The 142630-nt window shown below is 45.3% G+C and overlaps 12 protein-coding genes across 15 annotated transcripts in view; 8 read left to right on the forward strand and 4 right to left on the reverse strand.

Annotated features, from left to right (window-relative positions):
• Window positions 1-3882: 3882 nt before the first annotated feature.
• On the reverse strand, window positions 3883-8183 carry LOC142217592 (zymogen granule membrane protein 16-like). Its single transcript, XM_075285893.1, has 4 exons — window positions 8146-8183; window positions 7395-7438; window positions 7099-7231; window positions 3883-4391 (listed from the first exon to the last, which is right to left on the reverse strand). The coding sequence occupies exons 2-4, from the start codon at window positions 7435-7437 to the stop codon at window positions 4070-4072; spliced, it is 498 nt and encodes a 165-aa protein (XP_075141994.1). The 5' UTR covers window position 7438; window positions 8146-8183; the 3' UTR covers window positions 3883-4069.
• Window positions 8184-20950: 12767 nt separating this feature from the next.
• Window positions 20951-29504, forward strand: LOC142217091 (serine/threonine-protein kinase NLK2). The gene is made up of 11 exons (XM_075285281.1): window positions 20951-21338; window positions 22958-23087; window positions 23339-23394; window positions 24363-24469; window positions 24554-24639; window positions 24961-25170; window positions 25742-25843; window positions 26029-26115; window positions 26219-26417; window positions 26491-26584; window positions 27022-29504. The coding sequence occupies exons 1-11, from the start codon at window positions 21115-21117 to the stop codon at window positions 27068-27070; spliced, it is 1344 nt and encodes a 447-aa protein (XP_075141382.1). The 5' UTR covers window positions 20951-21114; the 3' UTR covers window positions 27071-29504.
• Window positions 29505-33433: 3929 nt separating this feature from the next.
• Window positions 33434-35690, forward strand: LOC142216197 (uncharacterized). Its single transcript, XM_075283843.1, has 2 exons — window positions 33434-33559; window positions 34327-35690. Exon 2 carries the CDS (start codon window positions 34358-34360, stop codon window positions 35447-35449), a length of 1092 nt encoding a protein of 363 aa, XP_075139944.1. The 5' UTR covers window positions 33434-33559; window positions 34327-34357; the 3' UTR covers window positions 35450-35690.
• Window positions 35691-45568: 9878 nt separating this feature from the next.
• Window positions 45569-49259, forward strand: LOC142217166 (gap junction beta-1 protein-like). Its single transcript, XM_075285357.1, has 2 exons — window positions 45569-45628; window positions 48540-49259. Exon 2 carries the CDS (start codon window positions 48540-48542, stop codon window positions 49257-49259), a length of 720 nt encoding a protein of 239 aa, XP_075141458.1. The 5' UTR covers window positions 45569-45628.
• Window positions 49260-51146: 1887 nt separating this feature from the next.
• On the reverse strand, window positions 51147-73173 carry LOC142216220 (uncharacterized). 2 transcript variants are annotated; one of them, XM_075283888.1, is made up of 8 exons: window positions 73116-73173; window positions 60189-60448; window positions 58316-58545; window positions 56139-56481; window positions 55849-56055; window positions 54242-54520; window positions 52910-53188; window positions 51147-52063 (listed from the first exon to the last, which is right to left on the reverse strand). In XM_075283888.1, exons 2-8 carry the CDS (start codon window positions 60397-60399, stop codon window positions 51555-51557), a joined length of 2058 nt encoding a protein of 685 aa, XP_075139989.1. In that variant the 5' UTR covers window positions 60400-60448; window positions 73116-73173; the 3' UTR covers window positions 51147-51554. The 2 variants fall into 2 exon arrangements, with proteins under 2 accessions (XP_075139989.1, XP_075139988.1); XM_075283887.1 differs by lacking the exon at window positions 73116-73173 and adding an exon at window positions 63045-63279.
• A 4067-nt stretch (window positions 73174-77240) lies between these two features.
• TNFRSF12A (TNF receptor superfamily member 12A) lies at window positions 77241-83206 on the forward strand. The gene is made up of 5 exons (XM_075285897.1): window positions 77241-77770; window positions 80564-80665; window positions 81418-81555; window positions 82409-82463; window positions 82760-83206. The coding sequence occupies exons 1-4, from the start codon at window positions 77695-77697 to the stop codon at window positions 82459-82461; spliced, it is 369 nt and encodes a 122-aa protein (XP_075141998.1). The 5' UTR covers window positions 77241-77694; the 3' UTR covers window positions 82462-82463; window positions 82760-83206.
• A 7907-nt stretch (window positions 83207-91113) lies between these two features.
• Window positions 91114-95315, reverse strand: B2M (beta-2-microglobulin). Its single transcript, XM_075283969.1, has 4 exons — window positions 95209-95315; window positions 92836-93111; window positions 92546-92568; window positions 91114-91979 (listed from the first exon to the last, which is right to left on the reverse strand). The coding sequence occupies exons 1-3, from the start codon at window positions 95285-95287 to the stop codon at window positions 92558-92560; spliced, it is 366 nt and encodes a 121-aa protein (XP_075140070.1). The 5' UTR covers window positions 95288-95315; the 3' UTR covers window positions 91114-91979; window positions 92546-92557.
• A 3670-nt stretch (window positions 95316-98985) lies between these two features.
• Window positions 98986-104627, reverse strand: TRIM72 (tripartite motif containing 72). Of its 2 annotated transcripts, none has more exons than XM_075283875.1 (8): window positions 104510-104627; window positions 103808-103837; window positions 102154-102550; window positions 101183-101278; window positions 100747-100977; window positions 100245-100267; window positions 100022-100140; window positions 98986-99816 (listed from the first exon to the last, which is right to left on the reverse strand). In XM_075283875.1, the coding sequence occupies exons 3-8, from the start codon at window positions 102547-102549 to the stop codon at window positions 99251-99253; spliced, it is 1431 nt and encodes a 476-aa protein (XP_075139976.1). In that variant the 5' UTR covers window position 102550; window positions 103808-103837; window positions 104510-104627; the 3' UTR covers window positions 98986-99250. The 2 variants fall into 2 exon arrangements, with proteins under 2 accessions (XP_075139976.1, XP_075139975.1); XM_075283874.1 differs by having other exon boundaries at window positions 104456-104590.
• A 5067-nt stretch (window positions 104628-109694) lies between these two features.
• Window positions 109695-112608, forward strand: LOC142217594 (apoptosis-associated speck-like protein containing a CARD). Its single transcript, XM_075285896.1, has 3 exons — window positions 109695-109858; window positions 111960-112019; window positions 112217-112608. Exons 1-3 carry the CDS (start codon window positions 109708-109710, stop codon window positions 112477-112479), a joined length of 474 nt encoding a protein of 157 aa, XP_075141997.1. The 5' UTR covers window positions 109695-109707; the 3' UTR covers window positions 112480-112608.
• A 2899-nt stretch (window positions 112609-115507) lies between these two features.
• LOC142217587 (apoptosis-associated speck-like protein containing a CARD) lies at window positions 115508-118433 on the forward strand. The gene is made up of 3 exons (XM_075285887.1): window positions 115508-116005; window positions 116509-116580; window positions 118060-118433. The coding sequence occupies exons 1-3, from the start codon at window positions 115729-115731 to the stop codon at window positions 118320-118322; spliced, it is 612 nt and encodes a 203-aa protein (XP_075141988.1). The 5' UTR covers window positions 115508-115728; the 3' UTR covers window positions 118323-118433.
• A 13915-nt stretch (window positions 118434-132348) lies between these two features.
• On the forward strand, window positions 132349-133062 carry UBE2T (ubiquitin conjugating enzyme E2 T). The gene has a single exon (XM_075285631.1). The coding sequence runs from the start codon at window positions 132405-132407 to the stop codon at window positions 132942-132944; it is 540 nt and encodes a 179-aa protein (XP_075141732.1). The 5' UTR covers window positions 132349-132404; the 3' UTR covers window positions 132945-133062.
• Window positions 133063-138880: 5818 nt separating this feature from the next.
• PFAS (phosphoribosylformylglycinamidine synthase) overlaps window positions 138881-142630 on the forward strand; it is a 9754-nt gene continuing 6004 nt past the window's right edge. Inside the window, exons 1-15 of one of the 2 annotated variants that reach the window (XM_075285836.1) lie at window positions 138881-139018; window positions 139418-139553; window positions 139636-139741; window positions 139828-140008; window positions 140357-140462; window positions 140538-140678; window positions 140769-140893; window positions 140976-141104; window positions 141179-141310; window positions 141494-141622; window positions 141727-141800; window positions 141877-142033; window positions 142128-142189; window positions 142284-142445; window positions 142621-142630. The exon at window positions 142621-142630 is cut by the window's right edge and continues 101 nt beyond it. In XM_075285836.1, coding sequence (XP_075141937.1) covers window positions 138901-139018; window positions 139418-139553; window positions 139636-139741; window positions 139828-140008; window positions 140357-140462; window positions 140538-140678; window positions 140769-140893; window positions 140976-141104; window positions 141179-141310; window positions 141494-141622; window positions 141727-141800; window positions 141877-142033; window positions 142128-142189; window positions 142284-142445; window positions 142621-142630 — 1768 coding nt within the window. In that variant the 5' untranslated portion in view covers window positions 138881-138900. Of the gene's footprint in view, window positions 139019-139417; window positions 139554-139635; window positions 139742-139821; window positions 140009-140356; window positions 140463-140537; window positions 140679-140768; window positions 140894-140975; window positions 141105-141178; window positions 141311-141493; window positions 141623-141726; window positions 141801-141876; window positions 142034-142127; window positions 142190-142283; window positions 142446-142620 lie in introns of both variants that reach the window. The other variant, XM_075285835.1, reaches the window with a different exon arrangement.

Here is a 142630-nt window from a genome sequence, read left to right on the forward strand (position 1 = left end):
CTCCACGCGCCTTCACAAAGGTGATTGTAGTCTTGACAGCAGCCATGCATCTTCAGGGTGTGACGATAATACCATACCTGGATGACTGGTTGCTGATAGCTGCCTCAAAGGAGTTGTGTCTTACCCATCCTCAGATGACCTTGAAGACGTTGGAAGAACACGGTTTTCTCGTAAACAGGGAGAAATCCCATCTCATACCAGTACAGGAGATAAAGTTTTTGGGATTTGAGTCTATGACAATCAGACTGTCTGCAAAAAGAAGTCAAAATTTAAAAGAAAAAGTGTCACGGATAATTACAGTCACAAGATATCGGTCAGGGGTGCCATGAGGATCCTGGGCCTTTTGACTTCAGCGATAGATGCGGTGCCATGGGCAACAGCCCATGTCCAATGTCTGCAAGCCAGTGTGTTACGAGTTTGGAACAAACATCCAGCACAGCTGGACAGGAGTTGTCACTAGTTTGCAAACTAGATCCAAAGTTGTGGTTGAAACCCGGCAGGCTCTCAGTAGGGAGGATAATAGCCCTACCTCCTCAAAAGATTCTCACTACGGATGGTTCCTCTTGGGGTTGGGGTGCCCATGTCTTCCAACTTTAGGGCTGGCCTTACATCATTTTCTGCCATTATCGAGGAATCATAGTGTTCTATTCCAGACAGACAATTAAGTGTCAGTGTATTATATAAACAAGGGGGCACCAGGAGTCCGTCCCTGTCAGTGGAATGCAAAATAATAATGGGTCTGGCTGAACGCAATCTAAAGGGTCTAACAGCAGTCCATATTCAGGGGAAACAGAACCAAAAAGCAGACTGTCTGAGCAGGCACCTTATACTCCCAGGGGAATGGTGTCTGTACCAGTAGGTTTTTCAGGAGATTACACAGAAAATGGGTTGCCCACAAGTGGATGTGTTAGCATCATGGAACAACGCAAAAACCAGGAACTTCTGCTCCCTCTCTCAGTGACCATAGATGGCCCTTCTATAACGTAGTCTAACAGTCTAGTGTGCGTGTTCCCTCCAACACCTCTCATTCCAAAAGTTCTAAGGAAGGTCCTAGAAGAGAAGGCGGAAGCAATAGCAGTAATACCTTATTGGCCTCGTCGGGCATGGTTTTCTCTCGCATTATATCTTTCGACAAGTCCTCCACTCTGGGAGGACTTGCTTCTGCAGAACGGTCTGTTTCATCCACAGATAAACAAACTACAGCTGACAGCGTGGAGACTGACAGGAAAGCCTTGAGAAGTTCAGGCTAGAGATGAGCGAACACTGTTCAGAACAGCCGTTCCGAATAGCACGCTCCCATAAAAATGAATGGAAGCGGCCGGCACGCTGACATCCATGAATGGCTACGTCCATTCATTTCTATGGGAGCGTGCTATTCGGAACGGCTGTTCCGAATAGTGTTCGCTCATCTCTAGTTCAGGCCTCTCAGTAGTATCAGTAGTAGTATCAACTCTTATGTCCGCAAGGAGGCCATCTACTATTAGTGTGTATGATAGAATATGGAACATATATAAAGCCTGGTGCACCACTAATGAAGTAAGGTCGAACATTACCCCCTCTATTTTACAATTCCTACAAGAAGGTTTTGATAGAGGTCTAAAGTGTACTATGACTGGGTTTGAAAAATGCCTGCAGGTTTCCGTTTCCATTCAAATGAATGGGAGCCTTTTTTGCACGTGGATTCCGCGTCAAAATCCGCCTGCAAAAAACTCTGTGTGAACACACCCTTAGGGTGAGTTCACACGGAGGTTTTTGCAGGCCGAAAAAAATCTGTCTCAGGAATTAGGAAACTTTTTTAATGCGGTTTTTGACGCAGTTTTCATCACTTATCTTTGCTTCAGCAAACCTATGCGCCTGGAAACTTCTCTCTAAAAAACACTAGTGGTTTTTGATGCAATTTTAGCAAAAACCACGTCAAAACCGTGCCAAAAAAAGCATCACTTTTCTTGCCTTCAATGGATTTTTTGAAGTGGAAACCGCCTGTAGATAGGTCATGTTGATTTTTTTTCCATAAGCTAAAAAAACAAAGGCTGGAGGAAAAAAAAAACGCTAGTGACTCCCATTGAGATGAATGGGAGGCGGTTTTTCAGGTGGATTTTGAGGCAGTTTCCGCATCAAAAACCACCTACAAAAACCTCTGTGTGAACTGACCCTGTACACCGGAAAACAGGTGTACCCATAACAGTAAGCGCGCGCCCCTAGGTCTCACAATACCACACGTCTCCCAACACCGCCATCTTGTTGTTCAGTCTGCTCGGCCCTCCTTGGCCGCCTTAGTCTTGGTCTTTATTATCTCCGGTTCACTTCTCCTCACAAGTTTTACCTCAGAATTTATCATTTTCTCTCACACTTTTCCTCACAAGTTTTACCTAAAATTTATTTTCTGTCACCTATCTCCTCCCAAGTGGCCAGAATTTGTTATATTCTCTCAAACTTCTCACAAGTTTTACCTCAGAATTTATCATTTTCTCTCACACTTTTCCTCACAGGTATTACCTAAAATTTATCACCTCTCACACTTCTTCTCCCACATTTTACCTCAGAATTTGTTATATTCTCTCACACTTCTCTTCACAAGTTTTACCTCATTACGTAATTTTCTCACACACTTGTCCTCATACGTTTTACCTCAGAATTTATTTCCTCTTAGATTTCTCCTGACACGTTTCACCTTACCTTCTACGTGGACCTTTTCTGTGTGAGTATAAAGTGTGTCTAGGATGTCGTGTATTTGTTGTGTGTCTGATATGTGTATGTAATGTGTGTATAATGTATGTGTGTAGGATATGTAGTGCATAGGGCAGATATGATTCCACCGTGACTTGTGATATTATACGGGAATTACTGAGGAAGTTTCAGATTTCTACTACTATACAGACCCCTTGTGATACTGTCTGCTGAGCTGTGTATCTAGTCCTATCGTGTACGATACTGTCTGCTGAGCTGTGTATCTAATCCTATCATGTACGATACTGTCTGCTGAGCTGTGTATCTAATCCTATTATGTACGATACTGTCTGCTGAGCTGCTGTATCTAATCCTATCATATGTTATACTGTCTGCTGAGCTGCTGTATCTAATCCTATCATGTATGATACTGTCTGTTGAGCTGTGTATCTAATCCGATCATGTGTGATACTGTCTGCTGAGCTGTGTATCTAATCCTATCATATGTTATACTGTCTGCTGAGCTGTGTATCTAATCCGATCATGTGTGATACTGTCTGCTGAGCTGCTGTATCTAATCCTATCATGTATGATACTGTCTGATGAGCTGTGTATCTAATCCTATCATGTGTGATACTGTCTGATGAGCTGTGTATCTAATCCTATCATGTACAATACTGTCTGCTGAGCTGTGTATCTAATCCCATCCTGTGTGATACTATCTGCTGAGCTGTGTATCTAATCCTATCCTGTGTGATACTATCTGCTGAGCTGTGTATCTAATCCTATCATGTACAATACTGTCTGCTGAGATGTGTATCTAATCCTATCATGTGCGATACTGTCTGCTGAGCTGTGTATCTAATCCTATCATGTGCGATACTGTCTGCTGAGATGTGTATCTAATCCTATCATGTGTGATACTGTCTGCTGAGATGTGTATCTAATCCTATCATGTGCGATACTGTCTGCTGAGCTGTGTATCTAATCCTATCATGTGCGATACTGTCTGCTGAGATGTGTATCTAATCCGATCATGTGTGATGCTGTCTGCTGAGCTGTGTATCTAATCCTATCATGTACGATACTGTCTGCTGAGCTGTGTATCTAATCCTATCATGTGTGATACTGTCTGCTGAGCTGTGTATCTAATCCTATCATGTGCGATACTGTCTGCTAAATCGGGTTTCTCAGTGAAGGAGTGAACAGACACAGTTTTTATTTTCAGCTTTTATTAGGGCGCAGTATACATTGATAGTCAGGTAGTGCAGGGTTCATGGTGCCGCCTCTGCCCGGGTGTCCAGTGAGGGGCATATAATCTTGTTTACAGTAAGCAAAGGAAATCCAATTTACAGAAAAGAGTTGAGCACCTTGTTGCTGGACAGGTGAAGGCTGTGATCCATTATTGTTTGCAGTGTTCACAGTTGCTGCTGGCATAGTCCCAGTGAAAGCCAATGGCATCGATCACAGAGCCGGAGCTGCCACTGATGTATCTAAGGACGGTGTTAGGGTGCAGAGGGACACCATTAAAACTGGTCCCATAGTCTTTTCCAATGTTGAACATACGTCCTTTATTTGTGACAATCATCATCTTCCTGAGGTAAAAGGAATATTTCCCAGTTACCTGGATGATATGCTCCCCAGGATGCAGGAAGATCTCCTCCATGTCACCCGTGGAGCCTCCCTTATAGTCTGACCAGGTGGTCCCATACCGGACCTGTAGTCTGTTGAGAAATTGGTGTAGGATTATAGTAGTTGTATTCTTGTACATAGGAAGGAGCATTATAGTAGTTGTATTCTTGTACATAGGAGCAGTATTATAGTAGTTATATTCTTGTACATAGGGGGCAGTATTATAGTAGTTGTATTCTTGTACATAGGAGCAGTATTATAGTAGTTATATTCTTGTACATAGGAGCAGTATTATAGTAGTTATATTCTTGTACATAGGAGCAGTATTATAGTAGTTATATTCTTGTACATAGGAGCAGTATTATAGTAGTTATATTCTTGTACATAGGAGCAGTATTATAGTAGTTATACTCTTGTACATAGGAGCAGTATTATAGTAGTTATATTCTTGTACATAGGAGGTAGTATTATAGTAGTTATATTCTTGTACATAGGGGCAGTGTTATAGTAGTTATATTCTTGAACATAGGAGTAGTATTATAGTAGTTATATTCTTGTACATAGGAGCAGTATTATAGTAGTTATATTCTTGTACATAGGAGGTAGTATTATAGTAGTTATATTCTTGTACATAGGGGCAGTGTTATAGTAGTTATATTCTTGTACATTGGAGCAGTATTATAGTGGTTCTATTCTTGTACATAGAAGTAGTATTATAGTAGTTATATTCTTGTACATAGGAGGTAGTATTATAGTAGTTATATTCTTGTACATAGGAGCAGTATTATAGTAGTTATATTCTTGTACATAGGAGGTAGTATTATAGTAGTTATATTCTTGTACATAGGGGCAGTGTTATAGTAGTTATATTCTTGAACATAGGAGTAATATTATAGTAGTTATATTCTTGTACATAGGAGCAGTATTATAGTAGTTATATTCTTGTACATAGGAGGTAGTATTATAGTAGTTATATTCTTGTACATAGGGGCAGTGTTATAGTAGTTATATTCTTGTACATTGGAGCAGTATTATAGTGGTTCTATTCTTGTACATAGAAGTAGTATTATAGTAGTTATATTCTTGTACATAGGAGGTAGTATTATAGTAGTTATATTCTTGTACATAGGAGCAGTATTATAGTAGTTATATTCTTGTACATAGGGGGCGGTATTATAGTAGTTCTATTCTTGTACATAGGAGTAGTATTATAGCAGTTATATTCTTGTACATAGGAGGTAGTATTATAGTAGTTATATTCTTGTACTTAGAGGGCAGTATTATAGTAGTTATATTCTAGTGTATAGGAGCAGTATTATAGTAGTTATATTCTTGTACATAGGAGTAATATTATAGTAGTTATAATCTTGTACATAGGAGCAGTATTATACTGTAGTAGTTATATTCTTGTACATAGAGGGCAGTATTATAGTAGTTATATTCTTGTATATAGGAGGCAGTAGTATAGTAGTTATATTCTTGAACAAGGAGCAGTATTATAGTAGTTATATTCTTGTACATATGAGCAGTATTATAGTAGCTATATTCTTGTACATAGGAGCAGTATTATAGTAGTTATATTCTTGCACATAGGAGCAGTATTATAGTAGTTATATTCTTGTACATAGGAGCAGTATTATAGTAGTTATATTCTTGTACTTAGGAGCAGGATTATAGTAGTTATATTCTTGTACATAAGGGAAAGTATTATAGTAATTATATTTGTGTACATAGGAGTAGTATTATAGTAGTTATAATCTTGTACATAGGAGCAGTATTATAGTAGTTATATCTTGTACATAGGGGGCAGTATTATAGTAGTTATATTCTTGTACATAGGAGCAGTATTATAGTAGTTATATTCTTGTACATAGGAGCAGTATTATAGTAGTTATATTCTTGTACATAGGAGCAGTATTATAGTAGTTATATTCTTGTACATAGGAGCAGTATTATAGTAGTTATATTCTTGTACATAGGGGGCAGTATTATAGTAGTTATATTCTTGTACATAGGAGGTATTATTATAGTAGTTATATTCTTGTACATAGGAGCAGTATTATAGTAGTTATATTCTTGTACATAGGAGGTAGTATTATAGTAGTCATATTCTTGTGCATACGAGCAGTATTATAGTAGTTATATTCTTGTACATACGAGCAGTATTATAGTAGTTATAGTCTTGTACATAGGAGCGGTATTATAGTAGTTATATTCTTGTACATAGGAGCAGTATTATAGTAGTTATATTCTTGTACATAGGAGCAGTATTACAGTAGTTATATTCTTGTACATAGGAGCAGTATTATAGTAGTTATATTCTTGTACATAGGAGCAGTATTATATTAGTTATATTCTTGTACATAGGAGCAGTATTCTAGTAGTTATATTCTTGTACATAAGGGAAAGTATTATAGTAATTATATTTGTGTACATAAGAGCAGTATTATAGTAAATACAGTATATTAATATATAAATATTATAGTAAATATAAAAAACAAAAAACTTGAAAGTCTTCAGCAGTTGATACCTTTTTTAAGGGCTAACTCATAATGATGACAGATTATAACATTTCGAAGCTCTCGGCTTCTTCTTCAGATATAACTAAGAAGTTATATCTGAAGAAGAAGCCGAGAGCTTCGAAACATTATAATCTGTCATCATTATGAGTTAGCCATTAAAAAAGGTATCAATTACTGAAGACTTTCAAGTTTTTTGTTTTTTATATTTCCTACCCACTGGCTAACACGGTACAAAAACATTTTCCATATTATAGTAGTAATATAGTTTGTTTCTCACCCAACGATGTAGTTGCGGTTTGCACGAATTCTCAGGGCTGTGATTGGTCCGTCCAACTGATTTCCGGAGTGTGAGAAGCGTTTTCCGCCACCACCACCATATTCTCCAGAGTAAGATGAACTGCGCTGCTGAGCTGGAAGGAGAAGGACAAGATTACTTATCACATTGAAGTCATGAAAGAGGGTTAGTGTGGAATCTATGAGTATAGTATGTCATAAAGGGGTCTGTCCATTATTCCTCCTCTATGTCCACCTCTGTGCTTGCCTAATGCAGAGGATTAGATGGCGGTATCTTACCTGCAGCAATACAGCAGACACTGAGCAAAATCCAGAGCAACATTCTGCAAAGAGATTGAGACAAGTGTATATTATCTGCAGAACATCACACCTCATAAGAAGAGAATATAACCTGTCTCAAGCACTCCAGTGAATTACAAAAGTGGAGACACCGAGCGCCAATATAGTGTAGTATTTGAGACAATAGGATGAAGTAAGTATTGCTGTGAGTGGCCTCTTGCCTCCAAGTGTTGTGATAAGTCAGAACACCACAACAGCATATAATGATCCCAAGAATGGTGTCAGCAGCTTCCCCCTTAACGCTAACCGTGGGTTGCGTGATCATCAATGCAAAGAGCCTTCAGGGCACTGGACCAATCAGGTAGGGAGGACTACGGGTAAAAGTGTGCACAAATCCAACTGGAGTCTTTCTCAGGAATTCTTCAATATTTTTAGTGTAACCAGCACTACGCGTTTCGAGCTGGGCCCTTTCTCAAGTGCAATTTAAAACTGGCTGGTAGCAACTCATCGGATAGGCTACCAACCAGTTTTAAATTTACCCATAGTCCTCCCTACCTGGTTAGTCCAGTACCCTAAAGGCTCTTTGCATCAAGTACTTAAATATCACAGAGAATGACCCCAATGTCTTGATAATGATCATCAGTCCACCAGTCCGTATTATATACATGGTATAGTCTGGCTGCTCCTTGGCGGCTTGGTATGTCCCAATATCAGACATTATAGCATAAGTGCACCCCTCATCACCTCTCACCTGTCCGAGTAGCGGGTCTCTGGGATGAGTTCAGGGATCTGGGTGCTATTTATGGGGCAGAGGTTGAGTTTACGAACAGCAATCCACCCCCTTAGTAAATATCAGGGATGGGGGCTGGACAGCTGGGGGGCAGGAGGGTGGGGCAAATAACCCGTATCTCACAGGTTCATGGGCAATTCTCTTCATCATCACAGCCAAACCGCTTATCAGTGTTTGCGCTCTCTAAATATAGAACATGCTACCCAATTCTTAGAGAGAAGGTCCTGCAGTTGTTTCCACTAATAAGATCTTACTGCAAAGGCGAACAAGGGAGAACATCTCACAAGTGTCGGGGAAGGTGGGCTCATTACTGCCAACACCATGGTATATAATAGTGCGAAATATACTGTACACCTCATAATTATGCAATGACCATATGGTGGCGCTATCCTTACCTGTCACTACAATAAAGAATAATCATTGAATAAAATGTTATAGTAATATGCTTGTGTCTTTGTAATGCTCCGTCGCTCCCGTAGGTTTGTATACAGTGTCCATACTGACTAGGAAACCTGATTCCTGAGCAATCTCCTCTATTATACTCCAGAGCTGCACTCTCCTCCTGGAGGAGTCACTGGGTATATACAGTATTACATTTCTTATCCTGTACTGTTTCTGAGTTATATCCTGTATTACATCCTGTATTATACTCCAGAGCAGCATTCATTGTTCTGCAGTCTGATATTTCCGAGCATTCCCTGCTTTTTCATCCTCTTCGCACCATCCTCTGTACAGTCATATGATATAGGATAAAGGTAAGTACCAGTGGTGTAACTAAAGTCTTGTGGGCCCCAGTGCTTTCCTCTGTCCGGGACCCCTACAGTGAATTCTTGATAGTGATGGTTAGCTAAGGAGCTAGGAAGTTTATTGCAGGCAGATTTTGACGCAGAATCCGCCCGCAAAAATGGCTCCCATTGACTTCAATAGGAGCCGCTTGCTTTTTTTTCCGCTAGCTAGTAGCAGAAAAAAGAAGCGACATGACCTTTCTTGCCATGTATTCCACAACTGAGTCAGCCGTGTTGTCCGTGGCTCGAGACACGCTCCTGTTTAGACCCATTCATCTGGGCCTAAACCGGAACGGGATGCCGTGATGGAATGCTGATGCTGCATCAGCATCCTGTCGCGGCCAGCCGTGCGGAAAGTTCACAAGGCGGAAAAGGTATATATCTATACCTGGATATGGAGCTTATATGTACGTGACGATATAAGGAGCAGTGGTGTAACTGCCATGGTAGCAGCTGCCACAGGGCCTGGGACATTAGGGGCCCGGCGACAGCTGTTAATGCTACGTTTTTGTTTTTTTTAATAGGCTGTTACCGGCTGGAGTTACTCCGGCCGGTACGGGCCCTATATACTTACCGATCCTGGCAGGGGTGGGATCGGTAAGTGACGGCGTGGGCCCCACAAGCACTATTATACTCGGGGGTCTTTTCGGACCCCCGACTATAACAATTGGTGGCCCGGGAGAGGTAAGATAACATAAAAAACTGTGTTACTTACCTCTCCAGGCTCGGGGCAGGCTTCGGACTACTTGTGTGACGTCATATGACCCGCGACGCAGGGCCCCATTCACATGACGTCCCGGAAGATGTCCGACAGCGACGGAAAATGCAGGGGAGTCCAGAGATAGGTAAGTAACAGTAGTTTATTATGTTTGTATCCCTCTGTAGCTCTGATTATTATACTCTGGGGTCTGAAAAGACCCCAGAGTATAATAATTGTTCATGTGTGTCCACAATGGGACCTAATACTGTGTACTGGGGCCAGTATGGGGACATAATACTGTGTGCAGGGGCCACTATGAGGACATAATACTGTGTGCAGGGGCCACTATGAGGATCTGGGTGCTATTGTACTGTGTACTGTGCTGTGTACTGGGGCCAGTATGGGGACATAATACTGTGCACTGGGGCCAGTATGGGGACATAATACTGTGCACTGGGGCCAGTATGGGGACATAATACTGTGTACTGGGGCCAGTATGGGGACATAATGATAATGATTATTATTCTTCTGCTCCTTAGCTGCTATGGACTCCTAGTACCATATATACTCGAGTATAAGCCGACCCAAATATAAGCCGAGGCCCCTAATTTTACCACAAAAAACTGGGAAAACTTATTGACTCGAGTATAAGCCTAGGGGTCAGTTGGTCGAGGTCTTCAGTGTCAGGGGGGCCATGTCAAAAGTTCGCCACGGGGCCCCGCCATTCCTAGTTATGCCACTGATAAGGAGTACGTATGTACATATCGGTATATGGGGCATGTATGTATATGATGATATTTGAGTATGTATGCATATGTGGGTATATGAAATGTGTGTATATGTGGCAGTATATGGCACGCTGACCCCTCACACACATCCATACACCAGGATACTATGAGTCAGTGCTGTCATATAACGATAAGAACACAACAGATTAGACATAGGCCAGCTGTGTGTGCGGCAGGGTGGGGGGGGGTCATGTCATGTCATCAGATCCCGCCTGTTACACACTGGACATGGGTCATTATCCATCGATCTTCACACCTGATGGTCACCGCCAAACTTTAACAGCCCAATAATAAATACAGAGAGGATGACACACGCCAGGACTGCAGCTCTGCAGCTGCTGTGTGACTACAACTCCCAGCATTCCCTGACAGTAGCAGATAAAATACCGTGTACAGTTTATACGCCACATTTTCAGCACTCTTGCTCCATATTTGTACTGCCTATCTGGCAGGATACTACATACAGTATCAGGGTCTGCAAACTGCTTCTCGGGCTGTTGCAAAACTACAACTCCCAGCATGTCCTGAAAGGTGCCAGACAGAAAGCCCATGCAACAGAATTCAGATTAGCCACACAATAAATGTCAGCAGTCAGTGAGGTAACGATGGCACTGAGATGGAAGACGATGAATGGCGGCATGAGGATCGCAAATGATGATGTCATACATATTTAATCCCGACCGCCAGATATAGCAACGTGGATGAAAAATGAATAGAATTGAGCGCAACATGGGAAGAGGCACTAAAATATGTATAATGTGCAGAAATGTACTCTAACAGCGCCCCCTACTGCTGATACACCCAACACTAAGCATAGACCGCTCTATAGAGCATTACTCTGACACTCTATCTCCTCATAGACATTGATATATTCTGCAGATTATTACACCTCTAACCGCTCTCGACATCCACTACTTGTAACCTCTTCCATTGGTTGCTATGGAATACGGTGCACAATTTTACCACGTAGTCCCCTAGACGCTTTATCAATATATATTTTATTACTTTCTCTTTATCTCATTTTCAACCCTTTAAATCCCAGATGTACAATAGAAACTCACCTGTATCCATGACAACCAAGAATACGGAAAAGAAGACAGAGCATGCTGAACGGCAATTCTGCAACTACAGAGGATAAATGCTAAGAAGAAACTACAATATCTACAAGACTATAACTACTATAATAGTGCCCCTATGTATAAGAATATAACTACTATAATACTGCTCCTATGTACAGGAATATAACTACTATAATACTGCTCCTATGTACAAGAATATAACTACTATAATACTGCTCCTATGTACAAGACTATAACTACTATAATACCGCTCCTATGTACAAGACTATAACTACTATAATACTACTCCTATGTACAAGAATATAACTACTATAATACCGCTCCTATGTACAAGAATATAACTACTATAATACTGCCCCTATGTACAAGAATATAACTACTATAATACTGCTCCTATGTACAGGAATATAACTACTATAATACTGCTCCTATGTACAAGAATATAACTACTATAATACCGCTCCTATGTACAAGAATATAACTACTATAATACTGCCCCTATGTACAAGAATATAACTACTATAATACTGCTCCTATGTACAGGAATATAACTACTATAATACTGCTCCTATGTACAAGAATATAACTACTATAATACTGCCCCTATGTACAAGACTATAACTACTATAATACTATTCCTATGTACAAGAATATAACTACTATAATACTACTTCTATGTACAAGAATATAACTACTATAATACTGCTCCTATGTACAAGAATAGAACTACTATAATACTGCCTCCTATGTACAAGAATATAACTACTATAATACTGCCCCTATGTACAAGAATATAACTACTATAATACCGCTCCTATGTACAAGAATATAACTACTATAATACTGCCCCTATGTACAAGAATATAACTACTATAATACTACTTCTATGTACAAGAATATAACTACTATAATACTGCTCCTATGTACAAGACTATAACTACTATAATACTGCTCCTATGTACAAGAATATAACTACTATAATACTGCTCCTATGTACAAGAATATAACTACTATAATCCTGCTCCTATGTACAAGAATATAACTACTATAATACTGCTCCTATGTACAAGAATATAACTACTATAATACTACTACTATGTACAAGAATATAACTACTATAATACTACCTACCATCTACAAGAATATAACTACTATAATACTGACCCTATGTACAAGAATATAACTACTATAATACTGCCCCCTATGTACAAGAATATAACTACTATAATACTACTCCTATGTACAAGACTATAACTACTATAATACTACCTCCTATGTACAAGAATATAACTACTATAATACTGCTCCTATGTACAAGACTATAACTACTATAATACTGCCCCTATGTACAAGAATATAACTACTATAATACTGCTCCTATGTACAAGAATATAACTACTATAATACTGGCCCTATGTACAAGACTATAACTACTATAATACTACCTCCTATGTACAAGAATATAACTACTATAATACTGCCCCTATGTACAAGAATATAACTACTATAATACTGCTCCTATGTACAAGAATATAACTACTATAATACTGGCCCTATGTACAAGACTATAACTACTATAATACTACCTCCTATGTACAAGAATATAACTACTATAATACTGCTCCTATGTACAAGAATATAACTACTATAATACTGTCCCTATGTACAAGAATATAACTACTATAATACTGCTCCTATGTACAAGACTATAACTACTATAATACTGCTCCTATGTACAAGACTATAACTACTATAATACTGCTCCTATGTACAAGAATATAACTACTATAATACTGGCCCTATGTACAAGACTATAACTACTATAATACTGCTCCCTATGTACAAGAATATAACTACTATAATACTGCTCCTATGTACAAGACTATAACTACTATAATATTGCTCCTATGTACAAGAATATAACTACTATAATACTGCTCCTATGTACAAGAATATAACTACTATAATACTACTCCTATGTACAAGAATATAACTACTATAATACTGACTCTATGTACAAGAATATAACTACTATAAGGCTCCGTTCTCACAAAGTAACGTGCTGCTCATTTAGACACGTATACACGTGTCAGAGCGCAGCGCTTCAAAAAAGATCCCATTGATTTCAATGGGTGCTGGCTTATGCGCGCTACACATTGAAATCAATGGGATCTGTTTTGAAGTGCCGCGCTCTGAGACGTGTATACGTGTCTAAATAAGCAGCGCGTTACTCCGTGAGAACGGAGCCTTATAGTAGTGTAGACAAGCAGATGGTCAAGTTCTAGATGGCAGGTACATTCCACTGAGTTGGCTGGTATCCACGTGGTGATTGGCTGGAGTATGGCTCCAGGATTTAGGAGTGGTTGCGAACCCATCCTATGCTCCAGTCCTGATTTGTTGGCTGACCAAAGTGGTCAGCTATTAAAGACCTGAGGTTGGCCATGGGAAGGGGGTGTGGTTGTATCTTGTAGGTGAACTTGGTTAGACACACTGCCTTATGTGTCTGGAGGAACAGCTCAAACAAATCCCCTGGTGTGTGGGTGAGAAAAACCTTCGGAAATTTACTTTCTTGTACCTGAAGTAAGGACTGCTTATATTATTTGAATTTATCCTTTGTGCTGCAGCAAGCTATTTTGAGTTATCTGTTTTGCTGAAGAAAGCCAATTTGTTTTATTTACTGCTGGACTGTCTAAACTGTTACCAATAAACCTACACGTGTGAGCTGAACACCTTTGCCTCCGTCTGATTGTCCCCGCAACTTACCTTCTCTGAAGGTCCCGCATTTACAGTAGTTATATTCTTGTACATAGGGGCAGTATTATAGTAGTTATATTTTCTATACTGCTCCTATGTACAAGAATAGAACTACTATAATACTGCTCCTATGTACAAGAATATAACTACTATAATACTACCTCCTATGTACAAGAATATAACTACTATAATACTGCCTCCTATGTACATGAATATAACTACTATAATACTGCCTTCTAGATGCCTTCTAGACATTTATTAGCGGTTTTCCTCATGGCTGGAGATAACCCATGGGGGGGCTACACTGGATGGGGAAGCTCTCCAACCAAGGCCCAAGCTTCTAGGCCTACACTGGGAGAAAACTCAAGCTCCTTCAAGTGTGGATGTAAATCTTAAAGGGATCCTATCTTTTAAACACATTTTTTTTTCTCCCTAACATGTTGGAACAGCCTTAAGAAAGGCTATTCGTCTCCTACCTTTCCTTGTCTTCTCCCTGTTTCTCCCTGCAATCCCGGTTTTTCTTGGTATGTAAATAAGTTCTCTCGCAGCACTGGGGGTGGGCCCCAGCGCTCAAACAGCACTCCAGAACCACCTCCATCCTTCTTCTGGAAGGAGGTGAAGACCTCCTTCCAGAAGAAGATGGAGGTCGGCGCTGGAGAGTTCTCTGGCAGCATTGAGGACGTCCCCAGTGCTGCGAGAGAACTCATTTACATACTGAGAAAAAACGGGATTGCAGGCGAACGGTGGCGTGGAGAAGAAAAGGAAAGGTAGGAGACGAATAGCCTTTCTTAAAGCTATTCCGACATGTTAGGGAGAAAAAAAATGTGTTTCAAAGATAGGATCCCTTTTAAAGCAGTGGCGTAACTATTGGAGAAACAGCGGAGGCAGCTGCCACAGGGCCCAGGACACTATGGGGCCCAGCGATAGCCGCTACCGCTGCGTTTTTGTTTGTTTTTTTTTAATAGGCTGTTACCAGCTGGAGTTTCCCTCAAACATCATTATTATACTCAGGGTCTTTTCAGACCCCCGAGTATAATGATCAGACGCCCGGGAGAGGTAAGCGAACATAACAAACAGTGTTACTTACCTCTCCACGCTCCGCGAAGGCTTCGGGGCCTACTTGTGTGCCGTCGCGACGCAGGCCCCCCCGGTCACATGATGTCACTGAAGATAGCCGGCAGCGGAGGGATAGGTAAGTAACAGTGTTTATGTTTGTATCCTCCTCGGTCTCTGATTATTATACTCTGGGGTCTGAAAAGACCCCAGAGTATAATAATTGTTAATGGGTGTCCACAATGGAGCATAATACTGGGTCATGGGGCATAATACTGGGTCATGGGGCCACTATGGGGCATAATAATAATAAGTTCAAGCTGCCCTGCAGTCCGAGGGTACAACAGTCAGGGGCGGATCCAGGGCTGGGCAAGCCGGGCAACCGCCCGGGGCCCCACGCTTAGAGGGGCCCCGCGGCCCCACGCTTAGAGGGGCCCCGCGGCCCGGCCCTAACAAAATGGTCCCGGTCAGCCTCGGCATATTCGGGCAAGTGCCGGGGCCCACAGAGCCTCTGGGGGCCCCCCGGCACTTGCCTGTCACGATTTCAGCTCATCGGCGTCCGTCCGCCGATGAGCTGAATACATACGCGATGCAGGTGCTGTGAGCTCAGCTCCTGCTTTAAAGCTCCGGCCTGGCTTGCGTGTGTAGGCGCGATGACATCATCCCATCACGCTTACACACGCAAGCTGGGCTGCAGCTAAGCAGGAGCTGAGATCACAGCTCCTGCAGCGCGTATGTGACTGGAGTGAGAGAGGAGCGTCGGGGGAACGATGGAAGGTGAGTGTAAGTGTTTGTTTTGTATTAAATATTAAGGTGGAACATAATGAAGGGGGCTCATGAAACTGGGGGGCAAATGAAGGGGAGGGGGGGAACGGCATGACACTGGGGAAGATGAAGGGGGTGGGGAGAGAAAGGCATGAAACTGGGGACAAAGATGGAGGGGGCCCAAAGAAACTGGGGGGCAAATGAAGGGGAGGGGGGAACGGCATGACACTGGGGCAGATGGAGGGGGGGGGGAGAACGGCATGACACTGGGGCAGATGGAGGGGGGGGGGGAGAACGGCATGACACTGGGGCAGATGGAGGGGGGGGAGAACGGCATGACACTGGGGCAGATGGAGGGGGGGGAGAACGGCATGACACTGGGGCAGATGGAGGGGGGGGAGAACGGCATGACACTGGGGCAGATGGAGGGGGGGGAGAACGGCATGACACTGGGGCAGATGGAGGGGGGAGAATGGCATGATATGGGGCAGACGAAGGAGGGGGGGATGGCATGACACTGGGGCAGACGAAGGAGGGGGGGATGGCATGACACTGGGGCAGACGAAGGAGGGGAGAATGGCATGACACTGGGGCAGATGAAGGGGGGGAGAACGGCATGACATTGGGGCAGAGACGGGGGGGGGGGGGACCTGAAACTGTGGGCAGATAAAGGGGGAGAATGGCATGAAACTGGGGACAGAGATAGAGGGGGGGGGGACATGAAACTAGGGGTAGATGAAGGGTGTATATGAAAATGGGGAGAGATGGAGGGGGGACATATAATTTACGGGTGACTGTAGGAGGATTATACTGTGTGGAATCACATGAAAAATGAATGAGAATGGGTGGAGTCAACATAAAAGTGGGCTGCGCGTAGGGCCCCGCCAAAGTCAATTGCCCAGGGCCCCGCAAACCCTGGATCCGCCACTGACAACAGTGTCACCCTGTACTATCCGTCAGCGTCTGACTGAAAAGGGACTGTATGGTAGGAGACCCAGGAAGACCCCACTTCTTACCCAGAGACATAAAAAAGCCAGGCTGGAGTTTGCCAGAATTTACCTGAGAAAGGCAAAAACGTTTTGGAGGAATGTTCTCTGGTCAGATGAGACAAAAGTAGGAAAAGGCATCAACATAGAGTTTACAGGAAAAAAAGAGGCCTTCAAAGAAAAGAACACGGTCCCTACAGTCAAACATGGCGGAGGTTCCCTGATGGTTTGGGGTTGCTTTGCTGCCTCTGGCACTGGACTGCTTGACCATGTGCATGGCATCATGAAGTCTGAAGACTACCAACACATTGTGCAGCATAATGTAGGGCCCAGTGTGAGAAAGCTGGGTCTCCCTCAGAGGTCATGGCTCTTCCAGCAGGACAATGACCCAAAACACACTTCAGGTCAGCACTAGAAAATGGTTTGAGAGAAAGCACTGGAGACTTGTAAAGTGGCAGCAATGAGTCCAGCCCTGAATCCCATAGAACACATGTGGGGGAGGAGAGATCTCTTGGTGGCAGTTTGGAGAAGGCCCCCTTCACATCTCAGGGGGGACCTGGAGCAGTTTGCCAAAGAAGAATGGTCTAAAATTCCAGCAGAGCCTTGTAAGAAACTCATTGCTGGTTACCGGAAGCGGTTGTGCGCAGTTATTGTGTCTAAAGGTTGTGCTACCAAGTATTGGGCTGAGGGGGCCAATACTTCTGTCCGGCCCAATTTTTGAGTTTTGTGTAAAATGATCAATGATTTGACTTTTTTTCATTCTCTTTTGTGTTTTTTCATTGCAAGCAAAATAAATGAAGATATTAATACCAAAGAGTTTGTTCTTGTAATCATTTTCTGGAAGAAACTGAGTATTATCTGACAGAATTGCAGGGGTACCAATACTTTTGGCCGACACTGTAGTTTAGAACTAGCTGACGTGGTAAAACAGATGGACTGTGTTTTGGAGAGGATGGGGCCCCTGGCTGAGTCCTATGGAAACCAGGAACGTTTCACACAATGCCAGCAGAACATTGGGTCTGAGTCCAGGTCCACTGAAGTTGTACCAAGGTCAGATAACAACCCAGATGTTTTCCCCGGCAGGTGTCCAGACCAATCCTACAATCTGCAAACTTCTCATTCCATAAGGGAGAAGTGTACAAACATGTAAAACAGACGCAGGAACCTGCAACTGTCCCTGTGCAACGGCATGAAGCCCTGGTATCAGCAGAAGCACCATAAGTCCAAGCATAGTGTGCAGTAGAAGGACAGTGGACATGTATCCATGTGTCAGGGTGATGTGGTGACGCAGTAGAGCTCTGTCCCGCTATGGGATATTATACTGTGTGGAGGGGCCACTATGGGACATTATAGTGTGTGTAAATTGTGGGTTATACTGTGTGGGGGCAAGGAAAGGGGTGCCCAAGTTAAAAGTTTGCTATGGGGCCCAGTCTTTGCTAGCTACGCCCCTGGATATGGCTTGATGGAAAAAACTGCCCCATATTCAGGTTATCTGGCCTTGTACTTCTGCTTGGGCACTGCTAAGCGTCCTGACATGAGAATTATGTTCACTACTTTTTTACAGCCAACATGAGATTGACTGACTGAAATCTGCGATCAGTCAGTATCAGGAATACATCCTAGGTGAGATCTTAGGCTGAGTTCACACAGGGTTTTTTGGGCCGGATCTTGATGCGGAATCCGCGCTAAAAACACCTCCCATTGACTTCAATGGGAGCCGTTCACTTCTTTTTTCCGCTACCAGTTTTGTGTCTCTCGCGGAACAAAAGAAGCGACCTGCCCTTTGTTGCCGCAGATTCCGCGGCGCAGCACCTCACTCCCGACTAGTCCCATTCATTTGGGCCTAATCCAGAGCGGAATGCCGCGACTGGATGCCAGTGCTCTGGCATTCAGTTGCGGCTACCTGTTTTTTGGATCGGATTCTGAGGTGGCCTCCACGTCAACATCTGGTCCAAAAACCCCCATAACCTGATGAGTGTCCTCCCTAATTCTGCTGTCTAATGGTAAAGAGCCTGGCGACATCGAGAACTGGAGTCTTGACCAAGCTAAAGGCTTTGACTACATAGACCATAAGTATCTATGGGAGAATGAAAAATCTGGCAGGAAATATCCTGTATGCTGAAAATGCCAAGAATACAGTCTCTAAAATATTCAGAAAACTATACAATATAAATATAACTGTTATAATACCAGTGGCATGACTAGGAATGGTGGGTTCCCAAGGCTAACATTTGACATGGGGACCCCCAGACCCCAGAGTATAATGATCGGAGATCCAGGGGAGGATACAAACATAAAAAACACTGTTAATTACCTCTCCCTGGCTCCGGCGCACTCCCCACAGATCTCTTCAATGTTGGACTAGACATCACCTGACCCAAGTCGACGTCGCGACACATAATGAAGCTGGCCTGGCCCAAGTGACATCTGAGACATCACCAAACAGGCCCAGAGCCCAAGAGAGGTAAGGAACAGTGTTTTTTACTTTGACTCACCTCCCCTGGGCCTCTGATCATTATACTCTGGGGTCTGAACCCCCTCCCCCCTTGTATAATGATAGCAGTGTCTGTGGGGTTTGCGGGCCCACTTACCGATCCCGGCTCATTATTCCAGCCACATCCACAGAAGGTGAAGCGTAGGTGGCCGTGATCAGGAGCCAGGATAGGTAAGTAAATGGGGCCTATTATCTGCTTGGGTTACTCCAACAGGTAACGGCCTATGAAAAAAAAAACAAAAAAAAAACCATCAGCAGCCCCTCGAGCCCCCTAATGTCCTGGGCCCTGTAGCAGCGGCTACCACTGCTACCCCGGTAGCTACACCCCTGTAATACTGCTCCTATGTACAAGAATGTAACTACTATAATACTAGCGTATATAGAGGGGGTGTGCAGTATATAGAGGGGATCTGTAATATATATGGGGAAATGTATAGGGGTGTACAGTATATAGAGGGGATCTGTAATATATATGGGGAAATGTATAGGGGTGTGCAGTATATAGAGGGGATCTGTAATATATATGGAGAAATGTATAGGGGTGTGCAGTATATAGAGGGGATCTGTAATATATATGGAGAAATGTATAGGGGTTTGCAGTATATAGAGGGGATCTGTAATATATATGGGGAAATGTACAGGGAGTGTGCAGTATATAGAGGGGATCTGTAATATATATGGAGAAATGTATAGGGGTTTGCAGTATATAGAGGGGATCTGTAATATATATGGGGAAATGTACAGGGAGTGTGCAGTATATAGAGGGGATCTGTAATATATATGGGGAAATGTATAGGGGTGTGCAGTATATAGAGGGGATCTGTAATATATATGGGGAAATGTATAGGGGTGTGCAGTATATAGAGGGGATCTGTAATATATATGGGGAAATGTATAGGGGTGTGCAGTATATAGAGGTATATAGGGAGATTATGTGAGGATAGATATGTCATGTATCAGTCTGGAGCAGAGTATACGATACACTGTATACACTTGGGGTCACTGCAGTATATAGGGAGAGTATGTGAGGAGATATAAGTATATGCTATGTATCTGGAGAATAGTATATAGATAGATTGTATACACTGGAGGGGAGGTATATATAGAGAGAATGTGAGGATATCTATGTATATGCTATTCATCAGTCTGGAGCAGAGTATATAGATACATTGTATACACTGGGGGGGGGGCAGTGTAGTATATAAGGACAGCATGTTAGGCTATATATGTATATACCATGTACCAGTCTGGAGCAGAGTATATAGAGACACTGTATACATAGGGGGGACAGACTAGCTCACGTTCCCCCTCCTCTCCGGCAGGGAGGGGGGTACGTTCCCTTTAAGCCGCGGTGCACGCCGGGAGGCCGCATTGTTCCAGCTGATGCAGCACGGGGTCTCCGGAGCAGCAGGAGCAGGGACCCCCCTCCCCGATCTTGTGTCCGGGGGGGAGATGCTGCACTAGAGGCCGCCGCTGCCGCTCGGTGTCCGCCGGGGGACGCTGCACTAGAGGCGGCCGCCGCAGTCATGTCGTTCCCGGGGCCCGGGCGCTCGGTGCCGGGTCAGCTGTGCTCCGGGGTGTTCGGGGGGATCATCCCGCCTCCCCTCGGCCACAAGTTCTACTGTCACAACGGGGCCGCCAGCGGAGGAGGAGCCGTGACAGCCGGGCCCCAACACCCGGGGGCCCCACACTGCACCGGGGAGCCCGAGCCAGACAGGCCCATAGGATACGGAGCATTCGGGGTAGTCTGGTGAGTGGGAGAGGAGAACAGGACGTACTGAGTCTGGGGGTGCAGAGCCTGGAGGTGAGGGGTGCAGTGTATGGGGGTGCAGAGCCTGGAGGTGAGGGGTGCAGTGTATGGGGGCGCAGAGCCTGGAGGTGAGGGGTGCAGTGTATGGGGGCGCAGAGCCTGGAGGTGAGGGGTGCAGTGTATGGGGGTGCAGAGCCTGGAGGTGAGGGGTGCAGTGTATGGGGGTGCAGAGCCTGGAGGTGAGGGGTGCAGTGTATGGAGGCGCAGAGCCTGGAGGTGAGGGGTGCAGTGTATGGGGGTGCAGAGCCTGGAGGTGAGGGGTGCAGTGTATGGGGGTGCAGAGCCTGGAGGTGACGGGTGCAGTGTATGGGGGTGCAGAGCCTGGAGGTGAGGGGTGCAGTGTATGGAGGTGCAGAGCCTGGAGGTGAGGGGTGCAGTGTATGGAGGCGCAGAGCCTGGAGGTGAGGGGTGCAGTGTATGGGGGTGCAGAGCCTGGAGGTGAGGGGTGCAGTGTATGGGGGCGCAGAGCCTGGAGGTGAGGGGTGCAGTGTATGGGGGCGCAGAGCCTGGAGGTGAGGGGTGCAGTGTATGGGGGCGCAGAGCCTGGAGGTGAGGGGTGCAGTGTATGGGGGCGCAGAGCCTGGAGGTGAGGGGTGCAGTGTATGGAGGTGCAGAGCCTGGAGGTGAGGGGTGCAGTGTATGGAGGTGCAGAGCCTGGAGGTGAGGGGTGCAGTGTATGGGGGCGCAGAGCCTGGAGGTGAGGGGTGCAGTGTATGGAGGTGCAGAGCCTGGAGGTGAGGGGTGCAGTGTATGGAGGTGCAGAGCCTGGAGGTGAGGGGTGCAGTGTATGGAGGTGCAGAGCCTGGAGGTGAGGGGTGCAGTGTATGGGGGTGCAGAGCCTGGAGGTGAGGGGTGCAGTGTATGGGGGTGCAGAGCCTGGAGGTGAGGGGTGCAGTGTGTGGGGGTGCAGAGCCTGGAGGTGAGGGGTGCAGTGTATGGGGGTGCAGAGCCTGGAGGTGAGGGGTGCAGTGCATGGAGGCGCAGAGCCCGTCAGTGAGGGGTGCAGTGTATGGGGGTGCAGAGCACTGTCTATTGGGGTACAGGCCCTGGAGGTGAGGGATATAGAGCGTAATGTAGGGAGTGCGGAGCCTGATCACAGGGCACTGTCTGGAGGAGTGAGAATGCTGATCATTAGGGGTGCTGAGTATCATGTATTTGTGGTGCAGTGTCCCATATATTTGGGTGTGGGGCTCTTGCTGGGTGTCTGCTCATGTCCGCTGCTGTTGTTGCCCCAGTCCTGGGTATTTTCTTGGTTATAATCTCGGCCACTTCCAAGGACGATCTCCCTGGTCTTCTCTCTGCAGATATTGGGCTGTGTCCTTGCCCTTCGCTCCCTGGTCCAGTCTCGCCGCCTCTTATCTATAGTCACACAGTCATGTCCCCGGTTTGAGGTCGCAGTCTTGTGGGTTCCTGGCATGGGCGTCTAACCCAGCTGGTACAGGGGAGCTACAGGATGGGGTGTACGGGTATATAGTAGGAGTGGCTGGTGCCAGTCTACTAGTGTCAGGCTGGCACCTCTTTGTAGGACACCTGCTTTATGCCTCCTTCATATTTTGCAGGTCAGTGACTGACCCCCGAGATGGCAAACGAGTCGCCCTAAAGAAGATGCCAAATGTCTTCCAGAACCTGGTGTCGTGTAAGCGGGTCTTCAGGGAGCTGAAAATGCTCTGTTTCTTCAAGCATGACAATGTAAGAAGCTGGTGAGGCCGAGGGGTTCTGCATTCTGGGTTGGCTTTGCTTTGCACCCTCCTTCGGCCCTGCTCTGCCTCTGTTCACACTGACAATGTGCAAACCGATACCAGACGGACATTACGAGGATTTTGCATCCTGAATGGCAGTGTCGCCATCTATGTTCTGGATTCTGGTGGTGGGCACAGGCATGTGACATCATCAGGTGGGCATTAGTCATGTGTCTGACTGGTCCTGGTTCTGTCTTTCAGGTTCTATCCGCCCTCGATATCCTGCAACCCCCACAGATCGACTGCTTTGAGGAGATGTATCCTGGAAGGTATCGGGTAGGGGGTGGTGGGTGCTGCTGCCCATAAGTCACATTGTGCCCTATGGACTAAGGACTCAGACTGGTGGGTGGGTGATTCGATTCTGCAAACATATCGGCCTCTCCCAGAGGGAGATGATGCTGCTGCCATGTTTATAGATACAACTGTGACAGACCCTCAGCTGTGAGAAGGTTTAGGTCCGGACAGGTTCCCATGATACCACTTTGGTTATAAGATAGCGCCCTCTAGTGCAGGAGGAGAAGTTAAAGAGGTTGGTCAGCCTAATTTTTTTTTTTTATAATTATTATTAACTTAATTAGGCCTGAGGAGGTGAAATTTTTTTTCAAAAACCCCTACTCTCCTCTCCCGGTGCTCCGGTGTCTCCCAGTGCGGTCTAGTCCTGCTGCGCTGTCTTCTTTTGCTGTGACATCCCGTGTCCCTACCGCTGACACCTCTGCAGTCACATGATCGCTGAGGCCAATCAGCACCTTGAGGAAAGGACCCAGGAACGTCACAGGTAGTCACGAGCGGCAGGGCGTTCCCCTGGAAGAAAACAAAACTGCAGGAGCGGACCGTACAGGGAGACAGCGGAGGACCGGGAACAGTAAAGGGTTGGGTTTTTTGTTTGTTTTTTTTTAACCTTCCTGGCCTAATTTATATAATATATATATATATATATATATATATATATATATATATATATATATATATATTCTGGACAACCCCTTTAACTACTTCCTTCCTGTTGCACTTGTTTAGGTGATGGAGGGGGAGGGGCTTCTGAGTAAGCAAATGACAGCTATGTGACCACATCAGAATTAACATGGCTGACAGCAGAAGATACTGCAACAAATCTGGAATTGCAGCTAGTAAAATGTTTCTGCCCCCTCTTGCCCTGGTCAGGGGTAGCATCGTTGGAGGTTCTGTCGTTTCTATATGCTACGACCTTGACTGCGACCTCCGTCAGATACGTGATCACAGAACTCATGCAGACCGACCTCCACAAGGTCATTGTGTCCCCTCAGCCGCTCAGCGCAGACCACATCAAGGTCTTCCTGTACCAGATATTACGAGGTGAGATGAGGGGCCGGGGGTCAGGGGTCCGGCTCCTTTTATCCCCTGTGTCCTGGCTGCTTCTAACTCTTCTGTTCCTTGCAGGGCTGAAGTATCTCCACTCGGCTGGGATCCTGCACCGAGACATCAAGCCTGGAAACCTACTTGTGAACAGCAACTGCGTGCTGAAGGTCGCCCGTCACGTCCCTCCTCTCGCCCCACTGCTCCGGCTTCTGCTTTTCCTCCTTTATATCTCCATTTCCTACCACTTTCTCGCTGTCTGTGATCCCCTTGTCTTGTACTGATTGTATTAGGTTTTATACTTCAGTCACATCCAGAGCTGCATTCAGTTTTCCCCCTGTGCTGAGCAGGCCTGGGGCAAATGCTACATATCCCATAATACAGCAAGACACCAAACTAGGACACTGATGCAGCTCTGGATGCGACTGCAGTAGACCCACACTACTACAGTGACTCTTCAGAGATAACCAGATGTCTCTTCCCCTGCTCAGATCTGTGACTTTGGTTTGGCGCGGGTAGAGGAGCCGGACGAGTCCCAGCACATGACCCAGGAGGTGGTGACCCAGTATTATCGGGCTCCGGAAATCCTCATGGGAAGTCGCCACTATCAGAACGCCATTGACATCTGGTCTGTCGGCTGCATCTTCGCGGAGCTGCTTGGGAGGCGAATTCTGTTCCAGGCACAGAGTCCTATCCAGCAGGTATGGACGGCCACCCCCTCCCTGCGGGCACGCGCCTATGTGTGGAGGAACTGGTCTTAGCCTAGTGATTCAGCCACATATATGAATGTATATTGATCTTATTCTAGTTACAACCAAAGCTGCATTCACACTTCTGCACTGTGTTGTATTAAGAATGGCTGTGAGGTTGGGGGGCAGTAACTTCTGTTTCTCTGCTGCCCCCTGCTGTTTCAGTGTTAGGTGTGTTGCATTGTGGTCTCTGTAATGTTTACACCAAGATCTATATCTTTTGTAGAATCTTATAAGGCGGGGCCCAGTTGTCTTGGGGTTCCTTGTTGTGTTCCTTAAAGGCAGTCTGTCATCAGTACTCAGTATATCGCCCCAGTCCAGCAGATAAATATACTGGCTGCTGGTGATACTAACCTATCTATCTGCAGGGTTGGAGTGATATACTGGGTTCTATGACACTAACCTATCTATCTGTAGGGTTGGGGTTCTATACTGGGTTCTGGTTACACTAACCTATCTATCTGCAGGGTTGCAGTGACAATCCCTTAAGGAGTCCAAGTAATCCTATTTTTGTCTCTTGCAGCTGGACCTGATCACAGACCTCCTGGGGACCCCTCCTCTTACTGCCATGCGCTCCGCCTGTGAGGGAGCGAGAGCCCACATACTGCGCGGCCCGCACAAGCCGGTAATAACCAGCTGTAGCATTAGATTTTCCTTAAAGGGCCGGTGTTCAGTATCCTGTAGATAACTTATAATAATGGTGAACACTTTTGCCCCATTGTGAGATTTCTGCTTGCTGTCAGTGAATGGAAACCTTCTTACATTTGGAGGTGGTAGACCCGTTCTGAACCTCGTGTTCTCTCTCGGCAGCCGTCGCTCTCTGTCTTGTACATGCTGTCAGGTGAAGCCACCCACGAGGCCGTTCACCTCCTGTGCCGGATGCTGCTGTTTGATCCGGTGAGTTTTGGGCTTGCTGGTTCTTTGTTATTCCTAAGCTGGGGTGGGGCACAGCTGAGATTTGTGGGTGGCTCTAGATTTATTATGGCTCCTCCACCTGCAGATGAAGAGGATCTCTGCTAAGGACGCCTTGGCCCACCCCTACCTGGAGGAGGGGCGCCTCCGCTACCACACGTGTATGTGTCACTGCTGCTATTCTGTGTCCTCGGGACGTGTCTACACTGCAGATTTTGAACCCACAGCCAGCGACCGTTTTGATGACTCTTATGAGAAAAGCCTCACGTCTGTCTGGCAGGTTAAAGGTCGGTGTTGAGGATTGAGTATGTCAGGGATGGGTTCTTTCTCATAGTGACTTATGCTTATGTCTCGGTGCAGAGCTGGTCCATCGCTTCATCACAGACCAACAACAGGGCAAGCGGCCTCCTCTGTGTATAAACCCGCACTCCGCTGCATTCAAGACCTTCATCAGGTAGGCGACCTTCATGAGGGACCATGGTCAACCCTGGAATTCACACAATGTAGTAAGGGGTGAAACCTCTGCTTCCCCTGCCTTATACTCCCTCCTGCCCTTGTTGCCTCTCCCTCCTCTGTTTGCATGTCTTCTCCTGTCCCTCTGCCGCTCCCCTCCTGCCCTGTCTGTCCCTCTGCCGCTCCCCTCCTGCCCTGTCTGTCCCTCTGTCGCTCCCCTCCTGCCCTGTCTGTCCCTCTGCCGCTCCCCTCCTGCCCTGTCTGTCCCTCTGCCGCTCCCCTCCTGCCCTGTCTGTCCCTCTGCCGCTCCCCTCCTGCCCTGTCTGTCCCTCTGCCGCTCCCCTCCTGCCCTGTCTGTCCCTCTGCCGCTCCCCTCCTGCCCTGTCTGTCCCTCTTCTTGCCTCCTCTGTACTTCATAACCCTCTCTCCTGTCCTTAGATCCACCGCCTGGCATTCCTCAAAGGTCTCCAAGAAGGAGGAGAGATGAGCCGCTCATCACTGGAAATTCGGAAATCGCCATCTGAGAATCTTCTCCTCGGACGTCACTGTTCACAGCATGAAGTATCCGCCTGTCCTCCACTGCTGTACTTCGGACCCTCCTCCTACTACTTCTCCGATCTCCCGCTCGCTCCCTGATCTTTTATGTCCTGCTTCATTATACCCCTGAGGACTTGCCCCCTCCCCCTGTGCCCAGAATCCGGTGTGGGTGGCAGTGATTGGCTGAGGGACCTCTATACGGATAAAGGATGCTGTAAATATTTTCTATACAGAGAATCCTCTGCCTTGTCCGCCTCCCCCCTCCCCGTCACTGCCTTTGGGGATACCCCTGGACTGGGGGGCGCCTGCAACGTGCAACACTGGTTTTAGCAGCTGAAGCGTCGCTCACTGGCTCCACCCACATGCGGTAAAATGGCGCAGAAGAAGTGTTTTATTTATTCTACTGATTTAAAGGAGAGGAAAGCAGTAAAACTAAGTGCCCCCTCCTTTACTATAGGTGGCCATATAGTGGGCACGACCAATGGCAGAGGCGTCACCAGACCATTCCTCAAATTGGTGACGCGTCTGATATCGCTTACCATACGGCTGCCGGGGGAGCAGTGCAGCTCAGGAGCATGGCATGCTGGGAGATATTGGTGACAATCCGGTTATTGTATGAGTGAAGTGTGCTGCCCCCTCCCCTCTGGAGTCTGGAGGAGTCTGGGGTCACTTATATGGCAGGAGATAGAGCGCCATCTTGTGGTCAGAGCTTGTGCTGCCAGTTAATGCATTTCATTGTGGTGTTGCTGTAGCTTTCAGATCCTGACAACCCCGTTTTGTATTCTATTAGTTGCAGCCTGTGAGTTGTCACATTCTGCCTGTGGGGGAATTGTAAGTTGTCAAAATCCAGGTAGTCAGATTGGTCCATTAGAGCGGAGATTGCTGCTGATTGCACAGACCACAGCTGGCCCTCTGCTGACATCTAGTGGCTGTTTAGTGGTATTGCAGTGGCCGAGTATAATGCACTACAGGGGGCCCAGTGCGTCTCCTCGGGAGGGCGCTGCTCATGTATTTGACTGTTTTTCTCTCCCTTTCTCACAGATTTCTTGATTTTTAACTTATAACTTGTGTACAGATGTGAATCACGTTGTGTGTTAGGGCGAATGATGACGTCACTGTACCTATGGTTTGACACCCATTCAATAATCTACCTCTTCCAGTAAGTGTTTCTTTGTATTATGGTTTTTTTTTGTTTGTTTGTTTTTTTTCTGTTTTTTTTTTTTTTTTTTTCTTTTAATTTCCTAAATGTGAAAAAAACCCAGAATCCCTGAAAACTTGAATTTAGCGTCTTCAGGTTTTATTTATGATTGTTGGCCCAAGCCGGCGTCTTAAATAAACTCTGTCCTGCCTTTTACACCGCCGTGTTTTGTGATTTTTGCCTTCCTAATGTCGGAGAAGTGTCCGTCCCTGTTACTGTCCACAAGCTCTTCAGCATGGACCCTGTGCCAGATCTGCAGCGACCCCTTCCCCCCCCCCCCCCCAACCTCCTTTATGACCAGGCATCAGAGCCCGCTGCCCTCTACACCTATACCGCGGACCTTGTCACGTCTCCATTCATACACGCAAGGTCGGGACAGAATAGTAAATGCTGCTCTGGGGGTGACTGAAGTATGAAGATGTAATAGAATAGTAAATGCAGCTCAGGAGGTGACCAGAGTATTAGGACGTACCAACTGAAAGCAACTCTGGGTGACTGGAATATTTGGGTGTAGCATTATAATGGTCAGTGCAGCTTGGGCCGTTACTGGAGTATATGGATGCAGCTTCGTGAGTATTTGGAGTATTGTATAGCAGCAGAGTAATGAATGCAGCTCTGGGAAGGACAGGAGTGTTAGAATAGTGAATGAAGCTCCAGGGGGTGACTGGTCTATTAAGGAGTAGCGTTGAAGCTCTGGTTATGACTGGAGTATAAAATGCAATATACTGCAGGATGACTGGTATAGCTCGGCAGGTGATTGTTGCTGTTGGTCTGTGTACACACATGGCTGCAGGGTGTCAGGCTTTCGATGTGCTCATGTCGAGTCTTACAGGGCGCAGTGTTTGTCGCACTTCCTCTCACGTGGTGTGGGGGGAGAGGACTGAACACAGAAATACGTTATAGTCTTGTGGTTTCTTACACTGCTGCAATTTCCTCCTTTCCTAACCCCCAAAACACGACTGTGCGAGGCTGAATCCAAGAGCGGAGGAGGTGAAAACTCAACATAAGGTAAGAGCCTGAGGGAGAGAATGGCAGAATGCTGGCCTATAGACACTGCTACACAACACACACCGGATGAGCACTGCTACATCACAACCAACACACACCGGATGAGCACTGCTACATCACAACCAACACACACCGGATGAGCACTGCTACATCACGGCCAAAACACTGTATGATCACTGCTACATCACAGAAAACACACACTATATGAGCACTGCTACATCACGGCCAACACACACTGGGTATTGCTACATCACAATCAACACACTATGAGCACTGCTACACTGTGACTGGTATATAAACACTGCTCAGATCCAGCACATATGCTATATGTAACATGTATATACACATGGACCACTTACAGGATGCACACTAATACACCATGACCGTATATACAATCAGCTCATATACAGAACATATGTTACTAAACTGTCGCTTATAGCTGATATACAGGATATATACTACTACACTGTCACACGTATATACACACTGCTCATCTATAGGAGATACACTAGTATATTGTGATATGTATATACACAGGGCAGGATATACACTACTACACTGTCACAGGTGTTATATATATATATTATAATGTATAATCTCTATAACCCTAGGTGTCAGTAGATTGTAGGATGTTTATCCCTTCCATGATTGTAGTATTTTGTGTCCCAGGTTATGGCGGCCTCTCCGGCGCCCCCTCATGACCTGCCCACCAGCAGCCCCCTCCTTCCTTTATCCTGCAGTCAGTGTCTGGTGGCCATCCTGGTGCTCGGCTGTCTCACAGCTCTCTTTATGGTTGTCTGCCTCTCGCTGTCCTTTAAGCTGTCTCTGAGGTCCAGGCAGTCTCGCCGGGGTAGAGACATCATTGCCACCTCTGTGCCCCTGGAGTTATGGGCTGCTCCCCCGACGTCACAGAGCCAGACCAACCTACTATGGCTGACAGAACCAACACGATCACCACTCAACACCGACTGGGAAGAAGCCATGTTTCGGCAACCGCGGGTGACCCTGCAGGACATCGATGAATTCTGGTGGAGAAACTGCAGAGACATGTGACCACCTGCAACCACACGTATCGGTGATCTGAACTCTGTCAATGGTGGATGTGCAGGGATATACTGAGATTTTATAGAGAGATGACTCCTGTACATAGTCATAGAGCAAAGCTTATACAAATGTAGAACTTTACCTTAAACTGGAATTCTATTTTGGAGTTCCTTAAAGGGGTCTATCACATGACTACGCGGTCTTTATACCCCTTTAAGTGTAGCACGTCATCATAACTGTTACATGACTATGATTTACACTGGACTCCCCTCAGTCATGTTGTCTAAATGTCGCAGTCACATGACTAAGCGGGCCTGACCTCGCTGCTCTTAGTCTATTCTGTCTTTGTGAAGGAAATTTTCTATGTTGTATATTTTTTTTTTTTCCCCCTTTAATAAAGATGAAAGTGACAGAGGAAGATTCTGCCGCAGTGTTATTATTCCAGGTTGACATGACCCGTCTCGCTTCCTCTAATCTGAGATTATTATAGGGTTCCTGGCTACCAGACCCGGAGATTATAGGATATTACCCGGTCCCGTCACCTTATCCTCTGCAGTTTACCGACAACCGAAACCACGGCCTATTACATCGGGCACAGTGACCCAACAGCAATGACTATACCGCCAAGGATACCTTAGTGACCCCATAAGAGCAACTACTGTTTCTCCAAAAATAAGGCCTACTCTGAAAATAAGCCCTAGCTTGATTTTGCAGGGTTTTTCGAGTAGGATTGAAATATAAGCCCGGGTTACAGTCCGCGACTCCAGCCCTAGGTTCTGTCACAAAGAATAGGCATAGCTTAGCCCCCAACCAACCTGGACAAGTGCCTCACTACCTCCCGCCACAGTGGGGCAAAAATCCAATCACCCACTCCTGAGTTCTGTTTGCTGAGTCCCACCTTCCGGCCACTACTGTGCTGTGGGTTTGGCTACCTACAAGACCACCCCCTGCCTTCTTCCACAGACACAACCACTCCACTACAACAACTCTCCCTTAGTGTAAAGGAGAAGGCACGGGGCCACACAAATTGTTTAGAGAGAGTGTCAGTAAGTATAAGACCCCCTGACCCTGCACCACCAGTTAGGGTTCCTAACCATAACCATTTTACAAAATGATGGTTCACTCCGGTGCCTGAAAAGTAAGACCTACCCCAAAAGTAAGCCCTAAACCCCTTTTTTTCCGAGAAAAAAAAATAAGACCCGGTCCTATTTTTGGAGAAACACAATATGTCCCTAGTGATGGCTTGATGAACGCATAAGAGGAACTATTCCCCTGTAGATGCTTTAGTGATCCCATAAGTCCACCTATGTCCCTATAGATTACTTGATGACCCATAAGACTAAGTATGCCCCTAAAAATGTCCCCTTCTTTTTCCCGACCTTAATTACTACTATGGGATTACTAAGGCCCCTTGGTGATCCCATAGTAGTAATTAAGACTGTCAAAAATGAGATGGGGGGGACATGAATCTGGTTATAGAGATGGGGGGACATGAATCTGGGGGCAGAGTTGGGGGGACATGAATCTGGGGCAGAGATGGAGGGACATGAATCTGGGGGCAGAGATGGGGGAGACATGAATCTGGGGGCAGAGATGGAGGGGACATGAATCTGAGGGCAGAGATGGAGAGGACATGAATCTGGGGGCAGAGATGGGGGGCATGAAACTGGGGGCAGAGATGGGGGGACATGAATCTGGGGCAGAGATGGAGGGGACATGAATCTGAGGGCAGAGATGGAGGGGACATGAATCTGAGGGCAGAGATGGAGGGAACATGAATCTGAGGGCAGAGATGGAGAGGACATGAATCTGGGGGCAGAGATGGGGGGCATGAAACTGGGGGCAGAGATGGGGGGGACATGAAACTGGGGGCAGATTAAGGGTGTATATGAAACTGGGGGAGAGATAAAGGGGGGACAAATAATTTACGGTTGACTGTAGGAGGATTATATTGTGTGAGAGCACGTGAAAAATGAATGAGAATAGGCGGAGTCAACATAAAAGTGGGCAGAGCCAAATTTGCCGCGGCGCGCACCACACGTTTTGTCCCTCTTTCTACTTTTCAAAAGTTGGGAGGTATGCTATATTCTTGGTTGTTCTTGGTAGAGAGGACAACTATGGGCTTTGCCAATCTCTGGCTGGCATGGAGCAATGAGGGCAGAGTCACTGGTCCACTTTTGTTCATTACAGGCTCAGTCCTGGGTCTGTCAGTGGTTTCCACCATTACTGCCCAGTTCTGGTCCAGATAAGGTCTGATGATCCAGACGGGAAGTTTGTTCTCATCTACTTCCTCTTTATATGTGGTTTTTGAGAAGTTGGTGCTGCGTCTTCTGCATCCAGGCTAGAGATCAGAGACTGAGAAGCAGGAGGGTTCGGGCAGTCCACCATGTCAAAAGCCGCAAATGTAAATGAGGAAGGAAAATGAAATAAGACCAAGGGATGTGTCAATAAAAATGACAGAAACACTTCTAGAAGTGTCCCATAATGATGCCTGTCTGGGAGGGACCTACTGTCTACCCTGAACTTCGTGGCTAATGAATAGAATTCCAGAGCAACAGTATAGACTGAAACACAGGGAGTACAGTGTGAAAGAGGAATTAGAAGAATGGACATTATCTCTATCCGAGAACCAACCATTCTCCCTGCTCCAGGAGTCCAGGCATGCTATACTCGATTCTGCTCCCTCTCCCCATATTTTGCCAGACTACCCCATTACTTACAGTATCTGCCAAAGGCAAATACAAATTGCCCCATATAGTTGCCCTCTTCGGGTACATTAGTCAGGATCTCACTATGATTTACTCCTAGGGATAACAGGTGGCTGGCAGGGTGTAAGTTGGCCCAATTTTGGACCCACCCTTTCCTTCTGCCAGGCTTGGCCTCCACAATCCACCCATCATCACAAAATGTTTTTTTTATATATCTTTTTCATATTATATACAGGAAATAAGAGTGATGCAGAGTAACGGTAGATGATATGAGTCACTGCGGTGAGGGGGGAGGTGTCTGTCCTGATTTACTTTCGACCCTCCCCTCAAAGGAAGTATAGAGAGAGAGAAGCCGCATGACACCAGCATATGCCACTTCTGGAGGAAATGTGGAGGTGCACACATTGACCCGCGCTCTTCAGGCTGGGATTTCGTAGGGTGAAGGCACAAGCTTTAGACCATTTTCGGAGACAAATTACAGGTAAGGATCCGGCAACCCAACATCTACTATTTTTTTGGTTTCTCGGGTCCCAATAGGAGCAAAAAGTCCCCATCACTTGTACAAGATTACAACTCCGTAGACTAGAATCATTTTCAGAAACCTTTACCTAAAAAGGCCTGAAGTCATCTAAAAATCTGCTCATGTCTTCTGCTGTGAAGACAATTGTGGTCCAGACAGAAGAAGTCTTGTGTGATAACGGCCACATAAAATCCATCATTAGATCTTCTAGAGTCTTCTGGGAACCTAAAGACCATAGGGGTTATTGGAAAAATTTACCATATGGAAGGGAGGACATGATTCAAGATGAACTTTTTAACGTCTAGTGATCATGGACATGGCAGATCTTAGTTGAGCATCTCGTCAAAGTCCTTAGCATCTTCCTCTTGTTTCTTATCTCCTCCACCATCGTGTTTATAAATTATTTCTCGTTTACAGTTCCAACCACAGGAAATTACTAAATCTTGTGGTACAGGAGAGGCCAGCACCCTTCCGGTACCTCAGGTTCTTCTGAGGAAAGGGAGGAAGGTACCAGCAACAGAGTCAAAATACAAAAAAGTAAAACCTACTCTCATCACTGGTGGACACATTGGTGGTCCTCACCAGCGTTGACCGATAGTGTTAGGTAGGGTCTCACATCCTTCACTCCACTATAAAAGTTTCACCCTCTTCTCTGACATTGTTGGGGTAGATTTTGAGATCTTTCTTATATTCTTTATGGTAATGTTTTTATTATTGTGTTTTTTAAGGGTTTCTTGAAAAAATATTGGAAAGACCATCATGGTGGGTCTACTCGGGAAGATAGCACTGCTCTTTGTGTTATTTACCTGTTTTTCATCCTTGGTCGCTGTTACCACCAATGGCCCAGAATTTGGAACTAGCAGTGTTGAAAATTTACCCACTTTGAGCATCAATAATTCACTGCTGAATGACTTTGCACCCATCAATCAGATCAATACTTTGACCGAACCCTCGGCCGAGGAACAAAAAGTGGATCTGGCAAATACCACTGATTCAAAAGTAACCGCTGAGCAAGACGCAAGTAGTAGTCTGACAACTCAAGAAGAAAAGGTGACCATCACAGCACCTACGACCTCTCTGGTACCTACCAAAGATGCTAAAGAGACTCCTGTGAAGGAAATAATAAGTGATGTGGCATCTCCAGTAACAACATCCACACCTGTTATGGTCACGTCAACCATCAGCAAAGACCCTTCACCTTCCAACTTCTCACTTAGACCGGTGACTGACCACATCCCAACTGCAAAAGATCCTCTAGATACAAGTCATGAAAATAATAAGACCAAGGACCCTGAGACTTCTTCTTCCCACCCATCCAATGAAACCAATGAAATTCCAACAGAAAAGGCCACACAGGCCCCTAAAACTCCCCCAGTCACCTCTCAGAAACCGAGCGACAAAGATAAACAGAAGCTTTTCATCCTGATTCTGGTTTTCATCGTGATCCTAGTCCTGATCCTGGTGGCCGTAGTGGTCATAATGGTGAGGAACAAGAGACGGAGAGGCTCTCAGAGCTTTCATAGCCAGAAGAGAAGCTCAAAAAAGCAAGATGTGTGGGCAGGGCAAGTCCCAGAGCTGGGTGATGGGAGGATCACACAAAATCCAATTGGGATGGAAAATGGGACGGCAGGGAACAAAGCGGAACCGGGAAAAGAACAGGAGATGGTCACCTTCATTAGTGGGGACAAGAAGAACGAGTCTGTGGTTGAGATAAATGAGTTGGGCAAAGGAGACACCTTGGAGGAGAAGCAGCCTTTGTTGGAGGACAGTTCACAAGTGAGTGGAGAAGCAGAGAAGCCTCCAGTAGAAGAGCAAATGCCAACTCTGACCGTGGAACAAATAGAGGTGTGAACAGAGGCTAAAAATACCGACCTGGAGATAAAGTGGAAATTCTATGTATAAGTAGTCATCATTGTGTCCATAGTCCTACAGTAATGTACAGCACTATTGTATACAGCCAGCAGCAGATAACATTGTATAGGCTTTATTACTAAAGGGTTAATCTAGTGAGCCCCTCAAAGATTGGAGCACTGCACCCACCAATTGGGTCAATACTTTGTCTGTCTATCTATCTATCTATCTATCTATCTATCTATCTATCTATCTATCTATCTATCTATCTATCTCCTATCTATCTATCCATCCATCTATCTCCTATCTATCTCCTATCTATCTATCCATCCATCTATCTCCTATCTATCTATCTATCTATCTATCTATCTATCTATCTATCCATCCATCTATCTCCTATCTATCTATCTATCTATCTATCTATCCATCTATCTCCTATCTATCTATCTATCTATCTATCTATCTATCCATCCATCTCCTATCTATCTATCTATCTATCTATCTATCTCCTATCTATCTATCTATCTATCTATCTATCTATCTATCTATCTATCTAATGTATATAATTTGCTCCAGTCCAGTTTCTGTCACTTTTCATGGACACTTCTCCTTCTCCGCAGACATTTTTAGAATATTTTTGCCTTTTTCATATGTTTCACTTTACATAAATGATAGTTAGTAGAATATTGTTGAATCTTTCTTGTATTAATAGAGGCGGCAGCCATGTTGTGGCCCCTGCACTCCCTGAGCGGGTCACCTCATGTCCAGGTAGTTGCCCCATGTGGTCTGGCACACATGATGGCCGCCGGCTCTGTGGTGCGGTTTTTCCGTCCGTTATTTCTGTAATTAGTCATTGAATATATTTTCACATTAAATATTTTTGTAATCTACTGATCATGGACTTCCTTCTTTATAGCCGGCCCGTCCTTACATCCTTTGGGGTTTGCTTCATGCTGGGTGGGGTAGCAAAATGACAGCCAAATAAACCACGACAAGATATACAACGCAATGTATAATACACACACCCAGCCTTCCTGTAATGTGAGGTGTAAGCTATTGCTCTATGTGACCAGCCAGTTGCTGCCTCAAACTGAATGGTGACATTGTCCGGTAACATAATCTTCATCCTATCCCCAATTTTTTCAACCTGCTGCAAATGGAGACAATGGCAGTTGCAGGTGTTGGGTGCATGTGGCCCCTTCTGTGGCTGTTTCATGCAATGTGTGGACCGCTGGGACTTGCAGTTCCACAACAGTTACGTGCAACCTATTATATGTCACAGCAGAGGAAGGGTTAACTAAAAGCAAATGAACAATATTAGTATGTATGACTACAATACGGTAACGTGTGCAGTACCTGCTGCAGCCAGCAGTGGGATGTGTTCCTATAGTCTCAGTGTAATAGGGGCACAGCACCCCCATCCCCTCCCCTCCCCCTGGGTGATCTCTAATGGTTTGCATATTTCTTAGCACACTCAAGACACTTCTGAAATGTTGTGTGTGTACAGCGCATAGCACCAATAAATACTAGAATGTATGGCGGTGATATAATAGTACCTAGAAACACGGAGCTCGCCCAGACAAAGGATTGTGTGACAACCGAGATCCGGCCTGACTGGTTATGCTCTCTGTTACAATGTATCACACACACATACATAGTATATCACATCACACACAGTAGATCACATTACACACCTAAGCAGGGCCAGGACAAGGCATTGTGTGTCCTATAAGGAATATTCTACCCTTGGACCAGACACCAGACTAGACACAGACCCCAAAATTAACACAGACTCCGAAACAGGCCCATAAACAAATTCACATCTGGACCAGACCCTCTAAGGCCCGGTTCGCATCTGCGTTCGGTATCCCGTTCCGGGAGTCCACTTGGGGACCCCCCGAACGGGATACCGAACGCATTAAAAAGCAGTTAGCTAAGAAACCACACAGACCCCATAGATTATAATGGGGGTCCATGTGTTTTCCATGCAGTGTCCGCACCAATCCTTTGTACTTCTACAAACAGTACTTTGCTCTACACATGACTCGTGCGGACACTGCGCCGAAAACACACGGACCCCATTACAGTCTATGGGGTCCGTGAGCTTTCATTGCTCACCGTCACCGCTTTTTAATGCGTTCAGTATTCGGTATGCATTGATGGTGGTCTCACATTCCCAGCTGTAGTGGGTGGTGAGATACAGAACCTGAAAGTCACAAGTTCTAAACATTGTTACCCTTCTGATCATCAGTGTATAAATATTTGTACCTAAATAAATGGACCTCCAAAATGACTAGAGACATCGCCCACTATATAAATACAACCGCAGATACATACACAGGACAGACCTGCACAAATATAATCATGTGATAACAGTTCCTTCTCCAGAAACAGGACCTGCACAATATTGGGATTGCACATTGCAGCTTTCTTGCAAATGTTGTGCCATTATACTTGGCCAGAAAACAATGAGAATGTGATATGAACTAGATTCCCCCCCAAATCATAGCCATGTGGTGTCCTAAGTGACTGTCTACCCCTCATCCTGGCTGTACCAAAAATATGTCACATACAAATACAGCATATCACATCACACACTGTATCACGCCCTAGGAGGCTGCTGTCTGTACACAACACCTCTACAAGAAATTACAAGACACTTGTGCTTTCTCATCAGACATCACGAAAGAAGCAACTTCTGCATCCGGAGACCACAAACCTCTCCGCTGATTTCACAAATTTAATTACGAAGACAGACACTATATGTAGCAAAGAGGAACAACAGCGGGTGAGAATACACTACAGTGATATAGTCACAAGCACCACTTCATCCCAGCAACTCATCGCCTGTAACCATTATAATACATCTGACTGTTTAGAACATCATATCCTCCAGTCACATCCAGAGCTGCAGTCCTCTAATATTGCTGAATTTTAAACTGCCAATTCTTCTCTTCATGTCTATGTCAAAAATATATTGTGTACTAATGTACCAACAACATAGCGCCAAATCATTAAAATAACTCTTTTTACAAAAATATAACTAATATAATACTGCAACTATGTACAAGAATATAACTACTATAATACTGCTCCTATGTACAAGAATATAACTACCATAATACTGCTCCTATGTACAAGAATATAACTACTATAATACTGCTCCTATGTACAAGAATATAACTACTATAATACTGCTCCTATGTACAAGAATATAACTACTATAATACTGCTCCTATGTACAAGAATATAACTACTATAATACTACCTCCTATGTACAAGAATATAACTACTATAATACTACCTCCTATGTACAAGAATATAACTACTATAATACTACCCCTATGTACAAGAATATAACTACTATAATACTACTCCTATGTACAAGAATATAACTACTATAATACTACTCCTATGTACAAGAATATAACTACTATAATACTGCTCCTATGTACAAGAATATAACTACTATAATACTACTCCTATGTACAAGAATATAACTACTATAATGCTGCTCCTATGTACAAGAATATAACTACTATAATACTACTCCTATGTACAAGAATATAACTACTATGTACAAGAATATAACTACTATAATACTACTCCTATGTACAAGAATATAACTACTATAATGCTGCTCCTATGTACAAGAATATAACTACTATCATACTACTCCTACAGTCCTATGAAAAAGTTTGGGCACCCCTATTAATCTTAATCATTTTTAGTTCTAAATATTTTGGTATTTGCAGCAGCCATTTCAGTTTGATATATCTAATAACTGATGGACACAGTAATATTTCAGGATTGAAATGAGGTTTATTGTACTAACAGAAAATGTGCAATATGCATTAAACCAAAATTTGACCAGTGCAAAAGTATGGGCACCTCAACAGAAAAGTGACATTAATACTTAGTAGATCCTCCTTTTGCAAAGATAACAGCCTCTAGTCGCTTCCTGTAGCTTTTAATCAGTTCCTGGATCCTGGATGAAGGTATTCTGGACCATTCCTCTACAAAACAATTCAAGTTCAGTTAAGTTTGATGGTCGCCGAGCATGGACAGCCCGCTTCATATCATCCCACAGATGTTCAATGATATTCAGGTCTGGGGACTGGGATGGCCATTCCAGAACATTGTAATTGTTCCTCTGCATGAATGCCTGAGTCGATTGGAGCGATGTTTTGGATCATTGTCTTGCTGAAATATTCATCCCTGGCGTAACTTCAACTTCGTCACTGATTCTTGAACATTATTCTCAAGAATCTGCTGATACTGAGTGGAATCCATGCGACCCTCAACTTTAACAAGATTCCTGGTGCCGGCATTGGCCACACAGCCCCAAAGCATGATGGAACCTCCACCAAATTTTACAGTGGGTAGCATGTGTTTTTCTTGGAATGCTGTTTTTTTTGGACTCCATGCATAACGCCTTTTTGTATGACCAAACAACTCAATCTTTGTTTCATCAGTCCACAGGACCTTCTTCCAAAATGAAGCTGGCTTGTCCAAATGTGCTTTTGCATACCTCATACAACTCTGTTTGTGGCGTGCTTGCAGAAACGGCTTCTTTCTCATCACTCTCCCATACAGCTTCTCCTTATGCAAAGTGCGCTGTATTGTTGACCGATGCACAGTGACACCATCTGCAGCAAGATGATGCTGCAGCTCTTTGGAGGTGGTCTGTGGATTGTCCTTGACTGTTCTCACCATTCTTCTTCTCTGCCTTTCTGATATTTTTCTTGGCCTGCCACTTCTGGGCTTAACAAGAACTGTCCCTGTGGTCTTCCATTTCCTTACTATGTTCCTCACAGTGGAAACTGACAGGTTAAATCTCTGAGACAACTTTTTGTATCTTTTCCCTGAACAACTATGTTGAACAATCTTTGTTTTCAGATCATTTGAGAGCAGGCTGTCCATGTTCGGCGACCATCAAACTTAACTGAACTTGAATTGTTTTGTAAAGAGGAATGGTCCAAAATACCTTCATCCAGGATCCAGGAACTGATTAAAAGCTGCAGGAAGCGACTAGAGGCTGTTATCTTTGCAAAAGGAGGATCTACTAAATATTAATGTCACTTTTCTGTTGAGGTGCCCATACTTTTGCACCGGTCAAATTTTGGTTTAATGCATATTGCACATTTTCTGTTAGTACAATAAACCTCATTTCAATCCTGAAATATTACTGTGTCCATCAGTTATTAGATATATCAAAATGAAATGGCTGCTGCAAACACCAAAATATTTAGAACTAAAAATGATTAAGATTAATAGGGGTGCCCAAACTTTTTCATAGGACTGTATGTACAAGAATATAACTACTATAATACTACCCCTATGTACACGAATATAACTACTATAATACTGCCTCCTATGTACAAGAATATAACTACTATAATACTACTCCTATGTACAAGAATATAACTACTATAATACAGCTCCTATGTACAAGAATATACAGTCCTATGAAAAAGTTTGGGCACCCCTATTAATCTTAATCATTTTTAGTTCTAAATATTTTGGTGTTTGCAGCAGCCATTTCAGTTTGATATATCTAATAACTGATGGACACAGTAATATTTCAGGATTGAAATGAGGTTTATTGTACTAACAGAAAATGTGCAATATGCATTAAACCAAAATTTGACCGGTGCAAAAGTATGGGCACCTCAATAGAAAAGTGACATTAATATTTAGTAGATCCTCCTTTTGCAAAGATAACAGCCTCTAGTCGCTTCCTGTAGCTTTTAATCAGTTCCTGGATCCTGGATAAAGGTATTTTGGACAAACAATTCAAGTTCAGTTAAGTTAGATGGTCGCCGAGCATGGACAGCCCGCTTCAAATCATCCCACAGATGTTCAATGATATTCCGGTCTGGGGACTGGGATGGCCATTCCAGAACATTGTAATTGTTCCTCTGCATGAATGCCTGAGGATTTGGAGCGGTGTTTTGGATCATTGTCTTGCTGAAATATCCATCCCCGGCATAACTTCAACTTCGTCACTGATTCTTGAACATTATTCTCAAGAATCTGTTGATACTGAGTGGAATCCATGCGACCCTCAACTTTAACAAGATTCCCGATGCCGGCATTGGCCACACAGCCCCAAAGCATGATGGAACCTCCACCAAATTTTACAGTGGGTAGCATGTGTTTTTCTTGGAATGCTGTTTCTTTTTGGACGCCATGCATAACGCCTTTTTTTATAACCAAACAACTCAATTTTTGTTTCCAAAATGAAGCTGCCTTGTCCAAATGTGCTTTTTCATACCTCAGGCAACTCTATTTGTGGCGTACGTGCAGAAACGGCTTCTTTCTTATCACTCTCCCATACAGCTTCTATTTGTGCAAAGTGCGCTGTATAGTTGACCGATGCACAGTGACACCATCTGCAGCAAGATGATGCTGCAGCTCTTTGGAGGTGGTCTGTGGATTGTCCTTGACTGTTCTCACCATTCTTCTTCTCTGCCTTTCTGATATTTTTCTTGGCCTGCCACTTCTGAGCTTAACAAGAACTGTCCCTGTGGTCTTCCATTTCCTTACTATGTTCCTCACAGTGGAAACTGACAGGTTAAATCTCTGAGACAACTTTTTGTATCCTTCCCCTGAACAACTATGTTGAACAATCTTTGTTTTCAGATCATTTGAGAGTTGTTTTGAGTAGCCCATGATGCCACTCTTCAGAGGAGATTCAAATAGGAGATCAACTTTCAATTGGCCACCTTAAATACCTTTTCTTATGATTGGATACACCTGGCTATGAAGTTCAAAGCTCACTGAGGTTACAAAACCAATTTTGTGCTTCAGTAAGTCAGTAAAAAGTAGTTAGGAGTATTCAAATCAATAAAATGATAAGGGTGCCCATACTTTTGCACCTGTCAAATTTTGGTTTAATGCATATTGCACATTTTCTGTTAGTACAATAAACCTCATTTCAATCCTGAAATATTACTGTGTCCATCAGTTATTAGATATATCAAACTGAAATGGCTGTTGCAAACACCAAAATATTTAGAACAAAAAATGATTAAGATTAATAGGGGTGCCCAAACTTTTTCATAGGACTGTAAATACTATAATACTACTCCTATGTACAAGAATATAGCTACTATAATACTACTCCTATGTACAAGAATATAACTACTATAATACAGCTCCTATGTACAAGAATATAAATACTATAATACTGCTCCTATGTACAAGAATATAGCTACTATAATACTACTCCTATGTACAAGAATATAACTACTATAATACTGCCTCCTATGTACAAGAATATAACTACTATAATACTGCCCCTATGTACAAGAATATAACTACTATAATACTACTCCTATGTACATCGCTGAGTTTGCGCAGAATCTGCTGCACACTCAGCTCTGCTGCATCTCAGATGTATCAGAGCTGAGTGTACGCTGCACTACTATAATACTGCACCGGAGATGAAGCAGAGCTGGCTGTGCGCTCAGCTCGACTACACCGGAGATGCTTACACCGGAGATGCATCGGAGCTAAGTAGACGGCCAGCTCTGCTACACCGGAGATGAAGCAGAGCTGAGTGTGCGCTGAACCCTGCTGTACACTCAGCTCTGCTGCATTTCAGATGTATCAGAGCTGAGTGTACGCTGCACCCTGCTGCACACTCAGCTCTGCTACATCTGAGATGCAGCAGGGTTCAGCGCACACTCAGCTCTGCTGCATCTCTGCGCATCTCAGCGCATGGCCAGCTCTGCTACACATCTGTAGTGTTCATCATATGACCATGGAATGTACATCACATGACCATGAACTGACTTGTATTCACTGGGACCTAGAAGAATGTATGACAGCAAGTAGAGACCTACAAAACCATGAGGAATTGATACAGAAACTATATTGAATCATTGTAGAACTTTTCATTATACAAATAATAACAGTTGTCTCTCAGTATTGGTCTGAAATTGGCCAACTTTAATTTCGGGAGGGATCTATATACGACTTGTGATTGGAGAGCTGCAGGTTACTGGTGATTGGGGTGTGACCTATGTATATGGCGGTATATGTTATATACATTTTGGCTGATGCTCATCACGCCTCTTCTCAGACTCTTAGATCCTGATGTCTCTATTAAGACCCGGCTGACAAATAGTCCTGTAGTATCAGATGTAACTGTAACCAGTAGTTGGGGCCCAGACAGTGCAGGAGACTAAGGGGGTAAATGACTGGGCTCAGAGATTTACCCATTAACCTATTGACCGCCATAGAACCCCGGGGATGTTCCCATTAACCCCTGCACTGCCAGTGACCCAGTGACTATCATTCTGAACTGATTTTATAGTGTGTGTGTGTGGAGGGGGGGGGGAGTATAATATTTCTTATCTGCCTCGAGCATCATGAGATCTTGGCAAACAAATAAAAAATGCCGCCTGACCAGTTACTGTATGATGCCTCACCAGCTCTTGTATGTGCTGTTTGTTCTAGATGACACTGATTTGATGCACAGCTGTCAACAGTGAAAGGGTTAACGAATCCTCCGACATGAGAGATCTAATCAGCCTGAGATCACATTCTAGTAATGATGTAGAAACCACCGCGGGTAGGAGAGCCGCACCTGAGCCGCACTCGCCAAGCCCACTATAGGTCACTGGACTTAAATACAGGCTGAGGACTGGTTCACATCAGCGTTCGGGTTTCCGTTCAGGGTGTCTGCTTGGGGACCCCCCCCAAACGGAAACCTATACGCACAAAAAAGTGGTTACCTAAGGAAACCTGCGGACCCTGTAGACTATAATGGAGTCCGTGTGGTTTCCGCATGAAGCATGCAGAGAGAAAAGTCCTACAAGTGGCAGAACTGTGCCCTGCAATAGAGAGGGGGCTAGAAATAGAGAATCTCCTCATAAAATCGGGAGCCGGTGCTGCATCCAATATACATGGGAAGAAGCCAATTAGTGATACCAGGCATACAGAGTGGGTACGAGGAATCGAGTCCTGAGGCACAGCGCCATTTAAAGGGCCGGGGTCCAGTCTGCCTTATATCATGTATAGTGACACTAGTTTGAGTTCATATCTCCGCTGCTGTCAGTGACAGGGACCCCAAGAATACACCTCACATCAAAAATGTTTTCCATCAGCCGTCATAAGAATCCTATTTTTTTCCTGTGGCCAAACAGGAGACAAGAAGCGTAGGCGGAGAACAAGAGGAAGGCGGTGCTGGAGAGTTTCCTTGCAGCACAGGGGCCACCTCCAGTGCTGCGAGAAAACTCATTAACATAATGAAGAAACCAGGAATATCTACCGAATGGCGGCACGGAGAAGACTTCTAAAGGTAGGGGAAGAATAGCCTTTCTTAAGGCTATTCCGACGTGGGTTTAGCTAAAAATGGAATTCTAATGATAGAATCCCTTTAAGCTGACGGTATCCTCGCTGCCATGTTGGTTGGGGCATTATTGGCCAACATCATCAATGCCGGGTCTCCACTCTCCAGTGACCGCTCCTCTCATGTCTATGGTACATGGTCCACTTAGTCTTCTCGACAATATCAGTCACAAAAGCCCTGTGTATAAAGAGCGCCCCTTAGGGGTCTACATGCCACAACTCGTCAGTTGTGTCTGTGAGGAATGAGTATCTACACGTCACTAATCCAACCCATGCACGTACATGAGCCAGCAGACACAGGTGACGTGCAGTTATAGATTGGCGGCTGTCAGGTACACGGATGCAGGTGGGTGTGGGAGCGCAGGGGGTTAATACATCATAGGAACTGGAAATACTGCATTTTCGGGATTTATGATATTTGAGTAGGGCTGGCCCCGTGACAATCCACCCCCCAACCCAGGATCAAATATCAGCTGTCGGAGTGGGAAAAACCCACAGAGCTGACGCTTCATCCACCCAAGAAATTAACACACTATCACAGAGACTGACCCCCAACGCTGACACCCCGTACACAGCCTGATAACCCCAAACCGAGGAATTGACACTCCGTCCACAGCTTGACAACCTCGGACCAAGGAGCTGACACTCCATACACAGCCTGACAATACTGGACCGAGGAGCTGAAATTTTAATCTGACCCAGGACCTGTAAAATCTGTAATCCTAACCTGCAGAGCTGACAATCTGATTTCCACCAAGAGGAGAACAATAAGTCTCAGCCAACCTCCTGCCAAGGCAGCAAAACTTACCAGAAACAAAGGTAAATTATTATATGTATCATTGAGAAATATGATGGGGGTTGTAGCGCTGCTCTGAGACTGTATCACACATGATAGGATTAGATACACAGCTCAGCAGACAGTATCACACATGAGAGGATTAGATACACAGCTCAGCAGACAGTATCACACATGATAGGATTAGATACACCGCTCAGCAGACAGTATCACACATGATAGGATTAGATACACAGCTCAGCAGACAGTATCACACAGGATAGGATTAGATACACAGCTCAGCAGACAGTATCACACATGAGAGGATTAGATACACAGCTCAGCAGACAGTATCACATATGAGAGGATTAGATACACAGCTCAGCAGACAGTATCACACAGGATAGGATTAGATACACAGCTCAGCAGACAGTATCACACATGAGAGGATTAGATACACAGCTCAGCAGACAGTATCACACATGATAGGATTAGATACACCGCTCAGCAGACAGTATCACACATGATGGGATTAGATACACATCTTAGCAGACAGTATCACACATGACAGGATTAGATACACATCTTAGCAGGCAGTATCACACATGAGGGGATTAGATACACAGCTCAGCAGACAGTATCACACATGATAGGATTAGATACACAGCTCAGCAGACAGTATCACACATGGTAGGATTAGATACACGGCTCAGCAGACAGTATCACACAGGATAGGATTAGATACACGGCTCAGCAGACAGTATCACACATGATAGGATTAGATACACAGCTCAGCAGACAGTATCACACAGGATAGGATTAGATACACAGCTCAGCAGACAGTATCACACAGGATAGGATTAGATACACAGCTCAGCAGACAGTATCACACATGATAGGATTAGATACACAGCTCAGCAGACAGTATCACACATGATAGGATTAGATACACAGCACAGCAGACAGTATCACACATGATAGGATTAGATACACCACTCAGCAGACAGTATCACACATGATAGGATTAGATACACAGCACAGCAGACAGTATCACACATGATAGGATTAGATACACCACTCAGCAGACAGTATCACACATGATAGGATTAGATACACAGCTCAGCAGACAGTATCACACATGATAGGATTAGATACACAGCACAGCAGACAGTATCACACATGATAGGATTAGATACACGGCTCAGCAGACAGTATTGTACATGATAGGATTAGATACACAGCCCAGTAGACAGTATCACACAGGAGGGGATTAGATACACAGCTCAGCAGACAGTATCACACATGATAGGATTAGATACACCACTCAGCAGACAGTATCACACATGATGGGATTAGATACACATCTTAGCAGACAGTATCACACATGACAGGATTAGATACACATCTTAGCAGGCAGTATCACACATGAGGGGATTAGATACACAGCTCAGCAGACAGTATCACACATGATAGGATTAGATACACAGCTCAGCAGACAGTATCACACATGATAGGATTAGATACACGGCTCAGCAGACAGTATCACACATGATAGGATTAGATACACGGCTCAGCAGACAGTATCACACAGGATAGGATTAGATACACGGCTCAGCAGACAGTATCACACATGATAGGATTAGATACACAGCTCAGCAGACAGTATCACACAGGATAGGATTAGATACACAGCTCAGCAGACAGTATCACACAGGATAGGATTAGATACACAGCACAGCATCACACATGATAGGATTAGATACACGGCTCAGCAGACAGTATTGTACATGATAGGATTAGATACACAGCTCAGCAGACAGTATCACACAGGAGGGGATTAGATACACAGCTCAGCAGACAGTATCACACATGGTAGGATTAGATACACAGCTCTGCAGACAGTATCACACATGAGAGGATTAGATACACAGCTCAGCAGACAGTATCGCACAGGATAGGATTAGATACACAGCTCAGCAGACAGTATCACACAGGAGGGGATTAGATACACAGCTCAGCAGACAGTATCACACATGGTAGGATTAGATACACAGCTCTGCAGACAGTATCACACAGGATAGGATTAGATACACAGCTCAGCAGACAGTATCACACATGATAGGATTAGATACACCGCTCAGCAGACAGTATCACACATGATAGGATTAGATACACAGCTCAGCAGACAGTATCACACATGATAGGATTAGATACACCGCTCAGCAGACAGTATCACACATGATAGGATTAGATACACAGCTCAGCAGACAGTATCACACATGAGAGGATTAGATACACAGCTCAGCAGACAGTATCACACAGGATAGGATTAGATACACAGCTCAGCAGACAGTATCACACATGATAGAATTAGATACACCGCTCAGCAGACAGTATCACACATGATCGGATTAGATACACAGCTCAGCAGACAGTATCACACATGGTAAGATTAGATACACAGCTCAGCAGACAGTATCACACATGATAGGATTAGATACACCGCTCAGCAGACAGTATCACACATGATAGGATTAGATACACAGCTCAGCAGACAGTATCACACAGGAGGGGATTAGATACACAGCTCAGCAGACAGTATCACACATGGTAGGATTAGATACACAGCTCTGCAGACAGTATCACACAGGATAGGATTAGATACACAGCTCAGCAGACAGCATCACACATGAGAGGATTAGATACACGGCTCAGCAGTCAGTATCACAGGCTTAGATATAGCTGATCTCTATGGGGCAGAGTTATTAAAACTGACTAAAAGCAAATCTCTCTGTTACCTATAGCAACCAATCACATTGCAGCTTTCATTTTGTATTCTGTGCCTGGTGAATGAGAGCTGCGCTGTGATTGGTTGCTTTGGGTAACTATGAGAGTTTTGTGTTTAGTGTGTTTGTATAACTCTTCCCCGTGTCTCTGCCATTCTCCGCTGTGTAGATGGCGATGGTCACCGGCCTCATCCCCATCCTCCGCACCGCTGTGGAAGCTACCACGGATTACACAGGGAGGACCATGTGGTTCGGCTTTGCGGTGGTCCGCCTCCTCGCCCTCTATGTATCTGAGATTCCTTGGGGTAAATTGGATCTGGACTTTGATTGTCGTGGCAACGAGACCTCGGAGTTCTGCCGTAAAGCGTGTTTCAGTGAACATTTCAACATTCCAGTCGTCTCCTTGTGGAATAGCGCCTACGTCTTCTTCGTGGCATCCGTTCTCCTCATGGAGCTCTTCACCTCTCAGCTCCGCCATAACCTAACCAAGACAGCCATGAAGAAGAAGATGGCGCAGAACGAGGGGCCTCTGGTGGGGACCTGGTCTTCGGATTTTGCCCACAAGGACATCATCCTGGACTTCCACCACCAGAGGTCGCTGCTGCTCCTCTACCTGATGTGCGTCCTCCTGCGCCTGCTGGGAGAGCTCGCCTTCCTGTACATCCTGATTGGGTGGCATCTGCCTCTGGTGTCCGGAGACCCCATTGAATGCTCCACCCTGTTGTGCCCCGGACCCTTCATGTGTCTGGTGCGGTTCCCAGCAGAGAAGCGCATGTCCCTCTATCTCCTTGGCTCACTCTCCATCCTCCTGGTTCTGTCCTGCGTTGTTTTTGGACTCTATAGTATCTGCCATTACTTGACCAAGTGTCAAACTCGTCGTGAGCCGTGATGGAAGATTCTTAACAGCCAGGACCAAAGCGTGCGCAGCTCTGGATGTGACTACACGATGTAACGGCAGAATTGTGACTGCAGCTACGGCGGTGACTGGAGTATAATACATGTAACAGTACAACTATGACTATTACTGGAGTACAGCACGTTACTGCAGCTCTGGAGGTGACTACATGATGCCACGGCAGAATTGTGACTACAGTTTTGGCTGTGACTGGAGTATAATACATGATAGTATTATTATAAGTACTGGACATAATACCAAGACTTACATTCTACCTCCTAGAATTTCAAAAGACTGAACTTACGTCACAGTGAATACCTTTTGATGCTTTATAAGTGAAAAGAGCCGGGTGTATTTTTGGTTTCTCAGATTCCTAGTATTTATTCTTTTATCTATTAGATGCAACAAGAGTTTTGGTTAAAAAAAAAAAAAAAAGAGTAAAAATAAATACAGACGACTGTGCTACTGTAATGAGCATCTCTTACCACTAGGTGACTCCATCACACCACTTAATGAGGTCCTTTCAACACCCCCTCCCCCTCCCCTTCACCATCACTATCTCTTTACATCCTTAAAGGGGCTCTGTCGCTGGATTTTCACTATTTTAGATAAACATATGTCTGAATAGGCTTTAAAAGGCTATTCAAGTCCTGCTAATCGTTTGTAAAAGACATCCCCCCCCCGTTTTAATGAATTACCTTTTAAACCTATATGTAAATGAGCCCTCCGTGCACCGTGGGCGTTTCTGTTCACCCCTCACGTCATACTCTGTTCACGCCCTCCTCTGTGGTTCTTGTATGTAAGTCCCTCCTCCTGCTTTTGATTCACAGCCTCACAACTGTCTTTTCCCTGCTAGTGGCACAGGACCTGTGATGACGTCACTACAAGGTCCTTCTAAGTAGTGATCTATGTAGAGCAGGGGCTGCAGCTCCCTTTTTCTATCATAGCATTGATCTACTGTACACATGGAGATCTATGATAGACACAGGGAGCTGCAGCCCCTGATCTGTACAATCTGTATAATGATGTAGTGACGCCATCACAGGGACAAGCCAATCACAGAGCAGTAGTGACACCATCACAGGTCCTGTGCCACTAGCAGGGAAGAGACAGAGGCTGTGAATCGAAAGCGGGAGGAGGGACTTACATAGAAGAACCACAGAGGAGGGTGTGAACAGAGTATGACGTGAGGGTTGCACGGGAACGCCCACAGTGCACGGACGGCTCATTTACATATATGTTTAAAAGGTAATACATTAAAACAAACGATTTAACAAACGATTAGCAGGACTCGAATAGCTTTTTTAAAGGCTATTCAGGCATATGTTTATCTAAAATAGCGAATATCCAGTGATAGAGCCCCTTTAAATAGCTGCTGCTCCACTGATTCCGGTGCATTTGGTATTTTTTCTGTAGCCCCCTCCATTCCTGAGCAATCATTTCTATTAGTTTCCGCACATTATACTCTCTGCTGTCAGGTGGGCGGTCTCTGTCTCTCTGCCCCCGCCCAGGACAGCCCTGACATTAGAGTACATAATGTGCTGAAACTGTCAGGATTGCTCAGGAATGGTGGGGGCTGCAGAAAAAAATTACAACTTCACTGGAATCAGTAGAGCGGGGCTTATTGAAGGACGCAAACAGGTGGAGGTGGTGAGAGGTCCCCTTTAAAGTGCTCATTAATTTTTTACATGCAATTTGTGCTGTCACTTAGTGTTCCTAAACTGCAAGTGCATCTGTTTTTGTCCAAGGAAGATCAGATTTTTCACAGATTCTGCAAGATCAGTGTTCTGATCTTGTAACGATCCTGTGGATAGGTCATCAGTATCAATTATCTTCAGATTGACAATCCCTTTAATAACCCCCCCCCCTCCAAATCTTTCTAAAAATGGCCACCTCATGGCTATTTTTGACAGTGGTGTGAATATAACCTAAAAGATCCAACAAAACAAAATAAAACAAACACACCAACAAAATAAAGCATTAGTGACATCCAACTATTAGGGATGGTCTACAATACACATGTATACACATACACCCTTCCATAGTCAGCCCTAAGACTCATGCACACGCCTGGGGGAGTCACTCCGCCACCTTACATCTTCATCATCTTCCTGTCCTGGTTTTGGGCTCCTCTCTTTCTTATGGTCGGGATTCTAGAATTGACACATTCTATGGATATCTTCTTGTATGTGTTGGGTTTTCGGTCCTGCTTCCCCTCTATTGTCCCCTCCTCGTTGTGATGATCTCGCTGGAGCTTCTCTATGGTGAGTTGTAGCTCTATTCTTGTCGTTATTTTTTTTCATTTAGTTTCCTTCTCAGCTCTTCAATGAGCTGTTCCATCATCCCGCGTCCTACTAGTACCTGGTCCTGGGTGTCTTCCTCACCACTCTCCTCACTGAGAAACCTGGGCCTATTATGTCTAAGTCCCTGGTTTTCGCTATGTGGCGTGGGTGGCCGTCTCAGATCTCTGAATTCTTCTATTTCTTGCATATAGTTATTACTATGGGATGAAGCACCAGCTAATTCATCTTGGCGGGAGATGTCCATACGCATAGACCTGCGGTGAGACCATATGGTCGGCTCTGGATACACTGTTCCTGTTCTCAGTCCCTCTGAATGATCAGAGCTTTTCCACGTTAGTATGTGAGCGGCAGACGAGTCATATTCGTTACTGAATTGCGTAAGTGAACGCCTTGAAGATGTAGGTTCAATGTCTTCATTACTGTCCATGTAAATATTTTCCCTCGGATACATTGTAGATGTGTTTGAGGATTCTTCAAAATGAGGCTCTGGATCATCTACATTTGGGGGATACAAAGAAAGCATCGGGTTATCTACCATTCATTGGATCTGTAAATTAAAGAGGTTGTGCAAAACCAAAAATATGAATGTTCTATGGTAGTGGTGGACTGGACCCACAACGATCTAAAATTTCTGACTTGTTTTAAGGACAAGTAATTTATTTTCGGTCTTGTATAACCTGTAAAGTCCATCAATGTGACAACATGGCAATGGGAACCAACCGAGCCCCAAACATCTGTCCTGCAATACTTGTACAGTTTTTTGGATACACTTTCTTTGTTTTTTGGATCTCTTGCTTTCCAATGAGTCCTGGTCATGGTCATGTGATGGACACAGAGCTGCACGGCTCATAACACAACTCTGACAACTGAACTGTGCCGAACTGAGCGTCTGTCTGTTCATCATGTGATGTTATTATCATAGTAAGTAGAGATTTTGACAACCCTACAAATAGCACATTACACCTCCATACTAGACTTGGAAAACCATGTCTAGAGAAAGGATGCCTAATTAGCCTAATTAGCATATGAATAAACGGACTTATTCAAAATCTACTGAGGTGATTTACATATAAAAGGTAGGTGTGGAATCGCCTTTCTAAAGGCTGTGCAAGTATATGAATAGTTAAAAATGACTTTTGCCAGTGATAGAGCCCCTTTAAGCCCACTGACCTCGTAATGACATAGAATAATCTGATGGTTATGTAACTTCTCAGGCCCAGGGACAGGAGAGTAGAATACTAAATGAGACACTGAAGTGGTGGGCACCATGGTAGGAACCAGTTTGGCCCACTAATACCCTACACAGGACCCGTTATTTTTCTCTTGGCTCATTCTACATACCAGGTTCCAGGAATTCTTCGCTTTGTTGTCGCTGAATAGACCTGGGATGAGACCATAGGGTCCTCTCTGGATACATTGTTCCTGTTTTTAGTCCCTCCGAATAATCAGAACTCCTCCAATTTGATGTGCGAGCAGCAGACGAGTCATACTCGTTACTGAATTTCCTAGATGAACGCCTTGAAGATGTAGGTCTAATGTCTTCATCACTGTCCATGTAAATATTTTCACATGGATACATTGTAGATGTGTTTGATGGTTCTTCAAGATCATCCACTGGGTCTTGGGGGGGGGGGGGGGAAGAAAGAAAGCAGCGGGTTATCTACTATTCACTGGATCTATAAATTTGAGAGGATGCCCAAGACCAAAATGAATGGTAGTGGTGGAAGAGGTGCTGGACCCTCACCAATCTCAAATTTATGATCTATTCTAAAGAAGACAAGTAATTTATTCTGGGTCTTGTATAACCTAGTATTGATGATGTAATAAATTTACATCATTAGAAAATTGTGGAAAGATAATGGATACAGATGGCTAAATGTCATGAGATTTGTTTCGCAAATATTTGCAAGGTTCATGCACCTGTTTCGTTTCAATCCATAACTGCTCTGCAGTCGCTCCAGCCCCCAGATTATAATAATTGGAGGAACAGGGGAAGGGCTGAAAAGTGATAAGCACTAATACTCACCTCTCCTGGGATCCCTCATGACAACCAGCACTCCCTAGGGGTCCTCTTTAGATGTCTTCTCACCTCTTCTGGCCTCCTGGGTGATGTCACAGACACCCCACGTGACCACTGAGGCCTAGTCACAGGTCTCAACAGTCCCCCCGGGCCTGTGACGTCACTCAGGAAACTGGAACATGACTGAAGAGGGCCATGAGTGAGCCCAGGGGTGAGGTAAGGTGAGTATCAGTTTTTATGCTTCCGCACCTCTCCTGGGCCACCACTTATTATTCTATTGGATCTGAAAACACCCAAGGGTATAATAGTGATAGGCATGAGGCAAACCCCAAATGTTTCAGATTCAATCAGACCCAAAATTTTTGTAAAATTTGTATAAATCCTATTTGTTACAAACTGGGTTGCTCATCTCTAGTAATGGTGGATACATCTGTATGAGTATATACCTGATGGGCCTCTAAGGGAGGCTGCTGCACTTCTTTTTAAGCACACTGACCTCGAAATGACGTGGAATAATCAGGGACAGGAGAGTAGAATACTAAATGAGACCTGTGCATTTACACTGAAGTGGTGGGCACCATGGTAGGAACCAGTTTTGCCCTTTAATACCCTTCACAGGACCCGTTATTTTTCTATTGGCTCATTCTACATACCAGATTCCAGGAATTCTTCGCTTTGTTGTCGCTGAATAGACCTGTGATGAGACCATAGGGTTGGCTCTAGATACACTGTTTCTGGTTTTAGTCCCTCCGAATAATCAGAACTCTTCCAAGTTGATATGCGAGCAGCAGACGAGTCATATTCTTTACTGAATTTTGTAGATGAACGCCGTGAAGATGTAGGTCTAATGTTTTCATTGCTGTCCATGTAAATATTTTCATGTGGATACACTGTAGATGCATTTGATGGTTCTTCAAAATCATCCTCTGGATCTTGAGGGGGGGGGGGGGATACAAAGAAAGCAGCGGGTTATCTACTATTCACTAGATCTGTAATTTTAAGAAGTTGTCCAAGGCCAAAAGTGAATGACCTTTGGTAGTGGTGGAAGAGGTGCTGGACCCTCCCCGATCTCAAATTTAAGATCTATTCTAAAGACAAGTAATTTATTCTGAGTCTTGTATAACCCGGTAAAGCCCATCACTGTGACAACATGGCAATGGGAACCAACCGAGCCCCAGACATCTGTCCTGCAATACTTGTACAGTCTTTTGTATACACTTTCTTTGATTTTTGGATCTCTTGCTTTCTAATGAGTCCTGGTCATGTGATGGACACAGAGCTGCACGGCTCATAACACAACTCTGACAACTGAACTGTGACGAATTGTGCACCTGTCTGTCCATTATGTGACGTTATTATCATAGTAAGTTGAGATTTTGACAACCCTACAAATGGCGCATCACACCGCCATGCTAGACTTGGAAAACCATGTGTAGAAAAAAGATGAACGTGCCATCACCAGAAATATCTGGGCTCCATGCGACTAAATGGTTCGAACCCATGAATACTCTATTACAGATGTGTCTTTTCCTCTTGGCTTGACACATCCCCAGATATGTGACATAAGATGAGCAACTCTGAAAAAGAAACATGCTTTTGTGATATTTTGTCAGGAGATGTTTATGCTATAGGATTCTGTATGCCGCCACCCAGTGGTTGTGATGTGCACTGCGGCCTGTGACATGTATTGATGATGTAATAAACTCATATCATTAGAAAATTGTGGAAAGGTAATGGTTACAGATGGCTAAATGTCATGAGATTTGTTTCGCAAGGTTCATGCACCTGTTTCATTTCAATCCATAACTGCTCTGCAGTCGCTCCAGGCCCCAGATTATAATAATTGGAGGATCAGAGAATGGGCAGAAAAGTGATAAACAGTGATACTCACCTGTCCCCACTTCTCCTGGGATCCCTCATGATATCCAGAACTCCCTAGATGTCTTCTCACCTCTTATGGCCTCCTGGGTGATGTCACAGACACCCCACATGAAAACTGAGGCCTAGCCACAGATTTCAATAGTCCCCCTGGACCTGTGACGTCACTCAGGAGACTGGAAGATGACTGAAGAGGACCACGAGTGAGCCCAGGGGTGAAGTAAGGTGAGTATCAGTTTTTATGGCTTCCGCACCTCTCCTAGGCCTCCGCTTATTATTCTCTGAGATCTGGAGCAGTGGTGGGCACCATGGTAGGAACCAGTTTTGCCCATTAATACCCTACACAGGACCCGTTATTTTTCTATTGGCTCATGCTACATACCAGGTTCCAGGAATTCTTCGCTTTGTGGTCCCTGCATTATGGCTTTCTTCAGATTTTCCAAGGTCTCCATGTTATTCTTTTTCTCATTGATCAGATAGAGGTCTCCGGCTAGTTTACCAATGCTCGGCTGGGTTGCCAGTATCTGCTTCTTCTCAGTTGAGTTGGTTTTTGGCAGATCATCGACCACCACAATGACGTTTTCCTTACCTATACAGAATATACAGAATTTATACAAAGACCTTGCCGTAATGACGGGAATTAGCACAAGTCACATGACATTTTTTACTCACCAAGATGCTGGTAGAGTTCCTTGAGTTCCTCATCGTATAAGGAAGAGCTGGAGTCGCTGATGTTGAGCGCTCCTTGTTTTAGTGTGTGGTACAGGATGGCAAATGTGCAGTTTGGGAGCTCGGTGTAAAACCTTATGGAATTGTTAGAGATGCAGACGCGACGGATGTTGTCTGGTCCCACCATACACGTGGTCTTCAGCCAGTTCACCAACCATTCATAGTTACTTGGCGCAGACCTCGAGAAGACGCTGATTTTTAGATTTCTTTCAACGGGTTGTTTGATGTCTTCTTTCCTAGGAAAGTTTTCTCTGGATTCAGAAAACATGCCACCACTTTCTTGAAACTGAAACAAGATTTAATGAACAGTCCATCAAGTCTAACCATGTATAACTATGGTCATATTTCTAATTGTTACATTTTTATTTTTTATTCCCTGCCTTCCAAAAGCCATAACTTTTTAATTTGTTCATCTTTCACGGAACTATAGGAGGCCATATATGTGTAGGACAGATTGTACTTTACAATTGTACCATTTCATGCTCCCTAAAGGGATTCTATCTTTTTTTAATTAAGTACATCTCGGAATAGTCTTAAGAAAGACTATTCTTCTCATCTTTATTATTCCGATCCGCACTGCCGTTCCTGAGAATTTTCTTCTTTCTTCCATATATAAATGAGTTTATATAGGGGACGTCCCCTATACTGTCCAAAAACTCACTAGCAACGCTTCTGTCTTCTTCTCCGGACCGCTTCCTCTCCCGCGTCATCGTCGCATCTTCATCCAAAAGCACCAACTGCACGTGTCCATCGGCCATTTTCCTGTGGCCTCTCCCGTTCAGCCACAGGAAAATAGAGGACGGACATGTGCCGTCAGCACTTTTGGATGAAGACGCGACCATGACGTGGGAGAAGAGGCGGCCCGGACAGGCATCACTGGAGAGTTTTTTGGGCAGCACAGGGGACGCCCCCAGTGCTGTCTGAAAACTCATTTACATATGGAAGAAAGAAGAAAATTCTCAGAAACGGAGGCGCAGATCAGAAGAATAAAGGTAAGAAAAGTATAGCCTTTCTTAAGACTATTCCGAGGTGTATTTAGTTAAAAGGTAAAAAGGTCTAAGCCTCTCACCTCTACCAGGTTATAGTCCTCTCTACATCGAGCTGACAAGATGCAAGTACATCGAAATGGCCGTCCTCGTTTGAGAGACTATACCTGGTAATAATCCCGGCGTCATTGCAAAATAAAGGCCTCTTGGAAGGTCAAGCATGATGCGAAAAGGGAGCAGCCTTTATTGGGTTATATCACTGAAATTCTGTCTTCCTAATTACATCAGGGAAGACAGGCTTGCACATTCCAGTGAGCGCCCTCTATTGGTTTGCAACACTGAGGCAGCAGCTGACTTCCTAATTACATCATGGAAGACAGATTTGCATATTCTTCCCATGGTTATACCAAATTTATATAGTTGTTGTTATAGTTTTAATACAAAATTTTAAATATAAAAAATTATTTGGGTCGCCATATTCTTATTTTTCTATTTCTGAGTACACAATTTTTGTTGGGCAAGTTGCAGTTTTTATTTCTACATTTTTGCAGATTGTCCGACATTCTGATTGGTTTTTATTACATTTTTTCACAGGCAAAATGGCAAAAAATGGTTGTTCCGCCATTTGGATTTTCATCCCGTATACTGTATTGGATATACCTCTTGATATGTTTATAGTTCAAGCATTTTCAGACCAGGGATATCTGATATGTCTATGTATATGTTTTTGCTTAGGTCATTTTATATGAGCTCTATAGTTAAAGTTCTTCAGTTTTTTAAAAAAAAAATTTAAAAATTAACTTTTTAATTTTTTTTTCTTAGAACTGATGTGGTGATCGTTCTAGAATAGCCAAATGTGCAAATTGATATCAAATGTCTATGGGCCTATATAATATACACTGAACGGACCCCTGCATATTCATGGTTGTCACTCCAGTACATGAACCGTGACCCTGAAGTGTCGCCTAAAATCCAATGACACGTTTTCTGTGAATTGGTTTCAGTGTGACTTAGGGTCTTTGAGATGGGGCCTACAATATAATTTATAATATACAGAGGAACCCCCAAAAATTGTCTGAACTCAACAATGAAAGGCGCAAAGGAGGGAAGAAATCCATGTTTGATAGGACTTACACCAGACACTGGGGAGTTAACGTGGAACTCCTCGGTTGCAGTATATTTCCCAAAGGCCTTAAGGAATTCTGCCGTCTTCCTATTGGCTTCTGCAATTTTGTCTCTTTTAGGGAAGAGAAGGAGCTGAGAGGACAGGCGCCTCAGGCTAGGTTGTCTGCTCAGGATCCTCTGCTTCTCAAACTCAGACCAATCCTCCAGATCATCCAACACCACCAGGACCTTATTTTTACCTGTAGACACAAAGTAGACAAGATGGCCATCACACACATGCACGCACACCTTACATGCCATATCTGGACATGATAAGATCTGGGCCATCTCATACTTGTGATTTCACATGTTTCTAAAATATCCGAATGTAGTTCACTATTTCAGCAAGCATTCACATACTTAAAGGGAATCAATCATTGGGAAAATCAGCACAGCCGCGTCATTAGGACTTAAACACCTCTGCCTGGTTACAGAAGCGCCCCCTTCTTCTAAAATCATCCCTCCTTCTCCACTTCTTAGCGGCATCAATAGCAACTTGTGATATCTGCGCGATCCAAATCTCGCGCATGCGCAGTACTCTCAGCCAGAACCCAAAAGGGCTGAGCATACAACGCATGCGAGAGATTTGTATCATGGACATGTCACAAGTTACTATTGACGCAGCTAAAAAGCAGAGTAGAGATGACTTTAGAAGAAGGGGTGTTGCTGTATCTAGGCGAAGGCGTTCAAATTCTGATGATGCGGCTGTTCTCGGAGCACAGGGATAACACTTTATAAAAAACACTGGGAGGTGTGCCTGGAATAGCCTTTATAAAGGCTATTTTAATATATGCTTACTTAAAAAGTGATTTTCCCAATGACAGACTCCCTTTAAGTAAAACCAAGGATGGACTGGAGACACCAAAACTGGGTAGAATCGACCAAGACTGGGCAGTAGAGATCAAGGCTGGATTAAAAGACTAAGACTGGGAAGAGGAGAGCAAGACTTGGCAAAGAAGACTAAGAATAGACAGAAGAGATTACGGGACTGGGCAGAAGAAACTATGACTAGACAGAGAAGACCAAGACTAGACAGGCAGGGGAGACCAAGACTGGACAGGAGAGACCAAGCCTGCATAGAAGAGGCAAAGACTAGATGAAGGAGGCCAAGACAAACTGAGACAGACCTGAAACCAAAAATGAAGAAGTGAGACCAATACTGGAAAGGGGAAGCATAGAACCAAAACTTGGCAGGAGAGACCAAGACTGGACCAGGGAGTCCAAGACTAGATAGGACAGACAATGAATGAACAGTAGAGACCAAGTTTGGATAAAAGAAAGCAAGGTTGGATAGGGGAAGCCAAGACTACGTAGGGGAGACCAAAACGGGGCTGAGGAGATCAAATATGGACAGGTGCAACCAAAAGGGGACAGAGGAGACCAACACTAGACCAAGCACAGAGGACAGAGGAGCCCAAAGATTGCCACTGTTTCTAGGTTCGGGTATGTAACATCTTCAGGAATGGAAAAGTAACATCAGTGAGTATAGATAGCATCCTTTCTTGTGAACGTCTTCTTCTGCTTCCACGGTCACTGACCACTATTCCTTGTTCGTGGCGGGAAACAAAAACTTCAATGTATAAATATTCTTCAGTAATTTACTAAAAGGCAGCAGAGAAGCGATGACCAGGTGTAGATGGCGCCATAATGTATGTGAATTTCTAGAATGGATTTTAAAAAGTGATAAGAGAAACACAAAAAAGTTTTTTTGTGCCATAATTTGCATCATATGTACACCAGAAAACAAACATAAAAGTGTTAGTAATAACCCCCATAACGTTCCAGTCCTGGTCACAGATCTGTATGAGGCCACATACAGTAAGAATGGAGATGTCACCATTACCTAGAGTATGGGAGATAGATCGAAGTTCCTCCTCATATAATGCTCCATCTACATCAGTGATATTGACCTGTCCCTCACGTCTGCTGTGATACAAGATCACGACCGAGCATTTCTTCACTTTCTTCTTCCATTTTACCATGTTGTCATCGGTGATCTGTAGATATTTCACTTTGGTCACATAATTTCGAAATGTCCCTCCGATAAATAACATTAGCCATTGCAAGTTACTCTCAGAAGATCTGGAACTGATCCCCACAACACTGCAATAGAAACATAGAAGATTAATGGAAGAACATGACCCTGTGGCCTATGACTTTATGTTCATCTGTCAAAGGGATCAAGCTGTAGCTAAGTCCCATTCTAAAGTCTGGAACGGAGCTGCAATACCAAGCGCAGCCACTGTACAATGGATGACACTGTGGTTGGTATACAGAGATGAGCGAACACCGTTTGATTGAATAGATATTTGATCAAATATAAGGCCATTCGAGGTATTCGATTACAATTGAACACCACGAGGCAAACGCAGTAAAAATTCGTATCCCCTCCCACCTTCCCTGGCGCGTTTTTTGCACCAATAACTGCGCTGGGGAGGTGGGACAGGAACTACGACAACAGAGGGATCGGAAAAAAAATCGGAAAAAGGAATTGGGTGACCTCCAATTTAGACGAATGGTCGATTTAACATTCGATTAATTTGAGACTGTGAACTATGTGACTGTGAGACAGGGATAGATGTACAGGCAGGGTTAGCTAGGGATTACCTTTATTTAGGTGGGAATGTTACTCACCCAGCTCTTTGGGGCTCTATCTAGTCAGGATCCCTGTCAGCTTGCAATATGCGCGAGCTGACTTTTTCCCATAAGAATGCATAGACCAGCGTTGATTGACCAGTGTACAGCATTCGGCCAATCAACGCTGGTTCTGCTGGAGGAGGCGGAGTCTAAGATCCATCCACAGCAGTTTCCATTGTGGTCCGATCTCAGATGTAGCAGTGCTGGCACAGCTCTGCTACACAGAGAAGCGGCAGAGTTCAGCACACACAGAGATGCAGCAAAGCTGAGTGTGCAGTATGGTTCAGCGCACACTCAGCACTGCTACATCAGATGCAGCAGAGCTGAGTGTGCGTTGAACCCTGCTGCACACTCAGCTCTGCTCCATCTGATGTAGCAGTGCTGAGTGTGCGTTGAACCATGTTGCACACTCAACTCTGCTGCATAGTAGCTAGTGAGAAGTTATAAGGTTTTCCTGGATTCACAATATTGATAGCCTGTCTTTAGAATAGACCATCAATATTAGATTGGTACCCCTGCCATTCAGCTTAGTGAGGGGCTGCGGTGATGGGGAGGGGAGCGATCCCTTGGTTAGAACCCAAGTTAATAATCATGGACTTTGTTCTTAAACATTCAAGTTCAGCCCATAATGCAGTAAATATTGCAGATAAACACAAGGAAGATGAGGAAAAAACAAATGTAAGTGACTGATATCAGCAAAAGTTTTCCCTTTCCTGGGTGTGTAAACAAGGACTGAGAGAGCACAGGTCACGCAGGTATACATGATACAGGCACCGCCTAATCTTCAAAGGAAGAAAAACTCGGGGGGGAATTATTAAGACCCGCACCCTACAAGTCTGACATAAAAAAATCTGCAAAATAGGGATGCAAATGTTTACATTTTTACAGCACTCAGTAGTGGGTGGAAAAGTAGGGGGGGGGGTATGTCTCACTAGCTGTCTGTACATCAGATTGATCAAAATTTGAGGAGGAGAAGAAAGTGAAGTGACATGTCAGTACAGAAGTGTTAGATTTAAAGATGTGCCAAATATGTCAAACATTACGTCCTCACCCATTTGAACTCCTGTGCTACCCTCTGGCTGCATTGTACAGCATAGGAGGCGCTGTTAGAAATAACCTTTGATTGACAACTTATCTGCCAATCAAGCCTGGGGCGGGTTCTGGACTTCCTTAAACTGGACATCAGCCCACATGTGATTGCTGGCTATTGTGACACTGATCTGGCTAAGTATTTCCCTTGCTCTGGCTTTTTTGACTACTCTTTTGGATTGCGATTTGGCATATATGTGATAACATATCTATAGGTATCCTATGTGCAGTATATAATTCATATCTATAGACATATAGTAGATCTGCTGCATATATTATAGATGTATCCTCTGTGAATGTGATTACATATCTGAAAGTATTTGCAGTATATATTATTGATTTAGATGTTTCTGCTATATATATGATTAGATACCTGTAGGTAGGTATCCTCTGAATAGAGATAAATCTATCCTCTATAAATAGTATATATGTAGATGTACCTGCTGTACATGTGATTAGATATCTGTATATTATATATCTAGAGGTATATGTGATTAGATATCTGTAGGTTTCTGTATATAATATATATATATATATATATATATATATATATATCCAGTGTAAATGGTATGTCTAGATGAATGTGCAGTGTATGTGATTAGATATCTGTAGGCATCTGCTGTATATATCATATATTCAGATGTATATGTTGTATATAATATATACATATGCACAGTATCATACATCCAGATACATCCCATGTGTATGTGATTAGGTATCCATTTATATACAATATATATATATATATATATATATATATATATATATATATATATATAGACGTATCCTCTGCATATATGATAGATCTAGATGTATCTGCTGTAACTATAATATATCTAGATGTACCTGCTGTATATGTGACTGTTATTAAAAGTTATGAAAACTTTACATTAAAAGTGAAATAAGAAGATGAGAAAAAGCGAAGAAAACCAGAATAGGATTATAGAATATGGGATAAATGTCTTGGACTCACCCGGATCTGCCTCTCAAGCTCATGTCGTGTTTCTGAGAGAGGACTATCTCTTGTCTCCCTCTCGTTCTTTCTTGGGGTCACTGTCTCTTTGCCTACGTCTGTCTCTCTCTCTTCTGCTCCTCATTTGTCCCTGAATTGTTGTCTCACCGCTCTCATCACAGTCTCTCTCCTTCTCTGTTGGTCACAGTCTCTCTCCCTCTCTGTTGGTCACAGTCTCTCTCTGTTGGTCACAGTCTCTCTCCCTCTCTGTTGGTCACAGTCTCTCTTTCCTCCTGTCACTCTGTCTGAATGATTTCTGTTCTGAGTTCACATTTATCTCTTCGCCACACCCCGTAGGGCAGAGATACCTGAAAGTCCACGACTGCTACCAGCCAGGATCAAAGAGGAGTCAATGTACGCGGCATGGAGCCATCAGATCTCGCAGCGTCACTGTCAGATCTGGAGACATCTGAATCTAGACTCATGACAACAGGACCCAGTCTTGTGATATCAGACTTAGATCTCGGGTTGTCAGGATTCCATCTTGTGACACCAGAATCTTGCCTTGTGATGTTGAGATCAGTTCCCTATGGGAGAACAATTTGATGAATAATGTACTATTATAAGAGATGATGGAAGTGGTTTCCACCAGTGGCCATGTACAGTTGTGCCCGTTTTACCTTGGTTTGGGAGACCTCTTGTAATACCAGACAGTCGATAATTCGGTTGTGGATTTCCATATCCTGTTTCAGTATGGGAAATGTCTGGGGGTTACGTTCATAAACCCTATAGGTGCGGATAAAAGTCGCACACTGTTAGGGCTGGTGACCATGGAGTCCACACTAGTGTTTGGCTCTCTGTCATTCAGATCCGCATGGGGACACGAATGAGAGCCAGCACATACGGCTACCCGCGAACGCCATAGGCTATAATGGGGATCCACAGGGTGTCCAACAGGGTTTTTTTTTTATATTGCGACTGTTGGAGAGAGAGATTCCTCTGTCCAGGTCTTTTCTCTATTTTCGCCCCACTGGCTGTGGGTATGACTGCATGGATGTAGGACCCCCCTTTGGTTATGGCCCGTCCTGATTGCAAAAATAAAGACCATAACAACAATAACCTTTGTTGGGCAAAAGGTCGGCCACAGCTTTTATTCTTATTTATCTTATATAACATGTTCGGGATCAGGGGCACCAACCTCCGGAGGGCCAGTCTGACTCCATGATAACCCTTATCTTCTCTGATATCTTCTCTGCCCGCCAGCTGTGACTTGAGAACAAATATATATATATATATATATATATATATATATATATATATATATAGTAGTTTTACCTCCGTCTCTCTTGGTATAGCCCCAATAACCTATAGTTTCCAGTTATACATAAGTATCATCAAGAATTCCCCCAATTATCATTAAACTCCCAGAAACTTCCTTATAGCCTCCATACATGAGATCCCATGGAGTAAAGTACAAGCCGTCCCTGGACTGTGACCAGTAATAAACCAGAAACAAGAACTGCAGACTTTATACATAACTTGTTCAGTCTCTGAATAAATAATAATAAATCTGACCCGGAAATACAAATTCCCTGTCGTCCCACCAGCGGCACAATATGGGGTATTTTCTGCCCCTGTGTGCTGGTAGGACAGGGGGAATTTTTAATTAGCCAAATTATTTACACATGACTGACCCCTATAAGAGGGCACAGAGACCCTCCCCCCCGCATGTTTTTTTCTGTCCTGTGTGACCGGAAAGGTGGTGAGGAGGCCTGTGGCCTCCTGTAGGGGTAGGAGGAAGGTGTCTGTTAACCCCTTCTTCTTTCCTTTTCCCTTTTCTTTCCTCCTGAGAGAAAGATTTCGGTTTTGTCTTACCTGCTCTGCAGGGTATTCTGATGGCTCAGCTGTGCACAGCTCATTCACTGCCCAGTAAGGTAACCTGAGTCCCAGCTTTACTCTGTATTTAGTGCAAACTAAAAGCACCGATATTTTTTGCTACGGGCTCTCTGTCAACTTCCTTCCATTGTGTTGTCAGCGCCGGTGCGCACTTATCTGTGCCGCAGTGTAGCGTGAAATCTATTGTGGCCTGTGGTCACAGGCATGGAAATTGTGTGGGAGTTTTCAGCTTTCCCTTCATGCTTAGTGCATAGTCTGAGCACTTATGTCGATTGCTATGGCTTGTGCACACCTGTCTGGCTGGGCTTCGCATCCTGTGAGAAGGCAGTGAGTTTTTTCCAGCAACTCCCACAGCTCTGGTGAGGTAAGCTGAAGGTGCACCAAGACTACTTAGTGAGTGAGCAAGTCCCTTTTAAAAAAAAAAAAAAGGTTAGTTTTTTTTGTGTTTCAGTCTGTAAGGAAACAGACTTTTATGTTGAGTGCACTGGGTCTAGAGTTCTATACTGTTTGTACTATATCCGAAGGCTGGATCTGCCATCTGCGGCATCTGCCTGTGGGCTACCTGCCATTTGCCTACTAATACCTACTGTGTCGGCTTGACTACCTGGATCATCTCACTGTTGCCTTCTTGGGCAACCATCTGCAGCATCTGCCAGACTCGGCTACTAGCCTCCTAGAGGTGGCTACCTGCCTTGAGTGCCTGCTACCTCTGATCCTGGGGGAGCATCATGAGCAGAAGCATATTGCTGGGGCAGATTATAGACCCTCCTCAAGGAGGTGGTTTGGTTAGTACGGATCCAGAATAAAAGTGAAAGTATCTCCTCACTTCTGCTAGACATCCGTACTTCCGTGTGTCAGCTCACAAAGAAGCCATGCCCTGAAAGGCTTTCCCTGTCGCTCCCCTCTATGGAGAGGTTCCAGGTGGGTGATGACTCAGAAGCATCTGATAATGAATCTATTTATTCCAGCAGACCTATCTTCTATTATGACCAGACTACAAGGCTGCTGAAATCCATCCGGTCTACAGTTGACCAGGATGTTGTCGGGGAAGCCTCCACGTCCACCTCTGGGGAGCACATCACCTTCCATGCGGACGCATCTCTGGCCAGCATCATGCATCAGCAATGGAAACAACCTGAGAAAAGAATTCCTCTATGACAGTCTTTAGGTCCCTGTTCCCCATGGACCCATCACAATGGGACAAGTGGGAGCCTCCCCCGAAGGTTGACCTCGTGGTGGCTAAACTGTCACGTCAGTCTGTAGTCCCCTTAGAAGATGGCTCGAATCTTCAGGACCTCCTGGATCGCAAAGCGGACTCCAGCCTAAAGAAGGTGTATTCCGCCAGTTCAGCTCAGGCCTCAGTGGCCATAGCTTCAACTGCTGTGTCTGATTATCTGCAGACCCGTCTTTCTCAACCTGAACGGGACATCGACTCAGGAGTACCTCGGGGTAACCTCCACAGAGCAGTGGACTACATCTCGGAGTCTTCCAGACAACAGCTAAAGTTCGCCTCCAAATCCATGGCTATGTCTACGGCCGCCATGAGGCCTCTATGGCTATAACCCTTGAGAGCTGATCTCGCCTCAAAATTTGCGCTCTGCTCCCTTCCCTTTGAGCCTGGGAAGGTACTCAGGCCAAGAGCTGGATGACCTCATGGAAGGTCTAGCTGAGGGCAAAGGGAAATCCCTTCCGCAAGCCTCCAGAGGAAGGAGACCTCCCCCTCCAAGAGGTCAAGGGTCAACATCTGGCCTTAGACGCCAGCAACAACGGCGGTCTAGATACCATCATAGAGGCGCGGGTCGTGGTAATCCAGGGATGACCCCAAAAAGAATCCTGAATTTTGATGGGGCGCCTCTCTCTGTGGCTATAATTCATGTTGGAGGACGTCTTTTCCATTTTTCAGCGACATGGAGAACCCACATAGAAGATTCCTGGGTTCTACAGGTGATACAACGTGGTTACTCCATAGAGTTTGATCATCTACCTCCCAACCGGTTTGTCATCACCCAGCTTCTTCCTTTTGTTCAGCCAGAATCGCCATTTATATGGCCGACCACAGAGAGCATTATCAATTCACTGCACTGCCGTTCGGCATTTCCTCAGCCCCATTCGTATTCATCAAGGTGGTCGCTCCGGTCGCCGCCGCCCTCAGACTACAAGGTCTATTCATCGTTCCCTACTTGAACGACTGGCTCATAAAAGCTCAGTCTGCTGCAACCCTTCAACATCTCCAGATAGCTATCAACTTCCTACAGAAGTTAGGTTGGATAGTCAATTGGGAGAAATCAGAGATCGTGCCAACTACCCGGAAGAAGTTCCTGGGTTTCATTGTGGATTCAGAGTCAATGCAGATCTTCCTTTCCAGCCGAAAGAGGTTGAGAATAGAGGCTGCCACTCACTTCCTATTTCGGACCCAGCGAGTTACCATCCGCACTGCCGTGAGAGTCCTCGGCCTGATGTCATCTTCGGCCAGGGCAGTCCCTTGGGCTTTATGGCATTTGCGTCCCCTTCAAACAGAAGTGTTGAGAACCTGGAATGGCTCTCCACTGGGATTTCACAAGAAGATCTGCCTTTCTCCCAGTACCCGTCTTTTCCTCAGATGGTGGATACACCTAAAAGACAGAAGGTCCTCGGTCCCGACAGTGTGGACCCTGTTGACAACAGATGCATCCCATCTGGGATGGGGAGCCCATCTGGAAGACAGGACTTTGCAAGGTCGTTGAAGGAGACCGGAATTGGGAACATCCAATTTCAAAGAGCTCAGAGCAGTGTACCTGGTGCTTCTTCACTTTGCTCAGGATCTCAGAGGCAAAGCAGTGAAGGTTCATTCAGACAACATGACCGCTGTAAGCTATCTGAACAAACAAGACTGCACCAGATCTCCAGCCCTGTTCAGAGAGGCGAATCTAATATTCTCCTGGGCAGAAAAGATTCTGACCCAGTTAGCCGCTGTTCACATCAAGGGCTCCCTGAACATAGTAGCAGATCAGTTGAGTCGGGGTATCACCGTACCAGGAGAATGGTCTCTCGGCCCAGATGTATTTCAACAGAAGTCCAAAGATGGGGTCTCCCAGAGGTCGATCTTATGGCAACCCAACTCAATGCCAAGGTGGAAACCTTCTGCCCTCTGTACCAGGAGGACAATCCCTTGGCAGTGGATGCCCTGTCCATCCCATGGAGGTTCAGGCTGATATACATCTTCCCTCCAATTCCCATCATACCCAAAGTATTGATGAAAATAAGACAGGACCAAGTCTTGAGAATTGCCATAATCCCGTTCTGGCCGAAAAGGACTTGGTTTGCCTAGCTCATGAGGATGAGTCAAGGCGTTTACTGGAGGCTTCCCCCCTACCAGACCTGGTAACCCAAGAAGAGCTGACCTGCCAGGATCTGAGGAGACTCAACCTGAGAGCCTGGAGGTTGACCAGTCCCTATTAAGGAATAGTGGACTTTCAAGAGCTGTCCTGAAGACGCTTACATATGCCCGGGCGGAATCAACTAATAAAAATTACCATAGAATCAGTAATGTATTTAATTCCTGGTGCCGGGAACGTGAGGTGGACTCCTCGTATCCCTCAGTGGAGGCGATCCTGGACTTCCTTCAGGATGGGCTAGATAAGGGGCTCTCTGTCGCTACCCCGAAGGTACATGTAGCCACTTTGTCCGCCTATCTGGGGAGGCGTTTATCTCAATACTCTCTAATAAGCACCTTTTTAAATGGTGCTGGGAGGTTGAGACTAGTAGTCACTGCTCCTGTCCACAAATGGGACCTCAGTAGGGTCCTGTCAGCACTATGTGAAGAGCCTTTTGAGCCTCTAGAAGAGGCAGAACTGAAGTTCCTCACCTTTAAAACAGCTTTCCTCCTGACCATAACATCAGCCAAGAGGTTAGGTGAGTTACAGGCATTCTCCTCTGAAGAACCTTACACCATTTTCTCCGAGGATAGAGTCCAGCTCAGGTACCTCCCTGGATTTAGGCCTAAGGTACCTTCCATTTCCAACTTGGAACAGTTGGTTACATTACCGGTTTTCCACCCGTCTCCTTCCTTGGTGGAAGAAATCAGATTCCATACCTTGGATCTGTCCAGAGCGCACTCGCTCCTTCAGAAGAGCGGAAAACCTCCTTGTCAATTTCGTAGGAGGGCAGAAGGGCCTTAAGCCCTCTAAACCCACCATATCCAGGTGGGTGAAGGAGGCTATTAAAGCTTCTTTTCATCCCAAGGTCTGCCTCCACCTGCCTTCCTGAAGGCGCATTCTATGAGGTCAGTGGCGACCTCATGGGCTGAGAAGCGGGCTTTGCCCCTAGAGCAGATCTGCGCTGCAGCTGCGTGGTCCTCAGACTCCACTTTCATTAAACACTACAGATTATGTAGCCGTTCTGCAGAAGCCTCTGCCTTCGGGCGTGCGGTACTAAGCTCGGTTGAGCAACAAAACCCGCCCTAGGGGATTACTTGATATCATCCCGTATTGTGCCACTGGTGGGACGACAGGGAATGGATGATTATGTAGATAATCTGTTTTCCCTTAGTCCCAACAGCGGCACAAGGCTTCCCTCCCTATGTTTGCAATAAGGATTGGAAAAAATAAAAAAAACTTTAACAAAAATGTACATGTATATACATATGTATAAAATTGTCTGTATATTATACTCTTGTATCACGCGGGGGGAGGATCTCTGTGCCCTCTTATAGGGGCCAGCCATGTGTAAATAATTTGGCTAATTAAAAATTCCGCCTGTCCTACCAGCACACAGGGGCAGAAAATACCCCGTATTGTGCCGCTGTTGGGACTAAGGGAAAACAGATTATCTACATAATCGTCCATAAGTCGCCCACAATGGTCGATGAATGAGATGACGTAGATGACGCTGCTCCGATAAACGTCTGTCAGTCCAATGTTTTACATTTTTTTAAACAAAAAAACCCCAAAACAAGTGTGCTTTAGTAATGATCATTTCTTACCACTAGGTGTCTCCATCATACCACTTCTAACCACTTAGGGCTCATTCACACTATGTAAACGCCAGCTTATTCTGAACGTAAAACACGTTCAGAATAAGCGGCGTATAAAGCAGCTCCATTCATTTCTATGGGAGCCGGCATACGAGCGCTCCCCATAGAAATGAATGGGCTGCTTCTTTCACTGCGAGCAGTCCCATTGAAGTGAATGGGAAGTGCCGGCGTATACGGCAAGCTCTGCTCATGCCGGAACGTACACGCCGGCACTTCCCATTCACTTCAATGGGACTGCTCGCAGTGAAAGAAGCAGCCCATTCACTTCTATGGGGAGCGCTCATATGCCGGCTCCCATAGAAATGAATGGGAAGTGTTCGGCAGCCCTGCTGTAACGCCGGCGTGTACGGCTGTGATACACGCTGGCGTTACGTAGTGTGAATGCCCCCTTATAGAGAAATACTATATACTTACCTGTCCTTATGGTCCGGGATCTAGTGAATAGTCTCCGATCTTTCTTTATCTTCTGTCTGTGCCCGTGTGCTTTAGAGAACCAATGGCTGATACTATGTCTGGACACAATCTCATTGTTCAGCCTCTGAAGGGCTAAAGGTCAGGTATACCAAGGACCTGAACGGTGACCCTGATGACGTAAAGGCGAATATAATGATTGCTATTTAAAGGCTCTCTATGCTGCAAAGGAGACAACTGGAACACCCCTTTAAGTGTAATTCACTGGTCCTCTGCTTCCACCTGGTGTCTCTAACCTGAAAGTACAACTATGTTTGTATTAGGCCGGGCCCTGTTTGGTTTGTACCGCTGCGTTTTACAGTGCCATTGCAGACATGCACTCCCATTGCAGACCATTGCCGTTTTGGAAATCACAGCATGTCAATTATACCTAATCAGAAAGTCCACAGAGGAAAACTACACAGGGCTTTAGGCTTATGGGGGTTTCTGAGACTTTGATGAGCCCTGCTTAGGACAGGTCATCAGTATCAGACTGAAGGAGTTCTGACACCCACCAACCCCATGACCGGCTGTCTGAAGGCACTACAACATGTGGCGAGCGCGCCGCTGTACATTGTATAATGTCTATGCTTGGTGTCCCAGCTCAAGCCCACCCACTTGTATGGGGTAACCTCCTCTTAGCCACTTTATCCCACTCGTCACACACCAAATATTTTTACATAACCAAACTAGCCACCACCGTTACTGACAGTACATGTTACTTCTACATTTCCTTACCTCCTAGGTTGATTCTGGATCTATCGGAATCCTACCATTGGGATCAATACCCTCCCGATATCCTCCTGTGCCTGTACTTCTGGATAGTATTCAAATACCATAACAGTGTATCTTCACTATTACTACATGATGATCAATCTACTACCTATTTACCTTAACCCGTCATGGATCAGATGTGTAATTGTCCACCTAAAAAGGAAAATGCGCGCAGTATGGTGCTTCACCAGGTTCATGTTTCATATTGAGAGGTATGATAATGTACAGCACCATGGGATTAATATAATAATGTACAGCACTGTGGAATTAATATAATAATATACAGCACTGTGGAATTAATATAATAATGTACAACACCATGGGATTATTATAATAATATACAGCACCGTGGAGTTAATATAATAATGTACAGCACCATGGAATTAATATAATAATGTACAGCACCATGGAATTAATATAATAATGTGCAGCACAATGGAATTAATATAATAATGTACAGCACCATGGGATTAATATAATAATGTACAGCACCATGGGATTAATATAATAATATACAGCACCGTGGAGTTAATATAATAATTTACAGCATCATGGAATCCTATTAATATTATAAATGTGAAAGTTTGTGAGTTTATGTGTTTGGATGTTTGTTCCTCAATCACGCAAAACCCGCTCCACCGATTTGGCTGAAATTTTCAACAAACATAGTCACTACACTGGATTGCGCAATAGGCTACTTTTCGTCACAATTGCGCACATACGTTTGTGCCAGGACCCCCACAAAACCCAAACTCACACCACCATCTCTGCAATCTCACACACTTTAGACCATAGCAAGCCACAAAATTCATATTGCCCTCTACAGCCTCGCCCCTAACCCCACACAATCACATATACATATACTTTACCACTTTGCCCCTCACCTTAACGATACTCCAGGAGGCTCTCTTTAACGCTCCGGAGCAGCCATGTTTGCCAACCCCCACCGCTCTGACAATCCGCGACACCGCCCACCCATGTCAATACCCCTAGGCGGTCTAATAAATGCAAAAAAAAAAGTTTAAAAAAAGTAAAAAAAATATAAAAAAAATAAAAAGGATTAAAAATTCAAATCACCCCCCTTTCCCTAGAACACATATAAAAGTAGTTCAAAACTGTGACACACATACATGTTAGGTATCCCCGCGTCCGAAATCGCCCGCTCTACAAAGCTATACAAATATTTTGCCTGTTCGGTAAACGCCGTAGCGGGGAAAATGGTCAAAAGTGCCAAACCGCCATTTTTTCACTGTTTTGATTCTGATAAAAATTTGAATAAAAAGTGATCAAAGCAATAACATTTCCCGAAAATGGTACAACTACAAAGTACACCCGGTCCCGCAAAAAAAGATGCCCTCTACATCCCCGTACACTGACGTATAAAAAAGTTACGGCTGTCGGAATATGGCGACTTTTCAAAAAATAATTTTTTAACACAGTTTTGGATTTTTTTTAAGGGGTCAAAATGTAAATAAAACCATATAAATTTGGTGTCCCCGGAATCGTAACGAAACACAGAATACAGGGGACATGTCATTTTGGTTGCACAGTGAACGCCGTAAAACTAAAGCCCGTAAGAAAGTCGCAGAAATGCATTTTTTCTTCAAATCCACCCCATTCTGAATTTTTTCCCTGCTTCCCAGTACATTATATAGAATAAATAATGGTGGCATCCTGAAGAAAAATTTGTCCCAGGAAAAATTAAAACCTCATATGACTCTGGGAGCGGAGAAATAAAAAAGTTATGGGGTTTAGAAGGAGGGGAGTCAAAAACGAAAATCAAAAAATGCCATCGGCGGGAAAGGGTTAACTTCAAATACCTCTGTCCCAAAGACACTATGTAAAGTTTATACCAACACCGTATAGCAGCTCAAATACAAATTAACTTCAACACAAAAGTCTCACGTAGTCTCTGAATTACAGCAAAAACAAGATACAAACTTACATTTCACATCCCATACCTTATACACAGTACGAAAACCTTACCCGCGCCTGTATATACCCACTGCTACAAACACCGCAGACGAAGTCGCGGGTACCAGCTAGTAAATAAATACTAATAATAGTCAGACTGTAGAAGAAAAATAAAGACCCTGGCAGTGACCCATGTGCTCCACCAGATGGTGCCGCAACACATGGGAAGTGGTAAGAGACATGTTGGCAGTCTCTGGGCTGTGACTACTGGTAACGAGTAAACATGAGGCGTCATGTGACCGGCGTTTCTATGTGGGGTCCTCCCTGTTCTCGTTACCATAATAAAACGTTTCCATCCACTAATAATGATCAGATGGACCTGGAAGGGGGAGTCGGAATCTGGAAATCATTAGATACATTGAATACATGGTGACCGACAATGATTGTAGGGGAGACGAGGACGGCCAAGGATATGAGGGATATAACTACCAGACTCCCCACTAAGACCAGGCACTGCGTATGGGAACATTCCTGCACTAGTTATGTGATCACGTTGGTGCTGCTTATGGGGGCACGCTGACACTGCTTATAGAGGCCTTCCAAGCTTATTATAGGGGCCCCCTGGCACTGTTTATAGGGGTCTTCCAAGCTTATTATGGGGGCCCCCTGGCACTGTTTATGAGGGCACTCAGGTACTCTGTACAGGAGCAATCCAGGACTATATATGGGGGAATTCTAACACCACATTTCACCCGCCCTAAGTCACTCTTGCTGCTGGCAGTCAGGGCTTACATTATGCTTGTCCTGGCCCCTGCTGTACGGCCCCCCATAGTCCCTGCAGGGGTCTGGTGTGAGGAGAGGACAGGTTGAGCCTCTGCCAGCACCGCAGCCGCACACATGACTGGGTGAAGTGGGTGACTCTAAAGGTTGGGTGACCACGTTACTATTTTGGAACTGAGAACCTGTGACTGCTGCACATCTTGGCCTTATACACTGCTGACACAGGAGACCTCCCGCCCTCCCCAGGTGTATCTCAGCTGAGGATCTTCACCCAGCCCTCAGGTCATAGAACTTTTTGTATCACACCAGCACGGCCCAGTCTATGGGGGAATTTTGAGGCCCCGGGGTAAATTCTTTATATTCTGGGAGTGCCCATCATAGTATGAGGGTGGCCACAGTGAGGTGCGGGGACGAGACATGACACCGACATCCGGCAGATCTTCTCACACTTCTAAACCCCCCACCACCACCACCACCACAATCCGCCCTTCAGTATATTTCTTCTGTCTTTATCTAGAGATGTATACAAGGCCCACTGAGTCCTGGACCAGCAATATACAGAGGGAGGGCAGGAGAGAGCACAAGAGATGCCAAAAGACAGTATAAAGGAGGCCAGGAGAGAGTACAAGAGACGGCAAAAGATACTAGGAAGGAGGCCAGGAGAGAGTACAAGAGAGGCCTTCCTCACATTCTCTCCTGCTCTTCCTCACACTCTCTTTTCCTTCCTCACATTCTCTCCTGCTCTTCCTCACATTCTCTCCTGCTCTTCCTCACACTCTCTTTCCCTTCCTCACATTCTCTCCTGCTCTTCCTCACACTCTCTTTTCCTTCCTCACATTCTCTCCTGCTCTTCCTCACACTCTCTCCTGCTCTTCCTCACACTCTCTCCTTGCTCTTCCTCACACTCTCTCCTGCTCTTCCTCACACTCTCTCCTGCTCTTCCTCACACTCTCTCCTGCTCTTCCTCACACTCTCTCCTGCTCTTCCTCACACTCTCTCCTGCTCTTCCTCACACTCTCTCCTGCTCTTCCTCACATTCTCTCCTGCTCTTCCTCACACTCTCTCCTGCTCTTCCTCACACTCTCTCCTGCTCTTCCTCACACTCTCTCCTGCTCTTCCTCACACTCTCTTTCCCTTCCTCACATTCTCTCCTGCTCTTCCTCACACTCTCTTTCCCTTCCTCACACTCTCTCCTTGCTCTTCCTCACACTCTCTCCTGCTCTTCCTCACACTCTCTCCTGCTCTTCCTCACACTCTCTCCTGCTCTTCCTCACACTCTCTTTCCCTTCCTCACATTCTCTCCTGCTCTTCCTCACACTCTCTTTCCCTTCCTCACATTCTCTCCTGCTCTTCCTCACACTCTCTCCTGCTCTTCCTCACACTCTCTCCTGCTCTTCCTCACACTCTCGCCTGCTCTTCCTCACACTCTCTCCTGCTCTTCCTCACACTCTCTCCTGCTCTTCCTCACACTCTCTCCTGCTCTTCCTCACACTCTCTCCTGCTCTTCCTCACACTCTCTTTCCCTTCCTCACACTCTCTTTCCCTTCCTCATTCTCTCCTGCTCTTCCTCACACTCTCTCCTGCTCTTCCTCACACTCTCTCTTGCTCTTCCTCACACTCTCGCCTGCTCTTCCTCACACTCTCGCCTGCTCTTCCTCACACTCTCGCCTGCTCTTCCTCACATTCTCTCCTGCTCTTCCTCACACTCTCTCCTGCTCTTCCTCACACTCTCTCCTGCTCTTCCTCACACTCTCTCCTGCTCTTCCTCACACTCTCTCCTGCTCTTCCTCACACTCTCTCCTGCTCTTCCTCACACTCTCTCCTGCTCTTCCTCACACTCTCTCCTGCTCTTCCTCACACTCTCGCCTGCTCTTCCTCACACTCTCTCCTGCTCTTCCTCACACTCTCTCCTGCTCTTCCTCACACTCTCTCCTGCTCTTCCTCAACTCTCGCCTGCTCTTCCTCACACTGCTCTCCACTCTGCTCTTCCTCACCACACTCTCCTGCTCCTTCCTCACACTCTCTCCTGCTCTTCCTCACACTCTCTCCTGCTCATCCTCACACACTCTCCCTGCTCTTCCTCACACCTCTCTCCTGCTCTATCCTCACACTCTCTCCTGCTCGCCTCTCACACTCTCTGCTCTAACACTCTCTCCTGCTCTTCCTCACACTCTCTCCTGCTCTTCCTCACACTCTCTCCTGCTCTTCCTCACACTATCTCCTGCTCTTCCTCACATTCTCTCCTGCTCTTTCTCACAGTCTCTCCTGCTCTTCCTCACAGTCTCTCCTGCTCTTCCTCACACTCTCTCCTGCTCTTCCTCACACTCTCTCCTGCTCTTCCTCACACTCTCTCCTGCTCTTCCTCACACTCTCTCCTGCTCTTCCTCACACTCTCTCCTGCTCTTCCTCACACTCTCTCCTGCTCTTCCTCACACTCTCTCCTGCTCTTCCTCACACTCTCTCCTTGCTCTTCCTCACACTCTCTCCTGCTCTTCCTCACACTCTCTCCTGCTCTTCCTCACACTCTCTCCTGCTCTTCCTCACACTCTCTCCTGCTCTTCCTCACACTCTCTCCTGCTCTTCCTCACACTCTCTCCTGCTCTTCCTCACACTCTCCTGCTCTTCCTCACACTCTCTCCTGCTCTTCCTCACACTCTCTCCTGCTCTTCCTCACACTCTCTCCTGCTCTTCCTCACACTCTCTCCTGCTCTTCCTCACACTCTCTCCTGCTCTTCCTCACACTCTCTCCTGCTCTTCCTCACACTCTCTCCTGCTCTTCCTCACATTCTCTCCTGCTCTTCCTCACATTCTCTCCTGCTCTTCCTCACACTCTCCCCTGCTCTTCCTCACAGTCTCTCCTGCTCTTCCTCACACTCTCTCCTGCTCTTCCTCACATTCTCTCCTGCTCTTCCTCACATTCTCTCCTGCTCTTCCTCACACTCTCCCCTGCTCTTCCTCACAGTCTCTCCTGCTCTTCCTTGCATTCTCCCTCATACTCTCTTTCCCTTCCTTGTACTCTCTCCTGCGTTTTCTTACAGCTTTCCTCACACTCTTCCTCACATTCTCTCCTGCTGTTTGTCACAGTCTTCCTTCTTTCCATCCCTACTATTCCTCACACTCTTTACATTCAGCTGCTGTTGGTGGATCTGCTATAATTATAATGTCCGCCTTCCCTCCCTCAGGTCTCTCCTTTCATCTCTCTCTTCTCTTCACCTCTCACTTTTTCTCTTGTAACTTTCCTCATTCCTCCATCCTCTGCTCCCCTCTCCCTCTCTTCCCTCCTCCTTTCTCCTCCGCCTTTCTCTTCTCGTCACAATTCTGGGGGCGGATGAAGGAAATGGGACGAGGTAAAGCTTATGGATTCAGGATATGAGACTGAGTCATTCATTCCTGTACAGGGAGAGCGAGGAAGGACAAGGAAAGAGTGAGCGAGAGAGCGGAGACTGAAGAAAGAGACCAAGGAGAAGAAGAGACAGAGGGATAGAAAGTGCGAAAGAAGGAGAGACAGAGGGATAAAGAGACAGAGGGATAAAGAGAGAGAGGGATAAAGAGAGAGAGGGTTAAAGAGACTGAGGGTTAAAAGGATAGAGGGAGGTCTCTGAGTGACTCACTCATTCCTCCAGACAGCTAGAGACAGGCAGACAGTTCAGAGCTCTGTGCCAGGACTTAAGAAAGTGACTCATTCATTCCTTAGGAGAAAGCGAGGGAATGAGGAGAGGGAGAGACCGCTGGCACTAGTAAGTAGTCGGTGACCCACCTGAACACGTGGCAAGTGAGCAGCGGAGCAAGGACCACCGGGGGCAGAGGGGCAACAAGCTAAGGAGCCGCAAAAAAGACCAAGCAGAGATGATGAGAGTGCTAATCCTACTACAGTCCCTGCTGGTCCTGCTTCTGGTGAATAGCAGCATGGGAGAGTCCACAGGTAAGAACAAAGGGGGTCTGATATGGGGAGGTGGGGGGCAGTGCGGATGATAGTCATCTCTATATGGCACCAGCATATTCTGTAGTGATGTACAATCAAGGGTAACTGTAAACAAACTACAACTAGTAATGGTGAGAGTGATGATTCAGAACTGACAATCTAACACGTGAGGGGAAAGTGGAGCGATACACGGGATGTTATGTGTACGCAAAAGTCAGAATCTGTACCAGGAAATAACGAAATATCAAACTGGGGAAAGTGCAGAATGGCGAAATACACATGACGTCAGCCTGAGGGCAGTGTGGAGACTAACACAACACCACGGTATATGGGGGAGGGCGATATACGGTATTATGTAATAAATGACAAGGAAGGGGGCATGTGCAGTCCTATGTAACACCACAGATAACACAGTGATAACTCTCTGAGTACAGACAATGTAGTAGATGTCACCTGCAGTCCTATGTAACACCACAGATAACACAGTGATAACTCTCTATATACAGATAATGTAGTTGATGTCACCTGCAGTCCTATGTAACACCACAGATAACACAGTGATAACTCTCTGAGTACAGATAATGTAGTAGATGTCACCTGCAGTCCTATGTAACACCACAGATAACACAGTGATAACCCTCTGAGTACAGATAATGTAGTAGATGTCACCTGCAGTCCTATGTAACACCACAGATAACACAGTGATATCTCTCTGAGTACAGACAATGTAGTAGATGTCACCTGCAGTCCTATGTAACACCACAGATAACACAGTGATAACTCTCTGAGTACAGATAATATAGTAGATGTCACCTGCAGTCCTATGTAACACCACAGATAACACAGTGATAACTCTCTGAGTACAGATAATGTAGTAGATGTCACCTGCAGTCCTATGTAACACCACAGATAACACAGTGATAACTCTCTGAGTACAGATAATGTAGTAGATGTCACCTGCAGTCCTATGTAACACCACAGATAACACAGTGATAACTCTCTGAGTACAGATAATGTAGTAGATGTCACCTGCAGTCCTATGTAACACCACAGATAACATATTCATATTTCGCACTCAGCTCTGCTACATCTATAGGTTTTCTGTGTAGCCGGTCACTATGCCGCTTCTCTAGGACATAGGTATGTGAGATGTTCTGCAGTGGAAAGTACAGGGGAGAGATAATCTGCAGTTTTTTTTATGAATGAACAAGTTGACATGCTGGTGGGAGGCCCCGCCCCTGCTCTCTCCTGATTGGCTGGAATAGTATGATGTGCTACAGATTGGAATGTTACTTTTAATAGCTTCTTAAAGGCACAGGCCCCTCCTCCTTGTACTTTCCTCACCAGACTTGTCTACTTTGCCTTGTATTCAGACTTGGTTTAGTTTTGCGCACTCCTCTCTGCTGTGCGGTGACTACTCCATACACAGCACAATAGGGTTACATTGGGTGAGAGCCCCTGTACATGACTATGTTTGGGCCCCTTGGTTTCCAGTAGTTTATCATACAGCGCCCCCTTCTGTCTATCTCTAGCTCAATCTAATAGACCGTGGTGGGCATTAGGGACCCCTCACCCCGGGCCCCTGTGTAGCCGCACATATGGTATGTCTGCCCCAATACAGTGACTGAAGACTACGGCATGATGTGACTACAGAATTGTGGCTACAGCTCTGGAGGTGAATGGAGTATAAAACAATGTTAAAGCAGAATTGTGGCTGCAGCTCTGGGGGTGAATAGAGTATGAGATGTAATGTAACAGTAGAATTCTGGATGTAGCTTTGGAGGTGACCGGTGTATGAAACAATGTAAGAGCAGAATTATGTCTGCAGCTCTGGAGGTGAACATAGTATAAGATGTATTGTAACAGCTGCGTTGTGGCTGCAGCTTCGGTTGTGATTGGAGTGTAAAATATAATGTAACAGTAGTAATGTGTCTACAGCTCTGGAGGTGACTAGAGTATAAGATGTAATGTTACATCAAAATTGTGGCTGCAGATCTGGAGGTGATTGGAGTATAAAAGACATGCTGTAGCTCAGGATCAATAACTAGCATATGTGTGTAATATGGCCATGTACTGCATGTGGTGTGTGCTGTGTACATAAGTGCAGCATGAGATGTGTGTAGTGCCCCCGGTGGTGCGGGGTCCTGCCATCCTCCTGCACTTGTCCCAGTTTAGCTGGTGACCTAAGCAACTCAGTATGAACCTGGATGAGTCACTGGGGAGAGGGGCCGGGCCTCTGCTGCTGCACACCCCCTCCCCAGGCCTCCGCTTCTGCACACCCCCCACCCCCAGGCCTCCATTGCTGCAGCACACCCCCATGAGTCACCTGGCATGAGCCCTCTGCCTGGTATGTGAGTATGTGGAAACCAGGGCCACACAGGCAGCTCTGTCTAATGGGGGCAACTTGCCAAAATCAGTCAGTAGCCATGAGCCTGGTGTGATCACATGACATAAGTGGCAGGCGCTGCTGACCCAGCACACACTGACCCTCTATATATAATCACCAGGAGATTACATTACAGCATCTGTCCAGTGTCCCCGATGTCCTGTGACATCATCAGCTCACACCGGCCTGTGACATCACCAGGAAAACAACACGTGTCATCACTGTATATGTATACACAGAGAGAGCAGAGCAACTCCATATATACACACAGAAGGCGATTGCAGAGTATTGTCATATATATACCCACAAAGGGTGGCTGCAGAGTGTCGCATGTTGACTCTCAATACCTGTAATGATGTCACATGCCCGCAGTGATGTCATCAGTTATAATGATGTTCTCTCTCCAGGAAAGAAGTGTGCTGATGGATGGCAGTGGAGCAACGACCTCGCCAAATGTAAAGACTGCAAAATGTGTGACACATCCAGCAAGGACGACTTCTGCCAGATATGTAAGAGACAGCCTGAGTGATAACACTATGTGACAGCTCTAATTGTGCGAGGGTGCCGACTGTAAAAACAAGAGATAACAGTCATACAGTGAGAGTGCCGACCATAATACTGAAAGATAACAGTCATGTAGTGAGAGTGCTGACTACAATACTGAGAGATAACAGTCATGTAGTGAGAGTGCCGACTGTAATACTGAGAGATAACAGTCATATAGTGAGAGTGCCGACTGTAATACTGAGAGATAACAGTCATATAGTGAGAGTGCCGACTGTAATACTGAGAGATAACAGTCATATATTGACAGTGCTGACTGTAATCTTGAGTGATAATAGTTATATAGTGAGAGTGCCGACTGTATTACTGAGTGATAATAGTCATACAGTGAGAGTGCCGACTGTAATACTGAGAGATAACAGTCATATAGTGAGAGTGCCGACTGTAATACTGAGAGATAACAGTCATATATTGACAGTGCTGACTGTAATCTTGAGTGATAATAGTTATATAGTGAGAGTGCCGACTGTAATACTGAGTGATAACAGTCATACAGTGAGAGTGCCGACTGTAATACTGAGTGATAACAGTCATACAGTGAGAGTGCCGACTGTAATACTGAGTGATAACAGTCATATAGTGAGAGTGCCGACTGTAATACTGAGAGATAACAGTCATATAGTGAGAGTGCCAACTGTAATGCTGAGTGATAATAGTCATACAGTGAGATTGCTGTTACATACATGCTTATTTACAGGTGACAGCTCAGACAAACAAGGAGACTTCCCTTGGTTGATAGTCATCATTGTTACTGTAGTCTCCGTCCTTTTCCTCACCCTGGTCATTGGCCTTAGCATTTGCCTGGTGCAACGTCGATCTAAGAAGAAATTTACCAGTGAGTATCAGAATTCAGATACACAGCTCAGCAGACAGTATCACACATGATAGGATTAGATACACAGCTCAGCAGACAGTATCACACATGATAGGATTAGATACACAGCTCAGCAGACAGTATCACATAGGATAGGATTAGATACACAGCTCAGCAGACAGTATCACATAGGATAGGATTAGATACACAGCTCAGCAGACAGTATCACACATGATAGGATTAGATACACAGCTCAGCAGACAGTATCACACATGATAGGATTAGATACACAGCTCAGCAGACAGTATCACACATGATAGGATTAGATACACAGCTCAGCAGACAGTATCACACATGATAGGATTAGATACACAGCTCAGCAGACAGTATCACACATGATAGGATTAGATACACAGCTCAGCAGACAGTATCACACATGATAGGATTAGATACACAGCTCAGCAGACAGTATCACACATGATAGGATTAGATACACAGCTCAGCAGACAGTATCACATAGGATAGGATTAGATACAGAGCTCAGCAGACAGTATCACACATTATAGGATTAGATACACAGCTCAGCAGACAGTATCACACATGACAGGATTAGATACACAGCTCAGTATACAGTATCACACATTATAGGATTAGATACACAGCTCAGCAGACAGTATCACACATGATAGGATTAGATACACAGCTCAGCAGACAGTATCACACATGGTAGGATTAGATACACAGCTCAGCAGACAGTATCACACATTATAGGATTAGATACACAGCTCAGCAGACAGTATCACACAGGATAGGATTAGATACAACTTGGATAACACTTCATGTATTTTTACCTATTCCTCTGTTCTCCTTGCAGCTCCTATAGAAGAAACCGGAGCCCACTCTGCAGAAGCACTTCTCATACACTGAAGGTGAGATGCTCTGCTGATCTACTCAGAATCTGTAATGTTCTGCAGGTCTAGCTATGTGCAATAGATGTGTCAATGTTCTGCAGAACTGTGATATGACCTGATGTATTACATTACAAAATACTGTGCAGACCTCTACCAATAGTCATAGAGATGCTCTGCAGACTTGCACTAGAAACCAGTGAGAAGTTCTGCAGATTTCTACCAGTAACCAGGGAGATGCTCTGCAGATTTATACCAGTAATCATTGAGATGCTCTGCAGACATTGTGGCATGACTCTATCCTCTTGTTTCTGCAGATCCCCACAGCCGGACGCTCCTTCTCCTCCTCCAGAAAGGAAGCTGCTACTGGACACTGTGTATATATACATATATATGTATAGCGGGTGTACATACTGTATCTATATGTATGTATATATATTATATCCTGCGCTGGACGCAGAGCGTGATGTTCGTTTTTTTAACCCTCTCTTGCTGGAGGGATTTGGATTCATTGCTGAGCAGTGTTCAACACATCCCCCTGGCAGTCAAGGGGTTAACCCTGCTTCCTGCACCCCACGTCCCTTCTGATACAAACACGTTCTGCAGCAACGCCACCAGATCACAACCCGCCGCCACCCGTGACACATTCCACCCGGAGCAGAGATTGCAAGCTCTGCCCATCAGGAGTCGCCGCCGTCTAGGAGACACAAGTGCCTTGTCAGGACCGCAGGGGAATCAAATAAAATGTGATTTTTGGTTTTGCAGCCTCTGAGTACTCTGTGTGTTTTGTATATCATAGATAATAGCCCCCTCCCTTGCAACAAAAAGACCCCATGACCCTCCTTTTCCCACAGTTTATAGTTTTTATCCAATAGCAATCTTCATTATGGCCACTAGATGTCAGCACAAAAGACATACCTGACAGGTAAACTGCTGCACCTCACTTTACCACTGCTGTAAATAGATATTGTCATTTGCAGGCTGAGGACCAAACCTTAAACCCTATGGCAGGCAGAGAGCAATACATAAGTCGGGGTCAAAACCAGGGAATCAGCAGATAAACAGGGAAAGTATTGGGACTGGGTGCAGAGAACATAGAGCCAGAAAACTAAGGTAATCACTGGCAGTCAGGAAAGCGTCAGGTTAATGCCCCGGCCTGGTTGGCTCAGCATCCAAACCTCTGACTGACTGACCAGACCAACTTTAAGGCCTAGCAACCATGTAGCAGCAGCCCTGCCCCTTACAGAACTTCCCCCAGTAGTGCTGCACAGAAGAGAATGATGCCTGCTAGCGGAGAGGTAGGAGGGCAGATATGCAGATTCCTGACATACCTATTAAAATGGACGGGTCCTCATAAGCCAGAGGGGGTGAGCAGCAACAAGAGTGCCAGGCCCAGGCAATACACAAGCTGCCTACTGAGTTCAGTGGACGCTATGTAATACCTCCTTTCTCCTGTAGGGGTTTCTGCCCACAGTATACAGTATTCACACGGAGTAAACGCGCGCTCATTTTGGCAAAGTACACGTGTAAAAACAAGACGCTCATTGACCTCAATGACATTTTACATGTGTATTTTGACGTGTTTTTTTTACGTGTGTAAAAAAAAATGTCATTGACACGTGTAAAAAATACACGTGTAAAAATAAGACTCCCATTGACTTACATGTGTAAAAAAAAGCATGTCAAAATACATGTCAAAATATACGTCAAAATGTGGCCGCAAAATTACGCGCGCAAAATTACGTGCGTTATACGCCCGTAACGACCCATTGAAATGAATGGGATCTGTTTTGAGCGCTCACATTCTGACACGTGTATACGTGACAGAATGCGCGCCCGTTAACTCCGTGTAAACTGGCCCAGAGTCTTATTTTTACATGTGTATTTTGCCAAAATGAGCGCGCGTTTACTCCGTGTGAATGGACCCTAAGGATTCAGCAGCAGGACGCCTTGCAATGTGCACTGATAGGGGGCATCTGGAGGAGTAAAATAAACTGTGAGGGTAGATGGAGGGGCACATTATACTCTGGGTGCAGATGGAGGGGACATTATACTGTGGGGGCAGATGGAGGGGAACATTATACTGTAGGAGCAATTGGATTGGGACATTATGACGTGAGGGCAACTGGAGGGTTCATTAATGTGGGTGACTGTCCTTTAAAAATTGTAAAGTATGTCCTAACTTGCCTGGTTTGACGTGGACATCAGAGGTGGTGCCTAATACCAGCAGTCACAGGAGGTAACTGCAACTGCATGACCTGCCTTCTAGAGGGCGCTGCTCAGTATCTTACACTGATGAAACCTTATAGTTGTGACCAGGGGTGAACCTTCCCCTTTCGCCGCCCGAGCTAACTGCAGAAAGCCGCCCCCCTCCCCCCCCGCCGGGAGGAGGGGGTGGATCGGGGGCGTGGCCAAGTGAAGGGGCAGGGCTTAGCGCCGTTCGCCGGCAGAGAGCAGGCCCGGAGACTGCCTGCGCTCTGCCTGAGCGTGAGGGGAGGCTGCTGGAGCAGCGCTGTTCCAGTGGCCTCCCCAAACCACCGCTCCGTGCTAAGCCAGTCCAGGACAGCTTGTCCTGGACTGGCTTAGGTTAGCAAAAATGCCGCCCTCCCTGAGGCCCTGGCATAGTGCTGCCTGAAGCGCTCGCTTCAGGTCGCCTCATGGGAGGTGCGGCACTACTTGTGACTACAGGATGGTATCTATAGAGGGATCATTATTCCACTCACCCATAAATCCGCCATAGTGCTGCACCTCCCTACATCTCCTACCTCATCACTGTTCACCACCCTAACCGTCCTCTCCATTCTGCCAATGACCTTAGACTTGTATCCTCAGTTATCCCACTCTTGTCTCCAAGACTTTTCTTGAGCTGCACCAATGCTCTAGAATGCTTTACCCTGGACAATCTAATTCCAATGCCCTAATATCACATCTGTTTCAGCGGCTTATCCCATGGCCTGATCTCCTGGTACTACACCTTACACTAACATTTCTTATCCTATTCTATCCTTCCTCCTCTATTCCTCAGACCCCGACTCCTCCATCTAGAAGTTTCCCTGCACAGATATCGGCTGATGACGGCTCACACAGCTTCAGTCATACGACCTTATTTATTAAAAGATGGCTGACCCATTGTACCAAACAAGCCCTCTGACCTCTTGTGCCCCCCTACCTCCTCATAGAATGTAAGCTCTTGTGTCCAGGGCCCTCAGTCTTATTGATACGTTAATTCTTTGTCGTATTGTAACGTCTCATATCGTCTGTTCATGTGTTCTCTGATTTGTACAGTGCTGCAGAATATGTTGGTGCTATATAAATACGGTTACAACTACACCCCCATTCATTAACGGTGGATTTCCCATCATCCTCTGGTCCTCGGTTGCATCATGGCGTCCTACAATGTTGTCTTAAAGGGATCTCAGTCATTGGGCAGATTCACTTCTGTACAATTTTCTATCAAATCTTGACTAGTGGGCGTAATGAGATCCACTAATCCCCATCCGATCAGCCAATCAGTAGACAGAAAAAGTAAGCTCCGCCCCCGAGTTCTCAGACTCAAAGCACTTCCTGTTAGCGCGGTACCAAAGTCATGTGACCCCTCCTGGCTCTGCTAATTGGCTCAGAGGGTTCCCAGAAGGGAGGGGCTCACGTAGGATGAATATGACCAGCAGGGGGCTCACTTCTGTTCCCCATCAGCTATTCCTGTCACCAGGGCTGCCCTTGTACTTGGAGTCTCTCAGCGCTCTGTAAGCTTTGGCTCTCCAGCTGTTGTGACATTACAACTCCTAGGATACCCGGCCCACCATATGTTGGAGCTGTGGTTTGTACTGGTGTAACTGGAAAGTTGTGATGTCACAGCTGGAGGCGCTTGGGTTTCCTGGCTCCGGTCGCCCCAGCACATGTGTCTGCAGAGATTCCCTTGGCAGCTGGAGCTGTCTGACTGCCTGTGACTGACACTGACAGCAACAGCAGATCAACAGCGACACCTAGTGGCTGCTGTACAGTATGTCAGGTACACTATGCACTTAGTATAAAGGGGCACAGTTTGTAGGCAGTATAAGGGGGCACAGTTTGTAGGCAGTATAAGGGGGCTGTCACGTTCATGTCTGAGTCCAGACCCAGATTCCGGACTGCAAAATGCACCGCTAAGGGAACAGTGGAAGGAGACTATCCCTGACGCTACGGTGGCTAGCTAGGCCCTGCCTGCGGGTGGTGGTTGTTCCCAAGCTAGCCTTGGCCCCGACAACGCCTGGCTCTCTAACACGAAGGCCTAGCAGACAGATAGGGCAAGAGCTACAAGAGCGCTAGGGACTGGGGATACTAAGGTGGTCACCCCTACAGAAACCAAGGTGCAGCTGCAGGATGGGATGTGCTGGACAACAGACACACAGCACAACACAACACGGAACAAGAGAATGAAGAGAGGGACAGTGGAGAGGTGAGGAAAGAGTTAACACAGGACTGGGGCAAAACAAACTGGAACCCAAACCTCACAAATAACCAGATAGTGCCAGGCAAACAGAGCTGAAAGACAGGGTAGAGTAGAAGTGTGGAGGGACAAACCAGACTCGCACACAAGGCAACACTCACACCACTTCCAAGTCAGTTGAAGTTCTAGCAAAAACACTCCTCCTCCCAGAGCCACAAATTCTAGGTGGTTACAACGAAAACCACCAACTAGTAGAGCCAGCCCTCCTCCTAATACAGGCCCCAGAACCGTCTGATAGGTTGATGGTAATGACCAACACCTGAGGCTCAATCCAAAGAACCTCAAGTATGTACTGAAGGCCACAACGCTATGTACCAACAGATGGCTCAATGGCAAGGAAGCCGCCAGCATCGCAGAAGCCTGGATCAATCCCCAACAGAAACATACACAAATATATACAAATAATCAGGTCATGACAGGGGCACAGTTTGCAGGAACTATGACTGGCACTGTAAGAAGTTGGATACAATCAGAATCACTGGGTCTTACAGCATTAAGTAGACATTAAGCTCACTGATGGGCACTCAGGGGTCTGGTGTCATCCCAATTTTTGTGCCCCATAATAATGCATTTTGGTCACGTGGTTAGTAGCTTGAAGCAGATCTGGCAGTTTATAATCCTGTCCTATGTAAGGGCTCGTTCACATCTGCGGCCCGGTCTCCGTACTTAGGTTTCCGTTTCCTGCCTAAAACAGAGGCAGGAGACGGAAACCTGCAGGAGACTTTCTCACCCATTCATTTGAATGGGTGAGAAAGCTGTCCGGCCGTGCACGGCGGTGAGCGTTTTGCGCTCTCCGCCGCGAAACCGGGTTTTATAATCCGGACACAGAGTCGGACATGCAGTACTCTGTGTCCGGATAAAAAAATCCGGTTTCGCGGCGGAGAGCCTAAAACGCTCACCGCCGCGCACGGCCGGACCCGGTCTATGGTTTCCGTCTTCTGGCATGCAGAAGACGGAAACCATAGAACAGAGACCCCAAACGCAGGTGTGAACCCAGCGTAAGTCTTATTGTACCTATTAGGTCCTGCCAGAGACTTAACACACTATACTACTGTTGTGTTTGTCAGTGACTCAATCCATGGACAGAAAAATCAAAAGAAAAATGTTCCAAAAAGTTGAACAAAAAAAATAAAAAAAATAAAATAATTTAAATATTTCTATATAAAAAATAACTAAAAACCTGCCCACTATTGGTGTCACCGTGTCCGCAATGACCAAAACTATAAAGATATTACATTATTTACCTCACATGGTGGACACCATAAGAAATAATTAAAAAACAACACAACTATTTTTATTTTTAAATACCCCGCCTCCCAAAAAACATAATTCACAGTGATAAAAAAGTTGCAAGCATCCTAAGATGGTGTCAATAAAATCTACGGCTCACCCCACAAAAAACAATCCCTTCCAAGAGAAGAATATAAAAATGTTATGGCTCTAACAAATTGGGGACTCAACAATAAATGCACTAACACGCGTCATGTCATAGCGTCACCACCAGGTGGTGGTATAATTATTTGGTTATTTGAAGTTTTCACCTCGGCCACTAGATGTCAGCCCAATTGTTCTGTGTACCAGTATATATGTGTACACTAGCCTCTGCCCGCGACTTCGTCCGCGTGTTGTTGGCATTGATGGTCTGCCTATATTTAGCAAATTGCTGTCGTCGATGGCTTGCCTACTGCATTTCGGCAGCTCTTAAGCTGTCCTGCTGCTGAACTTGTTTCTCACACCGTGCCTGTGATTGTTCCGGCATCTTAGCAGCTCGCTAGGACGCCATATAATGAGCGTGTTGTTGGTGTTGATGAACCACCTGCTTCGGTGTTTCAACAGCTGTCAAGCTGGCCTGCCGCTGAACGCATTCCTCATGCTGTGCCCGTGATTGTTTGGGTATCTCAGCAGCTCGCTGGGACGTCATATAATGAGCGTGTTGTTGGTGTTGATGATCCGCCTGCTCCGGCATTTTGGCAGCTGTCAAGTTGGCCTGCCTCTGAACTCGTTCCTCGCGCTGTGGCCGTGATTGTTCAGGCATCTCAGCAGCTCGCTGGGACACCATATAAAGAGTGTATTGTTGGCGTCGTTGATCCCCGTCAGCTCCGCTTGAGGAGAATTCTGTTGACTTCTGGCTACATTCATAGCTCTTGTTGTTTGCGACAAATTAGATTTTCTTTTTCCAGGCATGGTTAAAATTGGCAAACTGCCAATTTGGATGAAAGGTGTTTCCCCATGTCAGGTTGTCAGCACTGCCTGGAGAAGATCAGATAATATGCAAATGTGTGTACGCAATCCACTGAAGCTTAAGTGTGTTCACACAGGGAGATAACAACCCTGGCTGAGATAAGGTGCTGCCTAGAGCTGCTTAATATAGTATGTGAACATAAATTCATAACAGTCGTGAAGTCATGTCATTTACCGAGATATAAAGTAGCAGTTTTTGTGTGATTGAGGAACAAACATCCAAACTTTCACATTTATTATATTAGTAGGATTATAACATCCAGAAACTGGGACATTTCTTATCACTGCAGATGTTACATACGGGGGAGGGGGGGAGGGGAGTCGTCATATTGTGGATTCTGCGGCTAAAGTCCATAGTAATGTGTAGCACAAGACATGTAGGGCTCTGTTCACACCTGCGTTGTGGTTTCTGTTTATAACATACAGTGCTAATGGGGTCAGGAATCTGCAAAGAAAGTTTCTGACGGACTGGCACTGATGTGAACAGGCACAAAATGATCAAATATACAGCAAGACATATACATAGTAATATAGTGATATTATCCAGCTAGATGGCGCTAGAGCGCAGACACATTCCTGGCTATCTCTCCTGACCAGGCGGCCACTAAGTCTGTACCAGTTGATAGGCTGCTCAGCTTACAGACTCAGAGATGGGGCATCAGTGGACTGAGAGAAGCCGGGGGGCGCTGTGCTAGACCTCGCTGTTAGGAGGTGTTGGGGTAGGAGTTGCGTGAGGACACAGATATGGTGAACAGCAGGACAGACAGACCACCAGGACAGAGGAGTGTCTAATCTGCAGACTAGTACAAGCAGCTCCTGCAGTTTCCTTGTCCACCATCCAGACAAAGGAGGCGCCATCATTACACCCGTCTCTTCATTACACCAACTGTATATTCATTACCCCCCAGTCACTTCATTACACCCCCATTTCTTCATTACACCCCGTCTGTTCATTACACCCACTGTCTACTCATTATACCTCCCAGTCTAATTACATACCAGTCTCTTCATTGCACCCCCACAGTCTCTTCCTTACGCCCCAGTCTCTTCATTACACCCCCATCTCATTACATACCAGTCTCTTCATTACTAGAGCCCCAATATAACCTTCTCCTTCCATAGACTATCATTACATCACACTATGGGAGACTCACCAGGACAGGAACCAATTCTGGAGCCAGAGGGTTGTCAATGACTGTATATACACCGCACACACCCAAACCACCACCCAAGATCTTCATCCTGCTGTGGTTATGAGATCTCCTGTAAAACAGCGCAGGTACAGGTGTGTCCGAGTACCTACCTGATATATGTATTAACTGTGAGAGCAGCTCTGATTGTAACTGGAGCATAATATATGACTGCAGCTCTGAATGTCACTAGAGTTGACTTCATTTTGCTGTTGCAGTGACTAGAGTAAATGAATGAAGTTCTGAATGTTCCTGCAGCTCTGGTGGTGACTGGAATATAGGAATACGGCTCTGAATGTTCATGACGCTCAGGCAGTGGCTGGAATATATGAAAACAGATCTTCTTGCAGCTCTAGTGGTGACTGGAGTATATAAATGTGGCTCTGAATGTTCCTGCGGCTCCAGCAATAAATGGAATATATGAAGACAGCTCTGAACGTTTCTGCAGCTCTGGTGGTGACTGGAGTATAATATATAACTGCAGCCCTGAATGTCACTGAAACCGACATTCTTACAGCTCTGGTGGTGACTGGAGCATAATGCCATATAATAGTTTACTCAGTGAAGCTGTGGTATAATTACAAGCTGGCAGCTGCCCAGATGAACTGGTTTTGCAGGGAATATTAAGACATTTCCCCAGTGCAGATGACACAACTTTTCAGAGACGACGGGGCGGGCATTGGGCAGGTTTCGTCGTCTTTTGTGTTACCCGTTTTCAAGGTTATAAAAAAGAAAAAATTACCACCGATACGAGTTTAGGAAACAAAGATTTTATTGTCAGTAAAATACAAAGTGTCTGTATGTACCGGGATAGAACTGGCCCTATATAGACACGGGATCACACAATGCATTTCTCGACATTCTCATTCAGATGCCATCACTACCTATATACAAAGCCAAGCAGTCTAAGTGTCGCGAATGCTCTCACCCCTCCTGCACCTCGCTGTGACACCTCAGGGCAAAGTCCTGTTCATTCTTCGCCTTCTGCTCCGGTACATACAGAAAATCTGATCGCGACCATAAAGATTGTAAATGATTCAGCAAACATATAAAAAGAACGTGATACATGGAGGGGGGAACAAACCTAACATTATAAGTACAGATGTAGCAGAGCTGGGTTTGTCACTGTGCACAAGCAGAAAATAGCTAGTGACTACCTGCAGTCTTATGTAAGGCCGAGGCTTAAAAAAAAGAAGCCAGATCTACAGCTCTACATCTGCAGCCAACATGAGACCTTAACCTCAAGAAGGATAATAACACTATCAGGTACGCAGGGTGACAAACTCAGCTCTTCTACACGATACTACACTGTATTCAGTAGGAACCCATTCACACTGCGATGTACAGGAGAGGTCAGCAGAGGTCACACACCAATCACCAAGTGGTTATTAAAAGCACATAGAAGTGGTCACATGACCGTGGCCTATAAATTACATAAACAGGTATAAACAGGCTGCGCCTTCAAATTTTTAATAAAATCAGAAAGTTCAGAAACTGCAAGCGAGTATTAACCCATGGATAGCTGAATCCTGCAGGGGGTCCAGGGGGGGAGAATGGAAGCAGCTGGTTGTAGTGGGAAGGAGGATAACGTGGAGGGAGACAAGGACTCTGGATACTCAGCTGTAAAGTAAAAGAAGAGAGAAGACAATGTAATCACTGAGCACACTACAGGGGGCGCCACTGTAATAACAGGGACGTGTCTGATGATGTCATCAATTATTGTAAGAAATATTATAACGTATATCTTACAGGGGGCGCCACTGTAGTAAGGGAGACATATCGATGATGTCTTCGTCTACTGCAAGAAATATCATAATGTATATATCTTACAGGGGGCGCCACTGTAATAAGAGAGACGTATCTGATGACATCATCGAGTATTTTATTGTATATTATACACAGGGGCGCCACTGTAATAAGGGAGACATGTCTGATGAAGTCATCGACTAGTGTAAGAAATATAATGTATATCTTACAGGGGGCGCCATTGTAAGAAGGGAGATGTGAATGTATATCTTACACAATGCTGGAGGAGTCATAGGAAAAGGGGGATGCTGTTAAGGATTCTGGGAAAGTTGTGTGACAACCACTGACGGCCATATTGGTTATTACCCAACATTCCTAGAAACAGAAACATCTCAATATAACAAGCAGGTGACTCAGGGACTGAGAAAATTTTTACTCACCTTGAAAGCAAATCAATAATTTTCTGTAAAAAAACAAAACAAAACCATTAGTAGTCCGTAGTATCAGAGCAGGCTCCTAGCGCTATTTCTATCCCGACATTTATCCCCCCCAGTTTTTTGCAATTGGCACGAGCACATCCCACCAGATATAATGAGGGTTATACCCAGGCCCAATAACCCCTGTGACACCTCCCACCCTGTACAATGGAGGTCAGTGTTATCTGAGGTTCTAGTGTCCGAGCTCCTACACTTGGTCTGAGTGGTCGTTGCGTGCTGTGGCAGTGACGTACCGAGTCGGAAGGTCTGCGGTTTGCTTTCATCGTGCTTCACCTCGCACTCATAGGTCTCTCCCTCTTGAGGGGTGAAGTCGGTATGTATGGTCTTACTGTACATCCAGTCTCGCCCAAAGGACAGGTCCGACTCCTTGCAGTCCTTTATTTCCTGCCCATTCTTTTTCAGTGTCATGGTGAGACGGGGAGGGTGGAAGCCATTGCAGTGACAGATCAGGTTGTTCCTCTGACCAAACGTCACCGGGGTCTGGGTGTAGATGTTCACCGTGGGTGGCTCTGGAAAAAAAAGAAAGCAAAGTGGTGAAACAAAGGGTGACATTAGCAGAGGCCTCTCCTGAAATACTCTGTGATGCTGCAAATAATTATAAAATTCTAATAGATTGTAAGCTCTTTTGAGCAGGGCCCTCAGTCCCATTGTGTGAAATGACGTTCTTTGTTATGTATGTCTGTCTGTATCTGAACCCTATAAATTGTACAGTGCTGCGGAATATGTTGGCGCTATATAAATAAAATGTATTATTATTATTATTTATAAATAATATAAATAAAATCATATATATATGGGTGGGTCAGTGTCCGTGTATTTCACAGAGAGCACACTGACCCATTCTTTTCTACGGGCCCATACACACGACAGTGATTTTCGCGGTCCCGTGTGCGGGCCGACAGTCCGGGCTGCATCAGACAGGACAGGTCCTATTTTACGGCCCATGCTTCGTGGCTCCTATTTAAAGAAAGGAGCCGCGGAAGCTCGGCCAGCGCACGGACGACACACGGTGACATCCCCGCGTCCAGCCCATGCTTTTAAATCACGGCAGGCCGGTGTCAGCATAGTCGTCTGCAATCGGCCGTGCTGCACAGGGAATACAAAAACAAAATCCGTAAAAAATTGGTGGAATTGTGTTTTCACTTCTGATCATTTCATCCAGCCTCCCAGTGCACGGTAAGGAATATTAAACAGGGTCGCACAAAACAAGTCCTCAACCAGTGGGAAAAAATCACCAGGAGTAAGAAACAAACAAAACAATCACTTCAGGAAAGGGTTAAAGGGGACTTCTGTTTTTTGAGCTAATTTTGACCTCGATGACTAATCCTCAAGTGACTCCGGAACATTCTGCCGATAAGTTCGGGGTCCAGACTTTTAGTCTCCCCTTAAGACGGGTCATCAGTATCGAAACATTCCAAGGGACCAGAAAACCCCTTTAAGACTAGAGAGAAGTGGACCATAAGATGGCTGCACATCATCTACTGCTCTCTGTTATCATTGTCATTTGGGGCCGGGGAGCGGCTGACTGTGCTGTTCTTCCTGGGGGGCTGGTGACGCGGGAAGTCATAGAGCCCCCCCCCCATCACTGCTATATATCGAAATACGAAGAACAAAGGGATGAAAGTGAAAGTAAGAGGAGCCGTCTATTCCAGGAAGCCTTGGAGGGGGCTATAATGGCGTCTGTAGAATATACCGTATCTGCCCTTCTGTCTCCACATATCATAGACGTATCACAAGGGGCAACTGTGCAGAGGGTGCGGGGTCGCTTGTACATGAAAAATGGCGACATAAAAGTGATCCGGGGGAGACGATGCAAAAAAAGTTGTGAGAAACAAAGTTATCAGCGGTAATATAATATACACATATAAGGTAACATCTTATATCATCCCAGCATTATTATATACCTATATAAATATATATCAGTCTAGCTCTATATACAGTATAATAGATCAGTCTAGCCAAATATATATTATGTCTTATATCAGTCCAGCAATATATATATGTGCGTAGATATATATGTATCTAACAGCCCTATATACAATATAATATATCAGTCTAGCCAAATATGTGTGTGTGTATATATATATATATATATATATATATATATATATAGTCTTATATCAGTTTGGCTGTATATACAGTATAATATATCAGTCTATGAGTATATGCATAATATATATATCCTGTATCAGCCCTGCAGTGTGTGTGTGTATATATATATATATATATATATATATATATATATATACAGTCTTATATCAGTTTGGCTGTATATACAGTATAATATATCAGTCTATGAGTATATACATTATATATACATCTTATATCAGTCCCACTATATATACATAACACCTTATATCAGTCCTGCCGTGTATATATACAGTATAATATATCAGTTTATGAGTACAAGTGTATTATATACAACTTATATCAGTCCAGCTGTCAGTTTGGCTGTATATACAGTATAATATATCAGCCTAATAGTATATGCATAATATATACATCCTATATCAGTCCCACTATATATACATAACACCTTATATCAGTCCAGCTCTATATACACCTTATATCTGTATATATAATAACTTTTTCTACATATTACTCACTGGCCTCAGCAGCCTCCAGGGTTAGGGCCACACTCAGCAGCACGAGGGCCCCCACTGTCACACTCATCGCGCTCCTCATCCTGCCGCTCTCTCTTCCCTTCTGCCCGAGCTCTCCAGCGCTTCTGACTATACAGTCTCTCCCGTCAGCCAATCACATAATTAGAACCGGTGCGTGTCATCTGTCGCCAGGAGAAGTTCGGGCTAGCGGCTTGTAGGGCTGAGTACTGCGCATGTGCGAGTCATTTCCCGTAAATGGGATGACTGTCCCTCAGCGGTGTTTACACTGAGCGATTAGTGGCTGCGGCTAGCGCACAAATCGCGTTGTGACAGTGGAGAGGTACAAAAAAGGATAAAATTCATATGTTTATAAAACAAAAGTAAATCTTGTAAATGATATTAAATTATATATTACTTTACTGTTTTTTTTTGTTTTATCGTTTTTTTTTTGCCCACAACATTACACGTATACACGCTGTGGCGCCATTTTAGAATGCGTTCCAGCAGCGTGTCGTATCTTTGGTGGTTTTATTGTATTTTTGTGAATTATCTTCAAAATTTAAAAAAAAAAAAAAAAAGATAATTAAAAACCTACAATAATATTAAGAAAAAAATGTAGTCACGGTGTTATCGGCCAAACGACGAAACGCGGCCGTGTGTGTCGCTGTAATACCAGCTCATGTGACCAAAGGCAGAGCTGCAAGCGCTGGGCCCCTGGGTGGAGAAGGGCCCCCTGCTGTCAGGTACCATTTATAGCACTGTGGCCCCTCAGACTTTGTGGCCCGTGTGCGGCCACAGCCGTATACACAGTTTGTACAGTGAAGGGTTAATCCTTGGTACATGGTGTCGCCTTTGTGTTTTTTTGGTCGGCGCCTTCTTTCACTTTCACATCTGAGTCATTGTAATAATGGCTACCGTGGAAATCCCCTCCATGTGATATAATAATCCGATATATATATCTGGTGCGCCCGGACTGAGGCCACCAGGATTACGTATCTCCAGGACCCTCCTTGCTGGTAGTTTCCACTACTACCATCTGCATAATGAGGACCAGGACCGGCTCCAGGTTTTGCTGGGTCCTTGGACAGCAGAGTGAGTGGGGCCCCTCTCACCCAAGCTAAGGGGCACAATCCATTAACCCCTTCCCACCGCAGCCGTTTTTCGTTTTGTTATTTATGTTTTTGATGCCCTTACGAAAGCGAACGTCACCAATACTCCCCCCGACCCCATCATACACTTCCTTTGTTTCTGCCTGCGCCGCAGAGCCAGTAATTCTCGCTCTATTGTACAAATGCCGGCAGAAGTGAAGTTTTTTTTAAAGGGATCCAGTTTGTTCATTCTTCAGACTGTTTCACCTCGTGATTCGGTCTGAAGACGCTCCCTCCTCCCAACTAGGCCTATTCGTTGGGACTAATCCGGAGCGGAGTGCGTGACTGGATACCGGTGCAGTGCACCGGCATTCAGTCGTGGCTACCCGTTTTTTGGTCTGGAACCTGAGGCGGCAATGCAGAGGATACCAGGAGCTTCCAGAGACACCCAAAAATCACTCAAAACACTGCTAAAGTTATATAGGTGCATTTATTAACCTTTGAATAGCACTAAAATATCTTTTTTTTAAAATAAATGAATAAAAAACATTTTTTGCCCGGAAAATCCCTTTAAGGCTGGGTTCACACCTGCACCTGGATTCCATCCATGAATCCGCTTCAAAAATGCGGAGAGAAAAGTTCTGCAAACCCAGCAAACCCCATTACAGCCTATGGGGTCCGTGAGTAACTGCTTTTTAAGTTTTTCGTGGACTCGGAGAATGGAAACCCGAATGCAGGTGTGAACGTGGCGTCACAAAGCTGTAGCAGGGCTTATATTGTGCGGGACAAATTGTGCTTTGTAATGTTACCATTTAATATTCTGTACGGTGTACTGGGAAGCCGGGAAAACTTCAGAATGGGCGGATTTGGAAGAGGAGCATTTGTGTTTTATTTTATTTTATTACATATATATATAAATTTATTAAACTTTTGTCTTTTTATTGTCTTTTTAGACTCCCCCTAGAGGACTGTTTCACCACTACAATATGGGTAACAGAAGGTTATTGCGGACAGGCCTGCTATTCAGTAGCCGCTGCCAGTAATCGGATGCTTGACCGAAACCTTAGGAGGGTTAATGCTGCGATCGTAGAGGATTCATTAACTCCTTCAGGACAGAAATAATTTTCATTTTTGCATTTCCAATTTTCCCTCCCCACATTCCACGAGCCAGACATTTTTCAATTGGAATTGGAAAAACAAAAGTATTTGTGTTAATTTCTTAGAGGGCGTTCATACTACCATCTATGTCCGACAGGTAGTGTCCGCTCCTAGTGTCCGTTCAAAATCTGGCACGGACATTAGGAGCGGACACTAGCTGTGTCCGTGACACCTGTCATTTATTTAAATGGCGATCGGGTGCGTTCTTTTGCACTCCGTGCCCGTCCTTCACTGTCTGCATGTAAAGATGTCCGACTTTTCAAGCGGACAGAAAAAACCTACATGTCGGGTTTTTCTGTCCGCTTGAAAACTACACCAAGTCAATAGTCAATAGAGATGAGCGAACACTGTTCGGAACAGCCGTTCCGAACAGCACGCTGCCATAGAAATTAATGGAAGCGGCCGGCACGCAGGGGGTTAAGTGGCCGGCCGCCGGCAAAGTCTGCGTGCCAGGTGCTTCCATTCATTTCTATGGGAGCGTGCTGTTCGGATCAGCTGTTCCGAACAGTGTTCACTCATCTCTAATAGTCAATTCTTAAAGTTGATTTATTGGAAGGAGGATTTGTTGAAAAGGAGCAAGCGTAAGGATCTGAACAACTGGGTGTAGCATCTCCATATGGCAGGTCTTAATGGGTGTTCTTTTATGCCATGTGATGCAAGGAAGGACAATCGGCAACAGGGTCATGGGCAACCAAGGCTTATTGATGTATGTGTGGTAAAGGCTAGTCCGTCTGGTCTGATCCTGCAGAAGAGCAACCATTCCTGTTGGCCATGGCAGAAAGGTGTGTATACACAGGACATCACAGCTTGTGTATATGGAGGGTAGTCACAGGCCGGTCAGAGCGTCCATGCTGACCCTTGTCCACTGCTGACTATATAGATAATTGTCAGTATACACAGGACATCACAGTTTGAGTATATGGAGTATAGTCACCAACCAGTCAGATTGTCCATGCTGACCCCTGTCCACTGCTATGCAACAAGGCGTCCATACACACAGGACATCACAGTTTGTGTATATGAGTAGCTGACCTCCGTCCACCACAAAGCTCTTACAATGAATGGGCACATGAACATGAGAACTGGACCATGGAATAATGGAAGAAGGTATCTGGTCAGCTGGATCACGGGTAACATCATATGGATAGCTGGGTGTGTGAGCATCACTTACCTGGGGAGCACACACCAGGGGGCACTATAGGAAGAAGGCTCTGGGCGATGTTCTGCTGGGTCTTGGCATAGCTAAATACTGTACAGATCAAGTTCTCTTGCTTCATAGTTGCAGTGCCCCCTAATGCCAGGTGGTTTTAATGCCATGACTGAACAGTGTATGTAGCCCCATCTTAGTGGTGCCTCTAGTGGAAAGTGATAAATATTGCAGCCATTAAAAAGGTATCAACTACTGAAGACTATCAAGTTTTTTGTATTTATATATAGCTTAACTAAAATCAGTGATCAGCAACTCTCCCACTGTTGTGCAACCACAAGTCCCAGCATCCTGTATAAACTAATCATATACCAATCACTCAGCAACTGTGGTGGGAAATATTTTATTTGTGCAAAAATCATCACACCCCAATATATAGTGGTTCAGACTCTCTGGATACTGCAGTGGTGAGGCCTCATGGCAGGCTGTAGTGTGGGGGGATCATGATCAGGTCAATCTCTGTGGGATCAGTGGTGATTGTGATGTCCATCCCTTATAGTCCTGACTATGGAGACTATATGCGTCCATTTTTAGCTATGTCTTTCTCATACGTCTTGATGGGCAGTGGCCAATCTCCATGGCTTGGTGGCAATCACTGGCTACCTGTTGGCACGTAGAGCTTCAGGGGTTGGCTGTTCTTTCCTTTATCGTGCCAGCAGACATCAAAGAAAGGAAAGAGGCGGCCGGAGAAGCGCTCGTGGAAGGTATACAGTAGCTTAACATTGTCCTCATCTCCAGAATCAAAGAAGGACACCACCCCATCGGAGAAGCTCAGGTATATGCCGATCTTCTCAGGACGCCCGTCCACGCGGAGGATACGCGGCTCCTTTGCCTCTGCATGGGCCTCATACACCTTTCCTTCCTTGCAGCCCAAGATCCAAAAGCCATTGGAGGGAGAGGCGTGAAGCTTCCCTTTACGGTTGGCGGTTTCAGAGATGACACCTAAGGCCCACCTTGGTTTGTCCTCGACCATCACCTCCCAGTAGTGTTCTCCGGCTGTGAAGCTTTCTTTGGTGACTAGACAGTTGCCTTTGTCAAAGCGGCCGGGATCATCAGACACTGGCTGCTTGTGGTCAGAACATTCCACCGATTTACCATTGTCAGACACCACCAGGTTCTGTTGGGCTGTGTCAGGGTCAAATGTCAAGTTTTCCAGAGCTTGAAAAATAAGAAATAGTATTCAAACATTTTGACCATAACTGAGGTGGCGAGTAGTCATGAAGCTATAAATGGGTTTGTGCTTCCACCTGCTGGTCATGGCTGGTAATACATTCAGTATATATCTCAGGAAATTGTTTCATAGATTACACCCTGTACTTTGCAGGTAGTGGCCATTGTACCCTAACCCAAGTTTCCTCCTCACCTGGCATCAAGGCCCGGAACATCTTCCTCCATACTTGGAATTTGAACTCATCGGAGATAATGGGCAGCTGGATGTCCAGGCGTCCAGGAAGAGGAGACTCCGACAAGGTGGTGCCAAGCCTGTACACAAGAGATGGTTGGAATATATAAATCAAGAGTATGGGGAAGAGACCGGCAGCTGCTATGGGATGGAAGAGACAAAGACATGGAAGAAAGCCCCTTACCTGCTGGTCACTACGCAGAATTTCTGGAAGGAGGAGAAACAAGATTAGATTAGAGGAACAGACTATAAAGTCACAGAATGTATTATACGATGCTCATCCCAGTGATATTTCTACACATGGCCGCCTCATCTCCTACAAGTTCTCTCATCACAAATCATGAGGGACAGTCACCCAAATTCAGAAGCCCTGCCACTAATTGTGATACTAACCCTATCCCTACACTCTCCCCTACCACCACCACTGTTACTAACCTGTACAACCATCACTAACCCTAATAATAATCTCTTCTCCTACCAACCCTAACTCTATTTCCACCACTAACCCCTTACCTAAATCACTAACCCTAACCTGTAACCCTGAAATTTACTCTGTATCTTTAAGCCTAATAGTAACACTACAGATGAGGGACAGATGAGTCTGAACAGGATAGAGGAGTATAACCCTAATACTGACATTGCACCCCACCTCCGCCCCTAGTATAACCCCCACCCATCACTTTTACCCTTAGAAATTCAGTCTGTTCCTGTCCGTCTAAGTCTTTCAGGACTCCGTCCATCTGGCCAAGCTGCTCCACGTAATGGGCCAGACTTTTCCTTTCGCCCAGAAGGGCAGAGGTGGCGTTTATCTCGGCTTTGTCTGCTTCTCGGAATAGTGAGGTCTCCATGATGTTCAGATAGGAGCGCATAGTGTTGAGCTGATCCTTCACACTAGACTTAAAGCGGGACACTGTATCCTGCAATACAGAATATAGGTCAGACACAGGGGGAAAAAGTGGGACAGATGCCGAAGGGAGAAGGGGCTGATGTACAAAGATAATAGATGTGAGGAGCGGATAATGGCCAAGCAAAAGGTGAAGCTAAATCCTGAGGGCAGGATCAGAGGAGCGAACGCCAGGCTAAAGTCAATGGTGACAGGGAACGGTCATCACCAGCGCTGACCTTCACTTCTGCCACCTGTCTGTCCAGTAGAGCCACTGTCTTCTCCTTCCGTAGTCGGGCTTCCTGCAGGAGGACTTGCTGTTGTGGAAGTTGTCTCTAAGAAAGAATATAAGATATCAATGTCTCCACTTACCCTCATACATTATAATTATCATCGATGTCATCTGTGAGGTATGAAGTCATGAGCTTAAAGGGATCCTATCATTCAGATGGCATTTTTTGTGCCCAACACGTCGGAATAGCCTTAAGAAAGGCTATTCTTCTCCTACCTTTCGTTGTCTTCTCCGTGCCGCCGTTCCGTAGAAATACCGGTTTTCGCCAGTAGGCAAATGAGTTCTCTCGCAGCACTGGGGGCGGGCCATAGCGCTTAAACAGCACTGGGGGCGTCCCCAATGCTGCCAGAGAACTCTCCAGCGCCGCCTCCATCTTCTTCAGGAACGTCGTCTTCCCGTGTCTTCTTCCAGCGGAGACTGTGAAACTTGTAGGCCTCGGACCTCGGGCAGAGCCGACTGCGCATGCCCACAAGAAAATGGCCGCTTACTTACTGTGTAAGTGGCCATTATTCTTGTGGCCGCAGGCATGCGCAGTAGGCTCTGCCCGAGGCCTACAAGTTTCACCGCCTCCGCCGGAAGAAGACACAGGAAGACGACGTTTCTAAAGAAGATGGAGGTGGCGCTGGACAGTTCTCTGGCAGCATTGGAGACGCCCCCAGTGCTGTGAGACAACTCATTTGCATACCAGTGAAAATCGGTATTTCTATGCAATGGCGGTACGGAGAAGACAACGAAAGGTAGGAGAAGAATAGCCTTTCTTAAGGCTATTCCGACGTGTTAGGCACAAAAAATGCCATCTGAGTGATAGGATTCCTTTAAATCTTTTCTTCTACAAGCAGACATTCACCTCCCAGCGCCATGACATGGAGCCGTTCTGTGTTATTATATTTGAGGATTGCTACCTGCCCATGTTCTCACCTTCATCTTGGTATAAGCCTCGGCGGCGGTGATGATATTATGTCCCTTGTGTTTCCCCAGGGAGGCGCACACCCCACAGATCAGCTCCTTGTCCTGCTCACAGAACACACTCAGTGGGTCCAGATGTTCCAGACAATGGCCCTGGGGGACCTGCTTGAAGCTTTGCACCAGATGTTCCAGCTGACGATTGATGTGAAGGCTCTCAGGTCGGGATGGGGCCTGACAAGTAGGGCAGAGAGTGGAGCCATTTTGGTCCTGGCCCTTGGGGGCCCCAATCAGGCAGCTCTGGCAGAAAGTGTGTCCGCATTCCGGTGTGACGGGCGATCGGAAGAGCTCGAGACAAAGCTGACAGGTGAGGTCATTCTGCATGCCTTGCACCAGCTGGGGGTTCGCCATTCTAAGAGACAGAGGGGTAAAGAGACTAAAATGAGTGAGGGGTATTAAGACATGGCAGAGCCGCCAGAACATCGCAGGCTGGTAATGATAGGAATTCAAGGAGGGACTGCTGTATCTTTAAATAGAATATTGGGAAAGGCCACAACAGGCCAGAGAGGTAATGTTACACAAGAGGAGAACTCCGCTCCAGTCTACACTGCAGACACTCACAAATCCTCCATATTAAATTATATTACATGCATGAAGTTAATAACGCAGGCTGCATCCAAAGGATTCTCCAAATCTCTGATCTTGACTTAATGTGGAAGGCCCTCTCCAGAAGAGGAAGTGAATCTGTAAACCACAAGCGGAAGAGCACTTTGCCTCCTTTTAAGAATAAATTCTAGAGAACAGTTTCACACCTCCCTTTGACAACACTACTTGGCCAAGCCTGATTATGACTGGAGGTCTCCCGATTCTCCCCCAGCAGCAGACGTCTGGGGAGAGAAGGGCCTAGTAACTGGATGTCTACATTCCTGGTCCTTTGTAGCAAAGCCACCACCAATGGTGTCTGCCAGGGGGCTACTCCTTTCTCCCTGTTCAAAACACATGCACACGCGATCGAGTTGAGCATGCAAGTCTATGCGGAGATTGAGAAGAATAGCTGTCGATCTTAAGTGTATCTCCAGCTATCAATCTATTGCTCTCAGTTATCAGCCATTGCAGATGTTGCCTGCTACCTTACTTGAATGTGTGCTGAGCTGCAGTAACTAAGAATGGCCACTACAAGATGTAAGGTGCTGTTTGCTTCCGGCTCTGTACACTGTGTTAGTTCCGGGGGCCGCAATTCTGAATATTGGCTGATCAGTGGAGGTGATGGGTGTCGGCTCTCACAGATTTAGTGGGGATGACCTAACCTAAGGATAGGTCATCAATGTCTACATCACCTGGATCCCCACTAGGCGAAAGCATCACATTGCAAAAATGCTGATTTTTTTTTTGTTGCTGCAGATTTTGATACAGTCTTTGAAGCCAAAACAAGGAGTGGACTGAACACAAGGAAAGGTATAAGAGCTTCTCCTACATTTCCCCCTCCTTTTCTAGCCGTTCTGGGCTTTGGCTGAAAAAAGCAGCAAAATCTGCAACAAAAAAAAGCTGCATTTCTGCTTCGTGGGCCTCAGCCTTAAAGTTTTTCTAGAGCTGAGAGAGAGAGAGAAAGACAAGGCAAAACTGCAAATGATTGTGAAGGTCACACAGAGGTTAGTGAAGAACTACCTACCTGCAGATAGACCAAGATGTCACAGGAGACCTGCAGTGATAGGAATAATACAGAGAAGATACATGGAATCAATGTGGATATAGAAAAGAACAACAGACAAAACATTAGGAGGAGAGCCAGACGCTGACTGTGGACAAGGACAATATCCGGAAGAAGACCTGGGGGACAATGGCCAGGAGAACCCCAGACGGGCAGAAGAACAGTGACCGGGAGAAGACCAGGGATAAGGAGAACAGTGACCAGGAGAAGAACAGTCATGGGGAGAAGAACAGCGGCCAGGAGAAGACCAGCCATGGGGAGAAGAACAGTGACCAGGAGAAGACCAGCCATGGGGAGAAGAACAGTGACCAGGAGAAGGCAAGACATGGGGAGAAGAACAGTGACCAGGAGAAGGCAAGACATAGAGAGAACACAAGAGAGTTGCCATATCCAAGAGGCAGGAATCATACACGGAACAAACACTGACCTACAGAGGAAAGCTGAACACTCACCTAAGGAGATAAAGTGTCCAGAAAAGAGACAGACACTGCTCAGGACAGAGAACAACAACCAGAAATGGTGGACACTGACCACAAAAGACAGACTATTCAGAGAAGAGACAGACAATGAATAGAAGGGAAGACACTACCCAGTAGGGTGAACACTGACCAGAAGAGAAAGCTGCTGACGAAGAAACACCGGTCAGGAGGAAAGGACACTGACCAGAAAGCTGAAGACGTTGACCAGGAGAGGCAGATATGGACCAGGACAGGTGGCCACTGATCTAGAGGTTTCAGTACCGAGCTGTAGGAGGTGCCCAGCCAGTCCTGTCCAGTAGATCTGTCCGCACCCCTCCACCCACTGCCGGTTATTTCTGACACTGATATCTGTCCTGGAACAGCTGAGAGTTATGGGAAGCCAGGAATCATAGAGGCGGCAGCTGTCATATTATATAGTATCAGGACTGGGATATGTGTGTATAATGTGTATATGACTGTGCGTACAAATAACAGCCGGTATCACAGGAGACGAGGCTCTAGTGTAATAATTACTATATAGAACTGCAGGGTCAGAGAAGATCCCCAGGTTATACCAGCATGGTCCATATCACTAATTACAAGAAGATGTATAACATATACCAGCTGTATATATAGAATTATATACAGGAGATACCAGTGGCGCAACTAGGAATGGCGGGGCCCCGTGGCGAACTTTTGACATGGGCCCCCCTCCCGACCAATGCCGAAGACCTCGACCGACCCCCTCCTCCGCATTCCTGCACACTCTATTATGTCCCTTAGTGGCCCCTGCATACACTATTATGTCCTTTAGTGGCCCTTGCACACAGTATTATGCCCCATAGTGACCCTTGCAAACAGTATTATGCCCCATAGTGTCCCCTGCACACAGTATTATGTCCCATAGTGTCCCCTGCACTCAGTATTATCCCCCACTGTGGACACCCATAAATAATTATTATACTCTGGGGTCTTTTCAGACCCCAGAGTATAATAATCAGAGACCCAGAGGAATAAAAACATAAAAAAGTACTGTTGCTTCCCTGTCCCCGGCTCCTAGGCTGTCGGCATCTGCTGTTGGCCTTCTTCAATGACGTCGGACGTCACATGACCCGGGACGCAGGCCGGGGTCATGGGACGACAGAGACGTCAGACAACTAGGACTGAGCTGAGGCCTGCGCGGAGAGGTAAGTAACAGTGTTTTTTATGTTTGTTACCTCCAATCATTATACTCGGGGATCTGCAAAGACCCCCGAGTATAATGATAGTCTTTGTGGGGCCCGCGGTGTCACTTACTGATCCCGGCCCAGCCAGGATCGGTAAGTAAATAGGGCCCGTTACCGGCTGGAGTAATTCCAGCAGTAACGGCCTAGTAAAAAAAAAACAAAAAAAAAAACGCAGTGGCGGTAGTGGTTGTCACCAGGCTCCCTAATGTCCCAGGCCCTGTGGCAGCTGCCTCCGCGGTAGTTATGCCCCTGGGAGATACCCAGGTTATACCAGAATGGTCCATATCACTATATGCAACAAGTTCCAGCAGAACATACTTTCATAATAAAAAGAGATGAAAGCTTTAATAAATTCCATCAGCGCCATCTATAGGAATGTTTATTGTATGACATCTTACATTGTTTTTTCTTACTTGTTAATAATGAGTGAATAAATATTACTATTATAGCTATAAATTGATATTAGTAACTTAAGGAGCGGCCATATACATTATCTGTACACACCTCCTCTAGTAGCATATATACATTCTCTGTGATCTGTGACTACGCTATTGGGACAATGGCTGTCTGATCCCTACCGGTATTCCTATGCCCACTGTATACTTATAGTCATCCATATTGCTCCATAACTTATAACATAACTGTAAATAATCTCCATCAGACTGAGTATAAACAGTTCTTGTCATTACAAAAAGATATAAATAAAATTAGAAGACGCAGACTGGGACAGCACCTGGAATCTGGGACTGTCCCGCTGAATACAGGTATGTTAGGAGGTATTCTGTATGGACCATTAGACTTGTGATCCCGGAGCGAGTATAAAATCCATTGACAAGTTTTCATGGAGCAAATTCAATGTGATCCCGCTGATGGGAGGACTCAGCGAGTGACATGGCACAAGACCTAGTCATCGGTACTAGAATAGCCAGCGCCATCTTGTGGGGTCTTCTGATGCAGCCGGCAACACTTGGTCATGTGAAAAGACTCTAAGTAAAGGTGTCATTCTTGCTTATGCTCTGACTAGGTCTAGCATTGGATTGGGGTGATTGGGGTTCACCAGTACAATCTGGGGGCGCACTATACAGCTAAATTCAGATATGAATCCCTTTCACACATTCCTAAAACTGCACTGAACACCTTTTTTTCAGTATTACCTGCTGCCTGGCCCTCACCCTGGACCATTTCTGTTCTGTGGACACATCTGTAGTTAGTGCGGAGAATGTACTGTATCATTCAGCACTCTTGCAGGGGTTGGTGGTCTCGGTGGTCACTTGCTCCCATGTGGGCCAGTCTGAGGTCTGCCACAAGTTATGCTTTAGTAAATATTTCTTAGTAGTCTATTTGTTTTGTTGTTTTGTAGTTTGTGAGCCCCACAATGTACATTTTTCCCTATCAGTACATCTTTGCATCAGTATGGGAGGAAATCCATGCAAACACAAGGAGAACATACAAACTCCTTGCAGATGTTGTTCCTGGCAGGATTCAAACCCAGAACTCCAGCGCTGCAAGGCTAACCACTGAGCCACCGTGTTGCTCTGTCTATTTCTTTTTTTTTGTGATTTTTGTTTCAGTGTTGAACAGGGACCGCTGAGGCGCAATTGGAAGAGTCACACAGTGTTATGACACTTGTTTCTATGCATCATGACACCATGTCCCTGACTTCATTCAGGAGGCCTGAAGAGGATGAGGACCATTGCCGGAGCCCGGGGGAGGTGAGTACTCAGTTTTTAGGTTTGTTCACTTCACCTAGACTTCTTGCTTGTTATACTATGGGGGTCTGAAGAGATCACAGAGTATAATAATAGCAGTCCGAACCAGTGGCATAACATTACTAACAAGCAGTGCACTATCCCCCCAAGTCTCTCCAGTGTACCCCACATTACTAACAAGCACCGCACTATCCCCCCAAGTCTCTCCAGTGTACCCCCACATTACTAACAAGCAGTGCACTATCCCCCCAAGTCTCTCCAGTGTACCCCCACATTACTAACAAGCACCGCACTATCCCCCATGTCCCTCCAGTGTACTCCACATTACTAACACGCACCCCACTATCCCCCATGTCCCTCCAGTGTACCCCCACATTACTAACAAGCACCCCACTATCCCCCATGTCCCTCCAGTGTACCCCACATTACTAACAAGCACCCCACTATCCCCCATGTCCCTCCAGTGTACCCCACATTACTAACAAGCAGCGCACTATCCCCCCAAGTCTCTCCAGTGTACCCCACATTACTAACACGCACCGCATTATCCCCCATGTCCCTCCAGTGTACCCCACATTACTAACAAGCACTGCACTATCCCCCATGTCCCTCCAGTGTACCCCCACATTAGTAACAAGCACCCCACTATCCCCCATGTCCCTCCAGTGTACCCCACATTACTAACACGCACCGCACTATCCCCATGTCCCTCCAGTGTACCCCACATTACTAACAAGCACCGCACTATCCCCATGTCCCTCCAGTGTACCCCACATTACTAACAAGCACCGCACTGTCCCCCATGTCCGTCCAGTGTACCCCCACACTGTTACTATCCCCCATGAACCTTAAAGGGGTTGCCCAGTCACAACAAGCATTATTTTATACTTTGGCTTTCTGCAGTGGTCTGAAATCACTGAAATAGATGGAGAGCAGCCATTCCATTCAGACTGGTGTGCAAAACACCCAAACTCTTATCACCCCTGTGCATGATGCCCACGGGGAGGGGTTACCTTGTGGTGACCAGATAGCTCCTATAAGTCTACCCCCGTAATGCTAGCATATCACTAATATCCATATATTTCCTGTGCACCCCCTCACAAGCATTCTACATCTCTCTAGTGCACCCCCATAGTGTTAATAAGCACTCCACAGCTCAGAGCCCCCCAAACAAGTTTCCCACAGCTCCCCATGTGTGTATTAAGGCTGAAGCCCAACGTGGCAGAAACACTACAGCAAAAACTGCGGCGTTTTACAGTCCCTGCAAAGTGGATAGGAGTCTAGCAAATCCCATCCACACATAGCAGAGAAATACCTGGGGAGTTTTTGGAAATTGCAGCATGTCAGTTATACCTATGGAAACACCAGCGGTCACCCTATAGGTATAACTGAAGTAGAAAGTCCACAGATCAAAATTCTACTCACTTTCTGTGAAAGGTGTTGTGGGAAAATCACAATGTGTTTCCACAAAGGTTTTTCTTGCAGGGCTTTTTGGCTGTGGCCCCCTATGTGGGGCTTTATCCTAAAGCACATTGTCAATCACCTACTGTATGCACCGCCAATGGAGGAGTTTCTTTGCACCTCTTATGAAAACCTAACACAGATATGAAAGATTCCTCCATTCTTCATAAGCCTGCCATAAACCTCCAACCCCCCCCACCCGGATCTACCTTCTACCATGGAGCACACACAAGCCCCCCAGAGCTTACCATATTACAAAGGTATCAAGCTTGCTATCCCTACAGCTCGGCCCCACAGGGCCATAGTTTGCTAAATCCACCAAGCATCAACCATAGCTTGCCATCCCCTAAAGTAACACAGCTCTACAATACCTCCTCCCCCGGCAATTCACCATGCCCCCCACACACAGTTCACCATGTCCCCCCACCCCCCACAGTTCACCATGCACCCCACATCTCTCCCCCACAGTGAATTGTGTACCCCACATCTCCCCCCACAGTACACCATGCACCCCGTATCTCTCTCTCCACAGGACACAGTGCAACCTGCAACTCTCCCTCCACAGTACACCCCACATCTCCCCCAACAGTCTACCACACACCCCACATCTCTCTCTCCCCACAGTCCACGTAGCCAACCTGCATCCCTCCCCTCACCAGTACACTGTGCACTCCGCATCTCCCCCCACTACACCCCGAATCGTTCTCCCCACACTACACCCTGCACCCCATATCTCTTCCCCCTACACCCCACATCTCTGCCCCCTACACTACATCCTGCACCTCACATCTTTCCATGTTACTCCACTACACAGGATACAGTGGAAGGACCTTCTTACTAGTAAAGACACGCCTACCCTGTCATGTGACCTTATGACCTCAGAAGGTCCTTACTGAGTCTATACTCAGTAAGGACCTAGATCCAGCTCCGCCCACACCAGAGTCTGAACACATGGTCACGACGTCACCGGAAGTCCTTTAGCCCACTACGATTTAGCATCTACCAAAATGAAACTGGTGGACGCAGACACTGAGGATGTGGCGGATCTGATCAGCAGATACTACATGGACTGCTATGGGGCTCAGGTGACCCTGGCAGTTTTAGAAACCATAGACGAGAGACAAGAGGCCGAGAAGCTCAGGAATGACCTAAAGACAGGTAAGAACCAGAAAATCCTGCAAGAATATGTCCAGCTGTAGTGATCTTACTATGCCAGGAAGTGCAGAAATAATATAACAGGGATTCCCTGGAAAGGCCGTGTTCACATCTGCGCCCCGATCTCTGCTTTCAGGTTTCCGTCTTCTGCCGACAGAAGACAGAAACCCGGCAGACAATGTCCGGCTGTGAGAGCCTGTGAGCGTTTTGTGGTCTCCGCGGCGAAACCGTTTTTTTATTTTTTTTTAACCGGACACAAAGTCCTGCATGTCCGACTTTCCGTCTCCTGTCCAGTTTCTCGGGCAGGAAATGGAAATTACAAAACAGAGACCCCGGGCACTGGAATGAACCCGCCAAAAGCAGTATATTGTGAAGTAGAACTCTAAAATGTACAGATAATGTATTAGATGTCAACTGCAGTCCTATGTAACACCACAGATAACACGGTGATAAGTCTCTATATACAGATAATGTAGTAGATGTCACCTGCAGTCCTATGTAACACCACAGATAACACAGTGATACCTCTCTGAGTACAGGTAATGTAGTAGATGTCACCTGCAGTCCTATGTAACACCACAGATAACACAGTGATACCTCTCTGAGTACAGGTAATGTAGTAGATGTCACCTGCAGTCCTATGTAACACCACAGATAACACAGTGATAACTCTCTGAGTACAGATAATGTAGTAGATGTCACCTGCAGTCCTATGTAACACCACAGATAACAGTGATAAGTCTCGGAGTACAGATAATGTAGTAGATGTCACCTGCAGTCCTATGTAACACCACAGATAACACAGTGATAACTCTGTATATACAGATAATGTAGTAGATGTCACCTGCAGTCCTATGTAACACTACAGATAACACAGTGATAAGTCTCGGAGTACAGATACTGTAGTAGATGTCACCTGCAGTCCTATGTAACACCGCAGATAACACAGTGATAACTCTCCGAGTACAGGTAATGTAGTAGATGTCACCTGCAGTCCTATGTAACAGCACAGATAACACAGTGATAACCCTCTGAGTAAACATAATGTAGTAGATGTCACCTGCAGTCCTATGTAACACCACAGATAACACAGTGATAACTCTACGAGTACAGATAATGTAGTAGATGTCACCTGCAGTCCTATGTAACACCACAGATAACACAGTGATAACTCTCTGAGTACAGATAATGTAGTAGATTTCACCTGCAGTCCTATGTAACACCACAGATAACACAGTGATAACTCTCTGTATACAGGTAATGTAGTAGATGTCACCTGCAGTCCTATGTAACACTACAGATAACACAGTGATAACTCTCTATATACAGATAATGTAGTAGATGTCACCTGCAGTCCTATGTAACACCACAGATAACACAGTGATAAGTCTCTGAGTACAGATAATGTAGTAGATGTCACCTGCAGTCCTATGTAACACTACAGATAACACAGTGATAACTCTCTGAGTACAGGTAATGTAGTAGATGTCACCTGCAGTCCTATGTAACACTACAGATAACACAGTGATAAGTCTCGGAGTACAGATAATGTAGTAGATGTCACCTGCAGTCCTATGTAACACTACAGATAACACAGTGATAAGTCTCGGAGTACAGATAATGTAGTAGATGTCACCTGCAGTCCTATGTAACACTACAGATAACACAGTGATAAGTCTCGGAGTACAGATAATGTAGTAGATGTCACCTGCAGTCCTATGTAACACCACAGATAACACAGTGTTAACTCTCTGAGTACAGCTAATGTAGTAGTTGTCACCTGCAGTCCTATGTAACACCACAGATAACACAGTGATATCTCTCTGAGTACAGCTAATGTAGTAGATGTCACCTGCAGTCCTATGTAACACCACAGATAACACAGTGATAACTCTCTGAGTACAGCTAATGTAGTAGTTGTCACCTGCAGTCCTATGTAACACCACAGATAACACAGTGATAAGTCTCGGAGTACAGATAATGTAGTAGATGTCACCTGCAGTCCTATGTAACATTGGTAAGCTCATACCCAGCTATATTATCTTCTTCCATAGTACAGTGTAGTCACCAGGCTTGGGCTGATCTTGGTCTGTGTATTTTTCAGTGAATAGCTGTCCATCCAAGGAGCCAAGGAATGAGGCAGATCAAGGAGAACCATCTAGAGGTGAGCAATAGACTGGAGGCTCCTCCTGAGATGTCTTGATTTTCCTAGTACAGTATATACAATAGAGAAATTATGTTAAAAAAGGGAAAAAAAAGTCTAGTAGAAATATGTCCGACATTTGAAAGTGAAAAATGGCTACAGTGGGAAAGGATTAATAGAAAACAAACAACATGTGAGGTTTTTTGGTTTTATTGCAGATGTTGAGCATTTTGTGGACAGACATCGGCCTGCACTGATCACCCGGGTGGTTCTGGTGGATCCGATCCTGGATGATCTCCTTCAGGACACATTGCTAACACCTGAAGCATATGACATGATCCGTAGCAAGAGTCCCTCTACTAACAAGATGCGAGAGCTCTATCGTTTCGTTCGATCCTGGGGAAATAAAGACAAGGATCGGCTCCTGGGATCTCTGAAAAAAAATAACATGCCGCTGATCAGGGATCTGCAAGGGAACTAAAGCCTAATGGAAACCGCGGGGGGATTAAAGAGTTAGCTCCTGGGATCAGTGTCTTGTATTGGAAGCTGTGAGTTGGGATGTGTCATAAAATGTCTCCTCACCATGACTGTATTTTTCTACAATAAATGTGAAAACCTAAAAATAAAAAATCCTGCAAAGCATTTATTTATGAATTTTTCTCAATTTCTGTTTACAATAAATTTGCTGTATTTTGTCTGTTAAAAAAAGGTGTGATGGTCCCAAAAATGGCATCAATATAAACAGCAGGTCTTCCTGCAAAAAATAAGCCCTCACATTCCACTGACCAAAAAAAAAAATTAAATTAAAGGTCTTGAAAAAAAATGTTCTTACAAAAGGTAAGGTTTACTTTGCAAAAGTAGTAGAATGTAAAAAAAAAAACATTAGCCTGAGGCCCCACGTTGCAGAAACACAGCTTTTTTTGTTATAAATTTTGCCGCTTTTCATTTGAGCTAAAGCCAAGAATGACTACAAATGGAATAGGAAATATATAGGAAGCTTCTTATACTTCTCCCTTCTGCTCAATCCACTCCTGGCTTTGGCTCAAAAAACTGCAGCAAAATCTGCGTTTCTGCAAAGTGGGGCCTCAGTTTGCTACAAGAAAAATGGACACTTACATAGTAAGTAAGCAGTCATTTTCTTGCGGCCTGTGGGCATGTGCAGTCGGCTCTGCCCGAGGCCTAGATGTTTGATCCCGGTTCTGGAAGAAGACATGCAGAGAGGCCGTTCCTGAAGAAGTGGAGGTGGGACTGGAGATTTCTCTCGCAGCATTGGAGCCGCCCCCAGTGCTGTTTGAGTGCTGGGGACCGCCCCCACTGCTGCAAGAGAACTCATTTGCATACAGACAAAAACCTGGATTTCTACCAAACGGCAGTGCGGAGAAGACATCTAAAGGTAGGAGAAAAATAGCCTTCTTAAGGCTATTCCTACATGTGATCGACAAAAAATGTGATTTTAATGATAGAATCCCTTAAGGAAGATGTTACAGTTGTCCTACCTATATTTCATGCAAGTCGATTTGTTGGCGTATGCCTTATATGCTCAATATATTTTCTTATTTTTACTTTTTGAGGCTTGCAAAACACACATATTATTGACTTCTTTGTTATTCGATAAAATTTTAATGAAAACTGATTAAACATAAAGAGTTGCATGTACTGCAGAAAAGAAAAACATTTCCCACAAAAAATAGGTGATGAGCTAGCTCCATCACTAAGATGGTAAAAATATGACTTAGAAATTTTTTTTATAGTAAAATAATGGCAAAACTTAACCCCTTGAGGACCTGGTGATTTTCCAGTTTGGTATTTTTGTTATTCCTCTCCACCAAAAGCCATCTTCTTTTTAAAAAATATATTTTCTTTCATGGGGCTTCTTTTTGCGGGACAAACTGTATTACATAATGGCACCATTTAATATTCTGTATTGGGAAGACAATGGTAATAGGGTGAAATTGGGGGGGGGGGGGGGGCAATTTCTTACAGGTTTTACTTTTATGATGTTCACTATGCATTAAAAATAATGTTAACTTTGCTCAGTGGGTCAGTACAATTATGTTGATAGCAAATTTATATAGTTTTTTTTTTCCATTTTTGGCAAAGGTATTAAAAAATTAATAAAATTCTTGGAGTTTTTTTTGTACTTTTTTTTTTTTTTACTTGTATCTATTGTACTAAAGCTTAAAACGTTAAGACGTTTGGTCCTTGTATACTATAAAGAATCCATAGTCTACATGGTCACTGTTTTTACATAAATCAACAGTATAAGGAAACATAAGACCCTTTGGGTGATCTATCCTATCAGAGGAAGCATCTTGCTCCAGTAATCAGACTCTTTTCCTTATCTAATAAACTGATATTCACTCTGAAATCACTGCTGAATCAGTCTTGGACTCTAAAGACACACTGTCAGCTTACAGAAGTATTAAATGACATGTGCCAATAGAAGTCTATGGAGGGGAAGAGGGGGCAAGTGAGAGAGAAGTGGAGACACGAGCAGACAGAGGCTGCTGAAGGAAGCCAAAACAGGCCAGATATCAAGGCTATGGGATGGCTAAGCCTGTCTGAAGAACAAATCGGGAGAAATTTCTATAAGGAACAAGAAAAAAGTAACTTCAGAGCCACAAAAGTCATAATTCATGTTTTATAACGATGGGTCTGGAGAAGCGTCTGTGTTCCTTGACCATATTCCTGTAGTGTAAACCAAAGTACCAGGGCTGATAACTATAAGAACCATGCCAATATACATATCTGCTGAAATTATTCTGATTTCATCTTCATGTTTGGTATCTCTGGACATTCTGCATCACTTGCTGGACATATCATCGCCTAGAGGGTTATGGCATATGCCAAAACTCAATCAATGTTCACTTGTTATAATTTAGCCAGCCTTGGTGACAAGAGATGGACAAGACGGTGCGGTCAAATACCTGGAGATGCAGCAGAGATTGTAAACTGTCCGAATTTCCCATGGGTCTCCACAGCCGGGCCCTTCTCCAATCCAAGGGCCTGCTTTCTTTAGCTTATTCCCTTTTATTCTGCATACTTCGTGACTGATGCTAGGTTCATACCTGTGTCCTGGTCTGTCAGAGAAGCAGAAGAACAGACACAACTGGATTTGTTTCATGACAGACACGAATAGAGCCCAACAGGGAGACAGGAATATACTGCTGTCAGACTCCTCTGGTGGTGGATAACCTGCCTTGAGAACAAGAGATTAAACATATTAAAATCCAACATGCCCGTCCCTTCTTCTACCTGTAATGTACTGATGGAAATAACCATTAAATCTTCGCCAATCTGTCATTGGCGGTTTATAAAAAAATAAAATCATATGTGTAGAAAAAGTGATCTCCACCCGGCCGCCATTATCTCTCCGGCAGTGCAGAGTTACGTGAGTTTATTGCATGAGATAAACATTTCTGGCTGAAACTTTAACAATTTCCAGGAACTGAGGCCGGGAGGTAGCAAAGCTTCTGTGTACATTACAATGTACTGCAGGTTCAGGCTAACTTTCTATATATTAACCCCTACAGCTCCTCCTTTCTGTCGTTAAAGTAGTGTCCAAAGAATCCGACTTCTCCAGGAGGCAAAATGTGAAACTACTGGTTAAAACAAGAAGAGCGAAAGAACAGGAAATTGTGCAAAGTAAATCCTTTTCTTTCAGTTTCTGTTCTATTTTCAACAAGCCTTTGCCACCAAGGGACAAGACCGAGTCGCTGCTTAGGAGGAGATGGAGAAGACGGTGCGAGATGTCCTGGTCCAAGGTTTGGAGAACTTGGAAAGAAAATCATTTAAGAGGTTCAAGAACAAGTTAAATGACGTGGAAATAAAGAAAGGATTCAGCAAGATCCCCAAAAGTAAACTGGAGGAGGCAGACACTGAAGATGTGGTGGATCTGATCAGAAGATACTACAAGGACTCCTATGGGATTGAAGTGACCCTGAATGTTTTAGAAGCCATAGATGAGAGACAGGAGGCCGAGAAGCTCAGGAATGACCTAACGGCAGGTAAGAACCAGAAAATCCTGCAAGAATATGTCCAGCTGTAGTGATCTTACTATACCAGGAAGTGCAGAAATAATAGAACAGGGATTCCCTGCAGAGCAGTATGTTGTCTGTGCAGACGTAGCAGAACTGAACTTGTGAAGTAGAACTTTAAAAAGCACAGATAATGTAGTAGATGTCACCTGCAGTCCTATGTAACACCACAGATAACACAGTGATAACTCTCTGAGTACAGATAATGTAGTAGATGTCACCTGCAGTCCTATGTAACACCACAGATAACACAGTGATAACTCTCTGAGTACAGATAATGTAGTAGATGTCACCTGCAGTCCTATGTAACACCACAGATAACACAGTGATAACTCTCTGAGTACAGATAATGTAGTAGATGTCACCTGCAGTCCTATGTAACATCATTAAGCACAGATCCAGCTATATTATCTTCTTCCATAGTACAGTGTAGTCACCAGGCTTGGACTGATCTTGGTCTTTGTATTTTTCAGTGAATAGCTGTCCATCCAGGGAGCCGAGCAATGGCAATGGCAATGGGACAAATCAACGAGAACCATCTAGAGGTGAGCAATACACTGGAGGCTCCTCATGAGTTGTGCCGATTGTCCTAGTATATACAATAGGGAAAAAAGCCTCCAATTGATTTCAATTTGTAGCGCCTGTAAGCCGACACATTGAAATGAATGGGATCTGTTTTGACCGCTCACACTCTGACACGTGTATACATGTCAGAATGCACGCGTGTTAACTCCGTGTGAACGGGGCCTTTAAGGCCCCACATAGCCAGCCATAGCTGAAAAACTTTTTTTTTTCAGCATTTTTTTCTCACAGTTTTGCGTATTTTCTACACTATACTACAGTATACTACTATATTATACTTATATGGAAAAAGAGTTTCTATAGGGATAATTGAAAGGCTGCAATTTACAAAAACACAAAGATTTTTGAAATTGCAGCATTTCCATGGCAGATATTTTGCTCTGTGGATTAGCCAGAATCCCATCCACTTTGCAGATACTGTAAAATGCTGCAGTTTTGGCAGTGTGGGGCAACACCTAAGGTTGGGGCCCCATGGAATGTAAAAGCCGCGATTTGCTCACTGCGGGAACAATTGCGGTGTTTTACAGTCAGGGCAAAGCGGATGGGATTCTAGTGAGTCACATGCCCACTTTGCAGAAAAAAAACATGGTGCAGACGCACCGCGGTTTTGGAAATCGCTGCATTTCAATTATACCTACGGAAACTTCAGTGGTTTCCCCATAGGTATCATTGTAACAGAAAGCCCACAGAGGAAAACTCTGCAAACTTTCTGTTGCCGGCGCTGTCTTTCCCTTTTATCTGCGGCACGTCTCGTGGGGCCTTAGCCTTAGGGAGCCTTCACATGGAGTAACGCTCCGCGCATTTTGTCCGAAATTACACATGTAAAAATACACGTGTAAGGGTGCATTCACACTCAGTAACTCGTTCCGAATCAGCGGCGTTAAAACAGATCCCATTGCTTTCTATGGGAGCTGGCATACGTGCGCTCCCCAAAGAAATGAATGGGATTCTTTTTTTACCTATTGCTTTCAATGTGATACGCGCATTATAGGTTAAAAAAAAAAAAAGCCATTGAACTCATCAATGGCTTACTACATTTTACACGTGTATTTTTACACGTGTAATTTTGGACAAAATGCGTGGAGCGTTACTCCGTGTGAAGGCTCCCTTAGAAACACTTATGTAAAGTGTCTAAAAATATTTGGCAGCCTCATTCAGATCACCTGGCGGTAATGCCATAACCAGAGTCCTTTTATTATTGCAGTATATTATAGCAGTATATTATAACACTGATCAGATCCTCGGGGAAGGGGGGGGGTCTAAAAAAAAAAATACATTGTAAAGAATACTAAATGATACCACTATGAAGTACAATCCATCCTACAAAAAAATAAGCCCTCGTACAGCTCTGTGAATGGAAAAAATGAAAGTGAAAAATGGCTACAGTGGGAAAGGGTTAATAGAAAACAAATAACATGAGAGGTTTTTTGTTTTTATTGCAGATGTTCTGCATTTTGTGGACAGACATCGGACTGCACTGATCACCCGGGTGGTTCTGGTGGATCCGATCCTGGATGATCTCCTTCAGGACAAATTGCTAACAGCTGAAGCATATGGGATCATCCGCAGCAAGAGTCTGTCTACTATGCAGATGCGAGAGCTCTATAGTTTCATTCAATCCTGGGGAAATGAAGACAAGGATCGACTCCTGGAATCTCTGAGAAAACATAACATGCCGCTTATCAGGGATCTGGAAGGGAACTAAAGCCTAATGGAAACCGCGGGGGGATTAAAGAGTTAGCTCCTGGGATCAGTGTGTTGTATTGGAAGCTGTGAGTTGGGATGTGTCATAAAATGTCTCCTCACCATGACTGTATTTTTCTACAATAAATGTGAAAACCTGAAATAAAAAAAAAAAAACCTGCAAAGCATTTATTTATGAATTTGTCTCAATTTCTGTGTACAAAAAAATTGCTTTATTTTGTCTGTTAAAAAAAATAGGATGGTCCCCAAAATGGCATCAATATAAACAGAAGGTCTTCCTGCAAAAAGTAAGCCCTCACGTTCCACAGACCAAAAAAAAAAATAAAAAAATAAAATTATAGGTTTTAAAAAAAAAAAAAATTCTTACAAAAAGTACCGTATTTTTCGGACTATAAGACGCACTTTTTTCCCCCAAAATTTCGGAGGAAAATGAGGGTGCGTCTTATAGTCTGAATGTGGGATGGCCGCGCTACTGCCACCGCTGGTTTTCTTCAGCGGCAGTAGCGCGGCAATCTGCAGGCCCCGGCAGCTAAGACAGTCCCCGGCATCTGCTGTAATAGACCGGCGGATGCCGGGGAGTGTCTTAGCTGCCGGGGCCTGCAGATTGCTGCGCTACTGCCACCGCTGGTTTTCTTCAGCGTCAGGAGCGTGACAATACTGCAGGCCCCGGCAGCTAAGACACTCCCCGGCATCTGCCGGTCTATTACAGCAGATGCCGGGTACTGTCTTAGCTGCCGGGGCCTGCAGATTGCCGCGCTACTGCCGCTGAAGAAAACCAGCGGTGGAAGCGCGGCCATGCTGCAAATCCACTCCTCCTCCACAGGTCCCGGCAATCAGTTAGCCCCGGGGCCGGTCCCCACCGGCCCCATACCTTTAGTGATGCAGGCCGGCTCCTGCACGGCGAGGCCGCAGGAGCCGACCTGTTCCGATGACAGCCGGGAGCCTAATGAAGGCTCCGAGGCTTGTCATAGATATATATTACTATCGCGGCTGGTCTATGACCCTCCGCGATAGTAATGTATAGAATCTCCCATAGACGGCAATACACTTGTATTGCCGTCTATGGGACTTGCAATCAAATGATTGCAGGTTCAAGCCCCCTAGGCGGGGGATAATAAAATAGTAAAAAAAAAAAAAAACACTTAAAAAAAATATAATAAAAAATAAAATAAATAAAAGTTCACCTCCTTTCCCTAGAATACATATAAAAGTATAACATTACTGTGAAACATACACATTAGGTATCCCTGTGTCTGAAAATGCCCGGTCTACTAATATTTTTATGTACAGTGAACGTCAAAATCAAAAGTGCTAAACTGCCGGGTTTTTCTCTCTGTTTTGCCTCTGAATTAAATAATAGGTGATCTAAGCAATAAACATTTCCCAAAATGGTATATCTAAAAAGTACACCTGGCCCCACAAAAAAAACGCCCTATACATCCCCGTACAGCTGCAGGGTCACCTGTCAATGTGGCCTTGCAGCTGTTCCAAAACTACAACTCCCATATATTAAATATTTTACCATTTTTTGCCTGAAATTTTTTTTTCCCTATTTTTCTCCTCTAAAACCTAAAATACGTGTCAGATGAGCACTTCAAAACAGATCCCATTGATTTCAATGGGTGCCGGCTTACACACGCTACCCATTGAACTCCATGGGAGGCTTTTTTACCTATTTGCTTTCAATGTGATACGCGTGTAAGCTGGCACCCATTCAAATCAATGGGATCTGTTTTGAAGCGCTAATCTGACACGTGTTTTACGTGTCAGAATGAGCGGAGCGTAAACTCCGTGTGAAGGCTCCATTACTTTCCAATAGTAGAATGTAAAAAAAACTATTAGGCTGGGGCCCCACGGGACGTAAATGCCGCGATTTGCCCGTGGCACTAACACTTTAGTCCATTATGACAGGGGAAAGTCTTCCATTTGTATCTGTCATATGGAAAACCATTTCTTCCATCTTGAATGATTAAGAACCATCAAAAGCACAACGGAGATGTCAGCATACCTCCCAACTTATGAAGAGAAGAAAGAGGGACAAAATGTGTGGCGCGGGCAGCGCGCTGTGGCAAATTTAGCTCCGCCCACTTTCATGTTGACTCTGCCCAGTCTCGTTTATTTTTCATGTGCTTCCACACAGTATATCCTCCTACAGTCACCGTAAATTATATATCCCCCTCGATCTCTCCCCCAGTTTTATGTTCCCCCATCTCTGTCCCCAGTTTCATGTCCAACCATCTCTGTCCCCAGTTTCATGTCCAACCATCGCTGCCCCCAGTTTCATGTCCCCCTCCATCTGCCCACAGTTTCATGTCCCCCCATCTCTGTCCCCAGTTTCATGTCCCCCCATCTCTGCCCCCAGATTCATGTCCCCCCATCTCTGCCCACAGTTTAATATCCCCCCCATCTCTGCCCCCAGTTTCATGCCGTTCTTCCCCCGCCGTTCTCCCCCCTTCATCTGCTCACAGTTTCTTGGGCCCCCTTCATTATGTTCCCCTCAATGTTTAACACAAAATAACACTGATATTCACCTTCCAACGCTCCCCCGCCACTCTCTCCGTGGTTACTCACATAGTTGTAGGCGCAATGTAACGTTGTGCCTACACATGCAATAGCCGGAGCGCAGCAGTAAGGCAGGAGCTGAGCTGTCACAGCTCCTGCTTTACTCGCTTATGTGTTCAACTCTACGGCGTCCTCCAGACCGACTGGGACCGCGGGACAGGACACCGAATTTGTGAATGTCCCGCAGAATTCGGTATGGTTGGGAGGTATGCAGGTGGGCATACTTGGCACGCTTAGAAAAATGATTGTATGGAGTAAATTAACATTGGCATGCTTTCTGCAAAATTTTTCAACAACAACTCCTAGATAAAGGCCAAACCCGTTTATAAGCTGTGCCCCATTACATCACACTATAATACCCTCTCATGCCTTCATATATAGCATACTGCCCCTTGTATGTCCCTCACACAGTATAACGTCCACACAGTACAATGGACCCCCTTATACCTATCACACAGTATAATCTCCCATTAATATGAAACACTCAGTATAACACTCCCTCAGTTCCCTCTATGCAGTATGTCTCCTTTATACTCATAGTATAATGCCCCCTTATAACTCCCACACAGTACAATGCATCCCTGGTTCCCTCCAGACATTATAATACCCCTTTAGATCACCTCAAACAGTATGATCCCCCCTGATACCTCACAGCATAATGGCCCCCTTAGTTCCTTTCACACAGAATAATGCCCCCTTATACTTCACACACAGTATAATAGTCCCATAGTTACTGTCAGGCAGTATGATGCCCTGTTATACCCCCACACACACACAGTATAATGCCCCCTTATACTTCACACACAATATAATGATCCCCTTAGTTTCCTTCACACAGTATAATAAATTCCCCCATACAGTATAATAGTCCCCTTAGTTCCCTGCACACATTATAATGCCAATTTATCCTCCATGATGTTAGTGTAGGAGTGTGATCTCCTTTAGGAATATCCAGCCTAAGGCTCCGTTCTCACGGAGTAATGCACCGCTCATTTAGACATGTACACACGTGTCAGCGCGGCGCTTCAAAACAGATCCCATTGATTTCAATGTGTAGCGCGCGTATGCCGGCACCCATTGAAATCAATGGGATCTGTTTTGAAGCGCCGCGCTCTAAAACGTATATATGTGTCTAAATGAGCGGCGCGTTACTCTGTGAGAACGGAGCCTTAGACGCTCCCTGTCCCTTTCTCTTATAGGGATATACAGGTTTGCAGCTTTTCAATCCATTATGTGCTCTCATACACAATAGAAATGACAAATTTTATTTTGTCCATTTCAACATTCTTTTTACATCAGTTTCTTAGTGTAGATTATGCCGAAATCCATGTTGGCAATGAGTTGGCATAGATTTCGGTTAAGGCCCACGGACCCCAGAGGATTCCCCTATAATATGACAAGGCACACACATTAAGTGTAATCTCTGACAGGGCAGGGATTAAGAAGACTGGTGAGCTTGCCCACAGGCAGAAGAAACAGGCGAACTCCTTTTCCTGAGTGAAACTTTGTCTGCGTTCTCTAATGCTGCAGAACCTCTTGGTCGGTATTAGGGATATCCTATAGATAGAATCTCAAGATTTTAGGAAGTTTTGTAGGAAGCCAATATTTGTAACGTCGTATGTGTTTTCTTACCAGGTCCAGCGCTTGCATCTTGAAAGGTCTGCGACACCTGCACTCCCCTCCTATAAAAAATTCTCTTGACTTCCAAAGTATGATCCTCCACTTGGGTGACAATGGATCTAGCTGTATAGAAGAAATAGGGAAGACAACTGCATAAGCCAAATAGATTCAGTGATATGAGGTAGCCCACCCACTAGCCAAGCAGATCATGGCACCCACATATGTCCTGCTGGGCTGCCCCACACAATAGCACCATCATGTATGGTCATATACCTTCCAGGAAAGAACGCTCATCTTACTTAAAGGGCTTGTCCAGACTTAGGTGACAAAAGAAATTATGTTTACCTATCTACACATTGTGTATGGCATGGCCTCTGACAAACGACCCCCCACCTATCATCTGTTCTCAGCAGCTGAAACACAGAAAATGGAGCAGGAAGCAAACAGCGCTGTTCTCTATGTAGTGGCCAGAGCAGGTACTGCAGCTCAACTCTTATTCACTGGTATTTATGGGTTTTTATGGCCACACTGGATCCCATATGAGGGTATAGCTAGCCATTCAGTAGCATGGAAAAGCTGAGTGACAATCTGTGGAGGCTCTACAGACATAGGGATAGTGGTAATGATGTCTGTACAGGTTATCAGGGAATAATGGGGTGTTTTGGACAAAAACAATTATTAAGACTTCTTGGTTTGTAGTAATTTGTTGGGGTCGGACCCCCTACCATACTATCCATAACCACCTATCCATGGCATAAGTGATTATTTTTTCTTACCAGTATACTCCTTTATATACCCGAGTTCTGTCTGCACTCCCATCATCCTCCCCATACTCAGATCTGCCGCCTGCTTCAGATGATGGAATAGTCATGTATATATAGCAGCTCCGGCAGCAGTGACACGCTGTAAACATGTAATTACCGTATCAAGGTTGTTTTGGAGAATAGTCCTGTGCTGCGACTGTCTACATCTATTATTTCTATGGCATTCAGTAAGAAAATCCCACAAGACATCAGTGCAAAATATACAGGGACCACAAAATCTTTAATCTGGGGCCCATACAATGCATTATATTGGTCACTCCCTTTATTCTTCCTTGGTGGTTGCTACCAGGCCCTCAAAAGAGAGAGGTCCAGCTCTGGTTGCTCCCACTATAATAGTTCATGACAGGGCACCTGAAGTTCCATCCGCAGAGAAAGGACTCACAACACCTTGGCCTTCCTCTTTATTGTAGACGTTGGGGGCCAGTGGGACAACACATACCGTGCCATGTTAGCATTACTTGCACAGGCCTATGGGGTTGCATCTGTACCCGGGCTCCCACAAACCATATACGCTGTGGTGCACTGGATCCATGAACCATATACTTATCAATATTGGCCCTGTGGGCTGCACATGACGTCCACAGTGATATAATGGGTGGATCATAGAAGCCCCATGGAGGCTGAAGAGGGACACTGCCGTGGGCAGGAGCAGGGGATAGATAAGTTAATAGGGACTGTTACCGGATCTCCACTGCTTAGTGGGGGTCCGGTAGTGATCCCAAAAGGCATGGGGCCCACTGGGGGATTCACCGGTACCCAAGTGGGACATTCACAGCCTGAACTTAACCGTGGAAAACCCCTTTAGCACCATAAAAGTACAGCACTGTGATGGTGGGGGTTCAGGAGCAAAGCCTGTACTGTATAACTAGCAGCCACCTCTAATAAGAGAACTCAGATCCAGGCAGATTAACACCTTAGATGCCGCAATCAATACTGACCACGGCATTTAAGAAGTTAAAGAAAAGTTTGTCTTTCTCTCAAATCCCTGCAGAGGGGCTACAGTGGCAACTTGAGGCCTAACAATGGCTTTCAGGCTTCCATGTACAGATCCCTATTGGGCCCAGACAGAGGCAGCGATTAATAGGTTAACGCACAATATACTGAAATACAGAAGTCTTGTCATGATCTAATCGTATGTACAAGTCTCCTGGTAAGAAATCTATTTCTCCTGTCTGATATTAATGATATTAAAAATACTAGAAGTTGTGTTCTCTATCATGTAAGTGAATGTCCGAGAAATAAAATACACAATGCCGAAAATCATCTCAAATCTACAAAAAATGGAACATAAAAGTGATCAAAAAGTGACCAAATCCCCCAAATTGGTACTAATAAACATCTCTCAAAATACAAGTCCTCATAGCGCTCTGTTCACACAGTCCTCTCCCAAAAATAAAAACAAAACTATAAGTTCTATGTACCCAAAGATTACATAACCTACAATGGGGTCTGCTGGGTTTCCACCGTGTCAATACGTGTAGAACTTTTCTCTCTGTCAGTTTTAGGCATTTTCTGCGGTGGATGTAAGCCTACCCATAGACTGCCGCAGGGCCGACTGCTGGGACCTCCAGCGGTCAGGACAGCGAGCCTCCTTTGTTGCTCCAGTTGTTGTGGAACTACAAGTTTCATCATGGCTGCTTGCTCTGCTTTTCATGGAGCTATCCATAGAAGTAAATTGAGCAAGCTGGAAGTTGTAGTTCCACAGCAGCTGTAGTTCCGATGGTTGCCGAACAGATACCCCTTTAAGGACAAATCCACACATGACGGCGACAGCAAATTATTCATCATAGAAATCCGAAAGAAATCTGTGAATTCCGCAGTGAAGCCTGCAGCGTAAACTGACATGGGGCAGAATGAAAAGCATCGGTCAGGATACACTGCAGATATAGGAGAGCATTATACCTATAGGGGGAGGAACCCTACACATTTATATACCATCAATGGTCTGTATACAATGCATAGAACCCAGGTCTGTAGGTGCAACCACCAGGGGCGCTATTACAATGAAATGATTAACCCCTCTCTATCCCAGATACACTACATCTAGAGTAAAGCTCATTGTAAGAGGAGGCAGAATTTTCACATGATTATTTATGTACCCTTAGTGCCAGAGTGCCCCCTAAAGATTAGAGTACCCCTAAAGAAGATTAGAGTGCTCCCATATAGATTAGAGTGCCCCTAAAGAATATTAGTGTCCTATAAAGAAGATTAGAGTGCCCCCATAAAGAAAATTAGAGTGTCCCCATAAAGAAGAGTAGAGTGCCCCATAACCATTGGTAGAGCACTTTCAAATGATTGTTTTTTATAGACCCCCAGGAACATGTATTACACATATATTCTTTCCATACATATTAGTAGTAACACTTTATATAATAATGGACTATGGGCACGGCCGGCCCTCTTACAGAGGTCACTTCTTCCCCATTTACCAATAATGCAGCACTAGAAGTCGCCATGAAGGTCTCTCCCAATCCTCAGGACACTGGACTGTCTCTCACAGTGTATATGTCAGTGCAGGGCACTGGAGCACTGCCAGGCAGGAGCTACCTGAGGGTCTCACGGCCATGACATCACGTCACCTGCGCATGGCCAACTGACATTCAGTTCTTAACTGTCGACGGCAGAGAGAAGAAGCGATTCTACGGATTTCTACAGATTTTAGTTTTCCTTTTGGATACTATTGGATTGAGTGAGATGACCAGTATGGCGTCCACTGGAAGAGGAGAGGACGGGGAGGAGAAGAAGAGAGAAGAGAAGAGAAAGAGGGAAGAGGAGAGCGACGGAGAGGAGAAGAAGAGAGAAGAGGAAAGTGACGATGGACTACAGGAGAAGAACAAGAAGAGAAGATCCCAGAATAAAAGATCGGAGGACGAAGAGCCGACCCCTGGCAGGAGCCAAGACGCTGCAACATCAGGCCCCTACCCCGGCTTTACCATCAGCCGCTTCATCCTTCACAAGATGTTGGGTAGGGGCAACTTTGGCAAAGTAAGTTTTATCACTTCTTATTCATTTTGATCCCCATTTTATTTCTTTTGTCAACATTGCAGACTGGGTAGATATTAATTGTAGTCTAGGTCGATGGGGTGACTGTTAGGACGCCCAGAGACTTTCCTGCCCCCATGACCACTGCTTTGTGCCCCATATCTCATCTGTTCTGAGTATCACCATAGTTATGTTTAGCTTTAATATAAAGGGGTACTCTGACTCATGGAGGATCTCAGGATCAGAGCTGTGGGGGGCGGACTGTTTACTTCCATGTCCTGGTCTATGCTACACAATACATACATTGACCCAATGTGAATAAGGCTCTATTCTGATCATGTAATCCATATCTTGCAGTATTTTATTTGCACAGAGACAGATGTAATAATCATTTTCTATTTCTCTCCTTCAGGTTTTCCTGGCATCAGTCCCTGGCCGACAGATCTTCATGGCCATCAAGACCATCAACAAAAGAGAGGACAATATGGACACCATCCTGAGAGAACAGCAGATACTCGCCGCTGCCAGAGAATGCCCCTTCATTTGCCACCTTTATGCCGCACACCACTCTGAGCAGCGGGCATACTTCATCACCGAGTATCTGTCTGGTGGCAACCTGGCAGATTTAATCAAGATGTGCGGCTGCCTGAACATCGGCAACGTAAGGTAAGAAAAAGGGGTAAATACCAGATATAATAACCTGGGGGGAGGAGAAGATAAAATCTGAGGTCGAAGGTTGTAGTCAGGGATTTAATAACGCTGAGATTTCTCTTTGTTCTTCCCACGAGATTCTACACGGCAGAGATTGTTTGTGGTCTACAGTTCCTCCATGGACACGGCATCGTCCATCGGTAAGAACTTTCTTCCTTCTATATCTCTCCTTTACATTCTGGATTTTATGCACCCATCCCCTGTTTCCATTGTCACTGGGCAGATCTTCATTTTCTTCTCTTATTTCATTACAGTGATATCAAGCCAGAGAACATCATGTTGGATGCAGAAGGCCACACCCATATCATCGACCTGGGGCTGGCCCTAGATGGAATCACCGCCTCCACCAAAATCTGTGGCGTGACGGGCACCTTCCACTACATGGCCCCAGAGGTGCATTTCAAGACAGGATATGACGTAGCAGTGGACTGGTGGAGCTTGGGAATTGTGATGTCCAAGATGGCAACAGGACGCCTCCCGTTTTACGAGGGTCCCATCCAGCAGAAAGCTTTTAAAGCCAAGCTCACCAAAAAGCCCAAATTTCCAGCTGAGGTTGATGCAGACATGAAACATCTTGTCAAAAATCTGCTACGCAAGAATCCTAAGGAGCGCCTGGGTGTGTGCGGGAACATCAGACAGCATCCATTCTTTTCTACCATCGGCTGGGAGGAACTGGAGCAGAGGAGAGCGCGGCCACCATTTACACCATTTCAGCCAGTTCTGGAGAAGGAACATCTGCAGTGGCCGGAGGATAGGAGCGCCCTTCACCCAGCGGACCATCATAACTATACGTCACCAAGCTGGGATGCCTTGCAGGATGTAGCGGCGCCCACAGCCCAGAACTTGACGACTCCTCCATGTCTCTGCTGCCCTGTACGACCACGGCTGCCTTGAAACACCAACTGTCTCCATCGTCATGCCACACTTGCCAGACCAGCGTGAAGATCTTCTGCGTCCATCGGGAGCGGCCTGTGCTCGGCTCAGCACAGGCCTGGTAAGTATAACGCACAACACACATCACATACACTACATGATAGGTATAGGCAGCACACACACTACATGATAGTTATAGGCAGCACACGTAGACACATAGAGATAGCGGCCATTGATCCTGGGATTTATTCCGATTGCCAGATTTGGGGTCAGGAAGGAATTTTCCCCTATGCTGAGGACAATTGGCCCATTTCTCACAGGGTTTTCGCCTTCCTTAGGATCAAAACACGGCCTTAAATAGGATTAGATAAGTAAGTAGTAATAGTAAGCTAAAAATAGGAATTAATAGGAAAAAAATGTAGTTACAAAAATATAAAGATTAGATAAATGTATAAGAAAAAACTTTAAAAAAAAACTAAAAAAAATAAGATATAGGTTATAGCTCACATATAAACACGCACACACACACATATATATATATATATATATATATATATATATATATATATATATATATATATACACGCTAGCTTAGTATAGAAAAATAGGATAATATGTAGTTTTAATATTATAGTATAAAATAGAAAAAAAAAATATACGGTAGGTTATAGCTCACACATACACACACATATATAATATATATATATATATATATATATATTCATATATAAACTAGCTTAGTATAGAAAAATAGGATAGTATTTAGTTTTAATATTATAGTACAAAAGAAAAAAAAATTGAATTTTTTTTTAAATTAAATATACTGTAATTTATAGATCTCACACATATATACTAGGTTAGTAGACGTAGATAAAAAAAAAAAAGCTTTTTAAGATTATAGGTTGAGGGAGACAAAAAATTTAAATAGAATATGTTAGAAAGAAAACACACACACATAGCTATATATAGTGGCTCAGTAAGTTAAAAAAAAATAGCATAATATATTGATTTAATGCATAGTAATAAATAGTACAATATAAAACAAAAACAAAAAATCTAAAATATAATTCTAACTAAGTATATCAATATACACATACAGGTATACGTACAGTAGTGACATATAACATTAATATAGTAATAAAATGAAACCCCGCCCCATCTATAAATAAGATTAGTATTATACACATAGCCATATTATATATAATAGGAATATAGTAATATAATATCACCCCGCCCCCATCTATAAATAAGATTAGTATTATACACATAGATATAGACGTAATATAATAGGAATATAGTAATATAATATGACCCCGCCCCATCTATAAATACGATTAGTATTATAACACATACATATAGACATAGTATGTATAATAGTAATATAATAATATAATATAACCCCGCCCCCATTTATAAATAAAACATTTCCCCTTTATCTCTTACATCTTTGTCCTTGTCTTTATTCTCATTGGATGTCCTTGCAGTAAATGCTGTTCAGGCCTCGATGTCCTTTCCCCAGCACTCGGGATCTTCAGAGGTTTCCAATCTCACTTAAGTCATTTTACCTATAGAGGTCTATAGGTGGTGTGAACAGAGCCCTAAAGAGGTTGTCAGCTCTTTACCATCCCTTCCTGTAACCTGTGTTCGGGCTTGACTGCATGCGTTCACTTTCCCTACAGCGCCTCTAGAGGTAATAAAGTATAACACACTTCTCACTAACATCACTGGGTTCTCCATGGACCTGTTGGGTCTTCTAGAACAAGAGGTTCTGCTTTTAGCCTTTTTCCATTCTGGGTAATAGTTGGGGGTCCTGGCTGGAGGACCCCCCTCTATTACCTCAGAATTCCCTGGGGCAGTATGAAAATGGGTTTTCTAGGAGAGACAGCAACTTTATTGGTTATATCATAAGCAGTGAGGGTTTGTTACAGTGTATAAACCCAGATGTCACTAAACTTCTACAAACTCGTGAACAGTAAATCCGTCCAGTTATGTGGTGACATATCCTCGGCTCCTGGAAGGAAGAGTCCACTCTGCTTCACCATTTGGCCCTTCTCTGCTCCAGGAGTCTTGTAGTGATGTCACTGAAGTCTCCAGGAGCAGAGACAGGAGCGAACACAGGGGGATCTGGGAGAGGTATTCGTTTTTAGTATGATTGTTCAATACTGTGGGGCCACCAGAAGAGCGACATAATACTGTGGGGCCACCAGAAGAGCGACATAATACTGTGGGGCCACCAGAAGAGCGACATAATACTGTGGGGCCACCAGAAGAGCGACATAATACTGTGGGGCCACCAGAAGAGCAACATAATACTGTGGGGGCACCAGAAGAGCGACATAATACTGTGGGGCCACCAGAAGAGCGACATAATACTGTGGGGCCACCAGAAGAGCAACATAATACTGTGGGGGCACATTAAACCGTAACTCCCAACCGTCCTGAATTTAGATTTAAATTTGGGGCAGATGGAGGGGGACATTTGCGGGGCCAGAAAGAGAATTGGACAGGCCATCAGTATGTAAGTTTGCTAAGGCCTGGCTCACATCTATGTTCAGTATTCCGTTCAGGACTCTGCTTGAGGACCCCCTGAATGGAATAAAAGCAGTTTTCTCTCCACATAATTCGCGCGGACAATGCTCAGAAAACACATGAACCCCATTATAGTCTATGGGGTCCGTGTAGTTTCTCTAGTAACCGCTTCTTAATGCGTTCGGTATTCTGTTTGGGGTATCCCCAGCAGACGCCCCAAATGGAATACCAAAGGCAGATGTGAACCGGGCCTAAGTCCTGGATAACTCCCTTAATTTTACAAGTAATTTTACAGGGCTTGTTCACACGAAGCAAGAGGGGGCGGATTCTGATCCCGAATCCACCCCCTCACAATAGAGGTCTATGGAGACCGCTAGCTTCCTTTTTTCCATGAGCGGTATGTTCCGGATCACAGAAAAAAGAAGCGAGCTGCGCTTTCTTCAGGCGGCTTCACGGCAGCACCCTCCGGACTAGGCTTATTCATTTGGGCCTACTCCGGAGCGGAAAGCCGCGACTGTCGGAAACCGCGACAGTCGCATTTTGGTCCTATTCTGACGCGGCTTCCCGCATCAGAATCAAGACCAAAATACGCGGTCCCGTGCCCCATGTGAACAAGGCCTTAAGTTCACACTATAATTCAGCTCCTCATGGGGACCTGAAAGACAGATAGCCTATAGCCTAATAAAGCGGTTACCCACGGACCCCGAGGAACCCATAGACTGTAAAGCCGCGACAGACTTTTCTCTAATGCAAATGTGAACCTCGCCTAAAACACTTCTATTCAACGTTTTTCACCTGTAAAATCAAAATAGCACATGAAAATCCAGATCCAAACTGCATTTTTTCCCCGTGTACTACTAGCATACCTCCCAACAACAGAAAGAGGGACAAAATGTGCAGTGCACTGCGGCAAGTTTAGCTCCGCCCACATTTATGCTGACTCCGCCCATTCACATTCTTTTTTCAAGTGCCCCCACACAGTATAATCCTCCTACAGTCACCTGGACATTATATGTTCCCCTCCAACTGCCCCACAGTATTAAATCCCTCTCCTGGTGCCCCAGTTTAAACATGAAACTGGATCAGCTGGAGGGGGACATTAGCAATAGGGGTAGTTGGAGGGGGGACAATAAATTAATGGCAGATGAAGTGGGACATTAAACGGGGGGCAATTAGAGGGGGAGATTAAACTCGGGCAGCTAGAAGCAGACATAAAACCGTAGGTGTAGCTGGAGGGGGACATTACACTGGGGGCAACTAGAGGCAGACAGATCCCCTCCAGCTCCTCCCACGGGAAACAATACTGAGCAAGCAGCCATTTTCCTGTGGTCTGTACGTCTGCTCAAGGCCCGATGCCTAGAAGTTCCGAGACTGCGCCGGAAGAAGACATTGAAGATGATGCTGCGGACGAAGAAGGAGGCGGCGCTGGAGACAATTCTCTGGCAGCGGTGGAGATGCCCCCATCGCTGCGAGAGAACTCATTTGCAAAAACGGTATTTCTAAGGAACGGCGCAGCGGAGACAACGTCTAAAGGTAAGAGACGAATAGCCTTTCTAAAGGCTATTCCGACGTCTTAGCCACACAAAAAAAAAGATTTTAATGGTAGAATCCCTTTAAGTGCCCCCTTCCTCTACCCCATTTCATGTCCCTTCCTCCATCTCTGCCCCCACTTGGGAGGTGACTAGGGCCTTAAAGGTAATGTAATGCATATAGACACCAGGGTTTTGCTCTTCTTCAGGCTCTTTCGTGCTGACTGACACTCCTGTATGATATGGCAGCAAAGGGTTAAGGTTCCCTCACTGTGACACCATAGTGCGGGGGAAGGGAACACAAACACGCATTTTCCCGCCCTCAGGAGTCACGTGACGTTGTCGCCTCACAGACGACGTTTTGCCGCGCTCCCATCACGTGATCGCCTTGGCGGTCTTTTTTGACAGGACTTGTCTTTCTCCTCAGCAACGCTGTCTCCGCCATTTTGAGACATGCAGAGGCAGTCACGACTGAAGCGGGAGCTGCAGCTCCTCAGCACCGAGCCGCCCTCCGGGATCAGCTGCTGGCAGGTGGACGATAAGATAGACGAGCTGCGGGCTCAGGTGGTGGGCGGCGCCGGCTCACCCTATGAGGGCGGTGTGTTCAGCCTGGAGGTGGCGCTGCCGGAGAGATACCCCTTCGAGCCCCCTCGGGTGCAGTTTCTCACCCCCATTTACCACCCGAATATAGACACTGCCGGCAGGATCTGCCTGGACATCCTGAAGCCGCCGCCTAAGGGCGCCTGGAGTCCGGCCCTCAACCTGTCCTCCGTCCTCACCTCCATCCAGCTGCTCATGAGTGAACCTAACCCAGAGGACCCGCTCATGGCGGACATCGCCCGGGAGTACAAGTACCACAGAGCCGTGTACACCGCCACCGCACGCAGCTGGACTGAGAAACACGCTAAACCCCGGGAGAGGAGCGCCGACAACCCGACACAGAAGCGGCGCAGCCAAGACCTGCCCGACCCCGCCAAAAAGCCCAGACAGTAACCCTCGTGACGTCATCTTCCCTGTGGTTGTGTGCTGGTGACGTCAGAGGGCAGCTGCAGTCTTCTCACTGGCCGCCAGGTGGCAGTAATGGTTATGTTTGTAAATAAAGAATGTATTATATCAGTCAGAGCGGTGTCCTATAGTGAGGCCTGGTATGACTGTACAGCTGTGGGGGATGTGCACTCCATGCTGCAGAGAGATCCATACATATAGTGAGGCCTGGTATGACTGTACAGCTGTGGGGGATGTGCACTCCATGCTGCAGAGAGATCCATACATATAGTGAGGCCTGGTATGACTATACAGCTGTGGGGGATGTGCACCCCATGCTGCAGAGAGATCCATACATATAGTGAGGCCTGGTATGACTGTACAGCTGTGGGGGATGTGCACCCCATGCTACAGAGAGATCCATACATATAGTGAGGCCTGGTATGACTATACAGCTGTGGGGGATGTGCACCCCATGCTGCAGAGAGATCCATACATATAGTGAGGCCTGGTATGACTATACAGCTGTGGGGGATGTGCACCCCATGCTACAGAGAGATCCATACATATAGTGAGGCCTGGTATGACTGTACAGCTGTGGGGGATGTGCACCCCATGCTACAGAGAGATCCATACATATAGTGAGGCCTGGTATGACTATACAGCTGTGGGGGATGTGCACCCCATGCTGCAGAGAGATCCATACATATAGTGAGGCCTGGTATGACTATACAGCTGTGGGGGATGTGCACCCCATGCTGCAGAGAGATCCATACATTAGGGAGATGTCAATACTCGGGAATTGGGTTTTGTCTACTTCATTTAACCACTTCAGTACCGGCCAAATTTGCGGTCCAGGACCAGACACTTTTTCGTTTGTTTTTTTTTTCTTTTGTATGTGCGGTTTGAGGGCTGTAACATTTTTCTAGGTTTTGTTTTTTTTCAGTGACACATAGGGCTTTATTTTTATGTTTTTAATTTTTGAATGTGTTTGATTTTTTTTTTATATATATATCTGGAAAATATGAAAAAAATAGGGAAATCGTGTCTGGTTTTCATTTTTTTTTTTTTTTTTTAATAACACAAAGTGCTGCTGAAAAACCTTAAAGTCTAAGGCCCCACGGGCCGGAAACGCCATGCTAAAGCGCTGCGGGAACAACCACGGCGTGAACGCATTGCAGTTCTTCCCGCAGTGCTTTGAATAGAAAGGTCACAGAGTTTTTTTTCTTACAATTATATCTACAGGAATGCCGCCAGCGTTTCTGTAGATCTAATGGACATGCTGCGATTTTCAAAACCGCAACAGTTTTGGAAATTGCAGCGTGTCTGCGCTGCGTTTTTTTTTTTTTTTTTTTCCTTAAAGTGGGCATGGGATTTGCATGAATCTCATCCACTTTGCAAGTACTGTAAAAATCACGGCATTTCTGGCCCATGAGGCCCCGGTCCAAAACAACATTTTTTTTTATATTGTATAGTGTTGTCGGGGGTGGGGCTATAACCTTTAATAATGGCAGTTTATTGGCGGTTTATTTTTTAATTATTTACTTTTTTTTTTTACTTTTTCTATTTTTTTTCTTTTAATTTTACATTGTGTCCCCATAAGATCATAATAGACCTTTGGGGACGTCTGATCAACTGTTTTTCTTTTTTTTTGTACTGGAGACTGATTTCCCCTGTATCTTGGGCTGGTACATTTAGCCCTGCATGCTATTTTCAGAGTAATAGAGCTGATCTGGGTCCTGTAGGACCCAGCAGCTCTTAGAAGACACTGAGCCCGGCAGATCACGTGACCGCCGGGTCAGAGGGCAGCTGCATCATGGCGGCGCCCATAGCTGTGTATACAACGCTCATTGAGCGATTGAGAAGGCAGGAAAGCTAATAAACCTTCCCTGCCTTCTCTCTGGGAACTCCGGCTGTAGTACTAGTCAGCTCCCTGTTTCAGCAGCTGCACAATCTCATGCAGCTGCTGAGTTCTGCTTGGACATATTGGTACATCCTTGCAGAACCAGACAACCACCTTCCGGATGTAAATACCCAGTGGGTGGTCCGGAAGTGGTTAAAGGCATTGTCCAATAACAGGAGCAGCCTGTGTGGAGGTCTGGGAAGGTGTAAAAATAGATTTCACTTCCCTGGTGCTTGGTTGTCCTCCGCCAGTGTCCATTTAGGATCCAATGGGGCCATTTTGCAGTCAGTCCTTCACCTGACGTGACTGCTGAGACCAGTCCGTGACCTCAGCAGTCACTGGATACACCGGCGATGTATGTTACCTATTCCTTACCAAATGCCACTGATTGGTCACGTGAGGCATCCACAACGAGTCGCTGGCATGGTGGTGAACGCACAGCCAAGCACTGGTGACAGATAACACTTGGTTCACACTAGCGTTTGGGTCTGCATGAGGACCCAAAAGACGGAGACCCTGTCCAATTAAAATGCAGTTACCTCACTATATAAACTATAATAGTGTCTGCTGGTTGTATACTGTAACTGACAGAGAGAAAAGTCCTCCGTGCAGGCAGCTCTTTTCTCTCCGCATTTTTTGAGTGGAAACCACACAATCCCCATTTTAGTCTATGGTGTCTGCGGGTTTCCTATGGTAACCACTAGAGATGAGGGAGTACTATTCGAAACTCCCGTTTCGAATAGCACGCATCCATAGGAATGAATGGACGCAGCCAGAACACAGGGGGGTAAGCGGCCGGCCGCTTCCATTCATTCCTATGGGTGCGTGCTATTCGAAACGGGAGTTTCGAATAGTACTCACTCATCTCTAGTAACCACTTTTTTATGCGTATAGGTTTCCGTTTGGGGGGGAGATCACCAAGTGAACCCCTGAATGAAAACTCATTCGCAAATGTGAATTGGACCTAAGCAGCTCTTATCAACAGATCTAATAGTACACAAGGGTTATTAAAATAATGGACTTCCGAATACTGTCCTGCCCATCTCTGAGGCTTAACTTATGTCATATTAAATCATGATAATTCTGCACAGCACACCCTTTCCGTACAATGGTGGGTAGTCAGGTGCCCGTCACTACACTGGCTCTCCTTATTAGTTTCTCCAGTTTGCCTGCTAGACCCGTGTGGTAAAAGATCTCCAATATTTTGCAGCCTACGGTAAAGCAGCGTGGCTTTCTCAGTTGGTATAAGCTACTATTTCCTTTTTATGTGTTGAGTCCACCTGCTCATTCCAGTCCCACTTGTTGTGGATATGGACTCTGCAGAATTTGTAGCCGCCCACGGTGTCGGTCATCATTGTCTGCAGTGCCTACTTATTCTTCCTGAATATTGCCTTTGCGGCATTAAATTGCAGTCCGTTCACCTTGCTCCAATCCACAAACCTGGACACATCATCTCTGTATTCAGCCTCATCCTCTGTGACACATCGGACCGCCACTGGTGTGATTTAGTGAAGATTTACAATGTAATCTAGTAAATATCAGTGTGATCTACTATAGTATCAATGTAATCTAGTAAATATCAGTGTGATCTACTATAGTAGCAATGTAATCTAGTAAATATCAGTGTGATCTACTATAGTAGCAATGTAATCTAGTAAATATCAGTGTGATCTACTATAGTAGCAATGTAATCTAGTAAATATCAGTGTGATCTACTATAGTATCAATGTAATCTAGTAAATATCAGTGTGATCTACTATAGTAGCAATGTAATCTAGTAAATATCAGTGTGATCTACTATAGTAGCAATGTAATCTAGTAAATAGCAGTGTGATCTACTATAGTAGCAATGTAATCTAGTAAATAGCAGTGTGATCTACTATAGTAGCAATGTAATCTAGTAAATAGCAGCTCTCTAGTAAACATCCGTGTGATTTAGTAAGGGCTAGTTCACACGGTGGAGACCGTGGTTTGGTCCTGCTGCGCCCGAGTTTTGTTTTTCCGGAAGTCCTCGCCACGTGCTCGCTGGGGCTCTCAGCATTGTATTGTTTCCTGGTAGGTAAAGGCTTTTCGGAGATGTGGCCTGGCAAGATCAACAGCAGGGTGTGCATGGGGGTCAGGTCCAGTGCGGGACAAGACATGGTTCTTTCATAGTGCATTCACTGTGGGGCACCAAACATGGAAGTGACCCTTAAAGAGATTGTCTTGCCCCAGGAGTTATACTAGCCAGAGCTCAGAGTGGTATATAATGCCTCGCTGTCCTGATCCTCCGCTGCTCCGGGGCCCCTGTCCCTCTCTGTACATTGGCCTCCAGCCACATGGACTTGAGACCTCAGCACTCTAGAGGTGACCCCGGTGCAGCGGTCACATGTCTATGGCGAGATGTCACTGCATGTGGTGAATATACATAGACCGGCGATGGAGTAAAACATTTTAAAGAGCAAGACAATCCCTTTAAATCCAGGTTTTATAACTTTTTTTTTTCCTATCAGGGCTCGTTCACATCTGCGCCGGTCTCCGTTCTGCAGGTTTCCGTTTCCTGCATAAAACAGAGCAGGAGACGGAAACCTGCAGGAGTCTTTCTCACCCATTCATTTGAGTGGGTTAGAAAGCTGTGCGGCGGTGAGCGTTTTATGCTCTCCGCCGCGAAACCGTTTTTTTTAAATCCGGACACAGAGTCGGACATGCAGTACTCTGTGTCCGGATTAAGAAATCCGGTTTCGCGGTGGAGAGCATAAAACGCTCACGGCTGGACCCGGTCTGTGCTTTCCGTCTTCTTGCATGCAGAAGACGGAAAGCACAGAACGCAGGTGTGAACCTAGCGTCAGTATGTCTTTGTAGAATGGGAGGAAATCCACACAAACACAGGGAGACCATACACACTGCTCACAGATGTTCCTGGCAGGATTGCAGTGCTAACCACTGAGCCACCATGTTGCCCCAAATCTGGGTTTTATAACTGTCCTGGAGTGTTATAAGAGGAGCCTGAGCTATGTGACAAGATTACTACACCTCCTGTCACTAATCCCATAGATAAACACTACATCTCCCCTCCTGACATGGTTGATACCAGGGAACAGTAGACTGTACTGTGTCTTCTCTATGTGACGCTTGTATTGATGTGGATGGAAGGGGGGGTCATGGCAGGACACCGGTCACGAGGGTATGGAGTACTAATGTACAGGGGCTGATTCTCACAGGACAGGAAGTCTGTAATTCTCTCTACACTGCCCCCACCTCCAACCCCAGCCTCCTCCCAGTCTCTACCTACAGTCCCCATCCTCCTCCCAGTCTCCACCTACAGTCCCCATCCTCCTCCCAGTCTCCACCTACAACCCCCATCCTCCTCCCAGTCTCCACCTACAGTCCCCATCCTCCTCCCAGTCTCCACCTACAGTCCCCATCCTCCTCCTTCCCTGATGTGCTCTGTTTCCCTCCTCCTCAGGCTCTTGCTGCAGCACATGGTTCAGGTGAGTGATTTTTACATGCTGATACATTGTAATGACGTGCTGCGGCTGCTGCAGCACTGCTTCTTATTGGGGCGGTAGGTTAGGTAGCAGTCTGCAGGCAGCACCGGTCTGTTCTGTGACCCCAGGGTCTTGTACGCCTCAAGAGCTCACAATCTAAAGCTAGAGGGTTGCCTGCTGTGGGTATTAGGTTAAAGTCACACATAAGAGGTGCAGATGTCCATCTCTGCTGAGTGTGAACAGCGCCTGACTCTGTTACTGAGTTTCATCATGTTTCCTACTCCAGCTACATCCGGAGCTACAGCCACAATTCTCTGTGCCCCTGGCTGATATCTTCTCCAAACAGAGGATTAAAGATTGTTCACACCAAAGTCCAGAAAGTGCAGATTAGTAAGTGTTAGGGACCCTGAAGTGGAGGTCACTAAGGGGCAGTATCACACAGGAGAGGATTAGATACACAATGCTGAAGACCCGATCGGATTAGATACACTAGACTGGCATCACATTGTGAGGAATGCTGAGCTTTGTAGTTCCTATCTGTACTTTACATGACTCTCTCCCCTCCTCTTCCCCAGGGTCTCCTTTATAACTGACAATGGTGGTCTTACACTTTTACTGCCGCTCCCCGGGGTCAGATGATTCCCTGCAGCTGACTGCAACCAAGAATATCCAGAGTGTAGAGAGGGAGCTGTGTTACAATGTCAACTGGACAGGTAAGGTATTGGTAGTGTGTCCCAACCCTCCTCCCCACCCGCTTTCTGGTGAGGGGAGTAGTAATGTGCCCCCTGGTGGTGGGGTATTAATACTGCCTGTCTGTGCCTCACAATAAATATAATGAGTGCAGTGTGATTTGGCATTGATACCCTGTCCTTGCCCCCTCCTCTTTCTGCCTCTGGAGTTATCTTTGATATTACTTGCCCCTCTCCTCTGCGCTAACTTTACACCTACAGGATCTTCCCCAGGTCAGAGGTCACATATAACCGTACTAATGGCAGCTCAGATGTCATGTCACATGACATTATCGGGGCAGATCATTGGTTCCTGGCTTTTCAAGGCCTGGTAGACCTGCAAGTTCTGTTCTTGCTTACATCTAGGCTTTGCGCCCCCTACAGGTGACTGTCCCCCAACCTCTGAGCAGACGGACACCCTGCGCTGGCTCTTCAGCTGCCCCTTTGACCCCCAGAGTATTTCGAACACCACTTTCCTTCATCCTGAGCCATTGGACTTGCTGGTGGAGATCGGACCCCGGTGAGTAAGAGGACCATGCACCACTTCATCCTAAACGGCTTGTGGAGACCCTCCTGCTGATTGTTTCCTTTCTCCTCTCTAGACTGAATTTCTCCACAGCGTCCTCCACCAATGCCGTGTCCATCTGCCGTTCCATTGGTCTGACCGCCATCGACCGCATTGAGTGTTCCAAGCGCTATCTGGTGAAGGTGTGAGGCTGCTGGCTCTGCCCATTCTTGCTGCTTTGGTTGTCTCCAGTGACTTATTACTGAAATATCTAAACTTTCAGTTTCAGAAAGATCCAGAGGAGAGCGAGAAGCGGAGTCTGACGTCTTCTCTGTATGATCGGATGACTGAATGCGTCTACCCAGAACCGGTCAGAAGCTTTGAGATCTCTGTGCGACCAGAGAAGGTGTACGAGGTGGACGTGATAGGACAAGGTCGGGCAGCTCTGGAAAAGGCAAACACAGAGCTGGGTAGGTGGCCCTAGGCATAAGTTCTGGACACCCACAGAAAGTTAATTCATTTGGGAAACCTTGTGGATTTTTATTCTCCAGTCACATCTAAAGCTGCATTCAAAATTCTGCCAGTTAGTTCGGTGCTGACTCACACCCCCTTGTACTGTACCGGATAATTCTTGGTATGAGGTTAATATATGAGCCAAATAACACTACTTATCCCATAAGGCAGGACCTGTACAGTCACAGAACTGTCAGGAAGTGCCTCAGCCTGCGAGGCCGTAAAACTGGACATAAGACTTGGATGTAACTGGAGTAGAAAACATGATCCTTTTGTAGCTTAAGATTCTCGTGTCTCGCTTCCAGGTCTTGCCTTTGACTCCTGGGACCTGGACTACTACACCGCTCTCTTCCAGCGTGTGGGCCGCAATCCGAGCAGCGTTGAGTGCTTTGACTTGGCGCAGTCTAACAGGTTGGTGTCTCGGACTTTGTTCATGACTGTCGTCTTCGTAGACTCTCTTGGATACTGATACTCTCCATCTTGCAGTGAACACAGCCGCCATTGGTTCTTCAAGGGCCGCCTCCAGGTGGACGGACAGGAGAAGCCACACTCCCTGTTTGACCTGATCATGAAGACACAGGACACCAGCAACCTCAACAACATCATCAAGTTCTGTGATAATAGCAGGTCTGTGCTGACCTGGCTGGTTTGTCTTGGAAGAAGATTGTGAGGAATCTGACACTGACCTTCTCCAATGTTTTGTCTTCATCTATCCAGTGCAATCCAAGGGAAGGAGGTGACCAGCCTGATCCCGACAGATCCCTCACGTCCTGGGCCCTACATACTAACAAGCTCCACCCGGCACCTCATCTTCACTGCCGAAACGCATAACTTTCCTACAGGTAAGTACAGAACCCCATGTTTCAAGACTGTGTACGTCATGCATTGCTGACCCTCCTTATAATCTTTTTCCTCTTCGTACAGGTGTGGCACCTTTTAGTGGCGCCACCACGGGCACCGGTGGTCGCATCAGAGATGTCCAGAGCACGGGGAAGGGGGCCCATGTCATAGCGGGCACAGCCGGCTACTGTTTTGGTAACCTGCACATTCCAGGTAAGCAGCTGAACGTGTTCTTCAGCCTGGTGAGATCACCTACTCTGCTTCTCATGATGTTCCTCTGCCTTCAGGATATTCTCTACCATGGGAGGACGCCTCTTATCAGTATCCAGTCCAGTTCGCCCGACCTCTGGAGGTGGCAATTGAAGCCAGTAATGGAGCCTCAGATTATGGCAATAAATTTGGCGAGCCGGTGTTGACAGGTGAGGTGGTGACCAATGGAGGTTTCTTTCCACCCAGTCCTAGTTTTGGTGGTTTGCACCATTGGGATGACACTGAGGAGTGACCTCTGTGATCTGGTGGATCGGGCACATTGTTTACTCCTCGCTATTGTTGGATAGTCATAAATTATGGAGGCTAATAATATCTTCTCTTCATGGTGACAGGATTTGCTCGCTCATTCGGCCTTCGCCTGCCCTCTGGGGAAAGGAGAGAGTGGGTGAAGCCCATCATGTTCAGTGGGGGTATTGGATCTATGGAAGATGTCCATCGGAGCAAAGAGGCACCAGAAGTGGGTAAGGGTCCTTGAAGACAAAGGGAAGACCCTGTAATACCTGGTGGTTAGTGGTAGATGTGGGACTTCCTCTCCTCCTCCTCACAGTATGTTTCTCGCCCTCAGGGATGCACGTTGTGAAGATTGGGGGTCCAGTCTATAGGATTGGAGTGGGAGGAGGGGCTGCCTCTTCTATTCAGGTAGGTAACCGCCATGAAGTGTATCCACTTGGTTATTGTGCATCAGATTATCATGTATATCCCGGGGGATGTGCAGGTTCAGGGGGACAATGCCAGCGAACTGGACTTTGGTGCTGTACAACGAGGAGATGCAGAGATGGAGCAGAAGATGAACCGAGCCGTCCGCGCCTGTGTGGAGCGAGGGACCCGGAATCCAATATGTAGTATTCATGACCAGGGAGCTGGTGGGAATGGTGAGACTGATGACCAAATTGCTTTCTCTCGAGGTCTTTGGATCTGACTTTGGTTCCACCTCTGTCTTGGGTAACACACTTGTCCTTTGTGCAGGAAATGTACTGAAGGAGCTGAGCGAGCCTCAAGGGGCCGTCATCTACACCAAGAACTTTCAGGTATGAAGTCTTCAGATCCTCTGGTTCTTCCTAGTTCCTCGTCTCTATCTTTTGACTTTTTTTTTTTTCCTCCATGATCTTGTGTCTTCTCTAGCTGGGAGACCCCACTTTGAGCATCTTGGAGATCTGGGGGGCAGAATACCAGGAATCCAATGCTTTGCTGATCCGTCCAGGAGATGCAGAGTTCCTGCGCTCAGTGTGTCTGAGAGAGAGATCTCCGGTGGACTTTGTAGGGAGAATCACAGGAGATGGCCGGGTAAGTACTGACAGCCACTCATGTTATGGATTGAGGGTAGTTATTTGCAGATTGATTCCCTCCTAGTTTGTGCCATGTTCTTGGAGATACCGGAACCCATGGCAGAAGTTTTAATTTGGGGCTTTTTTTTCTTGCGGTTGTTCTGGAATGGTGATTGATGATTCTTCCTTTGTAGATTGTCCTGG

Source organism: Leptodactylus fuscus, chromosome 8, assembly GCF_031893055.1.
Source record: "Leptodactylus fuscus isolate aLepFus1 chromosome 8, aLepFus1.hap2, whole genome shotgun sequence".
NCBI classification, from domain to species: domain Eukaryota; kingdom Metazoa; phylum Chordata; class Amphibia; order Anura; family Leptodactylidae; genus Leptodactylus; species Leptodactylus fuscus.

Coding starts and splice junctions, on each gene's coding strand:
- LOC142217592 (XM_075285893.1), bottom strand. CDS start 7,437: ATGTTGCTCTGGATTTTGCTCAGTGTCTGCTGTATTGCTGCAG. Junction 7,232..7,394: donor TGTCTGCTGTATTGCTGCAG/GTAAGATACCGC, acceptor TTCTCCTTCCAG/CTCAGCAGCGCAGTTCATCT. Junction 4,392..7,098: donor AACCGCAACTACATCGTTGG/GTGAGAAACAAA, acceptor ATTTCTCAACAG/ACTACAGGTCCGGTATGGGA.
- LOC142217091 (XM_075285281.1), top strand. CDS start 21,115: ATGTCGTTCCCGGGGCCCGGGCGCTCGGTGCCGGGTCAGCTGTGCTCC. Junction 23,088..23,338: donor GTTTCTTCAAGCATGACAAT/GTAAGAAGCTGG, acceptor TCTGTCTTTCAG/GTTCTATCCGCCCTCGATAT. Junction 26,585..27,021: donor GCATTCAAGACCTTCATCAG/GTAGGCGACCTT, acceptor TCCTGTCCTTAG/ATCCACCGCCTGGCATTCCT.
- LOC142216197 (XM_075283843.1), top strand. CDS start 34,358: ATGGTGGGTCTACTCGGGAAGATAGCACTGCTCTTTGTGTTATTTACC.
- LOC142217166 (XM_075285357.1), top strand. CDS start 48,540: ATGGCGATGGTCACCGGCCTCATCCCCATCCTCCGCACCGCTGTGGAA.
- LOC142216220 (XM_075283887.1), bottom strand. CDS start 63,067: ATGAGCTTGAGAGGCAGATCCGG. Junction 56,482..58,315: donor TTAACTCCCCAGTGTCTGGT/GTAAGTCCTATC, acceptor ATCTTGTTTCAG/TTTCAAGAAAGTGGTGGCAT. Junction 52,064..52,909: donor CGAAGAATTCCTGGAACCTG/GTATGTAGAATG, acceptor CCCCAAATGTAG/ATGATCCAGAGCCTCATTTT.
- TNFRSF12A (XM_075285897.1), top strand. CDS start 77,695: ATGATGAGAGTGCTAATCCTACTACAGTCCCTGCTGGTCCTGCTTCTG. Junction 77,771..80,563: donor CAGCATGGGAGAGTCCACAG/GTAAGAACAAAG, acceptor TTCTCTCTCCAG/GAAAGAAGTGTGCTGATGGA. Junction 80,666..81,417: donor GGACGACTTCTGCCAGATAT/GTAAGAGACAGC, acceptor GCTTATTTACAG/GTGACAGCTCAGACAAACAA.
- B2M (XM_075283969.1), bottom strand. CDS start 95,287: ATGAGGAGCGCGATGAGTGTGACAGTGGGGGCCCTCGTGCTGCTGAGT. Junction 93,112..95,208: donor CCTGGAGGCTGCTGAGGCCA/GTGAGTAATATG, acceptor TTTTTTTTCCAG/AGCCACCCACGGTGAACATC.
- TRIM72 (XM_075283875.1), bottom strand. CDS start 102,549: ATGGCGAACCCCCAGCTGGTGCAAGGCATGCAGAATGACCTCACCTGT. Junction 100,978..101,182: donor GACAGGTGGCAGAAGTGAAG/GTCAGCGCTGGT, acceptor TCTGTATTGCAG/GATACAGTGTCCCGCTTTAA. Junction 100,141..100,244: donor TTCTGCGTAGTGACCAGCAG/GTAAGGGGCTTT, acceptor TCTTGTGTACAG/GCTTGGCACCACCTTGTCGG.
- LOC142217594 (XM_075285896.1), top strand. CDS start 109,708: ATGAAACTGGTGGACGCAGACACTGAGGATGTGGCGGATCTGATCAGC. Junction 109,859..111,959: donor CAGGAATGACCTAAAGACAG/GTAAGAACCAGA, acceptor TGTATTTTTCAG/TGAATAGCTGTCCATCCAAG. Junction 112,020..112,216: donor TCAAGGAGAACCATCTAGAG/GTGAGCAATAGA, acceptor GTTTTATTGCAG/ATGTTGAGCATTTTGTGGAC.
- LOC142217587 (XM_075285887.1), top strand. CDS start 115,729: ATGGAGAAGACGGTGCGAGATGTCCTGGTCCAAGGTTTGGAGAACTTG. Junction 116,006..116,508: donor CAGGAATGACCTAACGGCAG/GTAAGAACCAGA, acceptor TGTATTTTTCAG/TGAATAGCTGTCCATCCAGG. Junction 116,581..118,059: donor TCAACGAGAACCATCTAGAG/GTGAGCAATACA, acceptor TTTTTATTGCAG/ATGTTCTGCATTTTGTGGAC.
- UBE2T (XM_075285631.1), top strand. CDS start 132,405: ATGCAGAGGCAGTCACGACTGAAGCGGGAGCTGCAGCTCCTCAGCACC.